The sequence below is a fragment of the Antedon mediterranea genome, chromosome 9, assembly GCF_964355755.1.
Source record: "Antedon mediterranea chromosome 9, ecAntMedi1.1, whole genome shotgun sequence".
Classification (NCBI taxonomy): Eukaryota; Metazoa; Echinodermata; class Crinoidea; order Comatulida; family Antedonidae; genus Antedon; species Antedon mediterranea.
Window position 1 is genome coordinate 16,440,032 of NC_092678.1, and position 144,179 is coordinate 16,584,210.

At 33.6% G+C, this 144,179-nt stretch overlaps 4 protein-coding genes, 2 long non-coding RNA genes and 1 other non-coding gene across 7 annotated transcripts; 1 reads left to right on the forward strand and 6 right to left on the reverse strand.

Moving 5' to 3' along the window:
* Nucleotides 1-24,468: 24,468 nt before the first annotated feature.
* Nucleotides 24,469-52,348, reverse strand: LOC140058247 (uncharacterized). The gene is made up of 4 exons (XM_072103811.1): nt 52,256-52,348; nt 51,856-52,078; nt 24,981-25,214; nt 24,469-24,665 (listed from the first exon to the last, which is right to left on the reverse strand). Exons 1-4 carry the CDS (start codon nt 52,346-52,348, stop codon nt 24,469-24,471), a joined length of 747 nt encoding a protein of 248 aa, XP_071959912.1.
* Nucleotides 50,969-51,040, forward strand: Trnay-aua (transfer RNA tyrosine (anticodon AUA)). Its single transcript has one exon. It is a non-coding gene; the product is annotated as a tRNA-Tyr (tRNA).
* Nucleotides 52,349-52,375: 27 nt separating the features above from the next.
* On the reverse strand, nt 52,376-53,879 carry LOC140058374 (uncharacterized). The gene is made up of 3 exons (XR_011846999.1): nt 53,815-53,879; nt 52,913-53,117; nt 52,376-52,434 (listed from the first exon to the last, which is right to left on the reverse strand). It is a non-coding gene; the product is annotated as an uncharacterized lncRNA (long non-coding RNA).
* Nucleotides 53,880-83,862: 29,983 nt separating this feature from the next.
* Nucleotides 83,863-121,179, reverse strand: LOC140059099 (uncharacterized). The gene is made up of 12 exons (XM_072104940.1): nt 121,039-121,179; nt 119,820-119,968; nt 118,674-119,216; nt 117,547-118,228; nt 116,549-116,738; nt 115,650-115,854; nt 114,993-115,204; nt 114,593-114,815; nt 86,406-86,639; nt 85,466-85,618; nt 84,811-85,014; nt 83,863-84,095 (listed from the first exon to the last, which is right to left on the reverse strand). Exons 3-12 carry the CDS (start codon nt 118,822-118,824, stop codon nt 84,037-84,039), a joined length of 2,313 nt encoding a protein of 770 aa, XP_071961041.1. The 5' UTR covers nt 118,825-119,216; nt 119,820-119,968; nt 121,039-121,179; the 3' UTR covers nt 83,863-84,036.
* LOC140059100 (snaclec coagulation factor IX/factor X-binding protein subunit A-like) lies at nt 86,957-88,818 on the reverse strand. The gene is made up of 4 exons (XM_072104941.1): nt 88,560-88,818; nt 88,064-88,268; nt 87,431-87,642; nt 86,957-87,254 (listed from the first exon to the last, which is right to left on the reverse strand). The coding sequence occupies exons 1-4, from the start codon at nt 88,587-88,589 to the stop codon at nt 86,961-86,963; spliced, it is 741 nt and encodes a 246-aa protein (XP_071961042.1). The 5' UTR covers nt 88,590-88,818; the 3' UTR covers nt 86,957-86,960.
* On the reverse strand, nt 89,478-90,795 carry LOC140059452 (uncharacterized). The gene is made up of 2 exons (XM_072105381.1): nt 90,688-90,795; nt 89,478-90,241 (listed from the first exon to the last, which is right to left on the reverse strand). The coding sequence occupies exons 1-2, from the start codon at nt 90,791-90,793 to the stop codon at nt 89,556-89,558; spliced, it is 792 nt and encodes a 263-aa protein (XP_071961482.1). The 5' UTR covers nt 90,794-90,795; the 3' UTR covers nt 89,478-89,555.
* On the reverse strand, nt 104,744-105,948 carry LOC140059233 (uncharacterized). The gene is made up of 3 exons (XR_011847156.1): nt 105,573-105,948; nt 105,096-105,215; nt 104,744-104,937 (listed from the first exon to the last, which is right to left on the reverse strand). It is a non-coding gene; the product is annotated as an uncharacterized lncRNA (long non-coding RNA).
* Nucleotides 121,180-144,179: the final 23,000 nt, after the last annotated feature.

A 144,179-nucleotide genomic window follows, 5' to 3' on the forward strand; every position in this document is an offset into this window, starting at 1 on the left:
AACGTCGTAACGCAACAATTGTTAGGTCATCGGTTTCCTGTAAAATCGTTTGTCGTTACCATTTTTCTTACGTTGCGTCGATTTTATAAATTTTCGATCGTAATCGGTTTCCTGTAAAATCCGCATTTCTTACGACATATCGACGTAGTCGCAACAAAAGTGATGTTCTTACGTCGACAGGAAACCAGCCTTAACATCCAAGGTATCACAAAACCGCCATGGATGTCGTCTACGCCTTGAAGAGACAAGGCCGAATCCTGTAGGGATTCGGTGGATAAGCAGTTATACAGTACAACAAATTTCAAACCAAACGGCTCTTTTCAGAGCCACCACATGTAGCCTACAAAAGAGATTTGTTTGCAAAACTTCAATTTATTTAATCTGAAAAAATCCGAATCTACATCATGTTCACATTAGTCATTACAATTGTTACTGTATAACGAAACAAATGTCATAGATTAAAGGGGGTGTGTCGAAAGCGAAGACCATACGAAATACACCATAACATAGTGCATCAATTTTTTTCATTCTCACAGATTTCCTCAACTTTATCGTAAAATTACAGTACAGAAATTATACATCAAAGAATACATTAGGCCTATATATTTATTATCTACACCATTATCCCTCCTGAGGGCGATCCAGGTTAATCATTATGTATGTGAGCATAAAATGGATACTAATAATAGTATTATGTACATTGGTATAGTGACATCAGGTTGAATTTTTGATATTTAACTGGTCTTAAATATTACATTTATAAAAAACTTGTTTTATAAATGTAAATTTACTGTACATGGTTTTTCACATTTACAGACTAAAATTAGTATGAATTCGGATTTAACTGTTGTTGATTACAGTTGACATTTGTAATATGTTGATTCATTATTTTGTTATTGTTTGATTGTAATCCTTATCTGTTGTTACCATGAAGGAGGTGAAATTCAGCTGAAAAATGTGCTTTTTTCCTGCTGCTAAATGTTATAAATATATATATATATATATATATATATATATATATATATATATATATATATATATATATAAATCATACTGTAAATTATAGGAACAGTGCTCATATTCGGAACATGATCTCATAATCGCGTCGAGCATAGCTCATTGGCGAAAGTTCCGTATTTTTTAAGTTGTATGAAAAAATGTCTCTGGCTGGATTCGAACCTGCAACCTGTCGCTTACAGGGCGAGTATCATACCACTAGACCACAGAGCCATGTATGGTATTATCACAGATTTTCACCCACCAGATACATTCTCTCATACAACAAACGCCCTCACAATCAGTGGAGGCTTAACAAGTCAGAATAAATTCCAACTTTAATTCGCAACGGTTTTTTAAATAATATTGTGTATATGTAAATCAATGATGTTGCGTAGCACTGTGTAAATTATATATAAATCATACTGTAAATTATAGAAACAGTGCTCATATTCGGAACATGATCTCATAATCGCGTCGAGCATAGCTCATTGGCGAAAGTTCCGTATTTTTTAGTTGTATGAAAAAATGTCTCTGGCTGGATTCGAACCTGCAACCTCTCGCTTACAGGGCGAGATCATTGATTTACATATACACAATATTATTTAAAACATTTCACTCATCAGGAGACTATAATGAGAACAATCAATTACAACGTTGCTTATAAGCACATTTACTTGTAGAATTAGTAAATCAGGCACAGAACATTAATTCTAAACCGCCCGGTGATATTATATATATATATATATAAACAAATCAGGCAAAGAGCAGTAATTCTAAACCGCCTGGTGATATACTGAAATTTAATTAATTCATTTTATACGATAAAGATGAGGAAATCTGTGAGAATGAGAAAAAGTCGCCCCAACCGAGACTCGAACTCGGACCGCCTGCTTGATATGCAGATGTCCTAACCATTAGACCACTGGGGCTTTCATGGTATTGTTCGAACTCGATTGGATAGCGACTCTTTAACATTCTCGGCGTGGTACGGCGGAACAGCACTAGTCCTCAGTTGTACGCACGCGCAACAGAGATCATATATATATATATATATATATATATATATATATATATATATATATATATATATATATATATATATATATATATATATATATATATATATATATATATATATATATATATATATATATATATATATATATAAACAAATCAGGCATAGAACATTAATTTTAAACCACCCGGTAATATACTGAAATTTTAATTAATTAATTTGAAACGATAAAGATGAGGAAATCTGTGCACGAATGAGAAAAAGTCGCCCCAACCGAGACTCGAACTCGGACCGCCTGCTTGATATGCAGATGTGTTGCTAGTGTTGCCCGAAAGCTCTGCTAACTTTTCTGGCTGTTTACTTTATCGTTTTGATTTAGCTTTTCGCTTTTTGGTTATCCGCACTTGGCGGATAACCCCTTGTTATTGTCAGGATCTTTTTTTTTTTCTTTTTTTTTTGGTTATCCGCACTTGGCGGATAACCCCTTGTTATTGTCAGGATCTTTTTTTTTTTCTTTTTTTTTTTTTTTTTTTTTTTCTATGTTCTTCTTTCTTTCCACGAATTTTGTTCGCAGCGTATCTCTAATTCTGGCCACCATATGATTGTATAACTTTGTCAAAACATTGCCCTGTAGCTGTAGATGTGCAAGAAACTTTATTTTCTAAATTTTGAGTCGCGCATTGTAAGTTACGCGCGATTTTATGAATTTCAATGATTGATCATAGATTAAAAACCAAAACTCATTTTGTATTGAAACTTGGTGAAAATTTTAGTTATATCAATCGCAAACTTTCTATGGATTAAAAATTGCATGTTTAACAGAAAGTTACGCGCGCACGCGCGTTTAAAAATTCAAAATGCGAAAAATCAATTTCTAATCAACTTTCTACGCGTTTCATGTCATTTTGAGCATTTCATAAATTCCCACGCATGCGCAATTTTTTTACGCGCGCGTGCGCACGTTGCGCAAAATGTTTGTTTTTTTCTTGATTTATGTTTTTTTCAGTCTTTTCTAGTAATTTTATCAACTTTTCAAACAATTTCGACTTAAAATCACGTCACACGAGCACGTAGAATTGGATAATTTGCGCGTGTTTTTGATGAAAAACTTCAAAAATTCGTCAAAATTAGACCTTTTTTTAAACAGTCATAAATTCTAAACTACGTGGTGAACTTTTTTAAAATTACATATTCTGGAAGTAGATGAGTTGTTTTTCTCAAATCATGCATTGATATGGCTAACCGGACATTGTGACGTCATCGTATGGCCACCCGAATATAAAATATAGGATTTTTTTCTCTTTCGCCATAGCTCGTCAATTTAATAGAGCGCATCTCTACTTATCTTTATTCCATTTCACTCAATTTTTTTATATTGTCTAGATCAATCAATTATCTTTCGCATGATTTACCATTTTTAAAGTTGTGATGACGTCATCATGTTCAAATGCGTCAATAACTTTGGTCACTTATTTTCACCTATTCTGCACTGTATGTAGTACGTATACAGTATATAGTGTATACCGTACACACTTAGATGCGACACAAAATAGAGGGCTCACTAACATTTTTTCAATGGCATAATCGTTTTTCTGCGCGCAATATTCTAACTTAGGTGTCATGCGCGTGGGTTTTGCGATGCGGATAACCTAACTCGTCCGTAGTGACGAGTTCAAATCTAGTTTTTTTTTTTTTTGGTTATCCGCACTTGGCGGATAACCCCTTGTTATTGTCAGGATCTTTTTTTTTCTTTTTTTTTTTTGGTTATCCGCACTTGGCGGATAACCTCTTGTTATTGTCAGGATCTTTTTTTTTCTCTTTCTCTTTTTTCTTCTATTTTCTTCTTTCTTTCCACGATTTTTGTTCGCAGCGTATCTCTAATTCTGGCCAACATATGATTGTATAACTTTGTCAAAAGATAGCCCTGTAGCTGTAGATGTGCAAGAAACTTTTTTTTTCGAATTTCGAGTTGCGCAGCGTAAGTTACGCGCAATTTTATGAATTTCAATGATTGATCATAGAATAAAAACTAAAAGTCATTTTGTATTGAAACTTGGTGAAAATTTAAGTCATAACATGCTCAAACTTTCTATGGATTAAAAATGGCATGTTTGACAGAAAGTTACGCGCGCACGCGCGTTTAAAATTTCAAAATGCGAAAATTCAATTTCTAATCAACTTTCTACGCGTTTCATGTCATTTTGAGCATTTCAAAAATTCCCACGCGTTCGCAATTTTTTTACGCGCGCGTGCGCACGTAGCGCAAAAACGTCTTTTTTTTGCTTGATTTTTGTTATTTCAGCCTTTTCTAGTAAATTTATCAATTTTCAATCAATTTCGACTTAAAATCACGTCATACGAGCACGTAGAATTGAACAATTTAGGCACGTTTTTGAAGAAAAACTTCAAAAATTCGTCAAAATTAGACATTTTTTTAAACAGTCATAAATTCTAAACTACGTGGTGAACTTTTTTAAAATTACATATTCTGGAATTTGATGAGTTGTAGATATAGAATCATGCATTGATATTGCTAACCGGACATTGCGACGTCATCGTATGGCCACCCAAATATAAAAATAGGATTTTGTTCTCTTTCGTCATAGCTCGTCAAATTTAATAGAGCGCATCTCTACTTATCCGTATTCCATTTCACTCAATTTTTTTATATTGTCTAGGTCAATCAATTATCTTTCGCATGAGTTAAAAATATTTTGTTTTTTCAGCCTTTTCTAGTAAATTTATGAATTTTCAATCAATTTCGACTTAAAATCACGTCACACGAGCACGTAGAATTGGATAATTTGCGCGTGTTTTTGATGAAAAACTTAAAAAAATCGTCAAAATTAGACCTTTTTTTAAACAGTCATAAATTCTAAACTACGTGGTGAACTTTTTTAAAATTACATATTCTGGAAGTAGATGAGTTGTTTTTCTCGAATCATGCAGTGATATGGCTAACCGGACATTGTGACGTCATCCTTTGGCCCCTCAAATATGAAATATAGGATTTTTTTCACTTTCGTCATAGCTCGTCAAATTTAATAGAGCGCATCTCCACTTATCCGTATTCCATTTCACTCAATTTTTTTATATTGTCTAGATCAATCAATTATCTTTCGCATGATTTACCATATTTAAAATTGTGATGACGTCATCATGTTCAAATGCGTCAATAACTTTGGTCACTTATTTTCACCTATTCTGCACTGTATGTAGTACGTATACAGTATTTAGTGTATACCGTACACACTTAGACGCGACACAAAATAGAGGGCTCACTAACATTTTTTCAATGGCATAATCGTTTTTCTGCGCGCAATATTCTAACTTAGGTGTCATGCGCGTGGGTTTTGCGATGCGGATAACCTAACTCGTCCGTAGTGACGAGTTCAAATCTAGTTGGTTATCCGCACTTGGCGGATAACCTCTTGTTATTGTCAGGATCTTTTTTTTTTTTTTTCTTTCTTATTCTTCTTTCTTTCCCAGAATTTTGTTGCTAGTGTATCTCTAAATCTTCTTAACATAACATTGTATAACTTTATCAAAAGATTGACCTCTACTTAAAGATGTCGTAATAAGGTTTTCGGTACCGTCCGAGTTGCGCAGCGTAAGTTACGCGCGATATTATGAATTTCGCGTATTTAATTTTGATCGAAAACTATTAAACCATTTAAATTGAAACTTGGCAAAAGTTTAATTTATATCATGCGCTAACTTTCTATGGAGAGAAAATGGCATGTTTCACAGAAAGTTACGCGCGCACGCGCGTTTAAAATTTCAAAATGCGAAAAATCAATTTCTAATCAACTTTCTACGCGTTTCATGTCATTTTGAGCATTTCAAAAATTCCCACGCGTGCGCAATTTTTTTACGCGCGCGTGCGGACGTAGCGTAAAAACATCTTTTTTTTGCCTTATTTTTGTTTTTTCAGCCTTTTCTAGTAAATTTACCAATTTTCAATCAATTTCGACTTAAAATCACGTCATACGAGCACGTAGAATTGAACAATTTGCGCGCATTTTTGATGAAAAAGTTCAAAAATTTGTCAAAATTATGCCTTTTTTTAAACAGTCATAGATTCTAAACTACGTGGTGAACTTTTTTATAATTACATATTCTGGTAGTAGATGAGTTGCAGATATCAAATCATGCATCAATATGGCTAACCGGACATTTTGATGTCATCGTATGGCCACTGGAATATAAAATATAAGATTTTTGTCTCTTTCGCATAGCTCATCACATTTAATAGAGCGCATCTCTACTTATCCGTATTCCATTTCCCCCCATTTTGTTATATTGTCTAGGTCAATCAATTATCTTTCGCATGGTTAACAATTTTTAAGATTGTTATGACGTCATCCTTTGCAAAAGCGTCAATAACTTTGGTCACTTATTTTCACCTATTCTGCTCTGTATGTAGTACGTATACAGTATATAGCGTATACCGTATATAATAGACGTGACACAAAATAGAGGGCTCACTAACATTTTTTTCAATGGCATAATCGTTTTTCTGCGCGCAATATTCTAACTTATGTGTCATGCGCGTGGCTTTTGCGATGCGGATAACCTAACTCGTCCGTAGTGACGAGTTCAAATCTAGTATTTATTTCTTTCCTTACATCCTTCTCCCCCATTTTTTGTGCGCAGCGTATCTCTAATTCTGGCCAACATATGATTGTATAACTTTGTCTAATGATTGCCCTGTAGCTGTAGATGTGCAAGAAACTTTTTTTTTCAAATTTCGAGTCGCGCAGCGTAAGTTACGCGCGATTTTGTGAATTTCAATGATTGATCATAGAATAAAAACTAAAAGTCGTTTTGTATTGAAACTTGGTGAACATTTAAGTCATATAATGCGCAAAGTTTCTATGGATTAAAAATGGCATGTTTCATAAAAAGTTACGCGCGCACGCGTATTTAAAATTTCAAAATGCGAAAAATTAATATCTAATCAACTTTCTACGCGTTTCATGTCATTTTGAGCATTTCAAAAATTCCCACGCGTGCGCAATTTTTTTACGCGCACGTGCGCACGTAGCGCAAAAACATCATTTTTTTGATTGATTTTTGTTTTTCCTGTCTTTTTTAGAAAATTTACCAGCTTTCAAACAATTTCGACTTAAAATCACGTCATACGAGCACGTAGAATTAAACAATTTACGCGCATTTTTGATGAAAAAGTTCAAAAATTTGTCAAAATTATGTCTTTTTTTAAACAGTCATAGATTCTAAACTACGTGGTGAACTTTTTTATAATTACATATTCTGGTAGTAGATGAGTTGAAGATATCAAATAATGCATCAATATGGCTAACCGGACATTCTGACGTCACCGTATGGCCACTCGAATATAAAATATAGGATTTTTGTCTCTTTCCTCGTAGCTCGTCACATTTAATATAGCGCATCTCCACTTATTTGTATTCCATTTCCCCCCATTTTTTATGTTGTCTAGGTCTATCAATTACCTTTCGCACGATTCACCATTTTCAAAATTGTAATGACGTCATCATGTTCAAAAGCGTCAATAACTTTGGTCACTTATTTTCACCTATTCTGCACTGTATGTAGTACGTATACAGTATGTAGTGTATACCGTATATACTCAGACGTGACGAAAAATAGAGAGCACACTGAAATTGTTTCAATGACTTAATCGTTTTTCTGCGCGCAATATTTTAACGTATGACGTGCACGTGGCCTTTGCGCTGCGGATAACCTAACTCGTCCGTAGTGACGAGTTCAAATCTAGTCTATCTTATTCTTCTTTCTTTCCCGGAATTTTGTTCGCAGCGTATCTCTAATTCTGGCCAATATAAGATTGTGTAACTTTGTCATAAGATTGACCTCTAGCTGTAGATGTGCAGGACGTTTCGTTTTTTAACTTTAGAGTCGCGCAGCGTAAGTTACGCGCGATTTTATGAATTTCAATGATTGATCATAGCTTAGAAATCAAAAGTCATTTTGTAATGAAACTTGGTGAAAATTTAAGTCATATCAAGCGCAAACTTTCCATGGATTAAAAATGGCATGTTTGTTAAAAAGTTACGCGTGCACGCGCGTTTAAAATTTCAAAATGCGAAAAATCAATTTCTAATCAACTTTCTACGCGTTTCATGTCATTTTGAGCATTTGAAAAATTCCCATGCGTGCGCAATTTTTTTACGCGCGCGTGCGCACGTAGCCCAGAAACATCTTTTTTTTGCTTGATTTTTGTTTTTTCAGCCTTTTCTAGTAAGTTTATCAATTTTAAATCAATTTCGACTTCAAATCACGTCATACGAGCACGTAGAATTAAACAATTTGCGCGCAATTTTGATGAAAAAGTTCAAAAATTTGTGAAAATTATGCCTTTTTTTAAACAGTCATAGATTCTAAACTACGTGGTAAACTTTTTTATAATTACATATTCTGGTAGTAGATGAGTTGTAGATATCGAATCATGTATCAATATGGCTATCAGGACATTGTGACGTCATCGTATGGCCACTCGAATATAAAATATAGGATTTTTTTCTCTTTCGTATAGCTCATCACATTTAATAGAGCGCATCTCCACTTATCCGTATTCCATTGCCCTCCATTTCTTTATATTGCCTATGTCAATCAATTATCTTTCGCATGATTCACCATTTTAAAAATTGTTATGACGTCATCATGTGCAAAAGCCTCAATAACTTTGGTCACTTATTTTCACCTATTCTGAACTGTATGTAGTACTTATACGGTATATAGTGTATACCGTATACACTTTGACGTGACAAAAAATAGAGAGCGCACTCACATTTTTTCAATGGCATAATCGTTTTTCTGCGCGCAATATTCCAACGTATGACGTGCACGTGGCTTTAGGACTGCGGATAACCTAACTCGTCCGTAGTGACGAGTTCAAATCTAGTTTTTTCTATGTTCTTCTTTCTTTCCACGAATTTTGTTCGCAGCGTATCTCTAACTCTGGCAAACATATGATTGTATAACTTTGTCAAAAGATTGCCCTGTAGCTGTAGATGTGCAAGAAACTTTTTTTAATGAATTTTGAGTTGCGCAGCGTAAGTTACGCGCGGTTTTATGAATTTAAATGATTTATCATAGATTAAAAACCGAAAGTCATTTTGTATTGAAACTTGGTGAACATTTAAGTCATATCAAGCGCAAACTTTCTATGGATTAAAAATGGCATGTTTCACAGGAGGTTACGCGCGCACGCGCGTTTAAAATTTCAAAATGCAAAAAATCAACTTCTAATCAACTTTCTACGCGTTTCATGTCATTTTGAGCATTTCAAAAATTCCCAGGCATGCGCAATTTTTTTACGCGCGCGTGCGCACGTAGCGCAAAAACATCTTTTTTTTGCTTGATTTTTGTTTTTTCAGCCTTTTCTAGTAAATTTACCAATTTTCAATCAATTTCGACTTCAAATCACGTCATACGAGCACGTAGAATTGAACAATTTGCGCGCGTTTTTGATGAAAAAGTTCAAAAATTCGTCAAAATTATGCCTTTTTTAAAACAGTAATAGATTCTAAATTCCGTGGTGAACTTTTTTAAAATTTCAGATTCTGGAAGTAGATGAGTGGTAGATAACAAATCATGCATCGATATGGCTAACTGGACTTTGTGACGTCATTGTATGGCCACTCGAATATAAAATATAGGATTTTTGTCTCTTTCGCATAGCTCGTCACATTTAATAGAGCGCATCTCCACTTATCCGTATTCCATTTCCTCCCATTTTGTTATGTTGTCTAGGCCAATCAATTATCTTTCGCATAATCTACCATTTTTTAAATTGTGATGACGTCATCATGTCCAAAAGCGTCAATAACTTTGGTCCCTTATTTTCACCTATTCTGCACTGTATGTAGTACGTATACAGAATATAGTGTATACCGTATATACTTTGACGTGACGCAAAATTGAGAGCGCACTAACATTATTTCAATGGCGTAATCGTATTTCTGCGCGCAATATTCTAACGTATGACGTGCACGTGGCCTTTGCGCTGCGGATAACCTAACTCGTCCGTAGTGACGAGTTCAAATCTAGTTATTTTTGTATCTCCATTGAGATCCAGCCACTGATACCCACAGCATTGTCATTTTTTTCAGTAATTGGTTATCCGCACTTGGCGGATAACCTCTTGTTATTGTCAGGATCTTTTTTTTTTTGGTTATCCGCTCTTGGCGGATAACCCCTTGTTATTGTCAGGATCTTTTTTTTCTTTTTTTTTTTTTTTTTTTTCTATATTCTTCTTTCTTTCCACGAATTTTGTTCGCAGCGTATCTCTAATTCTGGCTAACAAATGATGGTATAACTTTGTCAAAAGATTGCCCTGTAGCTGTAGATGTGCAAGAAACTTTCTTTTTCAAATTTTGAGTCGCGCAGCGTAAGTTACGCGCGATTTTGTGAATTTCAATGATTGATCATAGAATAAAAACTAAAAGTCGTTTTGTATTGAAACTTGGTGAAAATTTAAGTCTTATAATGCGCAAACTTTCTATGGATTAAAAATGGCATGTTTCACAAAAAGTTACGCGCGTACGCGCGTTCAAAATTTCAAAATGCGCAAAATTCATTTCTAATCAACTTTCTACGCGTTTCATGTCATTTTGAGCATTTCAAAAATTCCCACGCGTGCGCAATATTTTTACGCGCGCGTGCACACGTAGCGCAAAAACATCCTTTTTTTGCTTGATTTTTGTTTTTTCAGCCTTTTCTAGTAAATTTATCAATTTTAAATCAATTTAGACTTAAAATTACGTCATACGAGCACGTAGAATTAAACAATTTGCGCGCATTTTTGATGAAAAAGTTCAAAAATTTGTCAAAATTATGTCTTTTTTTAAACAGTCATAGATTCTAAACTATGTGGTGAACTTTTTTATAATTACATATTCTGGTAGTAGATGAGTTGCAAATATCAAATAATGCATCAATATGGCTAACCGGACATTCTGACGTTATCGTATGGCCACTCGAATATAAAATATAGGATTTTTGTCTCTTTCCTCGTAGCTCGTCACTTTTAATATAGCGCATCTCCACTTATTTGTATTCCATTTCCCCCCATTTTTTTATGTTGTCTAGGTCTATCAATTACCTTTCGCACGATTCACCATTTTCAAAATTGTAATGACGTCATCATGTTCAAAAGCGTCAATAACTTTGGTCACTTATTTTCACCTATTCTGCACTGTATGTAGTACGTATACAATATATAGCGTATACCGTATATACTCAGACGTGACGAAAAATAGAGAGCACACTGAAATTGTTTCAATGACTTAATCGTTTTTCTGCGCGCAATATTTTAATGTATGACGTGCACGTGGCCTTTGCGCTGCGGATAACCTAACTCGTCCGTAGTGACGAGTTCAAATCTAGTTTTTTTTTTTTTTGGTTATCCGCACTTGGCGGATAACCCCTTGTTATTGTCAGGATCTTTTTTTTTTTTTTTTTTTTTTTTTTTTTTTCTTTATTCTTCTTTCTTTCCACGAATTTTGTCCGCAGCACATCTCTATCTTCTGGCTAACATAAGATTGTGTAACTTTGTCATAAGATTGACCTATAGCTGTAGATGTGCAGCCAAGCTTTTGGACGATTTCGGAGATGCGCAGCGTAAGTTACGCGCGATTTTATGAATTTCAATGATTGATCATAGATTAAAAACTAAAAGTCATTTTGTATTGAAACTTGGTGAAAATTTAAGTCATATTATGCGCAAACTTTCTATGGATTAAAAATGGCATGTTTCACATAAAATTACGCGCGCACGCGCGTTTAAAATTTCAAAATGCGTAAAATCAATTTCTAATCAATTTTCTACGCGTTTCAGGTCATTTTGAGCATTTCAAAAATTCCCACGCGTGCACAATTTTTTTACGCGCGCGTGCGCACTTAGCGCAAAAACATCTTTTTTTTGCTTGATTTTTGTTTTTTCAGCCTTTTCTAGTAAATTTACCAATTTTCAATCAATTTCGACTTCAAATCACGTCATACGAGCACGTAGAATTGAACAATTTGCGCGCGTTTTTGATGAAAAAGTTTAAAAATTCGTCAAAATTATGCCTTTCTTAAAACAGTCATAGATTCTAAACTCCGTGGTGAACTTTTTTCAAAATTTTAGATTCTGGAAATAGATGAGTTGCAGATATCAAATCATGCATCGATATGGCTAACCGGACATTTTGACGTCATTGTATGGCCACTCGAATATAAAATATAGGATTTTTGTCTTTCTCGCATAGCTCATCACATTTAATAGAGCGCATCTCCACTTATCCGTATTCCATTTCCCCCCATTTTGTTATATTGTCTAGACCAATCAATTATCTTTCGCATAATCTACCATTTTTGAAATTGTGATGACGTCATCATGTCGAAAAGCGTCAATAACTTTGGTCCCTTATTTTCACCTATTCTGCACTGTATGTAGTACGTATACAGAATACAGTGTATAACGTATACACTTTGACGTGACGCAAAATAGAGAGCGCGCTAACATTTTTACATTGGCGTAATCGTTTTTCTGCGCGCAATATTCTAACGTATGACGTGCACGTGGAGTTTGCGCTGCGGATAACCTAACTCGTCCGTAGTGACGAGTTCAAATCTAGTTCTTTATTCTTCTTTCTTTCCACGAATTTTGTACGCAGCGTATCTCTAATTCTGGCCAACATAAGATTGTATAACTTTGTCATAAGATTGCCCTGTAGCTGTAGATGTGCAAGAAACTTTTTTTTATAAATTTTGAGTTGCGCAGCGTAAGTTACGCGCGGTTTTATGAATTTCAATGATTGATCATAGATAAAAAACAGAAAGTCATTTTGTATTGAAACTTGGTGAACATTTAAGTTATATCAAGCGCAAACTTTCTATGGATTAAAAATGGCAGGTTGCACAAAAAGTTACGCGCGCACGCGCGTTTAAAATTTCAAAATGCAAAAAATCAACTTCTAATCAACTTTCTACGCGTTTCATGTCATTTTGAGCATTTCAAAAATTCCCAGGCAAGCGCAATTTTTTTACGCGCGCGTGCGCACGTAGCGCAAAAACATCTTTTTTTTGTTTGATTTTTGTTTTTCCAGCCTTTTCTAGTAAATTGACCAACTTTCAAACAATTTGGACTTAAAATCACGTCATACGAGCACGTAGAATTGAAACATTTGCGCGTGTTTTTGATGAAAAAGTTCGAAAATTCGTGAAAATTATGCCTTTATTTAAAAAGTCATAGATTCTAAACTCCGAGGTGAACATTTTTAAAATTTCAGATTCTGGAAGTAGATGAGTTGTAGATATCAAATCATGCATCCATATGGCTAACCGGACATTGTGACGTCATCGTATGGCCACTGGAATATAAAATATAGGATTTTTGTCTCTTTCGCATAGCTCATCACATTTAATAGAGCGCATCTCTACTTATCCGTATTGCATTTCCCCCCATTTTGTTATATTGTCTAGGTCAATCAATTATCTTTCGCATGGTTAACAATTTTTAAGATTGTTATGACGTCATCATTTGCAAAAGCGTCAATAACTTTGGTCACTTATTTTCACCTATTCTGCATTGTATGTAGTACGTATACAGTATATAGCGTATACCGTATATACTTGGACGTGACGCAAAATAGAGGGCTCACTAACATTTTTTTCAATGGCATAATCGTTTTTCTGCGCGCAATATTCTAACTTATGTGTCATGCGCGTGGCTTTTGCGCTGCGGATAACCTAACTCGTCCGTAGTGACGAGTTCAAATCTAGTTTTCCTTTGGATTTATATATATATATATATATATATATATATATATATATATATATATATATATATATATAAACACAACAGGCAAAGAACATTAATTCTAATATTAAATAAAATATACCAGTGATTTTGTATAACCGTTGTGATGATATTTTGTAAATTTGCGCAAAAATAACAAAGAACGACTACACAATAGAACAATCGCAACAGAAGAGCTGACGACCGTGATTGGTCACAAAAGTACAAGCTTTTCGTGGGGCGAACCAAAGGCGGCTATAAAATACCGGGTACTAGGGTCTGTTTCTGCTGAAAAAAATAACAATAATTGATTTTTCCTAAGTACCACAAACCACAGAATTGACCGCGTTGCAACTGAAAATGTTCTCCGACGTTAATCGGTTCTGGTAATCACTTTTTAAAAATCACGTCATCCTTACCAACAGCGCAGTTCAAGTTATGGAAGGCCGATGAGAGTTGGTTTGTTTACATCATATCGTTGCCTAAAACTTTCACATGTAGGATTAAAAATAAAAATATTGAACTCTTACGTAAAGCTATATTATTTGTAAAATAAACATCTATGCCTACTAGTCCGGTGGCAGGAGGGGGGAATCACCACCCGAAAGGGGACAAATTGCCATCCAACTTTTCTAGACCAGAATTTTCCGTGGATTACGAATATGGAAGGTAATCGATCAGGATAGGAAGCGTTTTCGAGATATAAGGGGTCAAAGTTCAAAATTGACCAATTACAACAATGTATTATGTATATGTATTATAACAAATTTATTGAATCACAATTTAATCTTTTATTACATTTTTATGATTATGTGTCTATTCAATGACATTTTTTTTATGAAAAAAAAAATCCTTTGTGATTAAGGGTCAAATGTCAATATTGACCAATCATAGAACGTACCTATAAAACGAAATAAAAACTAATATTTAACAAAAATTGGACATAAGGTCAATTTCATCAGTTGACATAAGGTCAAAGGTCAACATTTTAATACGCGTATTAGTTAACAAATAAATGCAAAGTTGTCCAAACTATGATATTGATAGTTTTACAAGTAATCAAATTATTTGATCAGTAAAGTTATGTTATTTCATTATAATTTTTATTAATATAATTATAATGCTGTATTTAATCAAATCAGACTACGATCAAGATAGGAAATGAATAGAAAGAGATAATGGGTCAAAGATCAAAATTGACCAATTATAACATTGTATTATATACATATGTATTATAACCAATTTATTGAAGTTCAATTTGGTCTTTTAATACATTTGTATGGTTATAGGTATCTATCTATTCAGTCGCCTTATAAAATACTTTGCACTTAAAGGTAAAATGTCAATATTGACCAATCAAAATTTACAAAAAATACAATCTAAAAGAGACAAAAGACAAATGTTATGTTTTATCATTCTGACATCAATCATACACAATCAAAAGAGCACATTCATCATTACACGAGTTGACATAGGTCAAAGGTCAACATTTGAACAAGCGGTATACTAAATAATGCAAAGTTATTCAAACTATGAGATCGATCGTTATTTGATCAGTGAAGTTATGGTATTTTTTCTAGTGCGCATTATTTTAAATGTATTAGTCCATGGCTGGAGGGGGTTACCGTGCACGCCACCCCCCCCCCCACAGTTAAACTTCTTTGGTATCATTTTCTTCCCACGGACATATAGAGTGAAAAAATCGATGTTAACAAGAAAAATATATAGTATTATCTTGGTACCATTGTGTAGCATACATCTTTTAAAATCTTATAAAATTTAAATAAAATCTTAGAGTCTTAGAGATTTAATTCCCACGTTATTAGTAAAGCATAATGGGATAATAGAATACTTCAAGCTCATGAATGCTATTCCTATTGAATGGAAGGAAGTATTGGCACGACATAGATTAGAGAAAGAACAAGTTAATGTTGATATTAAAAATGAATTATTCAAATCAAATGTTAAAACAGGTTTTTATGATAAGTTTATATTTGAACTAAAGACAGTGCCAATCTCCCAAGTAAAATGGGAAGCAGAGTTTTTAAATAAGACTATGGTATGGAACAAAATATGGAATAATAAAGTCAAAGATATGAAACATATGGTAAAAGTTGCGCAATTCAATTTTAAACTTTTACATCGCATACTTGTTTGTAATAAAAGATTACATATTTGGAAATTGTCTAAAACTAATATTTGCGATAGATGTAAGAATGTGATAGAAAACGAAGAACATATGTTACTTAAGTGTAAAGTGATTAAGCCAGTTTGGAGGAAATTCAATAATCTTATTGTTGAATGTTTTCCTAATGAAACGCCAATACATTGGTTTGATATAGTTACTGGTTCCAAAGATAAACTTGTAAATGAGCTAACATCTATCTTTACGTTTTGTATATACAAATCCCGCATAAGGCTTAGTTTATTAGATAACATGATGGGTAACGAATCAAAAAGTATCTTGAATATGTTTAAGTTTGAATTAAAAAATCTTATAGAAAATGAATACGCATGTAATCAGTATAAAGCAGTTATAAAATGGAATGATGTTAAAATTAAATTATTAGAATTCATAAAATAAGAAAAATATAAAACTAGTACAAGCTGTAGTGTAAAACTAACACCTAGACTTATACTAAAACTAATACATGATAGAAATAAATGTATTAGGGTAAAACATAGACTGAAACACACGGTCAAACATATAAGTAAACAAACTGGTAAATGTAAAGGGCCAACATAGTAAGAAAATAACTTTAAAGGAATAGAAATAGTGGAATGAAACAAATGTTATACAAGGCCAAAACATAAAAAGTAGCATATAATGTGTTTATAATAACTAGATTAAACTGATTCGTAAATGTAAATAGGTATATTAATGTGTGTATGTGTGTATATATTTGTAACGGATGTAATATAAGGTCAAAAGAAATAAAGAAACAAATTGTGAGTACTGATTTAAGATATAATAAAAGAAACAGCTACTTTTTAATACATTTCTTAATATAAAGTAAATTTAAATGATAAATAGTTGTACTTTTACTATAACTTGCAATAAACATAAAATGTACGTTTTTAAAGCATAATTTTACTCCATCGATTTTATGTACATGTATAGATATAGTGCCTTTTTAGCTGTTATATTGCATTTTATTGTTCTTTATTTTTATAAAAATGTATGTATGTTATATAATATATATTTGTAAAAGGAATGAATAAATGTGGGTGACCCCCACGAAAGAGAAAGAAAAAAAAAAAAAAAAAAAAAAAATAATTAAATAAAATTAATCGGACGATTAGTATGGTCAGTAGAGGTCAAAAGGTCATTGACGTTTTTGCAAAATGCAAATTTTTCCCAAAATATAGATAAATTTCAATATCGTATCTACAATTTTCAATATTTTTTATCTTAATTGTGTTTTACTTGTGCTTACTGACATATTGAATAAGAAAATATATGTTAACAAGATAAAAATTGCAGTTCATTATACACAAATTATACACTATTATTGTTACCCCCTACCCCAAAAAATGTATTTTTATTGCAATTTTTAGCAATAAAAAATAACAATTTGTATATAATAAACTGCAATTTTTATCTTGTTAACATATATTTTCTTATTCAATATGTCAGTAAAGCTTGGTTCCCACTAGAACGTAACGCAAGGACGTAAACGCAACGCAAGCGTTTTAACCAATGACGAACGAAGTTATAGACAGTTAGCAATCACAAGCGAATAAGCCATCGCTTGTGATTGGTCAATTTACTTGCGTTGCGTTACGTCCATGCGTTGTGTCGCTAGTGGGAACCACGCTTAAGCACAAGTAAAACACAATTAAGATAAAAAATATTGAAAATTGTAGATACGATATTGAAATTTATCTATATTTTGGGGAAAAATTTGCATTTTGCAAAAGGTCAATGACCTTTTGACCTCTGCTGACCTTAATAATGTTCCGATTAATTTTATTTAAATTTTAAAAGATTTTAAAAGATGTATGCTACACAATGTTACTAAGATAATACTAATTAGATGTTGGATTCTTGGGTTATTAGGATAAATGTTACCCCCTACCCCAAAAAATATTTGAAGATAAAACACTGATCATTACAAATGACGCAAGTGCATACAATGCATCCCTATATTTTTCTTGTTAACATCGATTTTTTCACTCTATATGTCCGTGGGAAGAAAATGATACCAAAGAAGTTTAACTGTGGGAGGAGGGGGGGGGGGGTGCACGGTAACCCCCTCCAGCCCATGGACTATATTATAATACTGTAAAATAAATAATAAAATTAATATTATGACTGTTAAAATGTTATGATGTTAACATGTTACGCTCACCTTCAATGATTTGCCACTACACAGTTGCATTTACTAGGGCTACAATATTCGTTTTTGGAAAATAAACTACTATTCATCAGAACCAGAGAATACCAATTCGTCCACAGGATAGGGCATAGGCAGATCCAGGTGGCCAAACTCAATCCACAACTCACTACACAGACAGACCACAATGTTTATATAGCCACAGATAGTTTGGCACATACACGAGAGAGTTGCTTGTACACAAAGGATTCTAAAATAACCCATATGGATTTGCCCGAATGAACCCTCTAAGGACCCTTTTGGAAACTCTATGTGGTGTAACTTAACTCTTCCCTGGTGGTGTGCTACATAATGCCCTGTATTAGAAATTAATATGGGGTAAATAGTTCAGATGAACTATAGAATAAAACTAAATGCGCCAAGGGCCGACCTTCATGGACCTTTCGGGGTTCTCTATGTGGGGCTACAAGAGACCCTATATTGGAAACACTGTATGTGGGGTGAAAATGTGGGGTCATAGAGATATAATAAATATCCCTGTGCACCCTCGATCATCCATAAGGAACATTTATGGATTTGCCCAAATTAACCCAAGGGGCGGTCATCCTCCATGGATGGACATTAAGCCCCATAATGGAAATATAATGGGTGACGCTGTGGGTTCATATAGACAGGCGGGGTCCATGGAATAAAGCTGCCTGTGCACTCTCCATCCTTAAGGAACACTTACGGATTTGCCCAAATTAACCCAAAGGCCGGTCCTCCATGGACATTCAGTCCCATAATGGAAATATAAGTGGTGACAATGTGGGTTTACATAGACAGGCACATGGAATAAAGCTGCCTGTGCACTCTCGATCCTTAAGGAACCCATATGGATTTTGCCTAAAATAAAACAGGTCATCTACTTAGACCCTTCTGTGGTTCTCTACTGTATGTTTAGTTCTACATTTGGCCCCTGTATCGGATCAATGCATTTGGCTACATTTAAGTTACTATGTTAGAAATATATCGGGTAACTGAAACTGTTGGTTCCAAGATTAAGCTATGGGAAAAGCTTGTCTGTGCACCCTCAATCCTTTTAAAAGGAACCCATATGGATTTGCCAAAATGAACTAAGGGTACTTCTGGATTCTCTATGAGCCGTACATTCCGTTTATTGGAGATACATGGATACCTGAATGAAGTTGCTCAAATGTTTCTGAAAGACATTGTACTGTTAGTAGTAGTAGTAGTAGTATTCCCCTTCCACACCTCTTTGAATGAAATCAGGCCCGATAGGCTCTTATGTACAGAATTTCAAAGGTCAAAGTTGCTAAAAATGGGGTTTCCAGTCAATTTTACAAAGAAAGTTCTGTTAGAGCTAATATAAATATTACATGCAAACATCATTAGCCTGGACTGGGAGGGATGTAACGGTGTACTTGTAACGCAGAATCCTGGAGTCTCTCGGTATAATTCTCCCCCACAAAATAAAGAAAAATTCGGTTAAAACATGCAATGGATTGAGTTATTTCATTTTTCGCCGTTTCTGCTGCCCAAAAATAATCGATTAAAAAATAATCGGTTAATAATCGACTATTTCTGCTCAGCAGAAACAGGCCCAATGTAATAGTTTCATGCTGTTTTGTTGATATAAGTTTACGGTACACCACGTATGTTAATTATGAAAAGAATTGTTGAGTTTCTCGACGTTTTGATCAATATGCTTTGATCGTCCTCAGTGTTTGCTTACATAAACATCTACAGCATCATGTTTTTATAGCCATGTCAGTTTTGTTGTTAAAGATTAAAATATGCACGCGCATGTATGTGTATTATATATGTACATAATAGAAAAATACGACTACAATGACTGTTTTTTCGACAACTTTATTTAAGCGTTAAATTACGTTTACATTGTAACTAAGATACAGTTGAAATAAACAATTTAAGTTACCTAGATACAGTGCGTAATCATCTCCTTCAATTCACTACACCATTTAACAATTAGCAATAATAAAATACTTATTTAAACACGGTAAGTTTTTATCTTTTCGTTAAATTAAAATTCGATGATTTAGAAGATGACATAGGCCGTAGCACGTTAGGTCAATACGTTTCTAATATTGTGAACTACTGTAGTGACGTTACTAAAATATAGGCTGTGGCACAATTACAGACTTAGTTTAGTCTTCGGCCAACTAAAAAAGCACCGAATTTGACCTGTACTCGATCAAAGATATGCTTATATATCTACTAATAAAGTACTCACTCAATTCAACCATACGCTGGATTGTGCAAATTCTTACCGAACATCATAAGACATAACGTGAAATAAAATTTAAGCCATTTACATATTAGGCCTTGTATATATATATCTTGTTTAAGCAATTATATCAGCGCCAGACTGAACACATATCGGACGACGTATGCCTATCATGATTAAGAAGAATAAATTGACGTTGAAAATATGTTTACAAAGCGCCCTTCGCTAATAATTGATCTCCTGACCCCTGACCAACGTACGAGATAACTAGCAATGGTTTTTGAACGTCAAGGATACAGTCTGATAAAGATACATATTACAGTTTGATACACGCATGCGCAATAAGTGACTTTAACTATGTAGGAACGTGTAGATTATCTTGGTTTTTATTTAGAATAAAAGTGCTTTGTTCTGCTACACTGATAACTATATTATTTCATTCGAATGATTTACAATATTAAGCAAATTATAATTACTAGATGGTACGCTCGCTTCGCTCGCGTACCATCTAGGTCGTGACCACAGATGGTTCTCGAATACATAATAATTTCAGCGTTAAAAAACTGGCGATTTCAAATATATGTACCGCAGGACAATAATACATGTCGTTTACAGCCTACAGGAACGAATAAATAGACACTGTAATTTATGTACTCAACTAAAATTAGCACCATGGGAATTACTTCCGAAAGAGAAACTTGTCACAAAATGAGACCAATTGTTTAAGTCAAATTTAAACTAACTTGATTTGTGTTTTGTATGTAACATTAGGGTTGAGGGATGGGGAAGAGGATGGGTGCAAAGAGGAACAATTTTTAAATATTATTCTTTATCCATTTAGTAACGAAATATTAATTGAACTTATTCAACCTTATGTTCCTAAGCGGTCTCTGAGATCTAGATCTGAGTCTCTTCTTGCCCATATATTTCATCCATCCACTAAGTTTTATGGAAATCGTTCATTTTCTTCGGCATCCGTTTTTCTATGGAATGCGTTGCCTATTGAAATCCTTCAGGCTACTTCCACCAGTGCAGTGTCTTCAAATCTCTCCTCAAAACCCACTTTTTAATTTGTAAATTTCTAAATTGTTCTGTCTTTGTAAAGCGCATTGAGGCTTTCAGCATAATGCGCTATATCAAGTACCAGTTATTATTATTATTATTATTATTATTGTTTTCATGTTTTACAAATAATATACCACTAAACACAGTAAAACATTGCGATGTAATACTTTGTTGAAACTATCACCGTCCTAGTCGATTGAAATAGTACAGTAGCCCCTACATGTAACGATACATCACTACGACGTGTATATGTTTATATAATGTAAAACAATTTGTAAAAACCACCTCTATTCGGGGAAAATCATAAATTCGATTTAATCGTCAATAAATATTAAATTATCTAAATCAACTTAATTAGTAGGCCTAATTGTTTTCAATTGTTTCCTAGAGCCAATTCATACTTAAGTTGGTTCCTACTCTACCCACAAAAGTTGTTCTGCGTTTAGGGCATGTGATGTACCGTAGGCCTATCCTCTACTGGTTTTACAACGCTACTCATGCCAGTGAGGGAAGGGTGATGATGTGGGTGGTTTAACTGCAATAATAAAGATTTATACATAATATACGGCGAGTGAAAACGCTAGCTCTTTATCCGTTTAAAAAAAAATTTATATCCAACCTCTGCAGCAGAGATTGAAAAAAAAATGGATCGAATTTCTGTTATGAGTATACAGTACTTGCCTTTACGACGCCTGAGGGAATAGACACTTGTGGAACAGAGATTGGAATGTTCCATTCATCGCAAATCAATACATTTGTATAAACGTATATTAAATCTATCAAAATAGTATTTTTAAAGAAAATCGGCATGTCTTCAACATTATGATGCTGTACTCGAGCTGTTCAACCGGTTTTCAGCCATTAAAAACAATTATCGTAGGAGGAGATAGAAAAATGCGAAGCATCCTCGTATTATCGTCTGCGGGTTATTTTCAAGACGGACATCCATTAGACAGTGTATACCACGATCGAAAAACACCCCTATTTGGGGCAAATCGTTGAACCTAAATTCGTTTTAATCGTCAATAACTAATTATCGAACTCAATTTAATTAGTAAACAGGGTTACATCAGGCGGTTAAAATTAGTACCGAAAGTACGAACCAACTTTATATACCATCGAGTAAACATTCTAGAAATAACGCGCGATTTACTGAATTTTGCCCTTACGTAAATTTATATATAGATTTTAGTAAAAACAATTATAAAATGTCATTATACGTAAGATAAATAACAATAGCTGTACTGTAATTACAATAATAAATAGTAAGCAGTGCCACCAGTGGCCCGGCATTTCGTAACACGATTTTATATATGTATGAAACGTCATGCGTGACAAAAACATAATATTTTATTATTATTAGGCCGAATCGCGATTAATAGTACTACACTAGGTCGAAACATTCAAAATATTTAAGAACAATCAAAAATGATTTACTCATGTGAAAACAAAATTGAATTTTGAATAATTTACAGCAATACTTTCCGATACGCAATGTAAATACCAAACATATTACAATTAAAACAATTAAGTATGAATTGAAAATATTTTCTATGTAAATTTCAAGGTTACATTTTCGATTGAATATAAAAACCACAATAGGAAGGAAATCTATAGTTGCATAATATTTGCGAAAGTTGAATATGACTGAAATGTCATGATTTAGCAGCAGTCTTTTTTCATTTTCAAAACTCCATTATACTTCAGGCCACTGTCATCATCTGTTGAAAAGATAGAAATATGTTAAATGAGCACAGTGGCATAAAACCTAATCATCATTATCACAAAAGTATATTATTGCCAGTTAATTAGTTGATTTCGTATGACGTAGAACTGGTTATTTCGTTCTTTTCAATGGTCAGCGCATTTTTACCATTTAAGGTCCATTTACACTAAGGCGATAACGATCGACGATAAATAGGTAAACATACATTTTTTTTTAAATAAAACAAAAGAAATTAGGGGTTTCGTTCTAGAACTATAGGATAATCATTTATACTGTATTTTATAAAAACATTTTTTTAAAATCTAATCAAATGACGTCATGATCAATAAAACAATAAAATCGTTATATTGTCACGATATTATTGCTCTTACTAATCATAACGTCATTTGATTGGACATGTGGAATTATTATTGTCATCAAAGGCAGCATAGATGAAAATCCTATAGTTTAATTCTTTTGATTTAGGTATGAAAAATGCATATTTATCTTTTTCGTCGATCATTATCGCCTTAGTGTAAATGGGCTTTTAAGATTGTGGCACTTAAAAAAACACACTAAAGGAAAGACAGGTAGCTCAAGTTTGACCAATCACAAGCGACAGTTCAGATGAGGCGTCAAATTACTCGCATTGGACGACCGTGACAGTGAGAGTCGGAGCTAAATAATGATATAAACTCACACAGCCAGTTGCCCTCACTAGTTCCAGCCGTCTTGAAGTCCGGCAAACTTTTTGTCAAAGAGTCCCAGGCGTCTTTACTGATAAACACCCACGTTGCACCATGATCTTTACTGCGCATGTAACTGCGCATGTCCATGTGAAGGCCATAGATAAGTCCTGTAAGCTGGTCAGATCCAATGACATTGTGTACGTTCATTGGTAGAGCTATTCAAGAATATTTATATTTTTATACATATTATAATGATAATAGTATAGGGATATATTTTTCATTTTGACATAAGAAAAATATTAATATATGCAATGTTCTGTTTATGTGCCTTTTTTTTAAATCGAAAAAAGTGAGAAAATGAAAGTCATTGTTGTTTGGGCGCTAAGCATTCAAGGAAGGATGTATTGACAAAAAAAATGTAGGCACTACGCCTAACCATTCATTGATAGTTGTCTGCAAATCCAAACATCACCGGGAGACAATATCAGTGTTTTGCCTATTGCGTATCGATTTATCAAGTTAGAGATTCCTCTTACTGTCCATATCGATGTGTATGATGACCCGTGGCAGCAAAGCTCTAAGTATGGAAGGTTTTGATATATCAGCCAGCCTCAGGTCAGTGCTATTCGTTGAGGGACATTACGAAAACAATCGTCATTGTTTTACCTTTCCAGCGTCCATCTGGTGGATTATCTTGTACATAGCAGGACGGAACAATCTTGTCTGATAGACGTCCAACTGAAGGGTTACAAGCAAAAATGACGTCATTATCCGGATCGTCCAACTTCTTAGTTATGACAAAACCCTGGTCATAATAATCTGTCGAAATAAGACAAAAAACATCGATAAATTAATCCACAAGGCCTTATTCATCTTGTTGATGTTGTATTGATGCTTCATAAAAATTGCTAAAAGTCATATGGATAGAAACCAAACCATGTCAAGATGATAAAATAGGAACGAGGAGTATATAGCAACATTATACTACTCTGTTTTGTTTAGGTAGTCATCATTTTAGGAGTTCTTGTCTCTTTTTTATATAGGTTACGCGTCAGTGTTGACAAAGTAATTTGAGTTCATAAGCAACTTGTGATATATTAGCTATACCGTCAGGACTCTTTATTCCAAACTTACCTGGAACTGGGCATTTACTAGGATCACTGACACACACAGTATGTTTTCCGTTTTCACACTTATGAGCACCAGCAACGCAAGCATCGCACTGGCTAGATGCCCCATCATAATGGCAGACGTCTGTCTGAGATTTGGTCCATTTGCTGTACCTCATCACAGCTTCTTTTGCAGGTCCTAGTACTGGTTCTGGTGTACCCTCATCTGAAGAAAATACTGGTTCTGGTGTTCCCTCATCTGAAGAAAAAGTATATAATAATGGAAATACTTTCTCTTATTTTGCTGAAACTCTTTTTCTAATAGACAATATTTGTGTGCTACTTTATTACAAAATTGCAGTTGTAACTATTCTAAAGGTATATTGTGGCAACCAAGTGCCCAATCTCAACGCAACAATTTGTCCTTAGGTCAAAGTTTAAAACATTATTGCATTTATCCTATAATTATCCGATTTGAATGTGATTATTATCGGTTAATTTTTCTGCAGCGGAATCAGTTAAACCCCATTTCCACATGAACTTTATCGGTTAATTATCGGTTAAGTTTATCGGTTAAGGTTTATCGGTTATTGTTTGGCTGCTCTGCAACATGGTCTTGTGCAGTACGTAAGAACCATGGATTTAGCGTACCGTGTTCAAAATCTAACATATGATACTCGCAGATAGCTGGTAGGATAGCGGTGCAGTCCATTATGTCCCAGTCACCAAGATCAGTACTGACATCTCTTGTATCGTAGACATCTACAAAAGCCGCAGCTCCGCAGTCTTCAGTCAGACTTGTTCCGGGTCTGTTTGGTAGCCATTTTGTAAAAGACGCCGATGACCCGTTTGTCCACTTGAAAGTATCAGTACCCTAGAACATATAAATTGTTATAATTTAAGTCATAAGAAGTATTATAAACGGCATGTCATGTGATTAATAATAGACATGTCCTGTCAAAGTAAGTTACGTCCCCTTTCTCGTGTAGTTAGCATGGCCAGTTCATTACGGTGATTACGAGTGACACGGGGTCTGATAGCCATTCTCACCGCAACGTCTTTCAGCCCAATCCAGTATTTGTATGGCGAGAGTGCTGGAACGAGGTCGCGAAGAAATTGCTGTTCAAACGTATCTTCAATCATGACTAATTGCGCATTGTCTGCTTCACAGGCCGCCTTTGCTGCATCCCAAGTTTCTAGCGTGTCGTTGAACACTTTGTAACACGTTTCTTTGTAAGGTGTGTAACCAGACCGACATAAATCTAGAAGTACAGTGTAAGAGTCATAGAGTAATTATTATCAGCTGATTCATGTTTGTAAGAATCATAGACATACTCTTAATTACAACGTAATAGATCGATGACATGTAAACTTGTATCAACGAAAGTTGGTTTGGTCGAGGAAGTCACCGTTATGATACACATGTGATCCTGTATCTACAACTTATCTATGTTACAGGGTAAATTGTCGATACTTTACCGATATTACAATCATTATAAACATAATTCAGATTTGATAAGAATGGCTTAATGTTGTGAAATTTTTTAGGCGCCTTATGTTTAAAAACAGCAGTTAAAATACGGCACATGCAATCCTCACAACCTGGTGAGATGCGCCTAATATTCATTTAAACATGGTTAGAATATATGCAGACAATGTATAACTCTTTCAGATTAAACTGACACACTATCGTACACTTACCACCACCACCAACATCTGGTCTGTCCGAATACATAAATTGAAAAGGTTTTGTGCAAGAAAGAACTTTAGCGCTATTAACAGTCGAGAACCACAACAAATCAGCCACGCCAACAAAGCGACGAGTGCCCGGAGCAGTTTTTCTGTTTTTGTCGATTCCTAGGCGTACACGGAAAGTTGGTTTTGCGGCAATCTGTATGGTTCCAAGCTGTGAAATCACATTCATTTAGACTAGACAAAAAGTAGTGAGCCCTCTAGCGGTCATTTGTGATTTCTGAGATTCATCGAAGCGCGACAACATCACCCGGAAATGATGTGAATTAAAAATTTTAATAGGGTTAAACTCTTTTAACCAATTGAAAGCCTTAAATTATAGTTCCTTATGAATAATTCATGAGAATAATTAAAGCAAGGGTTGAAGAAGCATGTGACTTGGTTTTTGGAACAGGATAGCAGTTATGATCCTGTCAGGTAATCATTGAATTTGCTCTTCTTTTTGTTAGATTTTATACGGTTTTTATCAATAATAATATTGTACATTTTTACGAGACCATAAAAAAATTCCTCAATTTTTTAGTAAACGAGTGACTAAATAAAAAGTTACTATGTAATGTAAATATTCGTTTGACAAAAAATGGGCATGTTGATATTTTCAGGTATTTTTTAAATGGCGATTGAAATAGGTAAACAAATCACATGTATAACGGTGGTTTGTGCGAAGCTGGGCCTAGCCTTGATGGTCCAACGGGTACTGCGTGTTAATCAATGCGTATAGATACACACGTAGTCGTTTAGGCCAATTTTTTACATGTTTATTTATTAATATTAGGCCCCATTCTCATTTATTTTAATTAATGTACTGAATGTACCACACTTTACAACTCTATATAAATTAGATTTTGTACTTGTATTAAATTCAAACGTTTTATGGGATTTAAAACATTAAGCTAGGCCTGGTAGTAGGCCTAGGACCACATGCTAGGTTTTTTAGCCTAATTTATCATGCAGTATACCTCTAGCCCATCTTTCAAATACATATTTAAATTAACATACTTTTTATATTTCTATATTTTTTATAGGATCTGACTCCAGAAAACATTTGCATCACTTGAAAGCGGCTATTTATGGACAGCATGTTGACATTCAAAAAAATTTGACCAGCTCTTATTAATTAAATGTCTTTTAAATTAAAGGTTTTCATTATAATGAAATGTACGGTGACAGAAATTTAAATGATTCTCATAATTGAGGTTTCTCATAGATTTAATATTGAAGGTAAATAAATAAAGCTGTTTGTTATTCTTGCCTTTAGAAATAAGCATGTTGTTAGTACTATATTATTAAGCCTAGGCCATTATACAAATTAAAACTAAAACATACAGTAATCATATTTAAGGCCTACACAGCAGTACCTTACTTGATTTGATTTTTTTCAAATATTTAATTGATGAAATAAATGAGTTTGACTTTTCAATTAGTTGCCATTTTATTAGTTTCTGTGTGTTTTTATTTATATTCTTAAAATAATTGTATACAACAACTTTAAAGTATTGCGAAGAAGTGATCAAATTATAGTAGGCCTATTTGTATGTTATTGTCGCTTAAAATTATGCAGTTAAAGTATTTGATTTTAGGGTGACAGAAACGGTTAGGCAAGAAAAGAAATAAATTTGGGAATTTTGTTATGCGGTAAAAACAATTAAACATAATTTACCCCTAATGCATGTAAATGTAGAAAACATTGCTTATGTTAGCGCGACCGAAACTCGCTACTGGGAATAGAGCCTGCAAAAGCGACGCGTACACACCTACTCGGGCACCGGCGGAGCGCGATCGATAGTAAATATACCCGATTTCAAATGGTCATAAAATTCTTTTAAAAAATATCAACATTTTGATTTTTTGAGGATTAAAAGTAAAGATATTGAAATTTAACATACTATTTACAAATATGTATTTAAAAATTCGGAAACAATTTTAGCGTGATATTAAAACAAACTTTTTAGAGTTCCGCGATTTCCTACGCAGGATTTGTTTGTTTTCATTGTTAATGGGCGAATGTTACCTAAACTAGAATCGTTATAAATCTTTAAAATTTGTATTATAAGTAATTTCTTTAGTATTCTTAGTAACATCGAATGTCTCTAATTAACTAGCAGTTATTTATACTAACTATTGTTCAATAATAAGCGTGTATAAAGTGAAAATCTATAGTAATAATGTTCTTAGTCAGTTCGTCTCGCTCGCGTGAAGTCTTCGGGTTTCTCAATACAATTCTCAGCGGTAAGATAGGCTCGCGCTAATGTTTAAATCAAAAGCGCTCTCAAAACACTTTTTGTCCAAAATTCGCAATATGACGTGAGTGTGAAATACATGCGAAATGTTACTACGTCTGTCTTTGATTTCATTTAGAAAACCCCTGTCTACTTATATCATAAGTCATTAAAACAGAGAAGGTTACATGTCATAAATAGGTACGTTAATGTATTCTGAACTTGTTACACTGAAGGTACTACACTGGCCATCCACCCGTTTCCTAATCTTTAAAAATGTATCAGCGCTGTAGGTAAACACCTAACATACTTAAAAGTACTCTTCCAGCTGACTGTGGGCACTACACATAATTAAAGCTGTTGATTGTAGAATAACTTACATTAAATCGAACAGGAGATGGTACAGGCATGTTTGGGTTTACCGCTGGTGACTGGAACAGCTCTGTGTATTCTGATTCAAGTTTAATATATTGCACATTTTTCGACTTCAATATTGTGAAAGTTACATCTACTGCTTTTCCCGTTGAATCGTTATCGTGCCAAATACTAATCAGTATTATTACATCATCGCTGAAAATAACAACCAACAAATACTATTATCGAAATTAAATTAGAGTGGTACCACAATCACTATATCCCAATACTTATAGGATGCCAAGAGTGATTATGTGAACATATCTGCCGTACTTTGAGAAAAGGGCTTATCTACAAAAAGCTATTTTTTAGTAATTGACAAAAACAAAAACCTGTTTTTGTTTTTCATTACCAACGTTCATGTAATATTTTATTTTCAAATGAATATATTTCAAAAGTACATTATTGAAAAATATCTGACATAATATTCAATTATTACTTTTTTATTTTGGGAGTCAAATTGCAGATAAAGCCTTTTTCCAAATTAGTTGTACTTAAAAATGGCGGGAAATACTTTGAAAACGGGGCACTTTTGCAGTTATTTTGTTTGTTTTTTTATCAAAATTTACCAAAACATTTAGTAACTTTAGTTAAAATAAATTATAAATGCAATTTAGATTTGGTAATTTGTAAAAAGGCTTTTCTACTGAAAGTATTAATCTGCCTCATTATATATTCATCATACCGTTATCTGATTTTGTCAAACGACTCAAATGCCAAATGCCGCAACCCAAATGTCAAACGCATATGTACAAATTGGTTACATTTAAAATTCGTCAAACATGAACAATGATTGCCAAAGATCAAATACGACGAATGCAATTGTTTGCCAATCAAATAATGCACATCACAATTTCTGATAGTGTTCGCTGGTGTCAACTTGAACCATTCTAATTTAGCTTATTTTATTCATATAATTCTACAATAATAAGAACAATTACTCTTACATTGCTTGTATCCGATACCAAACTTACCCTTTATAAAAGGAATTAGTTTCGTATGTTATCTTGAACGACATCTTAGGCTTCGGGACTTCATTAATCAGCGTATAAACTGATACTTTTCCAACCCAGATGTGAGCTCCGTCGGCAATCTGCATTCCAAGTCCTAACCAGTGCTCAGATCCATTGACCACCGCGTCTGTATCGTCTAGGACAACTTCAATTTCTAACGCCAAGATGTTATTGGAAGCATCTGGGTCGTTCACTTCAATAAATCCGTCGAACTGTGTCACCGACCAGTCTTTAAGGATGCCGAAATCATCATCGTTAGCAATGTACTGCGTCTGTGGAGCGTAGTAGCAAAACTCTGTCGAATACTTACAGGATAGGGAGTCACTGACATACGAAACGGACACTTTGTTGATACTCCACTGCTCGCTTGTCTTGTTAGTCGTAAAGTTGTATGGTAGTGTGACTTCAATTGTAGGATCAGCGGTACCTTTTGGAAACTCAACAATAAGGTTCATGTGCACATTTTGACCAACGTTAACATAAACATTACCATCTGCAGACTGCTCGGTAATGTTCATCACGAAATGCGGTAGTTTACTAAAAACTGCGTTTGAAACTCCTTCTGTAGTGACTAAGCCATTGAATATGTCAGTTAATTCAGCAGTTATCGTTACACGTAAAATAGCTCCAGGTTTTACATCGGCTACATAGAAATTGATGTAACAACAATAAATAACGATTATTATATTGTATATCTAAAATAATGCAAATTAGGAAGACATTCAAACTATAATGTTCACTTCAAAGACGTATATTTTTTGTCAAATACATGCCTTAAACTAAGAAAGCATAGTTTTTGTTAGCACTTGCTGACGTAATTACGCTTTTGTAAAACAAAGCAATGTATACGGTTACCGGAGGGTTCAATAGGAACTGTTATAATGTGATATGGTTGGGGTCTGCACATTAATTCACAAACAAAACTTTTAGAAAAGATTATCAATTAATGATAATAAATCTGATCTTATACGCTAACGACACGACTTTTATAGGAACAAGGATGTGGTAACACTCATTTGAGTTCAACAGCTTACAGTGTAAATTATTATTTTGGCTAAAAAAATACCAAACAAAAGATTCGGTTAAAATACCATTAACAGTGGAATTGATGGTTCCCTCAAATTGAATGTCAGATGAAAATAAACTGTTATTACTAAAAGACAAAATAATTTCTGATGCGGAGACCAGGGTGACCGTGAAGTTGCTCTGAAAAATACAATGAAATAACAACAGCTGATAGCAAATCTGACTTAAAAAACAAAAACACAGTATATCGGTCAAATAAAGAAGAAACCCAGCAATAGGGAAATATCTTAAGCGGTAATGTAAATAGAATCTATGAGATTAATGTCGGCAAACTCGGATCTTCTACTTCATTTTTTCCGCACGCCCAACCAACAATTATATTATCGAGAAAAGACCTATATCTATTGTATGACATACCATTACATTAAGTTATATTTAATTATTTCACTGCTAAAATCACACGTCACACTATTGATTATGACGACAACAATACCCCGCTAACCAATATTTTGAAAAAATACAAATCAAAATCATACCGTCATGGTTGAGTCGGTATTTCCGTTTCCAGTTAAAGTCCATATAAAAGGATCTGCTGACAGGTTGAACTGAAAAAAGATGTTTACTATAAATACCCGATTATCAGTGCTGTATCTAGATTTTCCCAGTTTCATAGGAATAGTTGGTAATACAACATCTCATGTGTTTCACATGTTTCTCATGTGATAATAATAACCAAATATTCCTCTCATACTTGGAAACTACATCTCGTAAATACAGCACTGAGAATCGGGTAATAATTACATCCAACCGGTATTTAGTATTATATACATGTTCCACGTGTGTTATTTTTGGGATAACCGAACGTATACGTATAGTTATCCATGTCGACACACGACACATGAATTCGTAGCTTGTTTTATTTGGCCAAATTCATTTTACGTACGTCAGTAGGACAGACAATATGTGATCCATTGTTCGCAGTAAGCATATGTTGGATTTATTTAAATTTTTGTTCTTGTTTATGTTTTTAAGAACTCAGAACTTCACTGATGAAATATGATATACAAATATATTTTCAACAATTTTAATTAAAAATCTCAATGGTATAGTTAATACAAAACGCATAGAAAATCCGGATCACGCATATGTGACGTATACGCGAATTTCACCTATTAAGCGACTACGAAGTGTTCCTTTTTAGTTAATTACCTCCATATTCTCAGCTGTAAGGGTGACTTTCAAGCCTGTTCCTGACCCAGTAGTGTTCACCAAGAAATCTGTCTTCACTTCATCTCCAATTCCGTAGTAGGTTGTCGAATCTTCTACGTTTGCGCCCGCATCCATGGTGATGATGGGAGCTGAAAGTATACGTTGCCGGTATCAATAAGAAACAATTAGATAATAACAATAAAAATAAGAACAATTATTATAGGCCTACAAATAATTAATCTTTAGTCGTTGAAAAACTGACTGCACTATTTAACGAGGCATAATTGACCAATACAATTGCAAGAATACAATCAGGTGTATTATAAATTTATCTATACGATGGCATGGTCTGCTATCAGATTATTTACTTGTTTGTAATCAATTACATTTTATATCGTTTTTTAATAGTTAAGTGTGTCATCAAAAGGATATTGATTAATTTTGTTTGCATAATTATTTCGTTGTGTCCAATCTAATAGTTTTTTGGTAATACTATAAATATTTATAAAATAAAATAAATAAACTATCTGCGCGCAATACATGCTAGGCGCTTAAATTATTATATTCGACCTTTTTTTCAGATTTCTAGCCGTTTATAAACCAAAAATAATCGCAATATAGGCCCATTTAGGGTTCATTTTTACAAAAAAAAATGTAGTCTGTGATTTTAAAATCAACCATACACAATATATAGGGAATGCATCTTTTATCAAAATATACTCGATGGAACTCTTGTTCGCCAAAAATTAAAAAACTTTCGCCCAATATAATAATAAGGTAAACATATCTTATTTCTATCAGATCAAAGTTTTTAAATATGTTTCTCTCCAATCCTCCACTATGCTTTTGAATCACAACACGACAAAATTTCGTCGATTTAAAATCATTTCGGGAACTGAGTGAACATCGCGTCCAATTTCGTCTTACCTTGTTTTGTTCTGAAGAGTGTTTTTATTAGCACATTTGACTTAATTGTGAATGTAGGTACTTAAAAAAGATAAATTAAAAAGGTGGCTTGTTGACAACAAATATACTTTACTATTATACAAGGCCTATACTGAAATAGAAATATAAAAGCAACGCTAATGGAACGTGTGTGCCATTTGCATCTTTAACTAAAATTTGAGTTAGCAATTTCATTTGAGTATTAAAATAGAATATTTACTTTTTAAAATATATAATCCTCTTGGAATGTTAAGTTGACTATCGCTACTTTGCCGTGATGATACTCCAGTCGTTATATCAACTCGATATATACCCCCGTCGTAGTCTGTCCAGTAAAGATAGTTTCCATAGATATCAATCCTGAACGGTTTATTCAGCCCAGTTATAATCTTTCTTCTGTTAGTTCCATCAAGGTTAGCTTCCTCAATTAATTTACTGCTCAAATCACTCCAATACATCTTTCCAACTTGAGAATAGTGAAAAACAAAAATGAGAGAGAGAGAGACGTTTACGATTGAATATTGTATTAAAGTTTTTAAAAAAAGAACATTTCAAGCACATGACCTTTTAGTAGGCACTTTAGTTCAAATGAAGAAAGGTTTTCAAGAAAATAATAAATCACAATGTAAAACGTAAAAGAAAATCATTGAGAAAAGTGTACTCAACTGTAAGCATAGCTTAGATTATGGTGTCTGAGCAACATACTTTGTGCCTAACAAGTAAAAATATCATTATGCGCATGTTCATGCGCAGGGTTGTCTTTTTACTCGAAAGACGCGTGGCGCGTCGTTTGATTGCAAAGTCGTTAATAGGGAGGTTTCGCAATCTTACGAATACGATAACGGAAACGGATACGTCACGCACACGTATTCGTTTTCGTAAGCCATAAAAAAATCTGTTTCGCATGGCAACGAAATATCGAGGCGCGTCCAAAATATGACTGCGGTAAATTTGAGCGAAGCGCAGGTACGTGTTGCTTGGTGCTTGGCTGCCTAGGCCTAGCGTAACATCAAAGCGAGTGAGGACTTTAAAAACTGCTATTTATCTAAATTGACCTGGCATTTTAGTAAATTACTTTAGTAAATTACTTTCAATAAATCTATAATTATATTATAATCATGAATTCCTAATTCAAATGCAAAATGTGCAAAATAGATCAAAAACTTTTGTAACTCGTTTTGTAGTTACGAATATGACTGGTGATATTCGTCAACACGAATACGCTTTACGAATATGAAATGGGGATCAGCTCAAAAGTTTCACAAATGTATGACGTATCCGTTTTCGTTATCGTATTCGTAAGGTTGCGAAACCTCCCTAATGTCAGGAAGTAAAGTAAGACGCAGACTCTACTACATACATACATTGAATGTCAAAGTGATAACCCCACGTACATTTGACATGATTTTGTAGTATCATGCACGAGAATTACATTGCTGAGCCAGTCACGAATGCGCACAAATTGATTACATATGGAGAGCGTGCACAAGGTTAGCTTAATTTTGTCAGTACATGCATCATACTACATCTTTCCTATCTTGAAAATAGTATATCAACACAGTAAGGAAGAGAGAATGAATTCAATATATTGATAATATAGTTTGATCATATGCTTGCTTATTCTTATAAGTACAATTATGTTAAAATGTTCTTAAAACGGATTAGTGTGTACCAATAGCTTCACGATATAAAGAATATATTGTGTAAAATCCATAGCACTTATCAACCACCGCCTTGCCTAATCGGTATGTGGATAACAATAGACATAGGCCACGATATGTAATCGATCGTTGTTTTTGTCATTAAGCTCTACAGGCTCAAAAGTTGGTAACATTTTATATTTTAACCTACAAAGTTACTCCTGTTGCAGGTATAAATAAGCAATGTAATAAGCAATGTGGCCAGAAATGATCATGTGATTTATAGTAAGCGACTTTATGTACAGGCATCAATAATCATAATTATAAATAGTTAGCAATAGTCTACATAATACGGTAGTACTATTATATAACTTACTTGCATTTAACATGGTCATACCGTAACTTACCGGGAACTGCTAAAACAAGTCCTTTTGCCTTTGTTACGTTTGTTACTAAGACGGTTCTTGTACTCAAGTCATTTAACTGCGCTCGCTCTATCCTGTCCTTTATTGTATCAGTCCAGTACAGGTATCTAAGTATAAGTATAATCTATGTTACTACATTCTGTTACAAGTAGTTCACGTCCTTTCCACAGATAAAAAATATATTGAAACTTACGAAGTTACTGAAGCTGATAAGTTATTAATGATTTACGAAAAATGTAAAAAGAAATAAATCTTTATTACTTCCTTTTTTTAGTGGTATTAATGCATTATTATTATTACGTTTTTGCTTACTAATCAAAAGGAAGAACCAACAGAATGGAAATGTGAAGTTCATAGTTGATCTCCCTCCAACGTGAAAAGAGGTTTACTGTCTATATAAGGTGACATTACCCGTTAGATATATCAAACGTAACTAAAAAGAATTGAATATAACTTTAATACGGCCAGTCTTTTACAAATATTAGTAATTAATTTAGTAAAAGTGGTTCAATACAGTGTAGCAGTGTATCACATGTGACACATGTATAAGCCTAACATAACTTTAACCATAACATAGTACAGGCGCCATGTGAAACATGTGGCAAGGTATTTACAGAATTAGCCTATACTGGACAGATTGTACGATACGGTGCAGAGAATCGGGTGTGAATGAAAAGTATAGAAGCTTCTTAAGTTGAGATGTTATTAATGAAATTCATTTCGTTGAATGTTTTAAACGTAAAGGCAATTCTTTTTTTAAACATTCTTATTATTAAATTTGAACGAACTGAAATGTGTGGTTTAGATGCATTAATAATATACAGAATACAAGTTCACCTGAGATGTGATCACACAGTTCATTTCCTTTGGATGAGTGGAAAAAAATAGATAGATGTACGTTAAGAGAGAGTGACATACCCGTTAGCTGTATCTATCTCAATTGCATGTGGTTTTTCTAATCCTGTGTCAAACAAAATTGTTTTGTTTGTTCCATCCAGATTGATTACTTCAATTCGGCCTTCTTTTTTTTCTGTCCAATAAAGTTTTTTTCCAACTTCATCAACGGCTAAACCACGCACACCTTAAATAATGATGACAATTAAACAATTACTGCAATCCTAACCTATGCAACTTACTTTATATGCTATAGACTAAAACTGTGTTAACACATTTCAAATGATGCTCAACCCTCGACTAGGGTTATGTATTTTATTTTACGAAACTTTAGCACGAGGACGAAAACGTTTAATTTAACGGATGACGTCAACAATAAAGCCCCATTCCCTACGTTTTTTAGATCTAATTTAAGATCACAAACTATATTTAATGTAAAAATAATACTATATGGTCCTATTGCGATAACTTTTTTCGTCTTTAAACAGTTAAAAATGTGAAAAATAAATCGATTCTAATAATTATAGCGGCCCGCTATAAATCCCAAAATGCATTGCGCGCGGATTGATATTTTTGTTTTTCACCTGTAATTCGCCCACTTCTATCGATCGTGAAGCCAAAACAAATGGAAGACTCCTAACTTTTCAGCGAAAATACCGGGTTTTCCCTAATTTGTATCAACGGAGTCAGGCAAAAATAGAAAGACAATTAATGCAGCAACTATACAACGTCAGGCTAGGTATACAGCTAGCGTACGATGTTCGTACGTTATCGATGTTTACCAGCTAGGCCTACAAAACTAAGCCTTGCTAGGCTAGGCCTAAGACCGTCCACGAGAGGTCGGTCGCCGCGAGCTACTTAGGTAGTGCATTGTTTCTCACTTTTTATCATAATTTACCATAAAACGTACATTTAAGACAAGGAATGACATGGTTTAATGTTTTTAAAGTGATATATATGTATTATTTTCAAAAAAACGTTCCAAATTGCAGGGAAGGGGTCTTTAAGTTATTTGCATAACAGTGTAGTTCATGATTCAGCAGTTGCGATACCCTTTGGTTAACGTTTTTCACGTCGCTATTATTCAGAAATAAGGTTCACGACGCAACTAACTATAGTTGTTCGTAATGCAATTGCCCACGTAGAAAGAAAAAAGTATGTTATATATATATATATAATTTAAGGCGTATCTTAAAAAAGCAAGGCAGTGTAATAATTGAACCGTACGATAATTTCTTTTATGAAAAGTTGTACATTTTATGATGGGAACATTATATAAGTTATGCGTTCGGAGGCCTAAAACAGATTCAATTTATTTTAATGTAGTTCAACATCGTAATGGTCGGCACTATTTTAGATTATAAATTTCAAGAATCTGCAGATTTAGGTACAAACACGTTTTAGTGAGATTCCTTAGATATTAGTGAGTGACATTGCAAGAGATAGCTTGGGTTTTACAAGAACATTGATCCTATTGCAGAGAAATAGTCATTAGATTTCGTGGCAATTTATTTACAAAAATAATTAGATAATGTCTTTATGTTTACAGAGCATGATATATTGATTGTATTCCATGTTGTTTTTAACAGTTACTTTTACTGGTTAGTTGAATTTTTTTGTAAAATTATGTTTATGATATTCATAATAATCTTATACGTTTATTTCTGTTATAGGTTTTATTATTTAATTATGTTCGGTGTTTTGATTCCTAGTGTTTATTGATTCTATTTTACCCTTTATTATCCCAGGTGTTTTGTTTAGTTCTTCTATGCAGTGGAAATGAAAAAAGAAAAATTTTTGTTTGCGAAAGCGGTATATAAAAGATTGGCCTATATAAATTACAAATATGCTGTAAAATTGTTTAACTTCTCCTACTCTTTTGGACTAGGGGCTATCTTTCCTAACCTCACATCTGTCATCAACGCTTACTGAAATCTTTCGATTCAGGAATCCTAAATCCGACCTCGTTATCTACAATTTCTGAAAAAATCAGAGGAATTGATAAATGGTGCTTATACTTACACCTTATGCAAAAAGAGGTAAAACGTAAATTCTTAACGACATTATTTTAGTTTAGTATCCTCAAACGTTTAATTATGATTATTAAACAACAACGTTTAGTTCAACAACACTTGGTTCAACCTTGAAAAGGGTTGGTCTATTTAGGCGATGTAAATCTAACGAAATTATAAACGTTCAAAAAAATAAACATTAACAAAAAAATAAATTTCCTTTGCATACAATTTGATTTAAAAGTTAGCGAAACAAATGCTACAAAATATCATGATGCTTATTTTTCCTAATAAAACATTTAAAAATGAATAGAATATTACTAGAATTTGATCCCAAAGATACAAACACTTCATGTTGGTTGGTGACAAGTGAAAACCGTTCAATTGTGTTGGTGTCGCCATCAGACCAATACAGTGTTAATCTGCTAATGTCATAATCAACAGCGTAGGGTTCAGTTAATCCGACATTCTGAATAACTGATGCTAAAGTCAAATTTGCGTTGTCACTGGAACTAAGGTTTGTCATATATATTCCAGGAGGATCCTCTTTGTTGACTACAAACATAACATCACCTGTATTATTAAAACATTAAAAAAAAAAAACGTTTACTTGAATAATAACACCTAAATAAACAATAAGTATAACAAAATTAAACATTAACGCCCTAATTATTATTCTATTAAACATTAATTATTGGGATAAAGTTCTTTGCTGATTCACAAATAAATGCACGAACAAATCAAATACAATACTTATGCACAAAACAAAAGCGATTTTGCAAAGTTCCAAAGGACTAAATCTGCTTCAAGAGGCGACTTACAGGTCCTAAAGTAATATTGGAATGTTTCTGTCGTTCTCTTAGTTATTTTGCGACACATTTAGTCTATATTATGTATTACCATCTGTTTAAAAAAAGTCTTTTAATATCAATTCCTTTAAATTTAAGTTTTAAAAATGTTTCTATTCGTATTTTTTTATATCGAGTGTTATATTGTAAAGAGTTTAACAAAGTTAAGTATTATAGATGTTTATATTTTAAAGGCCTCTGGATACTAGTTGGCCTGAGGATTCAGCTAGAAGGGTTACCCTCTCTAAATAAAGTGGAAACAAGTTAATAAAAAGACAACATCAAAGCCGATCTCTACAAAATTATTAAAAGCATTCACTCCACATTTTCATTAACAGGTTTCTTACAAGCATTGTTCAGTCCCACTATCGCAATATTAAAACTGTAGTTACGCCTTACGCGTCTTTTACACCTAAAAATCACCTTTTAACTTTTCATCTTCACGACGCGCAAGGCGCGGCAGCTTGGTTTCCATTAAATCGCTGCACTGTCGCTACGACAAAACGTCGGAACGCTGTTCCCGACGCAATCGCAATCATCGCAGTCAAATCGGCAAAGTTCAACCAGGTTCAACCTTGCAGATTTGTCGGGGACGAATCGTAACTATTATCCAATCACACGCTGAATATCAGTCGACGTCACTCGTGGCGGGAATCTGCTCGCTTGTGTTCATTATGATCCACAAACATCGCAATGATGATAGCAGCGACAAACAATTTTGACGTGCACTTTCTTAATGAAGTCAGGGAATTTCGTTGTCTCTACGACAAAGTAATACGAAAATAAATACGAATGAAAAGCAATACCTGGAGTGAGGTGGCGGCCAAACTCGGTTGTACTGTTGAAAAATGCATTCAACGGTACCATAGTGTGTCCGGACCAAATTTTCTAGGTAGGCCTAGAACACTTTTCTACTACTACTAGCCTATAGCCTACGATATATTCTCCCTCTAGCCGAAAGTATCCCGTAGGCATTTTCAATCGTGCGTCTGGCCCTTGAAAGTCTGTAATTGTAAATTTTCTGTACTTCGGTCAATCTTTTGCCTTGGTATGGCTTCATCATCTATTTCTTCAATTGGAAGATTTCGTCACATACTAAAACGTAGGAAAGTGTATACCCACTCACTTCTTCTACATAGGGCACTGACACTCAGATCCCGGGAACAGAACCGCATCGTTGTCCCTTCTGTATCCCCCGATGTTAACATAGGTGAATTTGTATTTAGCATCACAGATACCCATGATTACAATACTGTGGAAGTTCTTGTAGAAGTTCTAGTTAGAACACCCATTACTGGGGCATTCTATGCACACATGTTTGCCATCCGCAGCTCCTAAAACATGCGGAAAATTCCATCGGTCAAAAATTAAGTCTTTTGTAGTTGATGGCATCCGCATGTAAACAGGCATTAATACACTCCAAATAGCTGAGCATGTTTCTATTACCACGTTGCTTATAGTGAATCTTCTAATTTTGAAATTGAACGCCTGCGAACTCTGAGAATCACCTGTTGCCAGATATATAATAGTTACAGTAAGGCCACAACTAAATTCACACATTTCATTAAGAAAAGAAACATCGAAATGATAATTTAAAAAGATATTATTACAAGTTGAATAAATTAATCAACAAGATTTAAATGTTTGATATTTCATTGACCTATTAATATTGCATTCATGCCAGAAAAGAATATAGAGAAAAGACTACGACAGACTGATGCTGAACAAGGAGACCAGACACTAGTACCTTTACAGTCCTCAATGTCCTTTCATGCATCGTGTATGCCATTTCTGCATTAACAGCATCATCTTCGATAGGATTGGATTATAAAAATCAATTGATTTCCGCTTAAAATGATACAATCCTTAGATTCTGGTAATGTCTGCTTATATCCATGATATGACACGCACCTCACAAATATGTTCCTCTGTACACAAATGTTATTTACAAGGAAACATTGATTTTGAGTGATTTAATTGGAATCCACTACCTTTGTTAACGAGTATTGACTCGATATTGATTATATGATTTATATTTGCCTGGTAGAAATTAACATTTTTATTAATAATGGTTTGCCTATTTTTCGAAAACAATATGTCTGTACTATAGTGCAGAGATTTTGTCAAACGTGGCACTACACTATACAGCATACTGTAAGTTGTAATACTTAAAACATATTTTATATATGACACAGTATACAGTCAGTTATCTTAATAACATAGCATACTGTAAGTTGTAATACTTAAAACATATTTTATATATGACACAGTAAACAGTCAGTAAAAACATTTTATATATGACACAGTAAACAGTCATTTATCTTGATAACATAACATCAATCATCATGCATAAACTATTTTACATGAAACATTATACTGTTAATGTAATAACTCATGATTACATAAACATCAGTGGACTATTATATAAAATAGTTATGATCATTTTGTTTACATAATAGAATCATTTATTGTGATATAACACGAGGTGGACATAATAAACAAAATGATCAAATATCTGACACAAAAAAAATACATAAATATATATACAACAGTGAATAATAACACATGATAAAACATATGTACTGTATATGACTGTCAGGTAATAATTGATATCATTATTACAAGAAGTCATCATATTCATATTTCTGGTGTAATAGGCCGGCTGTACTACAATATGCTCTGCTAAGCCAAGCCCACTAATAATATGATTACATAGTCTAGTAAGTAAGCTTTGGTCAGGCCCAGCAGGCTAGACTAAGTGCATTGGCCCCTAATATAGGCATAGTACTTGGTAGTACAGTATATAGTAAATACTCTTCTAGCCTTAGTATTTAGGCTAGCTAGGCTTTATTTAATTAATATTTTAATAATAATTACTAGGCTTAGGTACTAGCTAGCCTAGCTAGGCATATTTTTAGCTACAGTAGGACCAGAGTATAGGCTATAGGACTGATGTCCTGATATGATAGGCCTCTATCATAGGCTAGAATAGTTTAGCTCTAGCTAGGCATAAACCTGTGTAGAAGACCGGTTGACTTTCTTAGCTATCTGTTAAAGTACTCTCGGTCTTTTTTAATCCATATATCTTTTACCGTATCTCAAGAAAATATTTGTCATAGAGTGTTACTTTTGGTGTCAAATTGTTTGGAATATTTCTATGTAGTCTTTTACAACTGTTTTCCCTAAAATGCTTGGAAAAAGGTTAATTTATTGGCATATTTCCCTTCAACAAGTAAAATATACTAAAAAATCAAAGAGATGCAGGGGCGGAGTATTATGAATCAAAATCACTAGTTGTAAATCTGTCATAAAACATGTTTTAAATTGTTACAAAAAGAAAATATCTAGTCAATAAATTACAAAGTATGTCAGTAAGCTAATCAAAGTTGGTTAATTAGACAAAAAACAATTGGCAAATGCCTATGTACACGGCACATATCCATATTGTAAACAAAAAAACAAATGTTAAGAGAGCATTAACGAATGGCGTTTAAAGTCAAGGTGTTCAGACACAACAATCACAACATTCCATGCCTGATCATTATTTCTATATTCAGATATTCATGACAAACGCACTACAGTTTACATTGTAAAGTTGTTTTTTGTTTAGCCACCTATATCCCCAAAAGACTCGTTCAGAAGCTTTATCAAGCGGAAAGCTTATTATCTACGGCTGACATTTTTTGGTATTTTGTAAACTCGACTAATTGATAAGTCCAAGCTGCTGGACCAAAACAACGTCGGGGAAAAGAGAGTACAGTATATGAGTGATCACGGTTGAACGATTTTGGCTGACTTGACGCGAATCAACACAGTGAAGTGTACTGAGCAATGCATGTCCAACACACGCGAACATAATGTATTGCAATTCATTGACTATTAGTTTAAATAAACACTGTTTTTTATTTAATAAAAATGTAATATCATATTTGATTGAATTTTACAGTGTTGATATACAAAATATATTACTAAAAACCGTATTTTTAAAGTTCATACAATTACTTACTGAGGGCAGAATTTATTTACTTCGTTCGTGGCTAAAAACGATTCGTTTCGGCAATGTTTTGGACTCTATTTTGAAAACTAGAAGTCAAATTTTCCTAATTCTTTTCTTTATTTTATTATTGATACAAAATATCAACTGACAATGCATGCATGCATCGTTATCTCTAGAATGCTGCTGATCAATGTTGAAGAAACTTAAAGACCCTTTATTTGCATACTTTCAGTAAGTTGCTTCAACATTTATCCGCAGCATTCTGCTACAGTCATCCATCATCTTTGTGTTTCTTGTTAGGTCACAAGCTACATTTTATGTACAGATAAATCCTATATATATATGGGCATATGGCGTTAAATGTTTGTTCGTCTTATACACAGTTAAAATGTGATAAGTCTAGGCAGGTCGGGTAGATAATTCTCTTTTAAAACAAGGAATCACCTAGTTTCATGTTTCAAAATGTATAATAAAAAAAAAATCTATTTTAAATTTAAAATTTATTTTAATTCTCACAGTATCATTATAGTCGATATCTTTCTTACATTACATTCAAGTTATACTTCTATGAACAAAAATAATTATCGTAATTTCTATAATTTTAATTAAAATATGAAAAAAATAACGTAAAAAGCACTAATTTACTTATAATACCGAATTGGGAGAAAATCATTGTTCGTCGGTATCTGGCGTTACGCCAGTTACCGACGAACAAAGTTCTCTAAAGTACAGTACTGCATTTTAGTGGATGTTTAACAAAGAATAATTAATCTTGTGAACAAATTGTCTCTATTTAACTTTATTATATCCTGGACATAATGTAATGGAAGTTACCAACTGTCGGCGATACAGTGTAGCGATTTAATGGAAATCAGGCTTCATGACGTGCCATTATTTTTACTCAATATGCGTACATGTGGTAGATTGTATAATGCTTTAGGAAAAAATATGTAATACCATTATCTAGTTACCGATATATTTGATTAATTTACCGTCACCCGTGTGTGAACGAATAACAAGAACCACAGGGATAATAGAAATGTTAATGTGTAAATACATTTTGATTATTAAAAATGTTTAGTAATGTTAAAAAACTTAATTCCGAAAACATTTTTTGTTAAATAATAACGAAGTAATTCATATTGAAATCGTAAAATACACAGTAGCCTACTTTGAAGGGCATAAAAGTTTTTTTCTCAATGTAGAAGCAGTTGGTGGGAGATACATTTACATCATTGGTAAATACTAAAATAATATTAATAACGTACCTTTACTTAAATGTAGAAAGGTGGAAAGAAAGAAACAGATGAATTTCCAACAGGCCATTTTTTTAAACAATCTAACTTCACAGTCTGTTAATAAACAATGTTCAATTCAATTACGTTGTCAAAAACGAATGTGCAGCTATCACACGGTCGCAATATTATAACTAACGCTATTGTCATGACGTCATTTGTTTTTCACTTTGGGCGTTGCGCGTACGATAGGCAGGCTGAGCAAAATCTATATTAAATGGTATCGTGTGAGATATTTATGCAGTTTTTATCATGTATATTGTTATTTGTAACCCTTAGGGTGAGTTTGAATTATAGTCAACAATTAATATGTTGTGCCGGGATTTGCGTGTGGAGTCTTTTTGTTGTTTCACCTTTTGAATTATATAAATTGTTTGTTTAAGCAGTTTCATATCTCTAGGCATCGCTCGTTATTATGCCGTTTGATTCGAGTCGGCGTACGTGGTCTAATTCTTTCTACTATTATTTACTTCTTTCCCTTTTCAGGGAATTTATTAGTTCAATGAATATTGACCTTTGGCCCTAATACAAACAAATAAAAAATAACTATAACTTAAGATAATGATTTCTTCTTTCAAAAGCAAAGTAGACGTATTTTCCTAAATTATAAGTAAAGTTTGTGTTGGAAAGTAATAAACATAGCTTATTAATAGAAGGAAAAACACGAATAATTCTTGGAATAAAACTTTTTCTGAATCATTATAAAATGTGCATTGCAAAATAAAATGATATTCATCCTCAATAATGTTCTTTTTACATAATATACACGTTCTCTTATACCTTCCTACACCCTCCCATCTGCCCTTTTCAATTTCTAGCTCTAATATCCCGAAACGTAACTTAGTTAATCATTTTCTTTGTTTAAAATGAATGATTTTGGTCAAGTGATAACTAAAACATATTTCTTTTTTATAAAGAGAAAAGAGCCTTAACTTATTATGTAAACTAAATGTTTGAATGCATTTTTGTTTTCAATATCACATAAGCGCAACTTAAATTCTCTCAAAAAATAAACCTTTACTATTAACATATTGTTGTAACCATATACAACCAAAACCAGTAGAAAAAAGTAAGTGTTTGACCTGTTGTGCCCAACAATTCTCATTACGGTTAACTTTTCTAAGTTGAAACTCATAACACTTAAAAATGAATCTGTCATGATCTAAAGTAATACAGTAATATGTAACCAAAATCTTATAACTGTAACTAAACAATCCAAAGAAAGTGGTAATCTACCTAACTCAGAAGTAACAGTAATAGAGGGGGTAGTTCCAATCCAATTTTTTATATGGAGTGCCATGACTCTCTGCTGAAAGTAGACAATACGCGCATGCGCGAGAGTAGTTGGGGCGTGGTTAAGCCACGCCCATTCATGTAAATTGCCCACGTTCGTCCGGGAAAAAAAATACGCCTACGTTACATTATCTGATACATAATCCCGACTATAGAGGGGGTAGTCTTATTATTATTTTTTATCATCAGAGATTAGATATATGTTTGGAAGTATTTATTGAATATTGTATATATTTCGTGTAATTTTGTTTGTTCTTCTTTTACAGTTGTTGAATAATACTAACAATACAAAATATTGTTCAAACTCGATTGGATAGCGACTCTAACATTCTCGGCATGGCACGGCGGAACAGCACTAGTGCCTCAATTGTACGCACGCGTACCAGAGATCAAATTGATACGCCCTCATCTTTCGGTAATTTATTCATAATTATATATAAACACACAAGTAAATTTTAATAGTATTTTATATCCTTTAAAAAATACAGAATCAATAATTTAATAAATTTATGTTATACTGGATAAGTTTAGAGCTTAGAAAACTGTGTAAGCAATTTGAAAATAATTAGCTACGTTAACTGCTGGTTATTTACTCAAAATTTTAGAGGAATGAAAAAGAAAACAAAGACAATTTTAAATGTGTGGATCCAGACGTCCCGATATCGAGTACCATCAATGTCACTGGATAGTCTCAAAACACCAGTTCCTGCACGGAAATTACTTGCTTAAAGATATGTTGTCCCCTATATTTTTAATTTTTTGTTAAATATGCCATTTTAATAAGGTCACATAACAGTTATTCACTTTGACAAAAAACTGGATCGAAAAAGATTCCTGAAACAATGTAATTTAATATTAACCGTTTCTTTTGTCTTTTCATAAAACTGCAAAATGGCCTTTTCAAATACTGACTTTATTATTTTTTATTTTTCAGGTTTTTGAGGGACAATACATCTTCAACAATATCCTTTTTGGACCTATTGTCCCATAAGGCTACAAGATTTTTCTAACTTTAAGCGTTAAGTTGATCTCCAGCATGATATCTTTTCTTTCTCCACTGTGCGCCTTCAAGTTTTTTTGTTACTCGAGAAATAACATTTTCAACGTCGGGATCAGTGGTCATGAGATGGTATTTCAAATCCACGCGTCGTCATTGGTCAAATTATATATTTCTTTGTGTCGCGTCGTATTGGGAACATGGCTGTGTATACAAGTTATTTTGTTTGCAGCGTCCATAAAGGATTGATTGTCAGTGACGTCTAAAAACTTATTATAATATTATTGTTAGTTATACCTATCTTCATGGGCGAAATTATTAAACAACACGCCCTCAGTGTCGTTATCTGCAATTGTCGATGTAATAGTTTTATAGTGTTTGCTTACATAAACATCTACAGCTTCGTGTTTTTATAGCTATGTCAGTTTTGTTGATAAAGACTAACATATGCACGCGCATGTATGTGTATTATGTATGTACACAATAGGAAAATACGCCTACAATGACTGTTTTTTCGACAATTTTATTTATGCGTTAAATTACATTGAATCTATGATACATTTGAAATAAACAATTTAAGTTACCTAGATACAGTGCGTAATCAATCATCATCTCTTTCAATTCACTACACCATTTTCACAATTAACAATAATAAAATACCTATTTAAACACGGTAACTTTTTATGTTTTCGTGAACTCAAATTCGATGATTTAGAAGATAACATAGGCCGTAGCACGTTAGGTCACGGAACAAGTGACCGCCCTCAATATGTTTCTAATATGTGAACTACTGTAGGGAAGTTACTAAAATATAGGATGTGGACTTTAATAGGCCTTTTGTTTAATCCACATAATTCACATAGCCCATAGTGTTGTTGATATTTCTCAATAACAGGCAAGTTGTACAGGCAAGTTGCACTATTACAGGCTTAGTTTAGCCTTCGTCCAACTCAGAAAGCACTGAGTTTGATCTGTACTCGATCAAAGATATGCTTTATATCTACTATACTTTAGTATTCACTACAATTTTTACTGAACATCATAAGACATAACGTGAAATCAAATGTAATATTTAAGCAATACGCTGGATTGTGCAAATTTTTACCGAACATCATAAGACATAACGTGAAATCAAATGTAAGATTTAAGCAATACGCTGGATTGGGCAAATTTTTACCAAACATCATAAGACATAACGTGAAATCAAATGTAAGATTACAGCGCCAGACTGAACACATATCGGACAAGATATGCCTATCATGATTAAGAAGAATAAATTGAACATCATTGACGTTGAAAAGCGCTCTTTGCTTATAATTGATCTTCTTGCACCAGACCCCTGACCAACGTACGCGGTAACTATCAATGGTCTTTGTACGTCAAGGATACAGTCTGATAGAGATACATATTACAGTTTGATACGCGCATGCGCAATAAGTGACTTTAACTATGTAGGAATGTGTAGATTATCTTGGTTTTTAGAATAAAAGTACTTTGGTCTGCTACACTGATAACCATATTGCATTCGAATGATATACAATATTAAGCAAATTATAATTTAGTAAAAATATTTATGCAATTACAATTTTAAACACATTTTCAGGATTTAAAAATACGAATTATTAAATGTCATTATACATAAGATAAATAACAATAGATTTACGGTAATTACAATAATAATGAATATTAAGTATGTACAGAATCTAGCTACTTATTACAATTATTCCTAATTGATATAATTCTTTATTTTTACGCAGCGCCACCAGTGGCCCGGCATTTTGTAATATGATTTTATATATGTATGAAACGTCATGCGTGACAAAACATACGGTATTATTTTATTATTATTAGGCCGAATCGCTATTAATAGTACTACACTAGGTCGAAACATTCACAATACTTAAGAACAATCAAAAATGATTTACTCATGTGAAAACAAAATTAAATTTTTAATAATTTATAGCAATACTTTCTGCTACGCAATGCAAATACCAAACATTTTACAATTAAAACAATTGAGTATGAATTGAAAATATTTTCTATGTACATTTTAAAGTTACATTTTCGATTGAATTTAAAAACCACAATAGGTCGGAAATCTATAGTTGCATAATATTTGCGAAAGTTGAATATGACTGAAATGTCATGATTTAGCAGCAGTCTTTTTTCATTTTCAAAACTCCATTATACTTCAGGCCACTGTCATCATCTGTTGAAAAGATAGAAATGTGTTAAATGAGCACAGTAGCATAAAACCTAATCATCATTATCACAAAAGTATATTATTGCCAGTTAATTAGTTGATTTCGTATGACCAAAAACTGGTTATTTCGTTCTATTCAATGATCAGCCCATTTTAAACATTTACGATTGTGGCACTTAAAAAAATACACTGTGGTGTAATTATTTCAGTTTTCAAACACTAAAGCAAAGACAGGTAGCTCAAGTTTGACCAATCACAAGCGACAGTTCAGATGAGGCGTAGCTAAGTGATTGGTCAAATTACTCGCATTGGACGTACATGACAGTGAGACCTTAGTGGGAGATAAATAATGATATAAACTCACACAGCCAGTCGTTTTCACTAGTTCCAGCCGTCTTGAAGTCCGGCAAACTTTTTGTCAAAGAGTCCCAGGCGCCTTTACTGATAAAAACCCACGTTGCACCATGATCTTTACTGCGCATGTAACTGCGCATGTCCATGTGAATGCCATAGATGAGTCCTGTGAGCTGGTCAGATCCAATGACATTGTGTAGGTTCATTGGTAGAGCTATTGAAGAATATTTACATTTTTATACATATTAAAATAATAATAGTGTAGGGATATATTTTTCATTTTAACATAAGAAAAATATTAATATAGGCCTATGCAATGTTCTGTTTATGTGCCTTTTTTTTAAATCGAAAAAAGTGAAAAAAAAAAGAAATTCATTGTTGTGTGGTCGCTATAAGCATTCAAGGAAAGCTGTAATGACAAAAGAAATGTAGGCACTACGCCTAACTATTCATTTTCTCCGAAAATCTCCGGGAGACAATGTCAGTGTTAGCCCTATTACTTATCGATTTATCAAGTTGGAGATTCCTCTTGCTGTCCATATCGATGTGTATGATAACCCGTGGAAGTAAGTATGGAAGGTTTTGATATATCAGCCAGCCTCAATTTGTGCTATTATATGAGGGACATTACGTAAACAATCTTCATTGTTTTACCTTTCCAGCGTCCATCTGGTGGATTAGCTTGTACATAGCAGGACGGAACAAGCTTGTCTGATAGACGTCCAACTGAAGGGTTACAAGCAAAAATGACGTCATTATCCGGATCGTCCAACTTCTTAGTTATGACAAAACCCCGGTCATAATAATCTGTCAAAATGATACAAACAAATCGATGAATTGTATTAAGTGAAAAATATCTTAAGTGTTGATTCTTCGACAAGTTTCTAAAAGTGAGACAGATAAAACCATGTTAAGTAGAAACGAGTCGTGCTCGGGGATATTCGTTTAGACTAATTTAGATATGTTTCAACAGTACTGAGACATGTATTGTAGATTGAGAAGTATTCAATACTTATATATATATAAACAAATCAGGCAAAGAACATTAATTCCAAACCGCCCGGTGATATACTGAAATTTAATTAATTAATTTGAAACGATAAAGATGAGGAAATCTGTGAGAATGAGAAAACACTTATATATATATATATATATATATATATATATATATATATATATATATATATATATATATGAAGGGGTAGTGTTGCTCGAAAGCTCTGCTAACTTTTCTGGCTGTTTACTTTATCGTTTTGATTTAGCTTTTTGCTTTTTATTTTTGTATCTCCATTTAGATCCAGCCACTGTTACCCACAGCATTGTCATTTTTTCAGTAATTTGCCCTTGGATTTATATATATATTTATAAACCAATCAGGCAAAGAACATTAATTCTAAACCGCCCGGTGTTCCGCTGTACCACGCCGAGAATGTTAAAGAGTCGCTATCCAATCGAGTTTGAACAATATACCATGAAAGCCCCAGTGGTCTAATGGTTAGGACATCTGCATATAAAGCAGGCAGTCCGAGTTCGAGTCTCGGTTGGGGCGACTTTTTCTCATTCTCACAGATTTCCTCATCTTTATTGTTTCAAATTAATTAATTAAATTTCAGTATATCACCGGGTTTTTTATAATTAATGTTCTTTGCCTGATTTGTTTATACTGTATTATATTACCGGTATATATTATGTTTAAGCTCTTAGAGTTGTTCTAATGATGCGACGGAACTCCTTGTGCAATATTAGCTATACTATATAGAATTCTTTTTTACCAAACTTACCTGGAACTGGGCATTTACTAGCATCACTGACACACACAGTATGTTTTCCGTTTTCACACTTATGAGCACCAGCCACGCAACCATCGCACTGGCTAGATCCCCCACCATAATGGCAGACGCCTGTCTGAGATTCGGTCCATTTGCTGTACCTCATCACAGCTTCTTTTGCATATCTTAGTACTGAAGTTTCTGAAGAAAAAAAAGTACTATAACAATGGACAACCTTACTTATTTTGCTAAAACCCTCTTTCTAATAGACAATGTGTGCGTTTCTTTATTACAAAATTACAGAGTTCATTTAGTGGTTTTCCATGGCGATCAAGATAGTACAGTATGTAGTCAGTATCGAAAAACCAAGTGCCCGATCACAACGCAACAATTTGTATTTAGGTCAAAGTTTAAAACATTATTGCATTTATCCGATAATTATCTGATTTGAATGAGATAATTATCGGTTAATTTTTCTGCAGCGGAATCAGTTAAACCCCGTTTCCACATGAACTTTATCGGTAAATTATCGGTTAATGTTTGGCTGCACAAAAACGGTCTTGTGCAGTACGTAAGAACCATGTAATTAGTGTACCGTATTCAAAATCTAACATATGATACTCGCAGATAGCTGGTAGGATAGCGGTGCAGTCCATTATGTCCCAGTCACCAAGATCAGTACTGACATCTCTTGTATCGTAGACATCTACAAAAGCCGCAGCTCCGCAGTCTTCAGTCACACTTGTTCCGGGTCTGTTTGGTAGCCATTTTGTAAAAGACGCCGATGACCCGTTTGTCCACTTGAAAGTATCAGTACCCTAGAACATATACATTGTTATAACTGAAGTCATAAGGAGTAAAATAAATGACATGTCATGTGATTAATCATAGATTTGTCCTGTCAAAGTTAAGTTACGTCCCACTTCTCGTGTAGTTAGCACGGCCAGTTCATTACGGTAATTACGAATGACATGGGGTCTGATAGCCATACTCACCCCAACGTTTTTTAGACCAATCCAGTATTTGTATGGCGAGAGTGCTGGAACGAGGTCGCGAAGAAATTGCTGTTCAAACGTATCTTCAATCATGACTAATTGCGCACTGTCTGCTTCACAGGCCGCCTTTGCTGCATCCCAAGTTTCTAGCGTGTCGTTGAACACTTTGTAACACGTTTCTTTGTAAGGTGTGTAACCAGACCGACATAAATCTAGAAGTACAGTGTAAGAGTTATAGAGTAATTATAATCAGCCGATTCATGTTTGTAACAATCATATACACACTCTTTTTAACAACGTAACATATCGATCACATGTAAACTTGTATCAACGAAAGTTGGTTTGGTCGAGGAAGTCATCGTTATGATACACATGTGATCCTGTATCTACAACTTCTCTATGTTACAGGACAAATTGTCGATACCTTACCGATATTACAGTCATAATAAACATAATTCTGATTTGATAAGAATGGCTTAATGTTGTGAAAGAAACATTTTTTAGGCGCCTTATGTTTAAAAACAGCCGTTAATTACGGCACATGCAATCCTCACAACCTGGAGAGATGCGCCTAATATTCATTTTAACATGGTTAGAATATTATGCAGACAATGTATAACTCTTTCAGATTAAACTGACACACTATCGTACACTTACCACCACCACCAACATCTGGTCTGTCCGAATACATAAATTGAAAAGATTTTGTGCAAGAAAGAACTTTAGCGCTATTAGCAGTCGAGAACCACAACAAATCAGCCACGCCAACAAAGCGACGAGTGCCCGGAGCAGTTTTTCCGTTTTTGTCGATTCCTAGACGTACACGGAAAGTTGGTTTTGCGGCAATCTGAATGGTTCCAAGCTGTGAAATACATGCGAAATATTACTACGTCTATCTTTGATTTCATTTAGAAAACCCCTCTCGACTTATATCATAATTCATTAAAACAGAGAAAGTAAAACACACCACCCAGCGAAATAAAGGCTGTAATAATTGTAAACCTTTTAAATAATAACAAATCTGAAGAGTGAAAAAATCGATCCCAGCCAAGATCGAATCTGTTATCCTGATGCAGACAGACCTTACACTTCATTAATAAGTATATGAATGTTTCTGAACATGTTACTGAAGGTACTACACTGGCCATCCACCTGTTTCCTAATCTTTCAAAATGTATCAGCGCTGTAGGTAAACACCTAACATACTTAAAAGTACTCTTCCAAACCTTATTAACCAAGCTGACCGTGGGCCCTACACATAATTGAATCTGGTTTATTGTATAGAATAACTTACATTAAATCGTTTAAATCATTTAGAAAACCCCTGTCGACTTATATCACAAGTCAATAAAACAGAGAAGGTTACATTTCATTAATAGGTACGTTAATGTATTCTGAACTTGTTACACTGAAGGTACTACACTGGCCATCCACCCGTTTCCTAATCTTTTAAAATGTATCAGCGCTGTAGGTAAACACCTAACATACTTAAAAGTACCCTTCCAGCTGACCGTGGGCCCTAAACATAATTAAAGCTGGTTGATTGTAGAATAACTTACATTAAATCGAACAGGAGATGGTCCAGGCATGCTTGGGTTTACAGCTGGTGACTGGAACAGCTCTGTGTATTCTGATTCAAGTTTAATATATTGCACATTTTTCGACTTCATTATTGTGAAAGTTACATCTACTGCTTTTCCTGTTGAATCGTCATCGTGCCAAATACTAATCAGTATTATTACATCATCACTGAAAATAACAACCAATAAATACTATTATGGAAATCAAATTAAAGTGGTACCACAATCACTATATCCCAATACTTATAGGACTTCAAGAGTGAACATATCTGCCGTAGGCCTACTTAGGGAAAAGGGCTTATCTACAGAAAGTTACTTTTGAGTAAAACGTGTTTTTGTTTTTCATTATAAAAGTTTCATGTAATATTTTATTTTCAAATGAATATATTTCAAAAGTATATTATTTAAAAATATCTGACATCATTCGATTATTACTGTTTTATTTTGGGGGTCAATGTGCAGATAAAGCCTTTTTTTCAAATTATTTATACTTAAAAATGGCGGAAAATACTTCGAAAACATGGCACTTTTGTAGTTATTTTTTTTAGATTTTTGTTCAAAATTTACCAAAACATTTTGTAACTTTCGTTGAAATAAATTATAAATGCAATTTAGATTAGGTAATTTGTAAAAAGGCTTTTCTCTTGAAAGTATTAATCTGCCTCATTATAATTTTATATTCATCATACTGTTATCTGATTTTGTCAAAACGTCAAATGCCACGACTCAAATATCAATTGCCGCAACCAAAATGTCAAACCCAAAAATGTCAAACCCTTATGTAAAAATGGTTACATTTAAAAATCGTCAAACATGAACAATGATTGCCAACGATCAAATACGAAGAATGCAATTATTTGCCTATTAAAAAATACACATGACAATTTCTGATAGTGTTCGCTAGTGTTAACTAGTTGAACCATTCTAATTTATCTTATTTCATTCATACAATTCTTCAATAATAAGAACAATTACTCTTACATTGCTTGTATCTGATACCAAACTTACCCTTTATAAAAGGAATTATTTTCGTATGTTATCTTGAACGTTATCTTAGGCTTCGGAACTTCATTAATCAGCGTATAAACTGGTACTTCTCCAACCCAGATGTGAGCTTCGTCGCCAATCTGCATTCCAAGTCCTAACCAGTGCTCTGATCCATTGACCACCGCGTCTGTATCGTCTAGGACAACTTCAATTTCTAACGCCAATATGTTATTGGAAGTATCTGGGTCGTTCACTTCAATAAATCCGTCGAACTGTGTCACCGACCAGTCTTTAAGGATGTCGAAATCATCATCATTAGCAATGTACTGCGTCTGAGGAGCGTAGTAGCAGAACTCTGTCGAATACGTACAGAATAAGGAGTCACTGACATACGAAACGGACACTTTGTTGATACTCCACTGCTCACTTGTCTTGTTAGTCGTGACGTTGTATGGTAGTGTGACTTCAATTGCAGGATCAGCGATACCTTTTGGAAACTCAACAATGAGGTTCATATGCACCTTTTGACCAACGTTAACATAAACATTACCATCTGCAGACTGCTCAGTGATGTTCATCACGAAATGCGGTAGTTTACTGAAAACTGCGTTTGACACTCCTTCTGCGGTGACTAAGCCATTAAATATGTCAGTTAATTCAGCAGTTATAGTTAGACGTAAAATAGCTCCAGGTTTTACATCGGCTACAAAGAAATTTTTGTATGAACAATAAATACAGATTTGTTATTGTATATATCTAAAATAATGCAAATTAGGAAGACATTAAAACTATAATGTTCACTTCAAAGACGATTGGTGTTATATTTCTTGTCAAATACATGCCTTAAACTACGAAAGCATAAGTTTTGTTAGCACTTGCTGAAGTAATTACGATTTGACACAATGAAGCAATGTAGGCATATACGGTTACCGGAGGGATCTATAGGAACTGTTATAATGTTAGTTGGGGTCTGCACATTAATTCAAAAAAATACTGTTACAAAAGACTATATATATATATATATACAAATCCAAAGGCAAATTACTGAAAAAATGATAATGCTGTGGGTATCAGTGGCTGGATTTCAATGGAGATACAAAAAAATATATCAATTTGATAATAAATGTGATCTGATAGGCTAACCACATCAGCTTTATAGGAACAAGGATATAGTAATCATTTGGGTTTAACAACTTATAGTGTAAATTAATATTTTGGCTAAACAAATACCAAAAAAAAGATTCGATTAAAATACCATTAACAGTGGAATTGATGGTCCCTTCAAATTGAATGTCAGATGAAAATAAACTGTTATTACTAAAAAACAAAGTAATTTCTGATGCAGAGACCAGGGTGACCGTTAAGTTGCTCTGAAAAATACAATGCTTTCCGTAAGTACATCTGATAGCAAATCTGGCTTTAAAAAAAACAGTTGATTGGTCAAATGAAGAAGAAACCCAGCAATAGGTAAATATCTTAAGCGGTAATGTAAATAGAATCTCCGAGATTAAAGTCGGCAAAGTCGAATCATTTTTTTATATTATAGAGAAAAGACCTATATCTATTGTTTGACATACCATTACATTAAGTTATATTTAATGATTTCACTGCTAAAATCACACGTCACACTATTTATTATGACCACAACATTACCCCGCTAACCCGTTATTTTGAAAAAAATACAAATGAAAATCATACCGTCATGGTTGAGTCGGTTATTCCGTTTCCTGTTAAAGTCCATATAAAATGATCTGCCGACAGGTCGAACTGAAAAAGATGTTTACTATAAATACCTCCCATTATATCGGTGCTGTATCTAGATTTGCCCAGTATCATAGAAATAGTTGGTAATACGACATCACATGTGTTTCACATGTTTCCCCTGGTCATATCATAATCAAATATTCCTCTGATACTTGGAAACATATCTGGAAGATACAGCACTGAGAATCGGGTAATAATTACACTCAACCAGTATTTAGTATACTATAGACATTATGTTCCGCGTATACGTATAGGCTTATGTATCCATGTCGACATACGACACATGAATTCGTAGCTTGTTTCATTTGGCCAAATTCATACAGACATGTGATCCGTTGTTCTCAGTAGGCTTACGGTGGATTTTATCGTCTGGCTAACATTTTAGTTCTTTGTTGCTTTAATTAACACTTTTTCTCTTGTTAATAGTTTATGTTTATGATAACTCATAACCTACCAGTGTCACTGATGAAATATAATATAGAAATGTGTTTTTAACAATTAAATCTTAAAGGTATAGTTAACGTGTAACATTCAATCCATACAAAATGCACAGAAAATCTGGATCACGCGCTGCTAACGTCACACTACACGCACACATTGTGACGTACGCGAATTTCAACCATTATATGCGAATTTCACCCATTATATGCGACTACGGAGTTTTCCCATTCTACTTATTCCATAACTCATTATACCATTCATATGTATTCTCAACTGAGAATCATCGACGCACAGCTCAACAAAGGTGCAAGTTTTGGAACACTAATAATCGTTATTTCCGATGCTGTAAGTGCATGCAAGTATTGCATGAATACAGTACCACAAAAAAAACAACAAAATGGAAAACATTACGTCCAAATAATCACCTTATAGCCGCCGACTTAAATTAAGAATAACCCCCAAAAAAATTAATATATATATGCCTAGACATTTGATGAAATATAAATTATTGGCATGGTCAGAAACACTGTGTATACTATGTATGTATCTTTTTAGTTAATTACCTCCATATTTTCTGCTGTAAGGTTGACGTTAAAGCCTGTTTCTGACGTCAATCCAGCACTCTTCACCAAGAGGTGCGTCTTCACTTCATCTCCAATTCCGTAATATGTTTTCGAATCTTCTACGATTGCGCTCGCATCCATGCGAGCTGAAAGTATACGTTGCCGGTATTAATATACAATTAGATAATAACAATAAAAATAAGAATTATTATACAAATAATTTATTTTTATTTATTTAAAAATTGACTGCACTATTTAACGAGGCATAATTGACCAATACAATTGCAGGTGTATTATAAATTTATCTATACGATGGTCTGCTATCAGATTATTTACTTATTTGTAATCTATTACATTTTATATCGTTTTTTAATAGTTGAATGTGTCATCAAAAGGATATTGATTAATTTTGTTTGCATAATTATTTCGTTGTGTCCAACCTAATAGTGTGTGTGCAATAATGTGTAAATACAGTTGTTTGAATCTTAATCATATTGTTTTAAACAGTTATTCATTATTAATTTAAAGCTAGCTTGGTTCATATTAGAAAAATACATCCTCCCGTTGTCTTTCATTTTTTTGCAGAATCCATTACTACAGAACGGGGAAGATCCGCAAATGTATTCACAATCGCCTCTACTTTGGGTTTATCATTGAAGCAAAACGAAACAATCTGCGCGAAATGCATGTCGGTATTTAAAGCTAGCCGCTTAAATTATTATAATCGACTTCTCTTTCAGATTTTTACCCGTTTAAAGAAAACAAAAATGATCGAAATATAGGCCCATTTAAGGTTCATTTTTACAAGAAAAAATGTAGTCTGTAATCCTAATATAGACCATACACAATATGTAGGGAATGCATCTGTTATCAAAATGTACTCGATGGAACTCTTAATCGCCAATAATATTATAATAAGGTAAACATATCTTATTTCTATCAGGTCATAGTTTAATATGTTACTCTCCAATTCTCCACACTATGCTTTTAAAATATTTCGTCAATTTAAAATTATTTCGGGAACTGAGTGGACATCGCGTCCATTTTCGTCTTACATTTTTTTGTTCTAAAGAGTGTTTTTACAAGCACATTTGACTTAATTGTGAGTATAGGTACAAAAATGTAAATTAAAAATGGGCTCGTTGACCACAACGTGTGCCATTTGTATCTTGACCTACAATTTGTGTTAGCAATTTCATTTTAATATTAAAATTGAATATTTACTTGTTAAAATATATAATCCTCTTGGAAACATAAGTCGACTATCGCTACTTTCCTTTGATGATACTCCAGTCGTTCTATCACCTCGATATATAACCCCGGCGTCGTCTGTCCAGTACAGATAGCTTCCATAGATATCAATCCGAAACGGGTGATTCAGCCCAGTTATAATCGTTCTTCTGTTAGTTCCGTCGAGGTGAGCTTCCTCAATTAACCTACTGCTGTAATCACACCAATACATCTTTCCATCTTGAGAATAATGAAAAACGAAAATGAGAGAGAGAGAGAGACGTATATACGATTGAATACTGTACTTGAACACGCCTATTAAGTTTTAACAAAACGATAATTTGAAGCACGTGACCTTTTAGTAGGCGCGCAAAAATGGGTTATCATGCATTTAGTTCAAATGAAAAAAAGTTCTCAAGAGACTGAATCACAATGTACAACGTAAAAAAAATGTTATAACTCATTGAGAAAAGGAAAGTGTACTCAACTGTAAGCATAGCTTTGATTATAGGGTCTAACCAACTGTCATACTTTGTGCCTAACGAGTCGAAATATCATTCTGCGCATGCTCATGTGTTTCTGAAAGTGCGCAGGATTGTCCTTTTACTCGAAAGACGCGTGGCGCATCGTGTAAACGCAAAGTCGCTAATGTCAGGAAGTAAAATAAGACGCCGACTCTACTAACATGCAGTACATTGAATTCCAAAGTGATAACCCCACGTACGTACATTTCACATGATTTTGTAGTATCATGCACGAGCAATACAATGCTGAGCCAGTACAAGTCACGGATGCGCACACATACACGTAATTGTATTGCCATATGATTATTAATGCCTTGAAATTTATGAGTACCCAATTTTATTTAATTGTGATTCATGCTGGTGAAGATATGATTACAAACGTGATTTCGTTAAATCGTGTGTAGACCGCGTAATTTTTGATTGCGCACCGTGAAAACATAACCACATCCTTTCCTGGCCATAAGGAATATACTGTGAAAAATTGACATAGCTAGATGAAAGTGATATCAAGACAAAGCCATATACACGTTAGTGTTTACCGACCGACCGACATAGTTAACTGTAGATTCGAGTTGCACGCGACTAAAAAAGAAACTTCATCTCAAAAAATTTATGTTAAAATGTATTTAGAAGGGATTAGTTGGTACCAATAATTTCACTTTTAAAGAATATGTGTAACATCCATAGCACTTATCAACCACCGCCATGCCTAATTATTATAGGTACGTGGATGACAATATTTCCTTTAATTTTGCTGTTGTACCTTTTTATATCTGTATTTTATACTATTTTTTTATATACCTGTAGTTTTATATCATTTTTACACTACATACTGTATATTTTTATATAACTTTTAAAACTTATTCTAAGATGTGTTTATGCTGTTTTAAGCATTGAGGAAGAATTTCAAATTATACATTTTTTGACAATAAAGTTATCTTGTATCTTGTATGAGAATAGACATAGCTTAAATATCAGCCATAATACTTAAAGCATAATATGTTTTTTTTTTCATTAAGCTCTGCAGGCTCAAAAGTTGGTACAAATTTATTTTCTAGGTCTGACTATAGTCTACACAGTGACTCATGTTGCAGGTATAAATAAGTAACGTAGCCCGAAATGATCATATTGTTTATAGTAAGCGACTTTATGTACAGGCATCAATAATCAGAATTAGAATACTTACTAATAGTCTACATATATTACATACGGTAGTACTATTATATAACTTACATGCATTCATGGTCATACAGTAACTTACCGGGAACAGCTAAAACAAGTCCGGTTGCGTCTGGTGTACTTGTTACTAACACGGTCCTTGTACTCAAGTCATTTAACTTCGCTCGCTCTATCCTATCTTTTTCTGTATCAGTCCAGTACAGGTATCTAAGTATAAGTATAATCTATGTTACTACATTAACGTTCTGTTACAAGTAGTTCACATCCCTTCCACGGATAAAAAATATATTGAAACTTACGAAATTACTGAAGCAGATAAGTGATTTACGAATATGTGAAAAGAAATGTTAATAAATCTTTATTACTTCCTTTATTGAGTGATATTAATGTAATATTATTACGTTTTTGCTTACAAATCAAAAAGTAAAAATTAATGGATGGAATGTGAAGTTCATAATTGATCTTCCTCCAACGTGAAAAGAGGTTTACTGTGTAAAGAAGGTGACATTACCCGTTAGATATAGCAAACGTTACTAATAAGAATTGTTCTGTACGTTCAATCCAGATGTGTTACCTTAATGCTGCCAGTCTTTCACTAATTTAAATTATGTTACAAGTGGCAGGAGCGGATGTAGGATTTTGATAAAGAGGGGGCCCCAGGAAAAATATTTTTCTAGACGCCCGGAGATAGCATCTGAGGCGTTTTGGCCAGTCGATTCTTGTCATATAATTATCTGAATATAGTGGGTTTTATAGACCATATTTAATATAGGCCTTTTTTGGCGCCAATAGCCTAAAGCCTGTTTTCCCGTCGACGAAGCGTTACGACTAGGACTTGCATTAAATTTTCAAATCGTTAAAGTTGAGAATATATTAACCATAACGATGATCGAGCCGGACCGCAAGTTTTTGCGCGATCGTTAATTTTTCTTGGTTTTTTCGATGTTGCTGTACACATGGACGTGAAGTTTAGCAAAGCCAATGCCATTCACGCGCAGCCAGCCGGGCCCGTGTGAAAATTGAAAATGTTGACGGGTTTTGATGCTTCAACCCAGCCGGCGCATAAGACATGATTTCGCTGATATATTTATCTCGGCTTTACACTAAGACAAACCTTAAATAAAATTATTTTAATTATATTAAAACTTAGTTTTACACTTGTTATTTTGAAATATCAGACTTTAAAAGTGTACAAAAAACATCGTCGCCTTGTAAAAAAGCAAGAATTGTCAGCGCGTACGTATTTTTTCACAAACTATGATAACGTAATTTATGAACTAGGCCTATTTGATTGGTCAGTCAGTTCAATTTAAAAAGAAAATTGAAGGTTTTAACGATTTTTAATGTTGATTTCCTGTAAAATCGTTGATAAAATCGTATGTAAATGGGTGCATAATATATATATATAAATGGGTGCATGATATATATATATATATATATCTCTTCCAAGCTACCTTCTTTGTTTTCCACTCTTATTCAGACTCCACCCTGGCTCCCTTTGTTATATTTCTTTTATTCCTGTCCACCCAGGCAGCACTTGCCAGCTTTATACTATGACGTTATCCAAATTCCTTCACTTGCACTGATGAAGGGCAAGTGTTGCCCGAAAGCTCTGCTAACTTTTCTGGCTGTTTACTTTATCGTTTTGATTTAGCTTTTCGCTTTTTATTTTTGTATCTCCATTGAGATCCAGCCACTGATACCCACAGCATTGTCATTTTATATATATATATATATAAATCCAAAGGCAAATTACTGAAAAAAATTACAATGCTGTGGGTATCAGTGGCTGGATCTCAATGGAGATACAAAAATAAAAAGCTAAATCAAAACGATAAAGTAAACAGCCAGAAAAGTTAGCAGAGCTTTCGGGGAAAAATAGCCCTTCATCAGTGCAAGTGTAGGAATTTGGATAACGTCAGAGTATAAAGCTGGCAAGTGCTGCCTGGGTGGACAGGAATAAAAGAAATATAACAAAGGAAGCCAGGGTGGAGTTTGAATAAGAGTGGAAAACAAAGAAGGTAGCTTGGTAGAGATATAAACAATTTTGGAATGAGACTAAAAAACAGCTTAAATGGTAGTTAATATTGAAACTTAAATTTTGGTAGTCAATGGAATAATTTTACCGATCTGGGAGTATGTTCCTAATGTTAAGTCCAAAAGGTTTTGTAGTTTTAAGTAGTAATTCCCAGTGGTTTTCTTTGTCTTTGCGAGTTTTGTCGCTCCATTTGACATCGTGGTCTATTGCAATAACTCTGAAATTTGCAATCGAGTGACCAGCTGAATTAAAATGTTCGGCTACAGGTTGATCAAGCTTTAATGTTTTGATAGCTGATCTATGTTGTGTCATTCTCATACGGAGAGTTTTTTTTTGTTTCTCCGACGTACTGTTTGCCACAAATATTACAGTATATGAGATAAATGACGTTTTTGGTTAGACAATTAATTGATTGTCTTATCCGAAAAATGCGGCCAGTTTGTTCGCTCTCAAATTTTTCAGTAGAATCAACCAATGAACAAGATTTGCCGCAAAGGTGACTGCCCAAATTTTGGCTGTCATGAGAGTTAATTTCACTCTTAAATTTGGATCTGACTAATATATCACGAAGGTTGGGAGGTCTACGAAATGCAATAATGGGTGGTTCCGGAAAAACAGTCCTGAGACGTTCTGTGGACTGTAGAATGGGCATATGTTTCTCAATAATAGCCCGTAATGGAGGCAACCTAGGGTGGTAGGTTGTGAGCAATGGCACTCTGGTCGATTTTTTTGGCTGACGTGGTTTGTACGTCAGTGTTTGACATCGAGGAATATCTTTTGCTTTCTTTATAGCAGTTTCGATGTATTCCTTCTTGTAATTTCTGTTCCGGAGATGTCCGGTTAGTTCTTCGGTACGATTCTGAAAATCTAAACCTGAAGAACAGATACGTCTGATACGTAATGCTTGACTGTACGGTATGTTTTTAGTACAGTGTCGGGGGTGACAACTGCTATATATATACATATATATATATATATATATATTACAAAGGGGGGGGGGGAGGGTAAGTATAATCTGTAATACAGTGTAATATATGTATAACATGTGACACTTGCATAAGCCTACCCTAACTTTAACCATAGCATAGTACAGACGACATGTGAAACATGTGGCAATATATTTATAGAATTGGCCTATACTGGACAGATTTTAGAAACTACTAAAACTGAGATATTATGAATGAAATTCAATCCATTGAATGTTTTAAACGTAAAGGCAATCATTCTTTTTTAAACGTTCTTATTATCAAATTTTAACGAATTTAAATGTATGGTTTAGATGCATTAATAAGAATATACAGTTCATCTCCTTTGGATGAGTAAAAAAAATAGATAGATGTACGTTGAGAGAGACATACCCGTTAGCTGTATCTATCTCAATTGCATATGGATTTCCTAATCCTGTGTCAAACAGAACTGTTCTGCTTGTTCCATCCAGATTGATAACTTCAATTCGGTCTTCGCCATAATCTGTCCAATAAAGTTTTTTTCCATCTCCATCAACGGCTAAATCAAGCACATCTTAAATAATGATGACAATTAAACAATTACTGCAATCCCAACCTATGAAATTTACTTTATATGCTAAAGACTAAAACTGTTTTAACCCATTTCAAATGATGCTCAACCGACTACTAGGGTTATGTATTATATTATACTAAACTTTAGCACGACGACGAAAACGTTTACTTTGACGGTGACGTCAAACTACTCATTTGCATAACAGTGTAGTTCATAATTCAGCGAACAGTTGCGTTTTAACGTACTTGTTTGTAAATTTGCTTTGAACGTAACGCATACCAAGCTAGCTAGGCATTTGAACTTGCATAATTAGCTGAGAAATAGCATAGCGATGAACAAATTTTATTTTTTGACTTAATTATAAACATGACTTTAAATTTACCATGTCGTTTTTTTAATTATTCTGCAGAAAAGTAATGATCTTCCATGTTTCGATACCTTTGGTTAACGTTTTTCACGTCGGTATTTTTCAGAAATAAGGTTATCGACGCAATTAACTATATTTTTTCTTAATGCTTGCTCACGTAGACAGAAAAAAGTATGTTTATATAATCATATATAAATGAATAAAAATACTTTAAGATGAGGGCGTATCAATTTGATCTCTGGTGCGCGTGCGTACAACTGAGGACTAGTGTTGTTCCGCCGTACCACGCCGAGAATGTTAAATAGTTGCTATCCAATCGAGTTCGAACAATACCATGAAAGCCCCAGTGGTCTAATGGTTAGGACATCTGCATATCAAGCAGGCGGTCCGAGTTCGAGTCTCAGTTGGGGCGACTTTTTCTTTATTCTCACAAATTTCCTCATCTTTATCGTTTCAAATTAATTAATTAAATTTCAGTATATCACCGGGTGGTTTAGAATTAATGTTCTTGGCCTGATTTGTTTATATATATAAAAGTATCTCTTCGGAGATCCCGCCTCGTGAATAAAAATACTGTAAGATGAGGGCGTATCAATTTGATCTCTGTTGCGCGTGCGTACAACTGAGGACTAGTGCTATTCCGCAGTACCGCGCCGAGAATGTTAAAGAGTCGCTATCCAATCGAGTTCGAACAATACCATGAAAGCCCCAGTGGTCTAATGGTTAGGACATCTGCATATCAACCAGGCGGTCCGAGTTCGAGTCTCGGTTGGGGCTTTTTCTCATTCTCACAGATTTCCTCATCTTTATCGTTTCAAATTAATTAATTAAATTTCAGTATATCACCGGGCGGTTTCGAATTAATATTCATTGCCTAATGTGTTTATATATATAAAAAGTATCTCTTATATATAATTTAAGGCGTATCTTGAAAAAGCAAGGCAGTATAATAATTGATCCGTACGATATTATTTTTAAATGAAAAGGTGGACATTTTAATGAGGGGAACATTATAATTAGAAGTTAGTGCGTTCGGTAGGTCTAAACAAAATTTCTTTTATAATTATTGTAGTTCAACAAAGGCCGATACTATTTTAGATTATAAATTTCAAGAATCTCTTTTGCAGATTTATGTACTAACAAGTTATAGTGGGATTCCTTAGATATTAGTGAGTGACATTGCAAGAGATAGCTTGGGTTTTACAAGAACATTGATCCTATTGCAGTAAAGTAGTAATTAGATTTCGTGGCAATTTATTTAAAAATAATTAGATAATGTCTTTATTTTTAGATATATTGATTGTATTCCATGTTGTTTTTAATAGTTACTTTTACTGTTTATGTTTATGATATTCATAATAATCTTGTTTCTGTAGGTTTTATTATTAATTATGTTCGGTGTTTTGATTTTGTTTTTGATTTCTAGTATTTATTGATTATATTATACCCTTTATTATCCCAGGTTTTTTAGTTCTTGTATGCAGAGGAGGAAACGACAAAAGAAAGATTTTTTTTGCGAAAGCGGGAAATAAAAGATTTTCCTATACAAATTATAAATATGCTGTAAAATGGTTTAATTTCTGCTACGCATTTGGACGAGGCGCTATCTTTCCTAACCTTTACATCTGTTATCAACGCTTACAGAAATCTTTAGATTCAGAAATCCTAAATCCGATCGATCCCGTTATCTACAATTTCTGAAAAATCAGACGAATTGATAAATGGTGCTTATACTATAACATCCTTTGCAAAAAGAGGTTAAACGTAAATGTCCTAACGACATTATGTTACTTTAGTAGCCTCAAACATTTAATTATGATTATTAATTAGGCCTAAACAACAGCGTTTAGTTCAACAACGTTTGGTTCAACCTTGAAATAGTTCTGAAGAGTTGGTCTATTTGGACTACATGATGATGATGATGATGATACACTTTCTACCAAATAATTAGGCATATTCTTAAAAAGTAAATTAACATAACAAAAATACATTTCTTTTGCATACACTGTTAGAATTAAAAGTTAATGAAATTCAAACAAATGCTCTAAAAATACATGATGCTTATTTTTCCTAATAAAATATGTAAAAATGAATAGAATATTACTAGCAGTTGATCCCAAAGACACAAACACTTCATGTTGGCTAGTGACAAGTGAAAACCGTTCAATGGTGTCCTTGGTTACATCAGACCAATACAGTGTTGATCTGCTAATGTCATAATCGAGAGAGATAGGTTGGGTTAATCCGACATTAATAACTGCTTCAAAAATTAAACTTGCGTTGTCACTGGAACTAATGTTGGTCATATATATTCCAGGAGGCCCCAAGGAATTCACCACAAACATAACATCACCTGTATTATTAAAATATATAAAAAAAATGTTTACTTGAATATAGCACCTAAATAAACAATAAGAATAATAATATACATTTACACACTAATTATTATTCTATGAAACATTAATTATTGGGATAAAATTCTTTGCTGAATCATAAATAAATGCATGCGCAAATCAAATACAATACCTATGCACAAAAACAAAAGCGATTTTGCAAAGTTCCTAAGGACTAAATCTACTTCAAGAGGCGACTTAAATGTACCTAAAGTAACATTGGGATGATGTTTCCCTCGTTCTTGTTGTTTTAAACGAGTCTTTCAATTCCTTTAAATTTAAATTTTAAAAATATATTGTATAGTATTTTTTTTATTGAATGTTATATTGTATAGAGTTAAGTATAATAGATGTTTATATTATTTAATTGCCTCCGGATACTAGTTGGCCTGCGGATTCAGCTAGAAGGGTTACCCTCTCTAACTAAAGTGAAAATATATAAATAAAAGGAAAAACATCAAGGCCGATCTCTAGGAAATTATTAAAAGCATTCACTCCACAGTTATATTATCAGATTTCTTGTAACCATTGTTCAGTCCCACTATCACAATATTAAAACAAAAAGCCACTCCGAGAGTGCATATCTCCGGCTACTGTAAAAATCTCCTACATAAGATTATGTAAATACATAATATAAAAATAACGCTTAAAAAAGAAGGACGTTTCGACTCTATCGTGGTCATTATCAAGTCCAATGAATAAAATTTAAAACAACAACTAATTAAATAGCACAAGCCAAGGGTCAAAGTTTAAATAACAAAAGACCTATTGTCTAACATCCTGTTAAATGAAAAGCTTAGCTTTTACAGAGTCACTTTGTTTATTCAGACTAGGTTTTAATTGTCTGAAATACAACATTTCTTAGATAAGGCAGTCAAATTTGTTTTTGCATTTTCTAAGTATACTAAAACATGAATTAATTTTGCTGTCATAACGTGATTGTTAATCCAAGTGTTTTAGTATACTTAGAAAATGCAAAAACAAATTCATTCATTGGACTTGATAATGAACACATGATGGAGTCGAAACGTCGTTCTTTTCTGAGCGTTATTTTTATATTATGTATTTACAATAAACGTACCCTCATTCATAAGATTATGAGAATGGGAATATATGTGTGTGTGTCTTAATGCTGGGCGTGATTTAGTCTAATTTCACTACAAGCATGTGTATGCGAATTTGGTGTAATAGTTATGTAACAAGCCTTTCAACTAGTATCAGTTGACTAACAATAGAACAGCATCGCCAAAAACAAACGGGTGAATTTTAAAAGAAATAAGTTTTTTTTAAATTACTCGTATAAAAAACACAAATTATGTTTAAAGTTAAAATCAAAAATTATAACTCTTGCCTCTTGTACAAAAAAGAAGTTTTTTGGACAAGTAGTTCGTGAGAAAATGCAATTTCAGTTTACTTGTAACTTTAAAACTGCTTTTGACAAATTCTGTCCTATCTTTTAACACTAGCAGGTCTGAAAAGTATACTGAAAAGTGGTCCAGAATTGGGACCGTGGTCCCAAAATTTAATGGAATGGTCCTTGACCACATATCTATCTGTATTTCCATATTGGTAAAGATCTTGTAATTACTTTTTTAGTAATACAGGTAACCTCCTTGGCGGAGGTAAAAAATAACTCTAGTTACGCCTTAAGTGTCTTTCACACTTGAAAATTACCTCTCAATATTTCGTTTTCACGACGAGCCTTGTGGTAGATGTAACTGCTTCAGGAAAAAATATTTAATATCATAATAGTTACCGATATATTTGTTTAATTAACCGTCATCAGTGTGTGAACGAATAACAAGAACAAGGACATTTTAAGTTCAATGTTGTAAATAAATTGTGATTATTAAAAATGTTTAATAATGTTATAATATTCAATTCCGGAAAACATTGTTTAAAATAATAACAGTAACGAAGTAATTCATATTAAATTCGTACAATACACAGTAACCTACTTTGAAGAGCATAAACATCAAGGTTATTTAGACCAAACGTCTTTGAATTAACTTTTTAAAATTCTTAAAAAGTGTAGGTCCTATTATAGCAAAATATAAGGGAATAATGAAAAAAACGAGGTAATACGGAATACAAAGATTTAAAAATGTTATTGATGAAGTTTATCAAATTGTGATGACATTAAGAATTAACAATAATGTGATAAATGATTGTGATTTTTTGTGATGACATGAAAGATAATAATGAATGTGAATAAAAGTGGTGTTTACGCCACAAAAGAGAACAAAAAATCACATCACATTTCTTCCTAAGGAAGCAGTTAGTCGGAGATACCCTTTACATTTACAGCATTGGTAAATACTAAAATATATTATTAACATACCTTTATTTAAGTGTAGAAGTACAGAAAGAAAAAAAGAGACGAATTTCAAACAGGCCATTTTTTTAAACACCTAACTTCACAGTCTGTTAATAAACAATGTTCAATTACGTCGTCAAAAACGAATATGCTGTATATCACACGGTCGCAATATTATAACTAACGCTATCTTGTTGCGATTTGTTTAATAATAACGCTATATTATTCTAATTAATTTAATACATATTTAAGACTGACAATAATATACTTTATATTCACATAAACACAATAAAATTACTTTTAAGACAAGATTTTATTTTATATTATTTTTATTTAATATATATAGATACATACAGACCATTCATATTGCTTTTCATGAAAATCGCTATATCGGTGACGTCATAAAAAAATTATAATAGTCTTTCTTTCATTATCTTCGTGGAAGGAAATGTTTTGCCAAGAGTTAATTTTTATGGCGTTCACTCGACTCGGATGCATCTTCAACTTTTTTAGCCATGACAGTTTTTATAAAAAATAAAATGTGTACGTGCATGTATGTGTGCATAATAGGAAAATAACAATGAGTTATGAATTTATTGTTATTTATTTCTAGGTTAAAATAGCAATAACGCATTAATTTCATATTGGCGGACTAATTAGGTACTTTATATGCACATAAACACAACATAATTGTACTTTTGATGTTCACTTGACTCGGATGAATATTTAACTTTATTTAGCCACAACAGTTTTTATAAATAATAAAATATGTACGCGCATGAAACGGGAGAATAATAGGAAAATAACAATGAGTTATGAATTTATTTTGTATTCATTTCTAGGTAAAAAATAGCAATAACGCTAGTATTAAAATTAATTTATATTGTCGGACTAATTTAAAAGTGCTTTATATGCACATAAACACAACACAATTGTACTTGTATTTGATAACACAAACAAGTAAACTTTATAGTATTTTATTGTCTTCAAAAAATACAGAATCAATAACTTAATAAACTTACATTACTGGATAAGTTTAGAGCTTATTTATTAAAGACGTATTGTCTCCCGAAAAAAAAATTCTTATAAAATTTTTTGTTGAATATTCCATTTTAATGTCACAATAGTTATTCACTTTGACCAAAAATTGGAGCAAAACAAAAATTATTTACTTTAAAAAAAAATGTAATTTAAAGCCAATAAAAAATGGTCAAATTGGCTGCCAGCCAATTTATGGTTGAATTTAACCATTTATTTTGTCATTTTATTAGTGAAAACATTACTTTTTGGTTTTTTTTTCTAGTACGAAAATGATCAACTTTATTGAAACTACACAATAACCTATTCAAAGTCTGATTTAATTAATCTTCAGATCATTTTTCATGTTTTTGAGGGACAACAAATCGTTAAGCAGGCCGCTTTTAACACATTTTAGAAGACCAACAAAATATCCTACTGTGTATGTAAGCAATTTGAAAATAATTTGCTACGTTAACAAAATTTAATACCAGACTGAATTGAAGGAGTCACGCGACGACGGCCAATTGCTGGTCAATTATACTTTTAGCATTTTACTCAAAATTTTAGGAGAATGAAAAAAAAACACAAATAAACATATAGATCTAGACTGGATTTGATCATTTATGTCGGTTTAAAAAAAAAATTGTTGTTGAGTATGCCATTTTAATGTCACATAATAGTTGACAAACTGGATCGAAAAAGATATACATATTTTTCTGAATTTTATTAAAAATTATTCGTTTCTTTTGTCCTTTTATAAGTGAAATAATTTTTTTTTTTGAAACTGTAAAATGGCCAATCCAAAGATTTCATTACTCTTTTTTTCATGTTTTGGGAGACAATACATCTTTAACAATATCTTTTTTGTACAGATTGTCCCATAAGGCTACAGGATTTTCTTCAACCAGTTTTGCTTTAGCTTCATTCCATGATATCCACCCTAATGTGTCTTCAGATTGATTTGTGTCGACTCGGAAACTTACTCGAGAAATACAATTTTCGATACCCAGATCACTGGCCTGAGATGGTATTTCGAATCGACGCGTCGGCATTGGTCAAATCATTTGCATTGCACTTGTATACAAACAAAACATTCATATTGATATATTAAAAATCGATATATCGGTGACATTAATATCTTATTATATTCATAAGCTCTGTCAACACTATCAAACTAGTTTGACAAAGAAATTCTGATGTGTCCAAATATAGTAGTGATAAGCCCATCATTATAGTAATATGAGATCATCATTTCCATATTTGGGCACATCACTTTTTTTGTCACGTAAAGTTTGTTAGTTTAGGTTTGTTACACTGATAACCATTTCGTTCGAATGTTATGCAATATTATACAATATTAAAAACAATATACTTTAGTAAAAACGATATAATGTAATTACAACTGCAAAATACAGTTCAGAATTTGAAAATACGAATTATTAAATTTCAGTATTGCAAATTTGCCTAAGCCTATATGTTTTTAATCACGTGTAAGTATGTAAATAATTTATCTATAAATATTCGTTATTGATATAACTAGATCTAGGGCGTGTCCACATGGCTGGAATACACATTAATTTCAGCGTATACAAACTGGCGACTTCAAATGTACGTACCACCGGACTATAATACATTGTCGTTTTCAGAAACAAACAAAAAGACACGATGATTTATGTAGTCAACTAAAATTAGCACCCTGGAAATTTGGCCTACTTCCGAAAGAGAAACTTGTCATAAAACGAGTCCAAATTTTTTATTTGAACTCATACAAACCAAATGTGTGTTTTGTATGTAAGGGCCGTTGAGGGATGGGGAAGAGGATGGGTACCAAGAGGCACAATTTTTAAATATATTCTTTATCCACTAAGTAGCAAAATATTGTGTCAGGTTTTATAGGCCTATAAATAATATACCACTAAATACAGTAAAACATTTTTGTTTAATACTTTGTTTAAAACTGTCACTCTCATAGTCGTAAGAAATTGTCCAAAGAAATGTAAGTTATTTAAGAATAAAGTGCAATATATGGGACAAAACCATCCTGATTAATTCTTCAGGACACAAATGTATCACACCATTAGGCGACAGGTGTGCAGCTATCCGAAATTTGCCAGTCCCACGAACCCATAAAGAAACTAAACGATTTATTGGTGCAGTAAATTATGTATCCCATTTTTTCCCTCAAATACAATCAATTTTACGTCCGTTACACACACTCGCAAGTAAACGCCGAAAATGTGTTTGGTCTACTGAACACCAGAAAGCATTTGACGAAATTAAACAATTAATGGTTAAACCACCAACTCTTCAAATGCCTAGAAAAGAAGGTAGATTTACGCTATATAGCGACACTTCAAGAACCGCAACAGGTTCATATTTAACACAAACAGTAAACGGTAAAGAACACATAATAGGTTATTATTCCAAAATCTTACCACAAGCCTGTCAACGATATAGCGTCACAGAATTAGAGTTATTTGGACTTTACATTAACGTTTCAGCATTTCGACACTTACTAAATGGTTGTGAATTTGATGCATTCGTAGACCACTCAGCAATTGTACACATTTGGAATTCAAAAGATCAGCCATGTACACCCCGTTTACAGAAACTAATATTACGATTGTCCGGATACATTTTCCAAATTGGTTATAAGAAAGGAACTGAATTAGTCTTAGCAGATTTTCTCTCCCGAGCCCCTCGTGACGACAATTCCGAAATTGATCAAGTTGTACCCATTGCATTTAATATTACAGAGACCGAATCTCTTAACCCGATTACAAAACACATCTACTAGCAGACCAGTAAGGTCATACGCCAAGAAAATGGGAATAAATATACCTGACCTACATAAACCCAAACCAGTACAAACGCCCGTCATTAATCAAAATCCAGTGACAACAAACACGCGACCTACACCTCAACCTAACGCTACACCACAGATAATCACGAGACAACAAACAAACGCACATCGATCACCACCAATCGTAACGCCACCCCCAATACGTAATGTAAACATCCGACAACCTCCAGAGGAACGACTAGTAGACAAAAATAAGCAAAGCAAAGATACTACACATCGAAACGTACCAGTTGAATTGTATACATCGCCCAAACCACTAGTACCCAACATAACTGAATTTAAGTCAGCACACATCCCAAAACAACAAGATAGATTAATGGATGTTATTCAAAGAAAGATAATTAGAGATTATAACCTCCCAGTAGATGTTAAACAATTACGTGTTGAACAAGAAACTTCACCATTTTGTTAAGCCAGTTTACGATTATTTAGCTCATGATATTCTTCCAGCTGATAAGAAAGCAGCTCGTGCAGTTCAGAATAAGTCAGAGCAGTACATATTGTGCAACGGTTTACTATTCCGTTTATTTTTCCAAGATAAAGGTGGAGAATTTGTATTGCAATTAGCTGTTTCTGAAAACTTAGCAGAGACTATTATTTCTCAGTATCACGACCATTTGTTAAGGAAAATTATTAACACTATTATGTAACACCCTTAATATTGACAGGAAAATCATCAGCGTCCATAATCACGGTAGTTTACAAGTTGAACGTCATATCCGCACCGTATCGGACCTGTTAAAGGTCAACCTTAACCAATTCGGAACAGATTGGGTTAGATTTGTATCAACAACATGTTATGCTTATAATTCTTTCTCATCCCCCACATCTAGGAAACCACTCTCCTTACGAATTAGTTTTTGGCCGCCAACCTCCAAGTTTGACCTCATTAGCATTTAACCCTATTTCAGGATTGTCTCATTCCTATGAAGAATACTTTGAACACCTCAAGAAGAAATTTCAAAAAATTTAACAGACAATGCTACAATTACAGCGAACACAACAAAACGTCCAAAACTCAAAAATTTCCCAACGCTTAGAAAAAAGTCCAATTTACTCAGTAGGACAACTCGTATATTTATACAAGCCAACATCATCATCACTAACGGCAAATTCAAAGAAAATCGCCGCAGAATGGGTCGGACCATTAGTAATTCATGAAGTACTAGACAGAACACACTACATCCTACGATTAAAGGAGAAATACTTCGCGACGTATTCAATTATAACAGACTGAAACCCTGTTTTATGAGAACGCCTAAAGAACGCAAACGTTTTACACATCTACAAAAACTTAAACAATTGTTGAATGAACCCACTGATGATAATAACGAGAAAATCCAAAACACCATTAATGTAGTAAATGACGAAACCAATGTTGAATTTGTCGACGAACATGATAGGACACCAGCCCAATTGCAATCAGATACCCTTAAACATCCAACTAAAGTAGAACCCCTTAACTTGCAACCTTACATTGACTGTGTAGAGAATAACATGGGATTAGCAGCCCCATTCCAAATGAAAGAAGAACAAATTAAGGAACAAACTAATTTAATTATGACAGCACCTAATGATTCAAATTTGACATTAAACCTAGGTAGATTTAAAGCAGGACATTTCCAAGTTTTAGTTTCATATTCTAAACCGACTTCAGCCAAACGCAACACCGATGAAACAAAACACGAATCTAATGATTGCAAATTTTGGTGGAATATCGACAGATATAACGATACAGATAAATTGATTAAAGAGATTATTAATGATAAACAGATAGCGATAAGTGGATCGCCAAAACGATTAATAAAACGTTTGTATAATGCAACAAGTTACTGATTTAATTTTTTTTGCAAGAATTTTTTTTTAAATTACGACATTTGCTATTTTTCAAAATGGACACCCATTAGACAGTGTATACCACGATCAGAAAACACCCCTATTTGGGGCAAATCGTTGAACCTAAATTCGTTTTAATCGTCAATAACTAATTATCGAACTCAATTTAATTAGTAAACAGGGTTACATCAGGTGGTTAAAATCAGTACCGAAAGTACGAACCAACTTTATATACCATCGAGTAAACATTCTAGAAATAACGCGCGATTTACCGAATTTTGCCCTTACGTAAATTTATATATATATAATAGAATCCCTAAAGAAAACACTTAGCTTAATTTTGTGACTTTTCCATCGTTAAACCAGGAGAGATTGACACTATTTAAGTACATATTTGACAGTGTCATCCATCATAGAAATACCTTATTATACCGTTAATCACTTCTACCTAAACACCCCTGGACCAACTTAGGACCAATCGTTACCCTCACAGATGACGTAGTGACATATGCAAATGAACCGAAGCCAATATACCTCAAGTTTCAGAAGAGCCCAGACACACCTTACAGCCACCTCACGGAACACACACCTTACAGCCACCTCACGGAACACACACCTTACAGCCACCTCACGGAGCACACACCTCACAGCCACTTCTCCAGAAGCAGACCTACACACTTCACACCTCACCGACAGCATCACTGATCCTCCGTTCCTTATCTATACTTATAGTTGTATATTATACTGAAGTATTATGCAGAATAAACAATATACGTGTTACAACAGTTAAGCGAGTAAGAGTCTTCATTAGTACCTCAACAAAACACTATATTACAGTACCGCAGGACTATAAATACATTGTCGTTTTCAGAAACAAATAAATAGACACGATGATTAATGTAGTCAACTAAAATTAGCACACTGGGAATTAGGCCTACTTCCGAAGGAGAAACTTGTCTTAAAATGAGTCCAAAAAACTAAAACTGTCCCTGTTATAGTCGATTGAAATAATAAAGTACATGTAACGATACATCACTACGACGTTTATATTTTTTTATTACTAATTAATACAATAAACAGTAATCACGTTCACAGTAAGAAAATTTCGATTCAAAGGGCGACCAAAAATGGTTATTACGTACAGTATTTACAATATTGTTAAAGTATTGCAATGCTATATCTCAGTTTTAAGTTTATTCTCAAAGGACCCATAAATTTACCTACTTCTGTTAAACCATGGAGAGCTCATAAATTTACCTACAAACTGGGAGAGATTGGAATGTTCCATTCATCGCAAATCAATACATTTGAATAAACGTATATTAAATCTATCAAAATAGTATTTTTTTAAGAAAATTGGCCTGTTTTCAACATTATGATACGTACTCGAGCTGTTCAACCGGTTTTCAGCCATTAAAAACAATTATCGTAGGAGGAGATAGGAAAATGCGAAGCATCCTCGTATTATTGTGTGCATGTATTTTTTAAGAGGACATCCATTAGACAGTCGGAAAACACACCTATTTGGGGCAAATCGTTGAACCTAAATTCGTTTTAATTGTCAATAACTAATTATCTAACTCAATTTAATTAGTAAACAGGGTTACATCTGGTGGTTTAAATCAGTACCGAGATTCTAACCAACTTTATATACCATCGAGTAAACACTCAAGAAATAAAGCGCGATTTACCGAATTTTGCCCTTACGTAAATTTATATATATAAATATATATATAATTCATATTATGTTTAAGTAGCGCCACCAGTGGTTCGGGAATTTTGATCTTTCAAAACAAGCTAATTTTTTGTATGTATGAAACGTCATGCGTGACAAAAAAATATTTTATTATTATTAGGCCGAATCTCAATTAATGTTATATTACGGTAAGCCAAGACATTCAAACTATTTAAGAACATTCAATAATTGTTTACTCGCGGTTTTCTTGAAAACTTAATGAATTTTGACTGGGTCCGTAATTTAATTAATTGCAAAAAAAGAATTAAAAACTTTCTAAACAATGACAGAAAAATGTTACAATTAACTTCTGGAATGTTCTGTACGCTACTAATATATCTACCAATTTTGATTGTAGAATTGGCCTACCCATTTTGGTTGTACTTGAGCACAGTGATAATAAATAGGATTTAGATTAGCACTGTGCCCTAGTATTGGCCTAACCATTTTGGTTGTATTTGAGCATAGTGATAATAAATAGGATTTAGTTTAGTACTTACGCAACTAAACCCATTCTGGTTGTAATTGAGCACAATGACAATAAATATGGTTTAGTTTTCGCACTGATGTGCGCTACTGTACCCATTTTGGTTGTACTTGGGCACAGTGATAATAAATAGGATTTGGTTTAGCACTGTGCGCTATACCCATTTTGGCTGTATTATACTAGCGCACATTGATAATGAATAGGTTACGATTACATTAAATCAGCAATATGTTAACACTGTGAGCTACTATACCTATTTAAGGTAGCTTGGTAGAGATATAAACGGTTTTCGGAATGGAACTAAAAAAACAGCTTAAATGGTGGTTGATATTGAAACTTAAATTTTGGTAGTCAAAAGAATAATTTTAACGATCTTATGTTTTACCGAGCATGAACATAAGCACAACGAAACTGTACTTTTATTTAATAACACACACAGGTGAACTTTATAGTATTTTATTACCTTAAACAAAGACATAATCAATAACTTAATAAACCTACCATATACTGGAAAAAGTTTAGAGCTAATTTATTAAAGATGTATTATCCCCAGAAAAAATAATTCTTAAAAAATTGTTTTCTAAATATTCCATTTTAATAGTTATTTACTTTGACCAAAAATTGGAGCGAAAAAAGATCATTTACTTGAAAACAAAATGTAATTTAAAGCCAAAAAATGGTCAAATTGGCTGTTAGCTAATTTTGTGGTTGAATGTACCTATTTATTTTGTCATTCTAATAGTAAAAACATTATTTTTTGTTCTGTTTTCTACGAAAATGATCAACTTTATTGAAATTACAAAATAACCTGATTTAATTAATCTTCATTTTCATGTTTTTTTTGGGAGACAACAAATCGTTAAGCAGTCCGCTTTAAACACATTTTAAAAGACCAACACAATATCATACTGTGTAAGCAATTTGAAAATAATTAGCTACGTTAACCAAATTCAATACCAGACTGAATTTAAGGAGTCACGTGACGACGGCCAACTGCTGGTTAATTATACTTTTAGCATTTTACTAAAAAAGTTAAGAGAATGAAAAAAAAAAACCAGAAATAAACATATAGATCTAGACGTCCCAATATCTAGTACCAGCAATATCACTGGATTTGTGTATTTGTCTCGAAACGCCAGTTCCTGCACGGAAATTACCTTATTTAAAGATATAATTATAGTCCCCTAAAAATGTTTTTTTAATATTTTTTGTTGAATATGCCATTTTAATGTCACATAATAGTTAACCAAACAGGATCGAAAAAGGTATATATATATCCCGCCTCGTGAATAAAAATACTGTAAGATGAGGGCGTATCAATTTGATCTCTGGTGCGCGTGCGTACAACTGAGGACTAGTGCTGTTCCGCCGTACCACGCCGAGAATGTTAAAGAGTCGCTATCCAATCGAGTTCGAACAATACCATGAAAACCCCAGAGGTCTAATGGTTAGGACATCTGCATATCAAGCAGGCGTTCCGAGCGAGTCTTGGTTGGGGCGACTTTTTCTCATTCTCACAGATTTCCTCATCTTTATCGTTTCAAATTAATTAATTAAATTTCAGTATATCACCGGGCGGTTTAGAATTAATGTTCTTTGCCTGATTTGTTTATATATATATATAAAAGTATCTCTTCGGAGATCCCGCCTCCTGAATAAAAATACTGTAAGATTAGGGCGTATCAATTTGATCTCTAGTGCGCGTGCGTACAACTGAGGACTAGTGCTGTTCCGCCGTACCACGCCGAGAATGTTAAAGAGTCGCTATCCAATTGAGTTCGAACAATACCATAAAAGCCCCAGTGGTCTAATGGCTAGGACATCTGCATATCAAGCAGGGGTGGCGCCAGGATCTTTCCGACGCGGGGGCTACATTTCCCGACGAGGGAGCTATGCGAGCGAAGCGAGCATCACTAGGCTGGGGGACAGGGGGCCGGCAAGGGTCCCCGGTGGGGGTCCAGGGGGCGAAGCCCCCGGAAGCAACGCGTTCTAGCGTCATTTGAGGTCATTTTAATCAGATTTAGGGTAGCCATTTTTTCCCTTTTTTAATATAATGCATAAATAAAATACTGCGTGCAAAAAAACGATGCGCGATGACTGTTTCAATCCATATTTTTCAATTTAAAAAATAAAAGTTCAAAGAAAATTTAGAAAAATAGAGTTGGAGGTCCCGGAAATTGGACTTATTATACTTCAAAACATGAAACAAAATATATAAGTCCCTATCATGGTTGTGACTGAGCTAAGAAATGTTTGAAAAATAGAGATGTTAGGTCCCGGAAAATGCACTTCTTGTACTTCGAAATATGACCAGCTTTATTGTTGGGGCTGAGCTAAGAAACTGTTTAAAACTAGAGCTGCAGGTCTTCAAAAAATTGCATTTTATACTTTAAAAACATCAGGCCTAGAGGCTTAAAAAACGCAAGCGTAGACCTTTTTCAGTCGGGGAAATAAGTTTATTCCTCCCAAGTGTATTCGTGCGTACCATCTGGACTTCCGAGTGGTGAGAAATTCATGACATACAGGACATTGAAAATGTAATAACTTAGCTATAATAAGATGTTGGCTAAGCGAAAATGGCATGTTTTTTTGTTTAGTAATGGATGAAAAATTTATTTTAGGTGCCCCACGGTACAGAGAAAGTTACTTGTAAATTAAAAAATTGGTGAACATACGAACAATTAACATAATTCGTTTTTGCTGCTGTAGTGTAGCGTACGTCGACGCAGTACACGACGTAACCGTCAGTAAACTTCGCCTGGAAAATAACTACAGTACACATTTTGGTCCCTGGATGGAACATGATATTACGCGTCTCGACCCAACGTTGAACGATTCGTACAAAGGGATACCGACAGACAAGTGCGTACCTAGCTATTGTTTAGTAGTAAGTTAGATCGCTGGCAATAATGAATGCATATAAAGTGCATAATATCACTCTGACGTACTCTCACGGTCAATGAAACGTCGCGGTTTTCTAGGCGCTGAAGCTAGCTACGAAGTGAACGCGAATGCTTTTTACTGTATATTATATTCCCCGACAAAAAGTACCCGTGTTCCCTTCGGTAACCTCCGGTAAACTTCGCCTGGAAAATAACTACATTACACATTTTGGTCCCTGGATGGAACTTGATATCACGCGTGTCGACCCAACGTTGAACGATTCGTACAAAGGGATACCGCCAGACAAGTGCGTACCTAGCTATTGTTTAGTAGTAAGTTAGATCGCTGGCAATAAATGAATGCATATAAATTGCATAATAGCACTCTGACGTACTCTCACGGTCAATGAAACGTCGCGGTTTTCTAGGCGCTGAAGCTAGCTACGAAGTGAACGCGAACGCTTTTTACTGTATATTATATTCTCCGACAAAAAGTACCCGTGTTCCCTTCGGTAACCGCCGGTAAACTTCACCTGGAAAATAACTACATTACACATTTTGGTCCCTGGATGGAACTTGATATCACGCGTGTCGACCCAACGTTGAATGATTCGTACAAAGGGATACCGCCAAACAAGTGCGTACTAGCTATTGTTTAGTAGTTAGATCTCTGGCAATAATGAATGCATAAAAGTGCATAATAGCCCTCTGACGTACTCTCACGGTCAATGGAACGTCGTGGTTTTGTAGGCGCTAAAGCTATATGGATATGAAGTGAACGCGAACATTTTTTACTGTATATTATATTCCCCGACAAAAAGTACCCGTGTTCCCCGACGGGGGGGGGGGGGGGCTAGGCTCCCCGACGAGGGGGATAGAGCCCCCGTAGCCCCCCCGCTGGCGCCACCACTGATATCAAGCAGGCGGTCCGAGTTCGAGTCTCGGTTGGGGCGACTTTTTCTCATTCTCACAGATTTCCTCATCTTTATCGTTTCAAATTAAATAATTAAATTTCAGTATATCACCGGGCGGTTTAGAATTAATGTTCTTTGCCTGATTTGTTTATATATATAAAAGTATCTCTTCGGAGATCCCGCCTCCTGAATAAAAATACTGTAAGATGAGGGTGTATCAATTTGATCTCTGGTGCGCGTGCGTACAACTGAGGACTAGTGCTTTTCCGCCGTACCACGCCGAGAATGTTAAAGAGTCGCTATCCAATCGAGTTCGAACAATACCATGAAAGCCCCAGTGGTCTAATGGTTAGGACATCTGCATATCAAGCAGGCGGTCCGAGTTCGAGTCTCGGTTGGGGCGACTTTTTCTCATTCTCACAGATTTCCTCATCTTTATCGTTTCTAATTAATTAATTAAATTTCAGTATATCACCGGGCGGTTTAGAATTAATGTTCTTTGCCTGATTTGTTTATAATAATATATAAAAGTATCTCTTCGGAGATCCCGCCTCCTGAATAAAAATACTGTAAGATTAGGGCGTATCAATTTGATCTCTGGTGCGCGTGCGTACAACTGAGGACTAGTGCTGTTCCGCCGTACCACGCCGAGAATGTTAAAGAGTCGCTATCCAATTGAGTTCGAACAATACCATGAAAGCCCCAGTGGTCTAATGGCTAGGACATCTGCATATCAATCAGGCGGTCCGAGTTCGAGTCTCGGTTGGGGCGACTTTTTCTCATTCTCACAGATTTCCTCATCTTTATCGTTTCAAATTAATTAATTAAATTTCAGTATATCACCGGGCGGTTTAGAATTAATGTTCTTTGCCTGATTTGTTTATATATATATATATATATAGGCAACTTTTTCTCATTCTCACAGATACCTCATCTTTATCGTTTCAAATTAATTAATTAATTAAATTTCAGTATATCACCGGGCGGTTTAGAATTAATGTTCTTTGCCTCTTGTGTTTATATATATATATATATATATATATATATATATATATATATAAATCCAAAGGCAAATTACTGAGAAAAATGACAATGCTGTGGGTATCAGTGGCTGGATATATATATATATATATATATATATATATATATATATATATATTTCTGAATGTTATTAAAAATTAACATTTTGTTGATTTGTAACTTTATTAAAACTGTAAAATGGCCAATCCAAGGATTGTATTAATTAATTTAATAATTTTACTTTTTTTTTCATGTTTTTTTGGGGACAATACATCTTTAACAATATCCTTTTTGGACAGATTATCCCATAAGGCTATAAGATGTTCTTTTCAACCAGTTCTTTTTCTTACTTTTGCTTTCGCTTCATTCCATGATATCCAGCTTAATCTCTTTCTTTCTCCACCGTGCGTCTCCAGATTGCTTTGTGTCGACTCGAAAACTTACTCGAGAAATACAATTTTCGATCCCCAGATCAATGGTCTGAGTTGGTATTTCGAATCCACGAGTCGTCATTGGTCAAATTATTTGCATTACACTTATATACAAACAGAACTGCATATTAATTGCCAGGAAAATCGATATATCGGTGACGTCATAAAAGCTTATTATAGTCATAAGCTCTATCAACACTATCAAACTAGTTTGACAACAAATTGTGATGTGCCTAAATTATTATAGTAGTGATATGCTCAATCAGTGACATGAGATTATCATGTCCATATTTGGGCACATCACCTTTTTTTTGTCACATCAAGTTTGATAGTGTAGGGCGGATATATTAAATAACACGCCCTCTGTCGCTCTCTCTGCATGTTGTCAAGCAATACTTTTTATAACGTTATAATAAACATGTACAGTTTTATAGCCATGTCAGGTTTTTGTTAAAGAACAAAATATTTACGCGCATGTATGTGTATTATAATAATATGCACATATATTATGAAAATACGACTACAATGACTGTTTTTCGACAACTTTATTTGAACGTTAAATTACGTTTACATTGTAGTTAAGATACCGTTGAAATAAACAATTTCAGTTACCTAGATACAGTGCGTAATCAATAATCATCTCCTTCAATTCACTGCACCAATAACAACAATTGCAAGAATAAAATATTCTTCTTCTCTCAAATTCTTACCGAACATTATGAAACATAACGTGAGGAAATTAAGCCATTTGCATGTTATATTGTTTAAACAATGATATCAGTTCCAGACTGAGCACATATCGGACGTATGCCTATCATGATAAAGAAGAATAAATTTAACATCATTGACGTTGAAAAGCGCTCTTCGCAAAAAATTGATCGTCTTGCACCTGACCCCTGACCAACGTACGCGGTAACTATCAATGGTGTACTTCAAGTGATACAGATACATATTACAGTTTGATACGCGCATGCGCAATAAGTGACTTTAACTATGTACGAATGTGTAGATTATCTTGGTTTTTAGAATAAAAGTGCTTTGGTCTGCTACACTGATAACCATATTTCATTCGAATGATATACAATATTAAGCAAATTAAAATTAGTAAAAACTATTATGCAATTACAATTATAAATACATTTTTAGGATTTAACCATACGAATTATTAAATGTCATTATACGTAAGATAAATAACAATAGCTGTACTGTAATTATCACAATAATAATAAATATTAAGTATGTACAAAATCTAGCTACAAATATAAATATTCTTAATTGATATAATTCCTATTATTTTTACGCAGCGCCACCAGTGGCCCGGGCATTTTATAACAAGTTTTTATATATGTATGAAACGTCATGCGTGACAAAAAACATTATTTTATTATTATCAGGCCGAATCGCCATTAATAGTACTACACATTCAAAATATTTAAAAACAATAAAAAATGATTCACTCATGTGAAAATAAAATTGAATTTTTAATAATTTATAGCAATACTTTCTGATACGCAATGCAAACACATTACAATTAAACAATTAAGTATGAATTGAAAATATTTTCTATGTAAATTTCAAAGTTACATTTTCGATTAGATTTAAAAACCACAATAGGACGGAAATCTATAATTGCATAATATTTTCGAAAGTTGAATATGACTTAGAATCGGGCCGCTGAAATGTCATGATTTAGCAGCAGTCTTTTTTCATTTTCAAAACTCCATTATACTTCAGGCCACCGTCATCATCTGTTGAAAAGATAGAAATGTGTTAAATGAGCATAGTGGCATAAAACATAATCATCATTATCACAAAAGTACACCCTTGCCAGTTGATTAGTTGATTTCGTATGACGTAGAACTGGTTATTTCATTCAATTCAATGGTCAGCGCATTTTTACCATTTAAGGCCCATTTACACTAGGGCGATAACGATCGACGATAAAATAGGTAAACATACATTTTTCTTTAATAAAACAAAATAAATTAGGGTTTTCGTTCTAGAACTATAGGATAATCATTTATGGTGTATTAAAAAAACATTTTTTTTAAATCTAATCAAATGACGTCATGATCAATAAAAACAAGAAAATCGTTGTATTATCACGATATTATTGCTCTTACTAATCATGACGTCATTTTATTGGACGTGTGGAAATATTATTGTCATCTAAGGCAGCATAGATGATAATCCTATAGTTCTAAGATGAAAACTTTTTAAAATTCTCTTTGTTTTAGTTTTAAAAAATGCATTTTTATCTTTTTCATCGATCGTTATCACCTTAGTATAAATGGGCCTTTAAGATTGTGGCACTTAAAAAAACTCACTGTAGTGTAAAGCAAAGACGGGTAGCTCAAGTTTGACCAATCACAAACGACAGTTCAGATGAGGCGTCAAATTACTCACATTGGACGTATATGGCAGTGAGACATTAATGGGAGCTAAATAGTGATATAAACTCACACAGCCAGTTGCCCTCACTAGTTCCAGCCGTCTTGAAGTCCGGCAAGCTTTTTGTCAAAAAGTCCCAGGCGTCTTTACTGATAAACACCCACGTTACACCATGATCGTTACTGCGCATGTAACTGCGCATGTCCATGTGAAGGCCATAGATAAGTCCTGTAAGCTGGTCAGATCCAATGACATTGTGTACGTTCATTGGTAGAGCTATTAAAGAATATTTATATTTTGATACATATTATAATGATAATAGTATAGGGATATATTTTTCATTTTGACATAAGAAAAATATTAATAATATGCAATGTTCTGTTTATGTGCCTTTTTTTTAAATCGAAAAAGTGAGAACATGAAAGTCATTGTTTTGTAGGCGCTAAGCATTCAAGGAAGGATTTATTGAGAAAAGAAATGTAGGCACTACGCCTAACCATTCATTGATAGTTGTCTGCAAATCCAAAAATCCCAGGGAGACAATGTCAGTGTTAGGCCTATTACTTATTGATTTATAAAGTTAGAGATTCCTCTTGCTGCCCATATTGATGTGTATGATGACCCGTGGCAGCAAAGCTCCAAGTATGGAAGGTTTTGATATATCAGCCAGCCTCAGGTCAGTGCTATTCGTTGAGGGACATTACGAAAACAATCGTCATTGTTTTACCTTTCCAGCGTCCATCTGGCGGATTATCTTGTACATAGCAGGACGGAACAATCTTGTCTGATACACGTCCAACTGAAGGGTTACAAGCAAAAATGACTTCATTATCCGGATTGTCCAACTTCTTAGTTATGACAAAACCCTGGTCATAATAATCTGTCGAAATAATACAAAAAACATCGATAAATTAATCCACAAGGCCTTATTCATCGATTAATTACATTGTGTGGAAAATATCTTGTTGATGTCGTATTGATGCTTCATAAACATTGCTAAAAGTCATATGGATAGAAACCAAACCATTACTGCTCCTCGTCTATGGAATGCTCTACCGAGCTCTATCAGATTTTGCAAAACTGTTGATACTTTAAACAAAATATTAAAAACACATTTATTCATTAAGGCATATGGAAATCATGAGGTTTCTTAAAGTTCTAGAATTGTATAGTATACTTTTTCCTGACCAGCATTATCTTTGGGGTGCCTCTGTCTTGGTTGTTGTCTCTGAGCACCCGGTCGTCTGTGGCAAGGCAAATGTGTATCCTGTTCCTTTGTTTGGTCACCTAGGTAGGCGTCCGGGACCGCGACAGAACGAGAACGGATGGGGACCCTCCAAAGAAATTGCATTTTATTTGTCGTGCATTTGCATGATTTGTTTTATTTTTTTGAATGCGCCTTGAGCACTCTTGAGTGGTATGTGCGCTATAAAAATTCTGTTATTATTATTATTAAACCATGTCAAGATGATAAAATAGGAACGAGGAGTGCTCGAGGAGTGTATAATAACATTATACTACTCTGTTTTGTTTAGGTAGTCATAATTTTAGGAGTTCTTGTCTATTTTTTTATATAGGTTACGCGTCAGTGTTGACAAAGTAATTTGAGTTCATAAGCAACTTGTGATATATTAGCTATACCGTCAGGCTCTTTATTCCAAACTTACCTGGAACTGGGCATTTACTAGGATCACTGACACACACAGTATGTTTCCCGTTTTCACACTTATGAGCACCAGCCACGCAAGCATCGCACTGGCTAGATGCCCCATCATAATGGCAGACGTCTGTCTGAGATTTGGTCCATTTGCTGTACCTCATCACAGCCTCTTTTGTAGGTCCTAGTACTGGTTCTGGTGTACCCTCATCTGAAGAAAATACTGGTTCTGGTGTTCCCTCATCTGAAGAAAAAGTATATAATAATGGAAATACTTTCTCTTATTTTGCTGAAACTCTTTTTCTAATAGACAATATTTGTGTGCTACTTTATTACAAAATTGCAGTTGTAACTATTCTAAAGGTATATTGTGGCAACCAAGTGCCCAATCTCAACGCAACAATTTGTCCTTAGGTCAAAGTTTAAAACATTATTGCATTTATCCTATAATTATCCGATTTGAATGTGGTTATTATCGGTTAATTTTTCTGCAGCGGAATCAGTTAAACCCCATTTCCACATGAACTTTATCGGTTAATTATCGGTTAAGTTTATCGGTTAAGGTTTATCGGTTATTGTTTGGCTGCTCTGCAACATGGTCTTGTGCAGTACGTAAGAACCATGGATTTAGCGTACCGTGTTCAAAATCTAACATATGATACTCGCAGATAGCTGGTAGGATAGCGGTGCAGTCCATTATGTCCCAGTCACCAAGATCAGTACGGACATCTCTTGTATCGTAGACATCTACAAAAGCCGCAGCTCCGCAGTCTTCAGTCAGACTTGTTCCGGGTCTGTTTGGTAGCCATTTTGTAAAAGACGCCGATGACCCGTTTGTCCACTTGAAAGTATCAGTACCCTAGAACATATAAATTGTTATAATTGAAGTCATAAGAAGTATTATAAACGGCATGCCATGTGATTAATAATAGACATGTCCTGTCAAAGTAAGTTACGTCCCCTTTCTCGTGTAGTTAGCATGGCCAGTTCATTACGGTGATTACGAGTGACACGGGGTCTGATAGCCATTCTCACCCCAACGTCTTTCAGCCCAATCCAGTATTTGTATGGCGAGAGTGCTGGAACGAGGTCGCGAAGAAATTGCTGTTCAAACGTATCTTCAATCATGACTAATTGCGCATTGTCTGCTTCACAGGCCGCCTTTGCTGCATCCCAAGTTTCTAGCGTGTCGTTGAACACTTTGTAACACGTTTCTTTGTAAGGTGTGTAACCAGACCGACATAAATCTAGAAGTACAGTGTAAGAGTCATAGAGTAATTATTATCAGCTGATTCATGTTTGTAAGAATCATAGACATACTCTTAATTACAACGTAATAGATCGATGACATGTAAACTTGTATCAACGAAAGTTGGTTTGGTCGAGGAAGTCACCGTTATGATACACATGTGATCCTGTATCTACAACTTATCTATGTTACAGGGTGAATTGTCGATACTTTACCGATATTACAATCATTATAAACATAATTCAGATTTGATAAGAATGGCTTTATGTTGTGAAATTTTTTAGGCGCCTTATGTTTAAAAACAGCAGTTAAAATACGGCACATGCAATCCTCACAACCTGGTGAGATGCGCCTAATATTCATTTAAACATGGTTAGAATATATGCAGACAATGTATAACTCTTTCAGATTACACTTACCACCACCACCAACATCTGGTCTTTCCGAATACATAAATTGAAAAGGTTTTGTGCAAGAAAGAACTTTAGCGCTATTAACAGTCGAGAACCACAACAAATCAGCCACGCCAACAAAGCGACGAGTGCCCGGAGCAGTTTTTCCGTTTTTGTCGATTCCTAGGCGTACACGGAAAGTTGGTTTTGCGGCAATCTGTATGGTTCCAAGCTGTGAAATACATGCGAAATGTTACTACGTCTGTCTTTGATTTCATTTAGAAAACCCCTGTCGACTTATATCATAAGTCATTAAAACAGAGAAGGTTACATTTCATAAATATGTACGTTAATGTATTCTGAACTTGTTACACTGAAGGTACTACACTGGCCATCCACCCGTTTCCTAATCTTTAAAAATGTATCAGCGCTGTAGGTAAACACCTAACATACTTAAAAGTACTCTTCCAGCTGACTGTGGGCACTACACATAATTAAAGCTGTTGATTGTAGAATAACTTACATTAAATCGAACAGGAGATGGTCCAGGCATGTTTGGGTTTACCGCTGGTGACTGGAACAGCTCTGTGTATTCTGATTCAAGTTTAATATATTGCACATTTTTCGACTTCAATATTGTGAAAGTTACATCTACTGCTTTTCCCGTTGAATCGTCATCGTGCCAAATACTAATCAGTATTATTACATCATCGCTGAAAATAACAACCAACAAATACTATTATCGAAATTAAATTAGAGTGGTACCACAATCACTATATCCCAATACTTATAGGATGCCAAGAGTGATTATGTGAACATATCTGCCGTACTTTGAGAAAAGGGCTTATCTACAAAAAGCTATTTTTTAGTAATTGACAAAAACAAAAACCTGTTTTTGTTTTTCATTACCAACGTTCATGTAATATTTTATTTTCAAATGAATATATTTCAAAAGTACATTATTGAAAAATATCTGACATAATATTCAATTATTACTTTTTTATTTTGGGAGTCAAATTGCAGATAAAGCCTTTTTCCAAATTAGTTGTACTTAAAAATGGCGGGAAATACCTTGAAAACCTTTGCAGTTATTTTCTTTTTTTTAAATCAAAATTTACCAAAAGATTTAGTAACTTTAGTTAAAATAAATTATAAATGCAATTTAGATTAGGTAATTTGTAAAAAGGCTTTTCTACTGAAAGTATTAATCTGCCTCATTATATATTCATCATACCGTTATCTGATTTTGTCAAACGACTCAAATGCCAAATGCCGCAGCCCAAATGTCAAATGCTTATGTACAAATTGGTTACATTTAAAATTCGTCAAACATGAACAATGATTGACAACGATCAAATACGACGAATGCAATTGTTTGCCAATTAAATAATGCACATCACAATTTCTGATAGTGTTCGCTAGTGTCAACTTGAACCATTCTAATTGATCTTATTTCATCCATACAATTCTACAATAATCAGAACAATTACTCTTACATTGCTTGTATCCAAAACCAAACTTACCCTTTATAAAAGGAATTAAATTCGTATGTTATCTTGAACGACATCTTAGGCTTCGGAACTTCATTTATCAGCGTATAAACTGGTACTTCTCCAACCCAGATGTGAGCTCCGTCGCCATTCTGCATTCCAAGTCCTAACCAGTGCTCTGATCCATTGACCACCGCGTCTGTATCGTCTAGGACAACTTCAATTTCTAACGCCAAGATGTTATTGTAAGCATCTGGGTCATTCACTTCAATAAATCCGTCAAACTGTGTCACCGACCAGTCTTTAAGGATGCCGAAATCATCATCGTTAGCAATGTACTGCGTCTGAGGAGCGTAGTAGCAGAACTCTGTCGAATATGTACACGATAAGGAGTCACTGACATACGAAACGGACACTTTGCTGATACTCCACTGCTCGCTTGTCTTGTTAGTCGTAAAGTTGTATGGTAGTGTGACTTCAATTGTAGGATCAGCGGTACCTTTTGGAAACTCAACAATAAGGTTCATATGCACCTTTTGCCCAACGTTAACATAAACATTGCCATCTGCAGACTGCTCAGTGATGTTCATCACGAAATGCGGTAGTTTACTAAAAACTGCGTTTGACACTCCTTCTGCGGTGACTAAGCCATTGAATATGTCAGTTAATTCAGCAGTTATAGTTACACGTAAAATAACTCCAGGTTTTACATCGGCTACAAAGAAATTTATATAACAACAATAAATATAGATTATTATTGTATGTCTAAAATAATGCAAATTAGGAAGACATTAAAACTATAATGTTCACTTCAAAGACGTATTGGTGTTATATTTCTTGTCAAATACATGCCTTAAACTACGAAAGCATAGTTTTTGTTAGCACTTGCTGACATAATTACGATTTTGTACAACAAAGCGATGTATACAGTTACCGGAGGGATCTATAGGAACTGTTATAATGTGATATGGTTGGTTGGGGTCTGCACATTAATTCATAATACTTTTACAAAAGAATATCAATTTGATAATAAATCTGATCTTATACGCTAACGACATCGGTTTTATAGGAACAAGGATGTGGTAACACTCATTTGGGTTCAAAAGCTTACAGTGTAATTTATTATTTTGGCTAAAAAAAAAAAAGATTCGGTTAAAATACCATTAACAGTGGAATTGATGGTTCCCTCAAATTGAATGTCAGATGAAAATAAACTGTTATTACTAAAGGACAAAGTAATTTCTGATGCGGAGACCAGTGTGACCATGAAGTTACTCTGAAAAAATACAATGAATCCGTTAGGAGTGGAGCTGTGGCTTGGTGGTTAGGAGTGGAGCTGTGGCTTGGTGGTTATGATGCTTGGCTACCAATCTAAGGGTCCTGGGTTCAAGTCCTATCATATGTCAGGGTTTTTTTCTCATGACAATTTACAACTCCACTCCCAAAGACTTAATAATAAGTCTTTGTTTATGTAGAGCATCTTGTGTATATGTTTGTCTTGTGAAATTTTAAATAGTTTATCCATCCTGTAATTGGCGGGTTACTCGCTGTTGGATGAGTATGAAATAAATAAATAAATAAATAAAAACATCTCATAGCAAATCTGACTTAAAAATAAAAACACAGTAGATCGGTCAAATGAAGAAGAAACCCAGCAATAGGTAAATATCTTTAGCGGTAATGTAAATAGAATCTCTGAGATTAAAGTCGGCAAAGTCGGATCTTCTACTTCATTTTTTCCGCACGCCCAACCAACAATTATATTATAGAGAAAAGAACTATATCTATTGTTTTACATACCATTACATTAAGTTGTATTTAATTATTTTACTGCTAAAATCACACGTCACACTATTTATTTTGACCACAACTTTACCCCGTTAACCAATATTTTAAAAAAATACAAATCAAAATCATACCGTCATGGTTGACTCGATGTTTCCGTTTCCTGTTAAAGTCCATATAAAAGGATCTGCAGACAGGTTGAACTGAAAAAAGATGTTTACTATAAATACCCGATTATCAGTGCTGTATCTAGATTTGCCCAGTTTCATAGGAATAGTTGGTAATACAACATCTCATGTGTTTCACATGTTTCTCATGTGATAATAATAACCAAATATTCCTCTCATACTTGGAAACTACATCTCGTAAATACAGCACTGAGAATCGGGTAATAATTACATCCAACCGGTATTTAGTATTATATACATGTTCCACGTGTGTTATTTTTTGGATAAACGAACGTATACGTATATTTATCCATGTCGACACACGACACATGAATTCGTAGCTTGTTTCTTTTGGCCAAATTCATTTTACGTACGTCAGTAGGACAGACAAATGTGATCCATTGTTCGCAGTAAGCTTATGTTGGATTTATTTAAATTTTTGTTCTTGTTTATGTTTTTAAGAACTCAGAACTTCACTGATGAAATATGATATACAAATATATTTTCAACAATTTTAATTAAAAATCTCAATGGTATAGTTAATACAAAACGCATAGAAAATCCGGATCACGCACATGTGACGTATGCGCGAATTTCACCCATTAAGCGACTACGAAGTGTTCCTTTTTAGTTAATTACCTCCATATTCTCAGCTGTAAGGGTGACTTTCAAGCCTTTTCCTGACCCAGTAGTGTTCACCAAGAAATCTGTCTTCACTTCATCTCCAATTCCGTAGTAGGTTGTTGAATCTTCTACGGTTGCTCCCGCATCCACGATGATGATGGGAGCTGAAAGTATAAGTTCAGCAATAAACAATTAGATAATAACAATAAAAATAAGAACAATTATTATACAAATAATTAATGTTTATTCCTTGAAAAACTGACTACACTATTTAACGAGGCATAATTGACCAATAACAATTTCAAGAATACATTCAGGTGCATTATAAATGTATCTTTGCGATGGTCTGCTATCAGATTATTTACAATCAATTTGTAATCAATTACATGTTATATCGTTTTTTAATAGTTAAATGTGTCATCAAAAGGATATTGATTAATTTTGTTTGCATAATTATTTCGTTGTGTCCAACCTAATAGTTTGTTGGCAATACTATTTGAATAAGTTTAAAAGTTTAATTCAGAATCATAATATTTTAAAAACAATTATTCATTATTAATTTAAAGCTTGGTTCCCATTAGAAAATACATCCTCGCGTTGTGTTTGATTTTTGGCAGAATCCATTACTACAGAACGGGGAAGATACGGTAAAGTTATTCACAATCGCCTCTATTTTGGGTTTATCATTGAAGCAAAACGAAAAAATCTGCGCGCAATGCATGCCGGTATTTAAAGCTAGCCGCTTAAATTATTATAATCCACTTCTTTTTCAGTTTTTACCCGTTTAAAACAACAAAAAGCACGCAATATAGGCCCATTTAGGGCTCATTAAAAAAAAATGTAGTCTATACACAATATTTAGGGAAAATATCTTATTTCTATCAGCTCATAGTTTAATATGTTACTCTCCAATTCTCCACTATGCGTTTGAATCACAACACGAAAATATTTCGTCGATTTTAAATAATTTCGGGAACTGAGTGAACATCGCGTCCAATTTCGTCCTAAAGAGTGTTTTTACTAGCACATTTGACTTAATTGTAAATGTAGGTACTTAACAAAGGTAAATAAAAAATGGGCTTTTTGATCACAAATTTACTTTACTATTAACAGGCCTATACTGAAATAGAAATATAAAAGCAACGCTAATGGAACGTGTGCCATTTGCATCTTTAACAAAAATTTGAGTTAGCAATTTAATTTGAATATTTGAATATTAAAATAGAATATTTACTTTTTAAAATATATAATCCTCTTGGATTATTAAGTCGACTATCACTACTTTCCTTTGATGATACTCCAGTTGTTATATTAACTCGATATATACCACCAGATGTGTCTGTCCAGTAAAGATAGTTTCCATAAATATCTATACCCCACGGGTAATCCAGCCCAGTTATAATCGTTCTACTGTTAGTACCGTTAAGGTTAGCTTCCTCAATTAACTTACTGCTCCAATCACTCCAATACATCTTTTCATCTTGAAAATAATAAAAAAAAAACAAAAATGAGAGAGAGAGACGTATACGATTGAATACTGTACTTGAATAAGCGTATAAAGTTTTAACAAAACGAAAATTTCAAGCAAGTGACCTTTTAGTAGGCGCGCAAAAATGGATTATCGTGCAATTAGTTTAAATGAAGAAAAGTTCTCAAGAAAATAAATCACAATGTAAAACTAAAAAAAAAAATAATTGAGAAAAGTGTACTCAACTGTAAGCATAACTTTGATTATGGTGTCTGAGCAACATACTTTGTGCTTAACAAGTAAAAATATCAGTATGCGATGTTCATTCGTTTCTGAACGTGCGCAGGGTTGTCTTTTTACTCAAAAGCCGCGTGGCGCGTCGTTTGAACGCAAAGTCGCTAATGTCAGGAAGTAAAGTAAGACGCAGACTCTACTATATCCAGTACATTGCATGTCAAAGTGATAACCCCACGTACATTTGACATGATTTTGTAGTATCATGCACGAGCATTACATTGCTGAGCCAGTCACGAATGCGCACACAATGCTTACATATAGAGAGCGTGCACATTGTTAGCCTAATGTTGTCAGTACATGCATTATATCTACTACCGGTACATCTTTTCTATCTTGTAAATAGTATATCAACACAGTAAGGAAGAGAGAATGAATTCAATATATTGATAATATAGTTTGTTCATATGCTTGCTTATCCTTATTATATTATAAGTGTTAACAAGTCAAATTATGTTAAAACGGTTTAGTGTGAATATATGTTGTAACATCCATAGCACTTATCAACCACCGCCTTGCCTAATCGTTATGTGGATAACTTTAGACATAGGCCACGATATGTAATCGATCGTTGTTTTCGTCATTAAGTTCTACAGGCTCAAAAGTTGGTAACATTTTGTTTTTTAGCCTACAAAGTTACTCCTGTTGCAGGTATAAATACGCAACGTGGCCAGAAATGATCATGTGATTTATAGTAAGCGACTTTATGTACAGGCATCAATAATCATGATTATAAATAGTTAGTAAAAGTCTACATAATACGGTAGTACTAGTCTACATAATACGGTAGTACTAGTCTACATAATACGGTAGTACTAGTCTACATAATACGGTAGTACTAGTCTACATAATACGGTAGTACTAGTCTACATAATACGGTAGTACTAGTCTACATAATACGGTAGTACTAGTCTACATAATACGGTAGTACTAGTCTACATAATACGGTAGTACTAGTCTACATAATACGGTAGTACTAGTCTACATAATACGGTAGTACTAGTCTACATAATACGGTAGTACTAGTCTACATAATACGGTAGTACTAGTCTACATAATACGGTAGTACTAGTCTACATAATGCGGTAGTACTAGTCTACATAATACGGTAGTACTAGTCTACATAATACGGTAGTACTAGTCTACATAATACGGTAGTACTAGTCTACATAATACGGTAGTACTAGTCTACATAATACGGTAGTACTAGTCTACATAATACGGTAGTACTAGTCTACATAATACGGTAGTACTAGTCTACATAATACGGTAGTACTAGTCTACATAATACGGTAGTACTAGTCTACATAATACGGTAGTACTAGTCTACATAATACGGTAGTACTAGTCTACATAATACGGTAGTACTAGTCTACATAATACGGTAGTACTATTATATAACTTACTTGCATTTAACATGGTCATACAGTAACTTACCGGGAACTGCTAAAACAAGTCCTTTTGATATTGGTACGTTTGTTACTAAGACGGTTCTTGTACTCAAGTCATTTAACTTCGCTCGCTCTATCCTTTTGTTTCCTCTATCAGTCCAGTACAGGTATCTAAGCATAAGTATAATCTATGTTACTACATTCTGTTACAAGTAGTTCACGTCCTTTCCACAGATAAAAAATATATTGAAACTTACGAAACTACTGAAGCTGATAAGTTATTAATGATTTACGAACAATGTAAAAAGAAATAACTCTTTATTACTTCCTTTATTGAGTGGTATTAATGCATTATTATTATTACGTTTTTGCTTATAATCAAAATGAAGAACCAAAAGAATGGAAATAATGTGAAATTCATAGTTGATCTCCCTCCAACGTGAAAAGAGGTTTACTGTCTATATAAGGTGACATTACCCGTTAGATATATCAAACGTAACTAAAAAGAATTGAATATAACTTTAATACGGCCAGTCTTTTACTAATATTAGTAATTAATTTAGTAAAAGTGGTTCAATACAGTGTAGCAGTGTATCACATGTGACACATGTATAAGCCTAACATAACTTTAACCATAACATAGTACAGGCGCCATGTGAAGCATGTGGCAAGGTATTTACAGAATTAGCCTATACTGGACAGATTGTACGATACGGTGCAGAGAATCGGGTGTGAAGTATAGAAGCTTCTTAAGTTGAGATGTTATTAATGAAATTCATTTCGTTGAATGTTTTAAACGTAAAGGCAATTCTTTTTTTAAACATTCTTATTATTAAATTTGAATGAACTTAAATGTATGGTTTAGATGCATTAATAATATACAGAATACAAGTTCACCTGAGATGTGATCACACAGTTCATTTCCTTTGGATGAGTGGAAAAAAATAGATAGATGTACGTTAAGAGAGAGTGACATACCCGTTAGCTGTATCTATCTCAATTGCATGTGGTTTTTCTAATCCTGTGTCAAACAGAATTGTTCTGTTTGTTCCATCCAGATTGATTACTTCAATTCGGCCTTCTTTTTTCTCTGTCCAATAAAGTTTTTTTCCAACTTCATCAACGGCTAAACCACGCACACCTTAAATAATGATGACAATTAAACAATTACTGCAATCCTAACCTATGAAATTTACTTTATATGCTATAGACTAAAACTGTGTTAACACATTTCAAATGATGCTCAACCCTCGGCTAGGGTTATGTATTTTATTTTACGAAACTTTAGCACGAGGACGAAAACGTTTAATTTAACGGATGACGTAAACATTAAGTTATTTGCATAATAGTGTAGTTCATGATTCAGCAGTTGCGATACCCTTTGGTTAACGTTTTTCACGTCGCTATTATTCAGAAATAAGGTTCACGACGCAACTAACTGTAGTTGTTCGTAATGCTTGCCCACGTAGAATAAAAAAGTATGTTTATATACGGTATACATATAATTTAAGGCGTATCTTAAAAAAACCAAGGCAGTGTACATTTTATGATGGGAACATTATATAAGTTATGCGTTCGGAGGCCTAAAACAGATTCAATTTCTTTTAATGAAGTTCAACATCGTAAAGGTCAGCACTATTTTAGATTATAAATTTCAAGAATCTGCAGATTTAGGTACAAACAAGTTTTAGTGAGATTCCTTAGATATTAGTTAGTGACATTGCAAGAGATAGCTTGGGTTTTACAAGAACATTGATCCTATTGCAGAGAAATATTAATTAGATTTGGTGGCAATTTATTTACAAAATAATTAGATAATGTCTTTATGTTTACAGAGCATGATATATTGATTGTATTCTATGTTGTTTTTAACAGTTACTTTTACTGTCTGGTTGAATTTTTTTTGTAAAATTCTGTTTATGATATTCATAATAATCTTCTACGTTTATTTCTGTAGGTTTTATTATTTAATTATGTTCGGTGATTTGATTCCTAGTGTTTATTGATTCTATTTATCCTTTATTATCCCAGGTGTTTTGTTTAGTTCTTCTATGCAGTGGAAATGAAAAAAGAAACATTTTTGTTTGCGAAAGCGGTATATAAAAGATTGGCCTATATAAATTACAAATATGCTGTAAAATGGTTTAACTTCTCCTACTCTTTTGGACTAGGGGCTATCTTTCCTAACCTCACATCTGCCATCAACCCTTACTGAAATCTTTCGATTCAGGAATCCTAAATCCGACCTCGTTATCTAAAAAATCAGAGGAATTGATAATTGGTGCTTATACTTATAACATAACCTATGCAAAAAGAGGTAAAACGTAAATTCTTAACGACATTATTTTAGTTTAGTATCCTCAAACGTTTAATTATGATTATTAAACAACAACGTTTAGTTCAACAACACTTGGTTCCACCTTGAAAAGAGTTGGTCTATTTAGGCGATGTAAATCTAACGAAATTATAAACTTGCTACTAAATAATTAGGCCTATTCTTAAAAAAAATAAACATTAACAAAAAAATACATTTCTTTTGCATACAATTTGATTTAAAAGTTTGCGAAACAAATGCTACAAAATATCGTGATGCTTATTTTTCCTAATAAAACATTTAAAAATGAATAGAATATTACTAGAATTTGATCCCAAAGATACAAACACTTCATGTTGGTTGGTGACAAGTGAAAACCGTTCAATTGTGTTGGTGTCGCCATCAGACCAATACAGTGTTAATCTGCTAATGTCATAATCGACAGCGTAGGGTTCAGTTAATCCGACATTCTGAATAACTGATGCTAAAGTCAAATTTGCGTTGTCACTGGAACTAAGGTTTGTCATATATATTCCAGGAGGATCCTCTTTGTTGACTACAAACATAACATCACCTGTATTATTAAAACATAAAAAAAAAAACGTTTACTTGAATAATAACACCTAAATAAACAATAAGTATAACAAAATTAAACATTAACACACTAATTATTATTCTATTAAACATTAATTATTGGGATAAAGTTCTTTGCTGATTCACAAATAAATGTACGAACAAATCAATTAAAATACTTATGCACAAAACAAAAGCGATTTTGCAAAGTTCCAAAGGACTAAATCTGCTTCAAGAGGCGACTTACAGGTCCTAAAGTAATATTGGAATGTTTCTGTCGTTCTCTTAGTTATTTTGCGACACATTTAGTCTATATTATGTATTACCATCTGTTTAAAAAAAGTATTTCAATATCAATTCCTTTAAATTTAAGTTTTAAAAATGTTTCTATTCGTATTTTTTTATATCGAGTGTTATATTGTAAAGAGTTTAACAAAGTTAAGTATTATAGATGTTTATATTTTAAAGGCCTCTGGATACTAGTTGGCCTGAGGATTCAGCTAGAAGGGTTACCCTCTCTAAATAAAGTGGAAACAAGTTAATAAAAAAACAACATCAAAGCCGATCTCTACAAAATTATTAAAAGCATTCACTCCACATTTTCATTAACAGGTTTCTTACAAGCATTGTTCAGTCCCACTATCGCAATATTAAAACTGTAGTTACGCCTTACGCGTCTTTTACACCTAAAAATCACCTCTTAACTTTTCATCTTCACGACGCGCAAGGCGCGGCAGCTTGGTTTCCATTAAATCGCTGCACTGTCGCTACGACAAAACGTCGTAACGCTGTTCCCGACGCAATCGCAATCATCGCAGTCAAATCGCCAAAGTTCAACCAGGCTCAACCTTGCAGATTTGTCGGGGACGAATCGTAACTATTATCCAATCACACGCTGAATATCAGTCGACGTCACTCGTGGCGGGAATCTGCTCGCTTGTGTTCATTATGATCCACAAACATCGCAATGATGATAGCAGCTAGCGACAAACAATTTTGACGTGCCTTTTCTTAATAAAGTCAGGGAATTTCGTTGTCTCTACGAAAAAAGTAATACGAAAATAAATACGAGAGAAAAGCAATGCCTAGAGTGAGGTGGCGGTCAAACTCGGTCGTACTGTTGGAAAATGCATTCAATGGTACCATAGTGTGTCCGGATCACATTTTCCAGGTTGGCCTAGAACACTTCTCTATTTAACGCCTACGATATATTCTCCATCTAGCCAAAAGTATCCCGTAGGCATTTTCAATCATGCGTCTGGCCCTTGAAAGTCTGTAATTGTAAACATTTTCTGTACTTCGGTCAATCCTTTGCCTTGGTATGACTTCATCATCTATTTCTTCAATTGGAAGATTTCGTCACATACTAAGAAAGTTTATACCCACTCACTTCTTCTACAGGGCACTGGCACTACAATCCCGGGAACAGAACCGCATCGTTGTCCCTTCTGTATCCCCTGATGTTAACATAGGTGAATGTGTATTTAGCATCACAGATACCCATGATTACAATACTATGGAAGTTCTTGTAGAAGTTCTAGTTAGAACACCCATTACTGGGGCATTCTATGCACACATGTTTGCCATCCGCAGCTCCTAAAACATGCGAAAAATTTCATCGGTCAAAAATTAAGTCTTTTGTAGTTGATGGCATCCGCATGTAAACAGGCATTAATACACTCCAAATAGCTGAGCATGTTTCTATTACCACGTTGCTTATAGTGAATCTTCTAATTTTGAAATTGAACGCCTGCGAACTTGAGAATCACCTATTGCCAGATATATAATAGTTACAGAAAGGCCACAACTAAATTCACACATTTCATTAAGAAGAGACACATCGAAATGATAATTTAAAAAGATATTATTACAAGTTGAATAAATTAATCAACAAGATTTAAATGTTTGATATTTCATTGACCTATTAATATTGCATTCATGCCAGAAAGGAATATAGAGAAAAGACTACGACAGACTGATGCTGAAAAAGGAGACCAGACACTAGTACCTTTACAGTCATCAATGTCCTTTCATGCATCGTGTATGCCATTTCTGCATTAACAGCATCATCTTCGATAGGATTGGATTATAAAAATTAATTGATTTCCGCTAAAAATGATACAATCCTCAGATTCTGGTAATGTCTGCTTATATCCATGATATGACACGCACCTCAAAAATATGTTCCTCTGTACACAAATGTTATTTACAAGGCAACATTGATTTTGAGTGATTTAATTGGAATCCACTATCTTTGTTAACGAGTATTGACTCGATATTGATTATATGATTTATATTTGCCTGGTAGAAATTAACATTTTTATTAATAATGGTTTGCCTATTTTTCTAAAACAATATGTCTGTACTATAGTGCAGAGATTTTGTCAAACGTGGCACTACACTATGCAGCATACTGTAAGTTGTAATACTAAAAACATATTTTATATATGACACAGTATACAGTCAGTTATCTTGATAACATAGCATACCGTAAGTTGTAATACTTAAAACATATTTTATATATGACACAGTATACAGTCAGTAAAAACATTTTATATATGACACAGTAAACAGTCATTTATCTTGATAACATAACATCAATCATCATGCATAAACTATTTTACATGAAACATTATACTGTTAATGTAATAACTCATGATTACATAAACATCAGTGGACTATTATATAAAATAGTTATGATCATTTTGTTTACATAATAGAATCATTTATTGTGATATAACACGAGGTGGACATAATAAACAAAATTATAAAATATCTGACAAAAAATATACATAAATAGATATACAGCAGTGAGTAATAATACATGATAAAACACTGTATATGACTCAGGTAATAATTGATATCATTATTACAAGAAGTCATCATATTCATATTTCTGGTGTAATAGGCCGGCTGTACTACAATATGCTCTGCTAAGCCAAGCCCACTAATAATATGATTACATAGTCTAGTAAGTAGGCTTTGGTAAGGCCCAGCAGGCTAGACCAAGTACATTGGCCCCTAATATAGGCATAGTACTTGGTAGTATATAGTAAATACTCTTCTAGCCTTAGTATTTAGGCTAGCTAGGCTTTATTTAATTAATATTGTAATAATACTTACTAGGCCTAGGTACTAGCTAGCCTAGCTAGGCATATTTTTAGCTACAGTAGGACCAGAGTATAGGCTATATGACTGATGTCCTGATAGGATAGGCCTCCATCATAGGCTAGAATAGTTTAGCTCTAGCTAGGCATAAACCTGTGTAGAAGGCCGGTTGACATTCTTAGCTATCTGTTAAAGTACTCTCGGTCTTTTTTAATCCATATATCTTTTACCGTATCTCAAGAAAATATTTGTCATAGAGTGTTACTTTTGGTGTCAAATTGTTTGGAACATATATTTCTATGTAGACTTTTACAACTGTTTGCCCTAAAATGCTTGGAAAAAAGTTAATTTATTGGCATATTTCCCTTCAACAAGTAAAATATACTAAAAAATCAAAGAGATGCAGGGTTGGAGTATTATGAATCCAAATCACTAGTTGTAAATCTGTCATAAAACATGTTTTGAATTGTTACAAAAAGAAAATATCTAGTCAACAAATTACAAAGTATGTCAGTAAGTTAATCAAAGTTGGTTAATTAGACAAAAAACAATTGGCAAATGCCTATGTACACGGCACATATCCATATTGTAAAAAAAAACAAATGTTAAGAGAGCATTAACGAATGGCGTTTAAAGTCAAGGTGTTCAGACACAACAATCACAACATTCCATGCCTGATCATTATTTCTATATTCAGATATTCATGACAAACGCACTACAGTTTACATTGTAAAGTTGTTTTTTGTTTAGCCACCTATATCCCCAAAGGACTCATTCAGAAGCTTTATCAAGCGGAAAGCTTATTATCTACGGCTGACATTTTTGGTATTTTGTAAACTCGACTAATTGATAGGTCCAAGCTGCTGGACCAAAACAACGTCATGGAAAAGAGAGTATATGATTGATCACGGTTGAACGATTTTGGCTGACTTGACGCGAATCAACACAGTGAAGTGTACTGAGCAATGCATGTCCAACACACGCGAACATAATGTATAGAAATTCATTGAATATTAGTTTAAATAAACACTGTTTTTTATTTAATAAAAATGTAATATCAAATTTGATTGGATTTTACAGTGTTGATATACATAATATGTTACTAAAAACCGTATTTTTAAAGTTCATACAATTGCTTACTGAGGGCAGAATTTATTTACTTCGTTCGTAGCTAAAAACGATTCGTTTCGGCGATGTTTTGGACTCAAATTTTTATAATTCCTTCTTTATTTTATTATTGATACAAAATATCAACCGGCAATTCATGCATGCATCGTTATCTCTAGAATGCTGCTGATCAATGTTGAAGAAACTTAAAGACCCTTTATTTGCATACTTTCAGTAAGTTGCTTCAACATTTATCCGCAGCATTCTGCTACAGTCATTCATCATCTTTGTGTTTGTTGTTAGGTCACAAGCTACATTTTATGTACAGATAAATCCTATATATGGGCATATGGCGTTAAATATTTGTTCGTCTTATAAACAGTTAAAATAGTGATAAGTCTAGGCAGGCCGAGTAGAGAATTCTCTTTTAAAACAAGGAATCACCTAGTTTCATGTTTCAAAATGTATAATAAAAAAAAAATCTATTTTAAATTTAAAATTTATTTTAATTCTCACAGTATCATTATAGTCGATATCTTTCTTACATTACATTCAAGTTATACTTCTATGAACAAAAATAATTATCGTAATTTCTATAATTTTAATTAAAATATGAAAAAAATAACGTAAAAAGCACTAATTTACTTATATACCGCATTGGGAGAAAATCGTTGTTCGTCGGTATCTGGCGTTACGCCAGTTACCGGCGAACAAAGTTCTCGAACAAAGTACAGTACTGCATATTAGTGGATGTTTAAGAAAGATTAATTAAGCTTGTGAACAAATTGTCTCTATAATTTAACTTTATTATATCCGGGACATAATGTAATGGAAGTTACCAACTGTCGGTGATACAATGTAGCGATTTAATGGAAATCAGGCTTCATGACGTGCCATTATTTTTACTCGATATGCGTACATGTGGTAGATTGTATAATGCTTTAGGAAAAAATAAGTAATACCATTATCTAGTTACCGATATATTTGATTAATTTACCGTCACCCGTGTGTGAACGAATAACAAGAACCACAGGGATAATAGAAATGTTAATGTGTAAATAAATTTTGATTATTAAAAATGTTTAGTAATGTTAAAAAACTTAATTCCGAAAACATTTTTTGTTAAAGATGTATTGTCCCCCTGAAAAAAAAATGTTTTTCAATATTTTTGTTGAATAGGCCATTTTAATTGCACATAAAAGTTATTCACTTTGACCTCAATTTGGATTGAAAAAAATAATTTTTTACACGGGAAAATCGCAATTTAATGCAAAAATTAACCAACCGGAAGCTATTTGTCTGGAAGACAAATGTGTTCCGGTTTAATTTAACCCTTGACCTGAGTTAGCTCATAAATATTCATATTGTATGGATACATCGTGTGGATGATGATGCTTTCCAAATCAACAGCCAACAACGATAGCAATGCATGCGTGCGCAAGAGAGTCGAGTAGTGATTCGAGACGAATCTTGAAGAAAACACGAAAACCATAGCTAGCAGAATGCTAAGTTAGAATTACAGTTGGTAACTTTGATGTTGAATCTTATTCATTTAGGTGAGTTTTTGTTTTGCTAACAGGAGAGGCCTAGCTAGGCCTAGGCCCGAATTTGCTGTTACTGTACTACTAGTCGGATTTACTACTACTACTAGCACTGACAGTCTCGAGTAGCCTAAACTGCTGCCTACTTCTGTCTCTAGAAGTAGAGTGTAGTAGGCCTAGGCAGTACACTGCTAGCTAGGGCTACAGTAGACCACCACCAGAAGGGATGTATTTTTGTTTTAATCATGATGAATTGGTTTAATTTTTAAAGATTTCAACTATCTATTCAGCAGTGAAAATAAAAAAAAAAAGAAAATCTAAATATTGTTTTGGATGTTTTACTGATGCAATATTTAAAAAATATTTTCTGTATCAAATGCAACAGGTTCAAATTAACATTCCGCAAATAAACATTTTATGCAGATATTTTGACACAAATTTCTTTTTTTTTTTAGGTTGATTGATTGAACAATAAGAGCAAGTAGTGAGAAACATAAAATGTATCGTACAGTGGCAACATTCACAATTTATTGAAACGTTTCTTACTATTAAAATGACACTTTGTAATGGATGTGAGCGATCTTAGAAGACTATAGCTGTCGTAATTACTGCCACAATCAACACATTGATAATTAGTAGACAAATTGACACAAAAAACAATACCGGAATTCAATAAGATATACTGTATATATATATTTTATTAACTCCTTTTGCACTGTAATATTTACAGTAAAATTATGAAGTGCAAGTAAATTTGAAGAATTTATCCTGTGTACTGTTGTAGTAGTTTTTTTATTATTTATTGAATGTTATGTTTACAAAATAATATACTGTACATATAATACAAAAAAATATACAATATTTTACAAGCTGGACAAGAACATATTAGCCGAATGCAGCAGGAGAGTCAGAAATATTTTTCCTGCAATATCCATTCATATTCCAATACCGAGTCTATCATTGTTGTCTTTGGGTGACCTCTGTTCCAGTCTTCATCAGCTCAACGTCTTTAAAAAAAGTAAAAGCAAAGTATGAAAATCTGGAAAAAATAGATCATGCATATTTAGTGCAAAATTGGGCTAGTGAAATTGCTTACTTTGACAAAGTCAAATAAGTATACTACCTTTCTATGGTAATTAAAACACATTACTTATAATGTTATAACTTATAAAAAGAGAAAATAAATATTTGACTTACTACAGTACAGAGAACATTTGTTTGTGTTGTAAAATGGCTAAGCTGGCTTTTCCCCTCTGTCTACTTGTACAGTGCTGCTGTAAGGTTCTCAATTTCAGGCTTGTATTGCAACCATTTTCCCTGAAAAATGTTTGTTTTATTTTTATCATAAAAATTAGTTAAACAAGCTTCAACTGTAAATATATATGGTACAGCAAGCTGGCTGTATTTTCGGAATGTAGCTAAGATTGATGGCATATAGCCTAGGTCAGTCTATGAAGAGTACAATGTATAGGGCCTAGCTGGGCATCTTCTGCAGGGACCCGATTGTCACAGTCTGCTTGCTACTAGCCTAGTAATATGCAGCAGCATGTATTAATTATTCTAGGCCTAGCCCTGAACGGAAAAAATCCCAGGCTAAGTTAATTAATTTACCTTCCTGTTATTATTGCGTTATATATATTATTATATTTAAAATAACCGTCTAGGCCTACTTACCGACAAATTAACAGCTCAGCCTTACATATTTATACGATCAGGCCAGGGAAACCCACAGTCGAGTCGCGTCGATCTCTGGTGGTGTTGTTGTACATACAACGTGCATCGTCCATTGTTAGATCAGATCTCTGCTGTGTGGATGCTCATTAACATATCATGCATATGTATGAGTTAGCTCTACCGGCCTAATTTCTGAGCCGATGAGTTCGAAAAAATGGTAAACTTATTTTGATTTTTTTATAAGCGAAATCAATATTTTTTTCGGATTTTTTTTCGGTGGAAGTGAATAACTTTATGTTAACTACAAAACGGTCTATTCAAAATTTGATTTTTTTCATCTTTATTTTTCATTTTTTGGGGGACAATACATCTTTAAATAATAACGAAGTAATTCATATTGAAATCTTAAAATACACAGTAGCCTACTTTGAAGCGCATAAAAGTTTCTTTCTTAATGTAGAAGCAGTTGGTGGGAGATACATTTACATCATTGGTAAATACTAAAATAATATTAATAACGTACCTTTACTTAAATGTAGAAAGGTGGAAAGAAAGAAACAGATGAATTTCCAACAGGCCATTTTTTAAAACAATCTAACTTCACAGTCTGTTAATAAACAATGTTCAATTACGTTGTCAAAGACGAATGTGCAGCAATCACACGGTCGCAATATTATAACTAACGCTATTGTCATGACGTCATTTGTTTTTCACTTTGGGCATTGCGCGTACGATAGGCATGCTGAGCAAAATCTATATTAAATGGTATCGTGTGAGATATTTATGCAGTTTTTATCATGTATACTGTTATTTGTAACCCTTAGGGTGAGTTTGAATTATAGTCAACAATTAATATGTTGTGCCGGGATTTGCGTGTGGAGTCTTTTTGTTGTTTCACCTTTTGAATTATATAAATTGTTTGTTTAAGCAGTTTCATATCTCTAGGCATCGCTCGTTATTATGCCGTTTGATTTGAGTCGGCGTACGTGGTCTACTTCTTCCTACTATTATTTACTTCTTTCCCTTTTCAGGGATTTTATTAGTTCAATATATATTGACCTTTGGCCCTAATACAAACAAATAAAAAATAACTATAACTTAAGATAATGATTTCTTATTTCAAAAGCAAAGTAGACGTATTTTCCTAAATTATAAGTAAAGTTTGTGTTGGAAAGTAATAAACATAGCTTATTAATAGAAGGAAAAACACGAATAATTCTTGGAATAAAATTTTTTCTAAATCATAATAAAATGTGCATTGCAAAATAAAATGATATTCATCCTCAATAATGTTCTTTTTACATAATTTACACGTTCTCTTACATCTTTCTACACCCTAACATCTGCCCTTTTCAATTTCTAGCTCTAATATCCCTAAACGTAACTTAGTTAATAATCTTCTTTGTTTAAAATTAATGATGTTGGTCAAGTGATAATTTAAACATATTTCTTTTTTATAAAGAGAAAAGAGCCTTAACTTATTATGTAAACTAAATGTTTGAATGCATTTTTGTTTTCAATATCACATAAGCTCAACTTAAATTCTCTCAAAAATAAACCTTTACTATTAACATATTGTTGTAACCATATACAACCAAAACCAGTAGAAAAAAAGTAAGTGTTTGACCTGTTGTGCCCAACAATTCTCATTACGGTTAACTTTTCTAAGTTGAAACTCATAACACTTAAAAATGAATCTGTCATGATCTAAAGTAATAACATGTAACCAAAAATCTTATAACTGTAACTAAACAATCCAAAGAAAGTGGTAATCTACCTAACTCAGAAGTAACAGTAATAGAGGGGGTAGTTCCAATCCATTTTTTTATATGGAGTGCCATAACGCTCTGCTGAAAGTAGACAATACGCGCATGCGCGAGAGTAGTTGGGGCGGGGTTAAGCCACGCCCATTCATGTAAATTGCCCACGTTCGTCCGGGAAAAAAAAATTACGCCTACGGTACATTATCTGATACATAATCCCGACTATAGAGGGGGTAGTCTTATTATTATTTTTTATCATCAGAGATTAGATATATGTTTGGAAGTATTTATTGAATATTGTATATATTTCGTGTAATTTTGGTTTGTTCTTCTTTTACAGTTGTTGAATAATACTAACAGTACAAAATATTGTTTAAACTCGATTGGATAGCGACTCTAACATTCTCGGCATGGTACGGCGGAACATCACTAGTGCCTCAATTGTACGCACGCGTACCAGAGATCAAATTGATACGCCCTCATCTTTCGGTATTTTATTCATATTATATATAAACACACAAGTAAATTTTAATAGTATTTTATTTCCTTTAAAAAATACAGAATCAATAATTTAATAAACTTATGTTATACTGGATAAGTTTAGAGCTTAGAAAACAGTGTAAGCAATTTGAAAATAATTAGCTACGTTAACTGCTGGTTATTTACTCAAAATTTTAGAGGAATGAAAAAGAAAACAAAGACAATTTTAAATGTGTGGATCCAGACGTCCCGATATGAAGTACCATCAATGTCACTGGATAGTCTCAAAACACCAGTTCCTGCACGGAAATTACTTGCTTAAAGATATGTTGTCCCCTTCATTTTTAATTTGTTGTTAAATATGCCATTTTAATAATGCCACATAACAGTTATTCACTTTGACAAACAACTGGATCGAAAAAGATTCCTGAAAAAATGTAATTTAAAATTTTATTTTAATTTAAATAAGTTAACTTTATCAAAACTGCAACATGGCCTTTTCAAATACTGATTTTATTAGTTTTTATTTTTCAGGTTTTTGAGGGACAATATATTTTTAACAATATCCTTTTTGGACCTATTGTCCCATAAGGCTACAAGATGTTCTTTTCAATCAGTTCTTTTTCTAACTTTAGCTTTAAGTTGATCTCCAGCATGATCTCTTTCTTTCTCCACTGTGCGCCTTCAAGTTGTTTTGTTACTCGAGAAATAACATTTTCGACGTCTGGATCAGTGGTCATGAGATGGTATTTCAAATTCACGCGTCGTCATTGGTCAAATTATTTATTTCTTTGTGTCGCGTCGTATTGGGAACATGGCTTTGTATACAAGTTATTTTGTTTGCAGCGTCCAGAAAAGATTGATTGTCAGTGACGTCATAAAAGGTTATTATAATATTATTCTTAGTTATACTTATCTTCATGGGCGAAAATGTTAAATAACACGCCCTCAGTGTCGTAATCTGCAATTTTCGATGTAATAGTTTTATAGTGTTTTCTTACATAAACATATACAGCTTCGTGTTTTTATAGCCATGTCAGTTTTGTTGTTAAAGCCTAACATATGCACGCGCATGTATGTGTATTATGTATGTACATAATAGGAAAATACGCCTACAATGACTGTTTTTTCGACAACTTTATTTAAGCGTTAAATTACATTGTAACTAAGATACATTTGAAATAATCAATTTAAGTTACCTAGATACAGTGCGTAATCTATCATCATCTTTTTCAATTCACTACACCATTTTAACAATTAGCACTAATAAAATACCTATTTAAACACGGTAACTTTTTATGTTTTCGTGACAGAACTCAAATTCGATGATTTAGAAGATAACATAGGCCGTAGCACGTTAGGTCACGGAACAAGTGACCGCCCTCAATATGTTTCTAATATGCGAACTACTGTAGGGACGTTACTAAAATATAGGATGTGGACTTTAATAGGCCTTTTGTTTAATCCACATAATTTACATAGCCCATAGTGTTGTTGATATTTCTCAATAACAGGCAATTTGTACAGGCAAGTTGCACTATTACAGGCTTAGTTTAGCCTTTGTCCAACTCAGAAAGCACTGAGTTTGATCTGTACTCGATCAAAGATATGCTTTATATCTACTATACTTTAGTATTCACTACAATTTTTACTGAACATCATAAGACATAACGTGAAATCAAATGTAATATTTAAGCAATACGCTGGATTGTGCAAATTTTTACCGAACATCATAAGACATAACGTGAAATCAAATGTAAGATTTAAGCAATACGCTGGATTGGGCAAATTTTTACCAAACATCATAAGACATAACGTGAAATCAAATGTAAGATTACAGCGCCAGACTGAACACATATCGGACAAGATATGCCTATCATGATTAAGAAGAATAAATTGAACATCATTGACGTTGAAAAGCGCTCTTTGCTTATAATTGATCTTCTTGCACCTGACCCCTGACCAACGTATGCGGTAACTAGCAATGGTCTTTGTACGTCAAGGATACAGTCTGATAGAGATACATATTATAGTTTGATACGCGCATGCGCAATAAGTGACTTTAACTATGTAGGAATGTGTAGATTATCTTGGTTTTTAGAATAAAAGTGCTTTGTTCTGCTACACTGATAACCATATTGCATTCGAATGATTTACAATATTAAGCAAATTATAATTTAGTAAAAATATTTATGTAATTACAATTTTAAATACATTTTTAGGATTTAAAAATACAAATTAATAAATGTCATTATACATAAGATAAATAACAATAGATGTACGGTAATTACAATAATAATGAATATTAAGTATGTACAAAATCTAGCTACTTATTATAATTATGCTTAATTGATATAATTCTTTATTTTTACGCAGCGCCACCAGTGGCCCGGCATTTTGTAACAAGATTTTGTATATGTATGAAACGTCAAGCGTGACAACAAAATTGAATTTTTAATCATTTATAGCAATACTTTCTGCTACGCAATGCAAATACCAAACATTTTACAATTAAAACAATTAAGTATGAATGAATACATATTTTCTATGTACATTTTAAAGTTACATTTTCGATTGAATTTAAAAACCACAATAGGGCGGAAATCTATAGTTGCATAATATTTGCGAAAGTTTAATATGACTGAAATGTCATGATTTAGCAGCAGTCTTTTTTCATTTTCAAAACTCCATTATACTTCAGGCCACTGTCATCATCTGTTGAAAAGATAGAAATGTGTTAAATGAGCACAGTGGCATAAAACCTAATCATCATTATCACAAAAGTATATTCTTGCCAGTTAATTAGTTGATTTCGTATGACCAAAAACTGGTTATTTCGTTCTATTCAATGATCAGCCCATTTTAAACATTTACGATTGTGGCACTTAAAAAAATACACTGTAGTGTAATTATTTCAGTTTTCAAACACTAAAGCAAAGACAGGTAGCTCAAGTTTGACCAATAACAAGCGACAGTTCAGATGAGGCGTAGCTAAGTGATTGGTCAAATTACTCGCATTGGACGTACATGACAGTGAGACCTTAGTGGGAGATAAATAATGATATAAACTCACAGAGCCAGTCGTTTTCACTAGTTCCAGCCGTCTTGAAGTCCGGCAAACTTTTTGTCAAAGAGTCCCAGGCGCCTTTACTGATAAAAACCCACGTTGCACCATGATCTTTACTGCGCATGTAACTGCGCATGTCCATGTGAATGCCATAGATGAGTCCTGTGAGCTGGTCAGATCCAATGACATTGTGTAGGTTCATTGGTAGAGCTATTGAAGAATATTTACATTTTTATACATATTAAAATAATAATAGTGTAGGGATATATTTTTCATTTTAACATAAGAAAAATATTAATATAGGCCTATGCAATGTTCTGTTTATGTGCCTTTTTTTTAAATCGAAAAAAGTGAAAAAAAAAAGAAATTCATTGTTGTGTGGTCGCTATAAGCAATCAAGGAAAGCTGTATTGACAAAAGAAATGTAGGCACTACGCCTAACTATTCATTGATAGTTGTCTGCAAATCCGAAAATCTCCGGGAGACAATGTCAGTGTTAGCCCTATTACTTATCGATTTATCAAGTTGGAGATTCCTCTTGCTGTCCATATCGATGTGTATGATAACCCGTGGAAGTAAGTATGGAAGGTTTTGATATATCAGCTAGCCTCAATTTGTGCTATTATATGAGGGACATTACGTAAACAATCTTCATTGTTTTACCTTTCCAGCGTCCATCTGGTGGATTAGCTTGTACATAGCAGGACGGAACAAGCTTGTCTGATAGACGTCCAACTGAAGGGTTACAAGCAAAAATGACGTCATTATCCGGATCGTCCAACTTCTTAGTTATGACAAAACCCCGGTCATAATAATCTGTCAAAATGATACAAACAAATCGATGAATTGTATTAAGTGAAAAATATCTTAAGTGTTGATTCTTCGACAAGTTTCTAAAAGTGAGACAGATAAAACCATGTTAAGTAGAAACGAGTCGTGCTCGGGGATATTCGTTTAGACTAATTTAGATATGTTTCAACAGTACTGAGACATGTATTGTAGATTGAGAAGTATTCAATACTTATATATATAAACAAATCAGGCAAAGAACATTAATTCCAAACCGCCAAGTGATATACTGAAATTTAATTAATTAATTTGAAACGATAAAGATGAGGAAATCTGTGAGAATGAGAAAATACTTATATATATATATATATATATATAAGTATATATATATATATATATATTTAGCTTTTCGCTTTTTATTTTTGTATCTCCATTGAGATCCAGCCACTGTTACCCACAGAATTGTCATTTTTTCAGTAATTTGCCTTTGGATTTATATATATATTTATAAACAAATCAGGCAAAGAACATTAATTCTAAACCGCCCGGTGTTCCGCCGTACCACGCCGAGAATGTTAAAGAGTCGCTATCCAATACCATGAAAGCCCCAGTGGTGGTTAGGACATCTGCATATAAAGCAGGCAGTCCGAGTTCGAGTCTCGGTTGGGGCGACTTTTTCTCATTCTCACAGATTTCCTCATCTTTATTGTTTCAAATTAATTAATTAAATTTCAGTATATCACCGGGTTTTTTATAATTATAGTTCTTTGCCTGATTTGTTTATGAATTGAATTGAATTTATTTGATGCTCAACATTAAAATAACAAACAGACAAAAGACAAAATAACGAGCATCAGGAACACCCATTAGGCCGGAAAAACCAGCCCATTTCCAATGGGGTCCAAATTGCACATAACAAACAAGAGAAAATACAACATTAATAAAACTATAAATATATAAATATACATTAAAATAAAGCCCAGTAAAACAGAAAAATTAAAATGAGAAAAATTGCACGTAATCAAGACCATTATAGTTATCAAAATTATTCTAAATATAAAATATTGCGTTCAAAATGTTTTTTAATATGAGATTTGAAGGTAGTTAAGTTGGAAATTAATTTTAAGTTTGATGGAAGAGCGTTCCAGTCTTTGATAGCAGAGAAAAAAAAAGTAGAATGAGACTGTTTTTTTCCTTTAAGTAGAGGTAAAACCAGATTAACATTACGTTGGCGTGTGTTATGTGTGTGGATTGTGGATGTCCGTGAGAAATGTTCAGATAGATATGGAGCTGCATTGTTATTGACAATTTTATGAACATTACAAAGCCTGAGAAATTTCACTCTACTTTCCACCTTAAGCATGCCAATGTCTGATAACTCCTTCTGACCAATATGAGATCGTGGTCCGAAACCGTAAATAAAACGCACAAATTTGTTCTGAGTGGTCTGTAGTTTTTGCTTCAAAACTTTGTCAATACCTTCATACCAAGTCGAAGCACAGTAATCAAACAAGCATTGAATTAAGGCAGAGCATAACAGTTTTTTCGTGTTTTTGTCCAAGCAACTAGCCTGACGATATAAATACCTTAATCTACTATTCGCCTTTTTTATAACACTTTTGGCGATGTTGTTACAAGAGGCAGAACTATCAAGTTCTATACCTAAATATTTTACTGACTTAGAACCCGTTAAAGTAAGGCCATGAGAAATAATATTGAAAGATCGTAAACGTTGAAGTCGTTTTTGGGTACAAAATATGATAGATTCAGTTTTACTGATATTGATAGATAGTTTGTTATCGACAAGCCATACTCTACATGAATCAAGAGCTTTACTAAGTTTATCAGCGACGACAGTCGGATCTTTGTGCCAGAAAACAATTGCACTGTCATCAGCATATAACAGCAATTTGCAATCAGGGTCGATACTTACAACCATATCGTTTATGAAACATAAAAAAAGCAAAGGACCCAGAATGCTACCCTGTGGAACTCCACATGAAATATCCATGGGAACGGATAAGGAGTCTTCGATTTTAACAATTTGGCTTCTGTTTGACAAATATGAACGAAACCAGTCTAATGAGGTGATGCCCATTAACAAAAGCTTTTCACACAATATATCATGATCGACAGTGTCGAATGCCTTACATAAATCTATAAGTACCATACCAGTATGTGTACCTTCGGAGTTATTATATACTGTATTATATTACCGGTATATATTATGTTTAAACTCTTAGAGTTGTTCTAATGATGCGACGGAACTCCTTGTGCAATATTAGCTATACTATATAGAATTCTTTTTTACCAAACTTACCTGGAACTGGGCATTTACTAGCATCACTGACACACACAGTATGTTTTCCGTTTTCACACTTATGAGCACCAGCCACGCAACCATCGCACTGGCTAGATCCCCCATCATAATGGCAGACGTCTGTCTGAGATTCGGTCCATTTGCTGTACCTCATCACAGCTTCTTTTGCATATCTTAGTACTGCAGACTCTGAAGAAAAAAAACGTACTATAACAATGGACGTACAACCTTACTTGTTTTTCTAAAACCCTCTTTCTAATAGACAATGTGTTCGTTTCTTTATTACAAAATTGCAGATGTCATTTAGTGGTTTTCCATGGCGATCAAGATAGTAAAGTATGTAGTCATTATCGAAAAACCAAGTGCCCGATCACAACACAACAATTTGTATTTAGGTCAAAGTTTAAAACATTATTGCATTTATCCGATAATTATCTGATTTGAATGAGATAATTATCGGTTAATTTTTCTGGAGCGGAATCAGTTAAACCCCGTTTCCACATGAACTTTATCGGTAAATTATCGGTTACGGTTTATCGGTTATGTTTGGCTGCAGAAAAACGGTCTTGTGCAGTACGTAAGAACCATGGAATTAGAGTACCGTATTCAAAATCTAACATATGATACTCGCAGATAGCTGGTAGGATAGCGGTGCAGTCCATTATGTCCCAGTCACCAAGATCAGTACTGACATCCCTTGTATCGTAGACATCTACAAAAGCCGCAGCTCCGCAGTCTTCAGTCACACTTGTTCCGGGTCTGTTTGGTAGCCATTTTGTAAAAGACGCCGATGACCCGTTTGTCCACTTGAAAGTATCAGTACCCTAGAACATATACATTGTTATAATTGAAGTCATAAGGAGTAAAATAAATGACATGTCATGTGATTAATCATAGACTTGTCCTGTCAAAGTTAAGTTACGTCTCCCTTCTCGTGTAGTTAGCATGGCCAGTTCATTACGGTAATTACGAGTGACATGGGGTCTGATAGCCATACTCACCCCAACGTCTTTTAGCCCAATCCAGTATTTGTATGGCGAGAGTGCTGGAACGAGGCCTCGAAGAAATTGCTGTTCAAACGTATCTTCAATCATGACTAATTGCGCATTGTCTGCTTCACAGGCCGCCTTTGCTGCATCCCAAGTTTCTAGCGTGTCGTTGAACACTTTGTAACACGTTTCTTTGTAAGGTGTGTAACCAGACCGACATAAATCTAGAAGTACAGTGTAAGAGTTATAGAGTAATTATAATCAGCCGATTCATGTTTGTAAAAATCATAGACACACTCTTTTTAACAACGTAACATATCGATCACATGTAAACTTGTATCAACGAAAGTTGGTTTGGTCGAGGAAGTCATCGTTATGATACACATGTGATCCTGTATCTACAACTTCTCTATGTTACAGGACAAATTGTCGATACTTTACCGATATTACAATCATAATAAACATAATTCAGATTTGATAAGAATGGCTTAATGTTGTGAAAGAAACATTTTTTAGGCGCCTTATGTTTAAAAACAGCCGTTAATTACGGCACATGCAATCCTCACAACCTGGAGAGATGCGCCTAATATTCATTTTAACATGGTTAGAATATTATGCAGACAATGTATAACTCTTTCAGATTAAACTGACATACTATCGTACACTTACCACCTCCACCAACATCTGGTCTGTCCGAATACGTAAATTGAAAAGATTTTGTGCAAGCAAGAACTTTAGCGCTATTAACAGTCGAGAACCACAACAAATCAGCCACGCCAACAAATCGACGAGTGCCCGGAGCAGTTTTTCCGTGTTTGTCGATTCCTAGGCGTACACGGAAAGTTGGTTTTGCGGCAATCTGAATGGTTCCAAGCTGTGAAATACATGCGAAATGTTACTACGTCTGTCTTTGATTTCATTTAGAAAACCCCTGTCGACTTATATCATAATTCATTAAAACAGAGAAAGTAAAACACACCACCCAGCGAAATAAAGGCTGTAATAATTGTAAACCTTTTAAATAATAACAAATCTGAAGAGTGAAAAAATCGCTCCCAGCCAAGATCGAATCTGTTATCCTGATGCAGACAGACGTTACACTTCAATAATAAGTATATGAATGTTTCTGAAAATGTTACTGAAGGTACTACACTGGCCATCCACATGTTTCCTAATCTTTCAAAATGTATCAGCGCTGTAGGTATACACCTAACATACTTAAAAGTACTCTTCCAAACCTTATTAACCAAGCTGACCGTGGGCCTTACACATAATTAAAGCTGGTTGATTGTAGAATAACTTACATTAAATCGTGTAAATCATTTAGAAAACCACTGGCGACTTATATCATAAGTCATTAAAACAGAGAAGTTTACACTTCATTAATAGGTACGTTAATGTATTCTGAACTTGTTACACTGAAGGTACTACACTGCCCATCCACCCGTTTCCTAATCTTTTAAAATGTATAAGCGATGTAGGTAAACACCTAACATACTTAAAAGTACTCTTCCAGCTGACCGTGGGCCCTACACATAATTAAAGCTGTTGATTGTAGAATAACTTACATTAAATCGAACAGGAGATGGTCCAGGCATGTTTGGGTTTACCGCTGGTGACTGGAACAGCTCTGTGTATTCTGATTCAAGTTTAATATATTGCACATTTTTCGACTTCAATATTGTGAAAGTTACATCTACTGCTTTTCCCGTTGAATCGTCATCGTGCCAAATACTAATCAGTATTATTACATCATCACTGAAAATAACAACCAGCAAATACTAATTATCGAAATTAAATTAGAGTGGTACCACAATCACTATATCCCAATACTAATAGGACTTGATTATGTGAACATATCTGCCGTACTTTGATAAAAGGGCTTATCTACAAAAAGCTACTTTTTAGTAATTGTCAAAAACATGTTTTTGTTTTTCATTACAAAAGTTCATGTAATATTTTATTTTCAAATGAATATATTTCAAAAGTACATTATTTAAAAATATCTGACATAATATTCAATTATTACTTTTTTAATTCGAGGGTCAAATTGTAGATAAAGCCTTTTTCCAAATTAGTTGTACTTAAAAATGGCGGGAAATACTTTGAAAACGGGGCACTTTTGCAGTTATTTTGTTTGGTTTTTTTTATCAAAATTTACCAAAACATTTAGTAACTTTAGTTAAAATAAATTATAAATGCAATTTAGATTTGGTAATTTGTAAAAAGGCTTTTCTACTGAAAGTATTAATCTGCCTCATTATATATTCATCATACCGTTATTTGATTTTGTCAAACGACTCAAATGCCAAATGCCGCAACCCAAATGTCAAATGCATATGTACAAATTGGTTACATTTAAAATTCGTCAAACATGAACAATGATTGCCAACGATCAAATACGACGAATGCAATTGTTTGCCAATCAAATAATGCACATCACAATTTCTGATAGTGTTCGCTGGTGTCAACTTGAACCATTCTAATTTAGCTTATTTTATTCATATAATTCTACAATAATAAGAACAATTACTCTTACATTGCTTGTATCCGATACCAAACTTACCCTTTATAAAAGGAATTAGTTTCGTATGTTATCTTGAACGACATCTTAGGCTTCGGGACTTCATTAATCAGCGTATAAACTGGTACTTCTCCAACCCAGATGTGAGCTCCATCTCCAATCTGCATTCCAAGTCCTAACCAGTGCTCAGATCCATTGACCACCGCGTCTGTATCGTCTAGGACAACTTCAATTTCTAACGCCAAGATGTTATTGTAAGCATCTGGGTCATTCACTTCAATAAATCCGTCAAACTGTGTCACCGACCAGTCTTTAAGGATGCCGAAATCATCATCGTTAGCAATGTACTGCGTCTGAGGAGCGTAGTAGCAGAACTCTGTCGAATATGTACACGATAAGGAGTCACTGACATACGAAACGGACACTTTGTTGATACTCCACTGCTCGCTTGTCTTGTTAGTCGTAAAGTTGTATGGTAGTGTGACTTTAATTGTAGGATCAGCGGTACCTTTTGGAAACTCAACAATAAGGTTCATATGCACCTTTTGCCCAACGTTAACATAAACATTGCCATCTGCAGAATGCTCAGTGATGTTCATCACGAAATACGGTAGTTTACTAAAAACTGCGTTTGACACTCCTTCTGCGGTGACTAAGCCATTGAATATGTCAGTTAATTCAGCAGTTATAGTTACACGTAAAATAACTCCAGGTTTTACATCGGCTACAAAGAAATTTATATAACAACAATAAATATAGATTATTATTGTATGTCTAAAATAATGCAAATTAGGAAGACATTAAAACTATACTGTTCACTTCAAAGACGTATTGGTGTTATATTTCTTGTCAAATACATGCCTTAAACTACGAAAGCATAGTTTTTGTTAGCACTTGCTGACGTAATTACGATTTTGTACAACAAAGCGATGTATACAGTTACCGGAGGGATCTATAGGAACTGTTATAATGTGATATGGTTGGTTGGGGTCTGCACATTAATTCATAATACTTTTACAAAAGAATATCAATTTGATAATAAATCTGATCTTATACGCTAACGACATCGGTTTTATAAGAACAAGGATGTGGTAACACTCATTTGGGTTCAAAAGCTTACAGTGTAATTTATTATTTTGGCTAAAAAAAAAAAGATTCGGTTAAAATACCATTAACAGTGGAATTGATGGTTCCCTCAAATTGAATGTCAGATGAAAATAAACTGTTATTACTAAAGGACAAAGTAATTTCTGATGCGGAGACCAGTGTGACCATGAAGTTACTCTGAAAAAATACAATGAATCCGTTAAAACATCTCATAGCAAATCTGACTTAAAAATAAAAACACAGTAGATCGGTCAAATAAAGAAGAAACCCAGCAATAGGTAAATATCTTTAGCGGTAATGTAAATAGAATCTCTGAGATTAAAGTCGGCAAAGTCGGATCTTCTACTTCATTTTTTCCGCACGCCCAACCAACAATTATATTATAGAGAAAAGAACTATATCTATTGTTTGACATACCATTACATTAAGTTGTATTTAATTATTTTACTGCTAAAATCACACGTCACACTATTTATTTTGACCACAACTTTACCCCGTTAACCAATATTTAAAAAAAATACAAATCAAAATCATACCGTCATGGTTGACTCGATGTTTCCGTTTCCTGTTAAAGTCCATATAAAAGGATCTGCAGACAGGTTGAACTGAAAAAAGATGTTTACTATAAATACCCGATTATCAGTGCTGTATCTAGATTTGCCCAGTTTCATAGGAATAGTTGGTAATACAACATCTCATGTGTTTCACATGTTTCTCATGTGATAATAATAACCAAATATTCCTCTCATACTTGGAAACTACATCTCGTAAATACAGCACTGAGAATCGGGTAATAATTACATCCAACCGGTATTTAGTATTATATACATGTTCCACGTGTGTTATTTTTTGGATAAACGAACGTATACGTATATTTATCCATGTCGACACACGACACATGAATTCGTAGCTTGTTTCTTTTGGCCAAATTCATTTTACGTACGTCAGTAGGACAGACAAATGTGATCCATTGTTCGCAGTAAGCTTATGTTGGATTTATTTAAATTTTTGTTCTTGTTTATGTTTTTAAGAACTCAGAACTTCACTGATGAAATATGATATACAAATATATTTTCAACAATTTTAATTAAAAATCTCAATGGTATAGTTAATACAAAACGCATAAAAAATCCGGATCACGCACATGTGACGTATGCGCGAATTTCACCCATTAAGCGACTACGAAGTGTTCCTTTTTAGTTAATTACCTCCATATTCTCAGCTGTAAGGGTGACTTTCAAGCCTTTTCCTGACCCAGTAGTGTTCACCAAGAAATCTGTCTTCACTTCATCTCCAATTCCGTAGTAGGTTGTTGAATCTTCTACGGTTGCTCCCGCATCCACGATGATGATGGGAGCTGAAAGTATAAGTTCAGCAATAAACAATTAGATAATAACAATAAAAATAAGAACAATTATTATACAAATAATTAATGTTTATTCCTTGAAAAACTGACTACACTATTTAACGAGGCATAATTGACCAATAACAATTTCAAGAATACATTCAGGTGCATTATAAATGTATCTTTGCGATGGTCTGCTATCAGATTATTTACATTCAATTTGTAATCAATTACATGTTATATCGTTTTTTAATAGTTAAATGTGTCATCAAAAGGATATTGATAATTTTTTTTGCATAATTAGTTCGTTGTGTCCAACCTAATAGTTTGTTGGCAATACTATTTGAATAAGTTTAAAAGTTTAATTCAGAATCATAATATTTTAAAAACAATTATTCATTATTAATTTAAAGCTTGGTTCCCATTAGAAAATACATCCTCGCGTTGTCTTTGATTTTTGGCAGAATCCATTACTACAGAACGGGGAAGATACGGTAAAGTTATTCACAATCGCCTCTATTTTGGGTTTATCATTGAAGCAAAACGAAACAATCTGCGCGCAATGCATGCTGGTATTTAAAGCTAGCCGCTTAAATTATTGTAATCCACTTCTTTTTCAGTTTTTACCCGTTTAAAAACAACAAAAAGCACGCAATATAGGCCCATTTAGGGTTCATTAAAAAAAATGTAGTCTATACACAATATGTAGGGAATATATCTTATTTCTATCAGGTCATAGTTTAATATGTTACTCTCCAATTCTCCACTATGCATTTGAATAACAACACAAAAATATTTCGTCGATTTTAAATAATTTCGAGAACTGAGTGAACATCGCGTCCAATTTCGTCCTAAAGAGTGTTTTTACTAGCACATTTGACTTAATTGTAAATGTAGGTACTTAACAAAGGTAAATAAAAAATGGGCTTTTTGACCACAAATTTACTTTACTATTAACAGGCCTATACTGAAATAGAAATATAAAAGCAACGATAATGGAACGTGTGCCATTTGCATCTTTAACTAAAAATTTGAGTTAGCAATTTAATTTAAATATTTGAATATTAAAATAGAATATTTACTTTTTAAAATATATAATCCTCTTGGATTATTAAGTCGACTATCGCTACTTTCCTTTGATGATACTCTAGTTGTTATATCAACTCGATATATACCATCCGGTGTGTCTGTCCAGTACAGATAGTTTCCATAAATATCAATCCCCCACGGGTAATCCAGCCCAGCAATAATCGTTCTTCTGTTAGTTCCGTTAAGGTTAGCTCCCTCAATTAACTTACTGCTCGAGACAATCCAATACATCTTTCCATCTTGAGAATAGTGACAAAAAAATGAGAAAGAGAGACGTATACGATTGAATACTGTACTTGAATAAGCGTATAAAGTTTTAACAAAACGATTTCAACAAGCAAGTGACCTTTTAGTAGGCGCGCAAAAATGGATTATCGTGCATTTAGTTCAAATGAAGAAAAGTTCTCAAGAAAATAAATCACAATGTAAAACGAAAAAAAAAATAATTAAGAAAAGTGTACTCAACTGTAAGCATAACTTTGATTATGGTGTCTGAGCAACATACTTTGTGCTTAACAAGTAAAAATATCAGTATGCGATGTTCATTCGTTTCTGAACGTGCGCAGGGTTGTATTTTTACTCAAAAGCCGCGTGGCGCGTCGTTTGAACGCAAAGTCGCTAATGTCAGGAAGTAAAGTAAGACGCAGACTCTACTACATGCAGTACATTTAATGTCAAAGTGATAACCCCACGTATATTTGACATGGTTTTGTGGTATCATGCACGAGCATTACATTGCTGAGCCAGTCACGGATGCGCACACAATGCTTACATATAGAGAGCGTGCACATTGTTAGCCTAATGTTGTCAGTACATGCATTATATCTACTACCGGTATATCTTTTCTATCTTGAAAATAGTATATCAACACAGTAAGGAAGAGAGAATGAATTCAATATATTGATAATAATATAGTTTGATCATATGCTTGCTTATCCTTATTATATTTTAAGTTTTAACAAGTCAAATTATGTTAAAACGGTTTAGTGTGTACCAATAGCTTCACGATATAAAGAATATATGTTGTAACATCCATAGCACTTATCAACCACCGTGCCTAATCGTTATGTGGATAACTTTAGACATAGGCCACGATATGTAATCGATCGTTGTTATTTTTGTCATTATAAGCTCTACAGGCTCAAAAGTTGGTAACATTTTATTTTCTAGCCTACAAAGTTACTCGTGTTGCAGGTATAAATAAGCAACGTGGCCAGAAATGATCATGTGATTTATAGTAAGCGACTTTATGTACAGGCATCAATAATTATAATTATAAATAGTTAGTAATAGTCTACATAATACGGTAGTACTAGTCTACATAATACGGTAGTACTAGTCTACATAATACGGTAGTACTAGTCTACATAATACGGTAGTACTAGTCTACATAATACGGTAGTACTAGTCTACATAATACGGTAGTACTAGTCTACATAATACGGTAGTACTAGTCTACATAATACGGTAGTACTAGTCTACATAATACGGTAGTACTAGTCTACATAATACGGTAGTACTAGTCTACATAATACGGTAGTACTAGTCTACATAATACGGTAGTACTAGTCTACATAATACGGTAGTACTAGTCTACATAATACGGTAGTACTAGTCTACATAATACGGTAGTACTAGTCTACATAATACGGTAGTACTAGTCTACATAATACGGTAGTACTAGTCTACATAATACGGTAGTACTAGTCTACATAACACGGTAGTACTAGTCTACATAATACGGTAGTACTAGTCTACATAATACGGTAGTACTAGTCTACATAATACGGTAGTACTAGTCTACATAATACGGTAGTACTAGTCTACATAATACGGTAGTACTAGTCTACATAATACGGTAGTACTAGTCTACATAATACGGTAGTACTAGTCTACATAATACGGTAGTACTAGTCTACATAATACGGTAGTACTAGTCTACATAATACGGTAGTACTAGTCTACATAATACGGTAGTACTAGTCTACATAATACGGTAGTACTAGTCTACATAATACGGTAGTACTATTATATAACTTACTTGCATTTAACATGGTCATACAGTAACTTACCGGGAACTGCTAAAACAAGTCCTTTTGCCCTTGGTACGTTTCTAACTAAGACGGTTCTTGTACTCAAGTCAATTAACTTCGCTCGCTCTATCCTTTCGTTTCCTCTATCAGTCCAGTACAGGTATCTAAGCATAAGTATAATCTATGTTACTACATTCTGTTACAAGTAGTTTACGTCCTTTCCACAGATAAAAAAATATATTGAAACTTCCGAAGTTACTGAAGCTGATAAGTTATTAATGATTTACGAACAATGTAAAAAGAAATAAATCGTTATTACTTCCTTTATTGAGTGGTATTAATGCATTATTATTATTACGTTTTTGCTTACTAATCAAAAGGAAGAACCAACAGAATGGAAATGTGAAGTTCATAGTTGATCTCCCTCCAACGTGAAAAGAGGTTTACTGTCTATAGAAGGTGACATTACCCGTTAGATATATCAAACGTAACTAAAAAGAATTGAATATAACTTTAATACGGCCAGTCTTTTACTAATATTAGTAACTAATTTAGTAAAAGTTGTTCAATACAGTGTAGCAGTGTATCACATGTGACACATGTATAAGCCTAACATAACTTTAACCATAACATAGTACAGGCGCCATGTGAAACATGTGGCAAGGTATTTACAGAATTGGCCTATACTGGACAGATTGTACGATACGGTGCAGAGAATCGGGTGTGAATGAAAAGTATAGAAGCTTCTTAAGTTGAGATGTTATTAATGAAATTCATTTCGTTGAATGTTTTAAACGTAAAGGCAATTCTTTTTTTAAACATTCTTATTATTAAATTTGAACGAACTTAAATGTATGGTTTAGATGCATTAATAATATACAGAATACAAGTTCACCCGAGAGGTGATCACATAGTTCATTTCCTTTGGATGAGTGGAAAAAAAATAAGTAGATGTACGTTAAGAGAGAGTGACATACCCGTTAGCTGTATCTATCTCAATTGCATGTGGTTTTTCTAATCCTGTGTCAAACAGAATTGTTCTGTTTGTTCCATCCAGATTGATTACTTCAATTCGGTGTTTTTCTTTTTCTGTCCAATAAAGTTTTTTTCCAGCTCCATCAACGACTAAATCACGCACATCTTAAGTAATGATGACAATTAAACAATTACTGCAATCCCAACCTATGAAATTTACTTTAAAGACTCTAAAGACTAAAACTGTGTTAACACATTTCAAATGATGCTCAACCCTCGACAAGGGTTATGTATTATATTTTACGAAACTTTAGCACGAGGACGAAAACGTTTAATTTAACGGATGACGTCAACAGTCTAGTTATTTGCATAACAGTGTAGTTCATGATTCAGCAGTTGCGATACCCTTTGGTTAACGTTTTTCACGTCGCTATTATTCAGAAATAAGGTTCACGACGCAACTAACTATAGTTGTTCGTAATGCTTGCCCACGTAGAAAGAAAAAAGTATGTTATATATATATATAATTTAAGGCGTATCCTAAAAATGCAAGGTAGTGTAATAATTGAACCGTACGATAATTTCTTTTATGAAAAGTTGTACATTTTATGATGGGAACATTATATAAGTTATGCGTTCGGAGGCCTAAAACAGATTCAATTTCTTTTAATGAAGTTCAACATCGTAAATGTCGGCACTTTTTTAGATTATAAATTTCAAGATTCTGCAGATTTAGGTACAAACACGTTTTAGTGAGATTCCTTAGATATTAGTTAGTGACATTGCAAGAGATAGCTTGGGTTTTACAAGAACATTGATCTTATTGCAGAGAAATAGTCATTAGATTTCGTGGCAATTTATTTACACAATAATTAGATAATGTCTTTATGTTTACAGAGCATGATATATTGATTGTATTCCATGTTGTTTTTAACAGTTACTTTTACTGTTTAGTTGAATTTTTTTGTAAAATTATGTTTATGATATTCATAATAATCTTATACGTTTATTTCTGTTATACGTTTTATTATTTAATTATGTTCGGTGTTTTGATTCATAGTGTTTATTGATTCTATTTTACCCTTTATTATCCTAAGTGTTTTGTTTAGTTCTTCTATGCAGTGGAAATGAAAAAAGAAAAAATTTTGTTTGCGAAAGCGGTATATAAAAGATTGGCCTATATAAATTACAAATATGCTGTAAAATGGTTTAACTTCTCCTACTCTTTTGGACTAGGGGCTATCTTTCCTAACCTCACATCTGTCATCAACGCTTACTGAAATCTTTCGATTCAGGAATCCTAAATCCGACCTCGTTATCTACAATTTCTGAAAAAATCAGAGGAATTGATAAATGGTGCTTATACTTACACCTTATGCAAAAAGAGGTAAAACGTAAATTCTTAACGACATTATTTTAGTTTAGTATCCTCAAACGTTTAATTATGATTATTAAACAACAACGTTTAGTTCAACAACACTTGGTTCAACCTTGAAAAGAGTTGGTCTATTTAGGCGATGTAAATCTAACGAAATTATAAACTTTCAAAAAAATAAACATTAATAAAAAAATAAATTTCCTTTGCATACAATTTGATTTAAAAGTTAGCGAAACAAATGCTACAAAATATCATGATGCTTATTTTTCCTAATAAAACATTTAAAAATGAATAGAATATTACTAAAATTTGATCCCAAAGATACAAACACTTCATGTTGGTTGGTGACAAGTGAAAACCGTTCAATTGTGTTGGTGTCGCCATCAGACCAATACAGTGTTAATCTGCTAATGTCATAATCAACAGCATAGGGTTCAGTTAATACGACATTCTGAATAACTGATGCTAAAGTCAAATTTGCGTTGTCACTGGAACTAAGGTTTGTCATATATATTCCAGGAGGATCCTCTTTGTTGACTACAAACATAACATCACCTGTATTATTAAAATATTAAAAAAAAAACGTTTACTTGAATAATAACACCTAAATAAACAATAAGTATAACAAAATTAAACATTAACACACTAATTATTATTCTATTAAACATTAATTATTGGGATAAAGTTTTTTGCTGATTCACAAATAAATGCACGAAAAAATCAAATACAATACTTATGCACAAAAACAAAAGCGATTTTGCAAAGTTCCAGAGGACTAAATCTGCTTTAAGAGGCGACTTCCATGTCCTAAAGTAATATTTGAATGTTTCTGTCGTTCTCTTAGTTATTTTGCGACACATTTAGTCTATATTATGTATTACCATCTGTTTAAAAAAAGTCTTTCAATATCAATTCCTTTAAATTTAAGTTTTAAAAATGTATCTATTCGTATTTTTTTATATCGAGTGTTATATTGTAAAGAGTTTAACAAAGTTAAGTATTATAGATGTTTATATTTTAAAGGCCTCTGGATACTAGTTGGCCTGAGGATTCAGCTAGAAGGGTTACGCTCTCTAAATAAAGTGGAAATAAGTTAATAAAAAGACAACATCAAAGCCGATCTCTACGAAATTATTAAAAGCATTAACAGGTTTCTTACAAGCATTGTTCAGTACCACTATCGCAATATTAAAACTGTAGTTACGCCTTACGCGTCTTTCACACCTAAAAATCACCTCTTAACTTTTCATCTTCACGACGCGCAAGGCGTGTCAGCGTGGTTTCCATTAAATCGCTACACTGTCGCTACGACAAGCGCTACGTCGTAACGCTGTTCCTGACGCAATCGCAATCATCGCAGTCAAATCGGCAAAGTTCAACCAGGTTCAACCTTGCAGATTTGTTGGGGATGAATCGTAACTATTATCCAATCACACGCTGAATATCAGTCGACGTCACTCGTGGCGGGAATCTGCTCGCTTGTGTTCATTATGATCCACAAACATCGCAATGATGATAGCAGCGACAAACAATTTTGACGTGCCTTTTCTTAATAAAGTAAGGGAATTTCGTTGTCTCTACGACAAAAGTAATACGAAAATAAATACGAATGAAAAGCAATGCCTGGAGTGAGGTGGCGGTCAAACTCGGTTGTACTGTTGAAAAATGCATTCAACGGTACCATAGTGTGTCCGGACCACATTTTCCAGGTAGGCCTAGAACACTTCTCTAGTTAAGGCCTACGATATATTCTCCATCTAGACGAAAGTATCTCGTAGGCATTTTCAATCGTGCGTCTGGCCCTTGAAAGTCTGTAATTGTAAAATATTCTGTACTTCGGTCAATCCTTTGCATTGGTATGGCTTCATCATCTATTTCTTCAATTGGAAGATTTCGTCGCATACTAAGAAAGTTTATACTCACTCACTTCTTCTATATAGGGCACTGGCACTCCAATCCCGGGAACAGAACCGCATCGTTGTCCCTTCTGTATCCCCCGATGTTAACATAGGTGAATGTGTATTTAGCATCACAGATACCCATGATTACAATACTGTGGAAGTTATTGTAGAAGTTCTGATTAGAACACCCATTACTGGGGCATTCTATGCACGCATGTTTGCCATCCGCAGCTCCTAAAACATGCGGAAAATTCCATCGGTCAAAAATGTGGTCAGAAATGGTCTGTTAGTCTTCTTTAGTTGATGGCATCCGCATGTAAACAGGCATTAATACACTCCAAATAGCTGAGCATGTTTCTATTACCACGTGCTTATAGTGAATCTTCTAATTTTGAAATTGAACGCCTGCGAACTCTGAGAATCACCTGTTGCCAGATATATAATAGTTACAGTAAGGCCACAACTAAATTCACACATTTCATTAAGAAGAGAAACATCGAAATGATAATTTAAAAAGATATTATTACAAGTTGAATAAATTAATCAACAAGATTTAAATGTTTGATATTTCATTGACCTATTAATATTGAATTCATGCCAGAAAGGAATATAGAGAAAAGACTACGACAGACTGATGCAGAACAAGGAGACCAGACACTAGTACCTTTATAGTCCTCAATGTCCTTTCATGCATCGTGTATGCCATTTCTGCATTAACAGCATCATCTTCGATAGGATTGGATTATAAAAATTAATTGATTTCCGCTTAAAATGATACAATCCTCAGATTCTGGTAACGTCATGAGGTAATTTCCCGATTGATCGTAATCAAAACGGTACTGGGTTTGGTCTACTAGCGTTCCTGCTCCCAACCAGTACATCCATTCATAGAAGCCTTAATGAAGTAAGCCTACCTGGTGGTGGCCATAGAACGGTCCCGAGATAACGACTAGGCCTATACTTCGGCTTTAGTCGATAGAAGATTGAATAAAATTGTTAGAGATAGAGTATACCATGTTATGATTATGTGTAGATATGTGATTTGTTCTTTTTATTCCAATGATGTTATGTATTTAATAAATTTGTTATATCAATTAATTAAATTATCGTAGATTGCATATTATGCGATGAATATTATTTAATAAATTTTTGATATATTATTATTATTATTATATTAATAAAAAAGATATTTGTTAGTATAAATTAAAAAATATAGATATAAGGAAGAAAAGCAAAGAGATTATGGAGCGGCTGTACCAGAATATACAACACTAAGTATTGTAAAGTTAATATATTAAAAATTTAGGCGATCTTGTCAAAGGTCAAGCGCCTTCAGCCTGCCACGTTTCGATATTCAATATTGAACTTGACCTGACGTGGTTCCACAATATCTTTATATGAATATGGTAGAGTGGATAGAAACAAAAATTAATTTAAATTTAAAAAGTTTACCTTAATAACTGGTTTTGAACTGCATCGGTTGATGTTTTATCGTTTATTATGTTCGATAAAGTGCGTATGCGTATAGAATGAAATGCTCGCGTTATGATGTACGCGTGTAATGCTGTTTATATCGTATAATAGATAAAGGATGAAAATATAGAAGGTATGATGGTAGAAAAATAAAAAAGCAGTTTAGGATGTAGAAATAGGAAAAGTGTGTTACTGCAAAAGTGTAGATTTTGAATGCGAGAAATGACTAGAAAGTACATTCCTGCTAGGCGCTATCTTTCCTAACCTCAAATCTGTTATCAACGCTTACTGAAATCTTTCGATTCAGAAATCCTAAATCCGACCACCTTAGGTACAATTTCTGAAAAAATCAGACGAATTGATAAAACCGGGTGCTTATACTTATCACCTATTCAAAAAGAGGTAAAACGTAAATTTCTTAACGGCATTATGTTACTTTAGTATCCTCAAAGGTTTAATTATAATTATTAAACAACAACGTTTGGTTCAATCTTGAAATAATTCTAAGAAGTTGCTCTATTTAGGCTATGTAAAATCTAACGAAATTATAAACTTGCTACCAAATAATTAGGCCTATTCTTAAAAAATAAATAAACATTGACAAAAAAATAAATTTCTTTAAATTAAATTTGATTTAAAAGTTAGCGAAATAAATGCTACAAAATATGATGCTTATTTTTCCTAATAAAACATTTAATAATGAATAGAATATTACTAGAATTTGATCCCAAAGATACAAACACTTCATGTTGATTAGTAACAAGTGAAAATCGTTCGATGGTGTGCTTGCTGACATCAGACCAATACAGTGTTAATCTGCTAATGTCATAATCGACAGCGTAGGGTTCATTTAATCCTCTAACTAAAGTGAATATATATATAAAAAGAAAAACATCAATGCCGATCTCTAGGAAATTTTGAAAAGCATTAACTTCACAGTTATATTATCAGGTTTCTTGTAAGCATTGTTCAGTCCCACATCACAATATTAAAACAAGAAAGCCACTCCGAGAGTGCATACCTCCGCCTACTGTAAAATTCTCCAACATAATATTTTTCCGGGGCGGGAATATATTTATGTGTTCTTAATGCTGTGGGCTAATTTCACTACAAGCATGTGTATGTAAACAGGTGAAATTTAAAAGAAATTTTTTTAAAACTACTCGTATAAAAAAACAAATTATGTTTTAAAATTACAAATCACAAATTATAACTCTTGCATCTTGTACAAAAATGAAAATTATACTAAAAAGTGGTCCAGAATTGGGACCGTGTTTTCAAAATTTAATGGAATGGTCCTTGACCACATATCTATCTGTATTTTCATTTTGGTAAATCGATCGATCGACTGCTCCTCTTTGGCGGGGGTAAAAAATAACTCACACTAGGAAATCACCTCTCAATATTTCGTCTTCACGACGCGCCTTCCGCGGTTTGTGATGTGCCAGTAATTTTACTCGATATGCGTACATGTGGTAGATTGTATAATGCTTCAGGAAAAAATATTTAATATCATATCTAGTTACTGATATATTTTATTAATTTACCGTCACCAGTGTGTAAACAAACAACAAGAATCACAAGGAAAATTATAATGTCAATGTTGTAAATAAATTGTGATTATTAAAAATGTTTAATAATGTTATAATACTCAATTCCGGAAACCATTGTTTAAAATAATAACAGTAACGAAGTAATTCATATTACATTCGTACAATACACAGTAACCTACTTTGAAGAGCATAAACATCAATGTTATTTAGACCAAACGTCTTTGTATTAACTTTTTAAAATTCTTAAAAACTATAGCAAAATAAGAGAATTAATGAAAAACGAGGTAATACGGAATACAAAGATTTAAAAATGTTATTGATGAAGTTTATCCAATTGTGACATTAAGAATAAAAAAAAATGTGATAAATAATTGTGATTTATGTGATGACATGAACGATAATAATGAATGTGAATAAAAGTGGTGTTTACGCCACAAAAGAAAACAAAAAAACATCAAGTTTCTTCCTAAATGTAGAAGCAGTCGGAGATACACTTTACATTTACAGCATTGGTAAATACTAAAATATATTAATAACATACCTTTAATTAAGTGTAGAAGTACGGAAAGAAAAAAACAGACGAATTTCCAACAGGCCATTTTTTCACAGTATTTTAATAAACAATGTTCAATTACGTCGTCAAAAACGATTATGCTGTATATCACACGGTCGCAATATTATAACTAACGCTATCTTGTTGCGATTTGTTTATTAATAACGCTATATTATTCAAATTAACTAATAATTAAGACCGACATGTTAGGTACTTTATATGCACACGATAAGCACAATATAAAAGTACTTTTAAGCTCATAATATACGCACCGATCTTTTAGAATATGACTCTCTTAAACAAAGACATAATCAATAACTTAAAAGTGGATGAATTTATTAGTATAGTCTCAGTATCTTTATCTTCGTGGACGGAAATATTTTAAATAACAAGTCCTCTGTCGTTTCGCAAAGCATTAATTTTTATGGCGTTCACTCAACTCGGATGCATCTTAAACTTTTTTAGCCATGACAGTATTTATAAAAATTAAAATATGTACGTGCATGTATGTGAGCATAATAGGAAAATAACAATGACTTATGAATTTATTTTAATTCATTTCTAGGTTAAAATAGCAATAACGCTAGTTATAACATAATTAAGTACTTTATATGCACATAAACACAACAAAAAATGTACGTGCATTTAACGGGGGAATAATAGGACAATAACAATGAGTTGTGACATTTTACAAAATAGCAATAACGCTAGTATTAAAATAAATTTCATATTGGCGGACTAATTAAGTACGTTATATGCACATAAACACAACCAAATTGTATTTGTATTTGATAATACACACAAGTAAACTTTATAGTATTTCATTGTCTTCAACAAATACAGAATCAATAACTTTATAAACTTACATTATACTTTATAACTTTAGAGCTCAGAGTTTTGATAATTAAGCGGGCCGCTTTAAAATCTGTTTAGAAAACAAAATACCCTATAATATGTAAGCAATAAAAATAATTAGCTACGGTACGTTAACACAATTCAATACCAGACTGAATTAAGGAGTCACGTGACAATGCACAGTGGGTCAGAATCAATTCAAAGTATGTGTGTTCCAAAAGTCCAAAATGGTAAATGTGGCAAAAGGATTTATTATATCACTGTGCGCTACTATGCCCACTTTGATAATAAATAGGATTTATAGTTTAAGACTGTGCGCTATTAATAGATCTAACAATTTTGATGATTGATTAAGATGATTCCTTATAATATAGCATACTAATTTAAACATCATTGCTTTTTTTTTGTCTTCTGTAGGATCGACCAACTTTTATTTCTTCATCAATAAAATGTTCGTTTCCAATGCATTGCACATGAGTAGTGTAATGATACAATACAATATAGCTGATATTAAATAACTTTCAGTACATCTGATATCTCACTCCTACTATTGCATATATAATAGTAAGGAAAGAAGAAAAAAAATATTTTCCGTCCTCTATGTTATACACTCTTACACGTGTTTCAATCCTTAACAATGTACGTATAATTTAACAGGATTCTTTATTTCATAACTCTTTTTATCTCTTTCAGGCTATCAACAAATGGTTATATTTTACTTTACCTAAATATCAATTTTATAAACGTTAATTGTATACCTTGTTTTAACAAGCAATTAAAAATTAAAAATTGTTACGGTCCATGATATCTGACCACATTCTGTTTGCCTTTTCTTTATTTATTAAAAACTCACAATGATTATACCTTCTAACTCAGCAGTAAACATTAACCATGGACATTTTTTAACAAGTCCAAGTCTATGTCTGACTTTACTTTTATAAATAAAGAAAGTTAAAATGGAAAATATTTCATTAATTTTGACATCATATTTTCCAACTTTTAACTTTGTTTTTCCCACCTAGATTCCAGTCTATAAAACAATTTTTGAAGTTGGTTTTTCCATATATTTTGTGCTTTTGGTTGTACGCACATCATTGCTTATCAAAGAAAATATACTTCTATGGTTAAAGGAGGTGGAAAATAATCAAGGTATGTTCAATATCTTGAGATGCTTTGATTGAGTGAATTAAGTGCAAATGGTGTTTATCAATTAAATAGAACCGTTCCCTATTTCCCTTTTTATGTCTATACGTTTTTAGGTTCGATTGGATAGGTATTCCTTTCACCTTATACAGACGGGTATAATTTTATTCTAAATTATACATACTAGATGGTACGCTCGCTTTGCTCGCGTACCATCTAGGTCGTGCCCACAGAAGGTTCTCGAATACACAGTAATTTCAGCGTAACAAAACTGGCGATTTCAAATGTACGTACCGCAGGACTATAATACATTGTTGTTTACAGAAACGAATAAATAGACACGATGATTTCTGTATTCAACTAAAATTAGCACCCTGGGAATTACTTCCGAAGAAGAAACTTACCACAAAATGAGTCCAAATTTTTGAATTTGTGTTTTGTATGTAACATTAGGGTTGAGGGATGGGAAAGCGGATAGGTACAAAGAGAAACAATTTTTAAATATATTCTTTATCCACTCAGTAACGAAATATTTTGTTCATGTTTTATAGGCCTATAAATAATATACCTCTAAATACAGTAAAACATTTGTCATTATAAAGTTTATTTGTATATCTAACAGTAAAGCCTACAAATTACCTAAAGTTGAATGATGGAAAGACAGAGTTTATTATCGTCGGGTCTAAATGTAACATCTCCAAAATCAACATCACACATATCAGAATCGGAAACTCTAACATCGCTCCCTCATCGGTGGTCCGGAATCTGGGAATCATGCTGGATAGTAATCTCACTATGGAAGCACAAATAACAACTGTATCCAAAGCAGCATGCATATCGATTAGGAACCTTGGTCGTATTCGCGGTAATCTTAACAAGAAAACAGCTGAATTGATTGTACACTCATTTGTCACTTCTAAAATTGACATTGGTAATGCCTTGTTGTTTGGCATACCAAAATCTCAAATACAACGTTTGCAGCGCTTGCAAAATATGGCAGCTAGAATTGTAACTTATACAAAATCAAACGCTCACATAACTCCTGTCCTGATGGATTTGCATTGGTTGCCTGTTCAACAACGTATTAAGTACAAACTTGCGTTGTTTGTATTCAAGATCCTAAATGACAGTGCTCCTGCTTATTTATCTGACCTTGTGGATCGTTACGAATCATCCCGCAGAGGCCTACGATCATTGTCACAAAACCTTCTTCAAGAGCGTAGAGCGAAAAATCAGTGGGGTCAGAGATCTTTTTACGTTGCGGCCGCAAGTGTATGGAACAGCTTACCAGCAACAGTTAAATGCTCAACTAGTCTAAACAGTTTCAAGACCAACCTAAAGACGTCGCTATTCGCTGATGTTCTCGCACGTTGTTAATGCACAAAGCGCCATGAGCGCCACATGGGTGGAGGATACCGGCGCTATATAAGTTTTCATTTATTATTATTATTATTATCCACAATCTCAGTAATAAAGTTTACTTGTATATTTTTATATTACATCTAACAGTACAAACATTCACAATAAGAAATGCTAGATTCAAATGAGGACAAAAAATAGTTAATAGGTATTTACAGTATTTTCAAAGTATTGCAAGTTTATTCTCAAAGGGCTAATAAATTTACCTACTTGTGTTAAACCAAACTCTGGCAGACTGAGAGATTGGGATGTTCCATTCATCGCAAATCAATACATTTGTATAATCATATATTAAATCTATCAAAATAGTATTTTTTAAAGAAAATCGGCCTGTCCTCAACATTATAATGCTGTACTCTAGCTGTTCAACCGGTTTTCAGCTATTAAAAACAATTATCGTAGGAGGAGATAGGAAAATGCGAAGCCTCTTCGCATTTTTGTGGCGGGTATTTTCCAAGATGGACATCCATTAGACAGTGTATACCACGATCGGAAAACACCCCTATTTGGGGCAAATCGTTGAACCTAAATTCGTTTTAATCGTCAATAACTAATTATCTAACTTAATTTAATTAGTAAACAGGGTTACATCAGGTGGTTAAAATCAGTACCGAAAGTACGAACCAACTTTATATACCATCGAGTAAATATTCTAGAAGTAAGGCGCGATTTACCAAATTTTGCCCTTACGTAAATTTATATATAGAAACGGTATATTTATAATAATAATAATAATGATAATAATGCCAGTTACAAACGTTTGAACCTTTGATTTCGACAAACGAAAAGGCAAATCTACTGAACTGTCAACTAATATTTTTATTTATGATAATATAAAACAAACGACGATTAAGTGAGGAAACACATGTTATGATTCAATATTTCGTCTTCAGGAATGCATGACATGAAAAAGAAAAAACAACTGTTATTTCTCACAAAAATAAAAAAAACACTTTTTACTCTATAACATTTGACAGAAAGAAAGAAAAATTAGCACATTTCGAATTTGTCTTCGAAGAAAATAACTGAGTATCTATAATATGTCAAGACGTGGTAAAGGAAGAAAAGGACGTGGGAAAAAGAGGCGCTAAGCGTCATCGTAAGGTGTTGCGTTATAACATCCAAGGTATCACAAAACCGGCTATTCGTCGTCTTGCTCCTCCGTGGTGGTGTCAAGATTTGATTTGATTTGATTTATTTCGGCATCAGTACATAAAATATCACAGACATACAATTAAAATTGGCAAATATAAAAATACCAAAATAAAACAAGGATGCCAAGGATAACTCATAAAAGTCCTCTACGGACTTGTTTCCAATGAGTTCCTTTGAAAGAACAGCAAAAAAGACAAACAATGCAACATATAAAAATTACAAAAAACAGCAAAAAAGGACAATCGAAAAAAGAAGAAGCGCTTATTAAATAGTTTCTAGAGCTAGTGAACGTTCCTGTAGATACTTTTTAACTTTACTTTTAAAACAACAAACAGTTTGTGATTCCTTAATGTTAATTGGTAAATTATTCCATTCTGTGCCATTGGCTTGATAGTTGGGATTCTAAAATTAAAATTGCATCCCCTAGTATTGTAATTATGACTGTCTGAAATTCTAATAAAACGATTGCATAAATAAGGTGGACAACAATGAACAAGAGAATCTCTGGTCATCTACGAAGAAACTCGTGTTGTACTCGAGGTATTCCTTGAGAATGTCATTCGTGATGCTGTAACTTACACTGAGCATGCCAAGAGAAATACCGTCACCACCATGGATGTCGTCTACGCCTTGAAGAGACAAGGCCGCACCCTGTACGATTTCGGTGGATAAGCAGTTATACAGTGTAATCAATTTAAAACCAAACGGTACAAAAGAGATTTGTTTGCCAAATGTCTACTTGTGTATAATATGAATAATCCAAATCAACATTGATTCACAACGTGAATCTACATCATGTTCACATTAAAATTGTTACTGTAAAACGAAACAAATGTCATAGATTAAAGGAGTATGTCGAAAGCGAAGACCATACGAAATCCACTATAACATAACAATCGCACGAGGAATAACTGGGTTAGGGCTTTTTCTCATTCTCACAGATTTCCTCAACTTTATCGTCAGATTAATTAATTGTCAGTATATCACCGAGCGGACCGCAAACTATATCAACATTTGATTTCACCAATTAATTTATTTGGAATTACACCTTCGGTTGCACACTTTCACATCCTTCACTATAACAATTAATTACATATAGAAACGTATAAAGGCAAACACAACTATCAACCCCTATCCTACCCCTCTTCCCCCACCAATCCCCCAATTTAAATCGATACATACAGTAGATCATTACTTTACACAAATGAATACAAAACTAAATATACTGTAGTAAAAGTGTATTAAATAAAATCCACTGATAAACACAGCTTATTAGGAAAACCCACCAACCCCCACCCTTTTAAATTTACTTAACATAGTAATTTATTGAGTCACGGAATTCAGTGAATCATTTTGAAATTTCCATGCTCTTTTTAGGTATATTTAACAAAAACTATCCAAAATATTTTCACACTCTTCATCAATTAAATTATCTGAGTATCCCAAAGTGTATTTAACAATATAATTACATCATGACGCTCATGTTCACATTGGCCTATATAATATTGTTATTGTATAACAAATATAATTTGGACTCTTTACAATGTTATTTTAACATAAGACATTTTTTAAGAACCTATGCTATTGCATGGACGTGTTTGTCAAATGTTCATAAAAGAAGACATCGTGCTTGTACTATTGTTTCAGTGGGGGATAATTCATATTTATTACCAGGTTAATCATAATTGTTTTATAAATGTAAATTTCAGTTGAAAAATGTTTCCTTTTTCCTGCTGCTAAATTTTATGAATGTATTTTTTATGTATACAATTGAATAAAATATACCAGTGATATATACCCGTTGTGATATTTTGTAAATTTGCGCCAAAATAACAAAGAACACCTTCCCAATAGAACAATCACAATAGATGTGATTACCGACTACAGCGCAGATGACCGTGATTGGTTACATCAGTACAAGCTTTTCGAAGGGCGAAAAAAAGGCGGCTATCAAGTACACCCAGACACTGGTATCTCCAGCAGAGCAATGGGAATCATGAACAGTTTCGTTAACGATATATTCGAACGTATTGCAGGAGAAGCATCTCTTCTTGCTCACTACAACAAGAAATCTACCATCACTAGTAGGGAAGTTCAAACCGCTGTCCGTCTATTGCTTCCTGGTGAATTGGCTAAGCATGCCGTCTCTGAGGGTACTAAGGCTGTCACCAAATACACCAGCTCCAAGTAAACATCATTTTGCTGTAATATCAAACCAAACGGCTCTTTTCAGAGCCACCACTTGTCCCAAAAGAGATTTTTTTAGCTTGTGATTCATTTATTTGTGGTTTAGTTAGCTGCAATAACATAATTAACTTAAATTAGCAAAAGACAAAGTCGAAAGAAACTGGCCGGTGATACACTGAAAACCCCTTTTTAAATTTTTTTTCCTATTATTAATAAACTATAGAAGGCATGAATATTCATGAGACATGCACGTGGTCATGACATCATACTTGATACATACAAGACACGTTTCGCTTGATAATACCAGAGGGACAAGAAGGTCTTGTATGACCCACTAACGTAATAATCAACCACTAAGGCTGGTTTCCTGTCGACGTAAGAGTCAGTTTTTCTAACGTCAGTTACGATTGTTACGTCGATTTTACGTAAGAAACCAACATTTGACAGGAAACCGCTTACGACAATATTTTGGTGAAATCGACGTAAACGCAAGAAAAATAGACGATCGACAGGAAACCGGGGTATCGAATCTCCGTCTGATACGTCGATTTATCGCGAATTTACAGGAAACCGGGATTTTATTGCTTGCGATCACTTGCGTTGCGTTATTAACGATTCTTACGTAAAGTTGACTTGGAGTCAACTTTACGTAAGCGTAAGAGTCGTAAGCGCAAGATATACAATGGAAAAGGATAGGCCTATTTTTAATAGATACGAAAATACGAATTTCATTAATAAAAGCAGCTTTTTTACAACACCTCTTTACCAAAAAAGGATAAAAATTAGCCCTATATTAAAAACGTACAATTATATTCAAGTTCTTTCTATTCACACTTTTCTTTACTTTATTGACATATTCTCCTTCCGGTAATTAAGTTCATTAACTATTCTTTTATTAGGAGAAATGATTCGATGTTTTTAAACAATTTAAACCGGCACTATTTGCTCCATCTGAGTTTTTCTAATCAATGTTTTTGTTGTTTGTGTTGTTATAAGAAGCATGCTATTATATTCTGATGCAGTAGATGTAATATTAAATACAGAAGGTAAGATATTTAATAACAATTAATAATAATGATAATAATAGTAATAACAATAAAGTTATTAAATAATATTGCCATTCAATATCCCTCCACAATTAATAATAAGAAGCATACAGTAAATACTTGTTAAATAAATTTATTTACAAATACATTCTGCACAAATACTATTTTATGGATTAGGCCATTTATATAAATTCTCAAAAATAATAAATGCATACACCATGGCATACAGAATATATAATACCGACAATCAAACCTTTAACTAAATACTATAATTACTTACTTATTAACTAAATACATTTTTAAAAAGCAAACACAAACACTTTTACTGATTACCGTAAGTGATATACAGTAACTTTCTTTGCACTTACTGTGTCACACAATATATATGATACAGGAAATTAAACCTTTAAATAAATCTAAAAAGTTGAGTACTAAAACTATAAACATATTTTTAACTCTGAAACTGTGGTACACTGTACTGTAATTTCTCTCTTTCAGATGGGGCTGAATTAAGACACAAGTTGATTCAATCTTTCTGGTGTCATTCTTGTATATCTATTTAACAAAGCAAAACAATTTGTAAATTCAACACATACACTTTCAATGTTGATACATTATCAATGTTAATATCAATGTTTTGTTTAATTTTCAGTGGTACTAGAAGCAGACTTTCTGTTCACATGTAAAAATGTTAATAATAAATAAGTGTGATCTTTCCTATGTACTGGGCAGTATTTACTTTGGAATCATTATAGGCCTCATTTTGTGTTTAAAATTTGCTCTGTAAAAATATTTAACATTTTAAGACTAGTGTGTTGAAGCTTTTCAATAATTATTTTAAATCAAAGAAAAATAATTAAACATATTTAAAGTGTTTTTCACTTGTTTTTCTTAAGTTAATGACTACAAATTTTAATTTTATAGCATTTTCCTGTTAAGCAGCTGAACTCTGTTATTAGTTATAATTATGTGTACAGTATGATAACATTTTTAGTTACAAACATTTAGTTTTTAAACACATTCCTACCAAAGGGCATGTAAAAGAAGAGTTTCACTGTAGATCATTTTTGTTGCAGTTTAGAAGTTGGAATTATTGTGTAGAGTGTGTAGATCCAATACATTAAAATGTTAAAATGTTTTTTTTTTAATTTGGCCTATCATATAAAATAAAGTAACACTAAAAAAAAGAGAGATTTAGGCCTAATTCCAAAGCTAGCCTAGGCCTACAGATGGGGTGACCACAGATGGTGGTCCACTTAATTGGGATAGGCCTAGTACTTGTTTGTAGGGCCTAGCCCAGTAGGCTAGTATAGGAGGCCTACTACTACTAAGTACTAGGGGCCTAGGCTATATAGTAGGTAGGCCTAAAAAAGGCTTTTTGTAGTAGGCTAGCCTAGGCCTAGTATTACTAAGTAGGCCTAGGCCAGGCCTACAAGAAGGCTACGGTCTAGGCCTAGGACATTTTTAGTACAGGCCTCTTGCCTATATTACAGTAAAATAGTAGTGGTTATGATGTAGGACTGGGCCTGGGCCTAGGCATGTTCCGTTTTATGTAGCTAGGCCTATGTACAGTATATGCCACACAGCATGTATGCCTTTCTAAGCCTAGGCTGCCTACCTGAAAAACAATTGCCTGACATGGGCAACCATCGATCGAGCAAACACAAAAGCGTAAGAAAAAATTTCAACTTTACGTAACGATCATAAGACGACCGTAAGCGCTTGAAGTTAAAAAAGTCAACTTTACGTAAGGGTCGTTATCGGCTCGTGAGCCTGCGGTTCAAAACGATCAAAACGACGTTCACTTTTGTTCAACTTAACGGAAGAGACGTAACAAACGCAACAATCGTAACAAACGTTAGCATTTCCAAATCTTACGTCGACAGGAAACCAGGCTTAATGTAACATTAACCACTAACGTAACAAAAATCAACCACCAACGTAACAAAATTTAACCACTAACTTAACAAAAGTAGAAAATGTTAAGGATGTTTGTCTCTTTGACTAATTAAAAAAAAAATCGGAAAAGTCATTTTGAAGTATCATAATAGTTACTAACTTTCACCAAAAAATTTGACGAAAAAAAAATCTGTTAACTGTTCAAAAAATAACTTTGATTTCCAGTCAAAGTTTTCGATAACAACATATCTCATAATGCAACGCGCTTGTTTGGCTAATATAATCTGTATGCATCATAAAACTCCCTCGCGATCTGTGTGAAAACCCCTAATTATCATCATGCATAATGCATATTCGTGGTTTGAAATCTTTGTTTACTTTCGTAGTAACCATATATTAACCAAAATAATGGTACATCTTCCAAAAAATTGCAAAGAAGTTGATTTCAACGGATTTATGTAGGTACTGTGGGTATACAGATATACAAAAAAAAAAGTAAGGAAGGATAGTGGGTGGGAAAAATATTTGGGGGGGGGGGGTGTTAAAGGTCATTGACCTCTAAAATGCTAAAAATGGTATCTTCGCAACAAAATATGGTATATGGTTGAGCTTGGTGTCGAAATGCACACAATTATGCCAGGAATTAAATAAAAATTAATTTGAACCCTTGACCTTCAAAAATCAGGTCAAAGGTCAATATACCCATTTTTTGGTTTAATACATACTTATAATGTAATATCAAGTCAATATTACATTATTTACATTTACATGTAAACTGATTTGTGTAGGTATGGGTATACAGATATACTAAAAAAAGTAAGGAAGAATAGGAGGTGGGGAAATTCTTTTTTTTTTCGTGTTAAAGGTCATTGAACTTCGCAACGAAGTATGACATAAGGTTGATCTTGATGTCAAAATGTACAGAACTATACTAGAAATGAACCACATATAAATATACACTATGACTATATGTTCATCGTTAAAAATTTAGGTCAAAGGTTAATATACCCATTTTTGTGTTTTACACATACATTAGGACAGTCCATCCTGTCCAGTATTGCATTATATTATAATTAAAAAAACACTAACTAAATTATTTATGACTTTAGGTCTAAGAGAAAACAAGTTGGAACATGGTTTTGTTTTTGGATTAAGGGTCATTTAACAGATTGTGTTAAATGATTGATAACTGTATATAATACATACAATTTGCGTAAATAATACATAAACTTATTGGTAATCGGTTTCCTCTTCATCACTAGGTTCGCTTGAACCATTCAAGCAGTGCCCACAGCACACCCCATATGCTGAAACACATGACAATCCTGCCTCAATGCAGCTGCATTTCAGTCATTGACACTGCATATCGCCTTCTTTGCAGCAAATTCTTGTTAGAGGAGCATCTGGTGTGATACTACATGTAATCATTTCCGGCCTTAGATTTCCTTTACTATCAAGATCCCATCCTCTTCCAACAGGCTCAAGAATGGATGTGTTCAGATGTTTCAAGACCACAACTTGTAGATGAACCCGAAAAGAGTTCTGTGTAGCTTCATTCTCTGTTGGTGGTAGATCCTTTGCTGCTTGTTTTTGAAACTTTTCATAATGAGCCTTTTCAAGAAGTGTATTTGCACTTCTATCTTTTCATTCAATCTTTTATTTCGGAAACTCTGGTGCATAGAAAGTAAATTACATATAAATGAAATAAATAAAATAAACAAAATTACTACTACTCATCTCAGGATGGCATTCCATCTGGAGAGCATCTTCGACTTAACTAAGACGTTGCTTATAATCGTTGAGATTAAAATATTTGTGCTTGCATTAAGTCTACACATCAGGCCATATATTGATATTCTTAACAATTCATAAATGAAGAGGGAATTCTACATTCAGTAAACATGAGGCTGGCACTGCAATGTCGAGGCCTTTGCAACAACATTCTTAAACCATTATTGTAGCATACCTGGAGAGATCGCAAGGTACCTTGATTATAGTTGTACCATAATGTAGCACAATACATATTTACACAATATGTTCTAAATAAAACACATTTCACATTGATAGAACACATACTAAATTGTCTGACCAAGGAGTTGGCTCTGATACACAAAGATCTGTATTGCCGCTTTATATCAAACTCATCACATAATCCAAGGATATAACTAATAAATGTGGTTGAGTCAACATATTCTAAGCTTTTGCCATTAATGGTAATAATAGGTTTCAATTGAATCCTCCGTGACTTAGGACAGATTATCATACAAGATGATTTCTTAGAATTGTAAACAATATCATTTTTGGCCGCAAAGCATTCAGAAATTTTAATTAGATGTTGCAACCCTGATGCAGAAGGTGATATAAGCACCATGTCATCTGCATACGATAGGTTGTTAAATTTAATATTATTTAACTCACACCCTTCTTTGCTGTTGCTAAGCTTAATGATAAGATCATTTATATACATATTATATACTTATTATAACACAATTTGATACATGAAAGGGCTCCGAAAAGGATTTGCCCCATTTCACAATAAAGCACTGAATATTATACCAAGCTTTTAGTACTCTAACAATTGGACATGGAGTATCATTAATAATTAATTTCTTAAAAAGTGTTCAATGATTCACCCTATCAAAGGCTTTAGAAGCATCGAGGTATATATGTAACCTATATGTCCCTGCATTGCTATTAACCCTGCTGTTTGGATGGCGTTATCAGTCGACCGTATATTCGTAAATGTAAGTGTAGACAGTATTGGGAAACTTGCATTTATATATTGTACATTTGATGTGGCCAAAAATGCAAGAAACTGTGTCGTTTCCTGACCAACCATACTTAAACAGAAACTCTTCCCTCACCGATATCTTTTTTAGATATATCAAGAGGTCATCAGCATCTAATTGTAGAAATAGATTAAAGCAGTTGCCAGGCCGATGATAACATAGTAACACTTGTACAGTTATCGGTGTATTGTGCTACTACGACAACTGGGGTGTAAAAATGTCACAGTAGTATTATATGGCTATGGGAATAAACCTTCAACAAAAGACCACGAACATAAATGTCGGATGACAGGGAAAAAGGTTTCGCAGACACTACGAATAAAACCAGAATTGATCATTTCTTGCCGCGACAGGGAGGTCTTTCTAGCAAATGAAAAGAACAAATCTTCACTAATCAAGATGATAACTACTAAGCTTATGCATCATAATATCTGTGTGAATCAAGCAGAAGATGACGGAGATGCTGTTGACATCTATGTAATATCTAAAATAGGTGACAATGAAGAGTTTCTGTTTTTACATTACATGGAGGAAATATATATATTTCCTCCATGATTAAACGATCATCACTTCTTATTATGGATCGATAATGGACCATTCCTTATTAGTGACCTCTCCTGAGGATCAGCTTCTCTTAACGACCACCACCTTTCGTAAGTGACTACCTCTCATAAACGACCACCATCTCTCATAAGGGACCGCTTCTCGACATAATCAACCACGTCTTCTAAAGGGACCATAGTGGTCACTTAAGAGAGATGGCCATATACCACAC

Coding starts and splice junctions, on each gene's coding strand:
- LOC140058247 (XM_072103811.1), bottom strand. CDS start 52,348: ATGATTGAAGATACGTTTGAACAGCAATTTCTTCGCGACCTCGTTCCA. Junction 52,079..52,255: donor TTGGTCTAAAAAACGTTGGG/GTGAGTATGGCT, acceptor TATATGTTCTAG/GGTACTGATACTTTCAAGTG. Junction 24,666..24,980: donor TAGTAAATGCCCAGTTCCAG/GTAAGTTTGGAA, acceptor TTATTTCGACAG/ATTATTATGACCAGGGTTTT.
- LOC140059100 (XM_072104941.1), bottom strand. CDS start 88,589: ATGCCTGGACCATCTCCTGTTCGATTTAAT. Junction 88,269..88,559: donor CATCTCCTGTTCGATTTAAT/GTAAGTTATTCT, acceptor TGTATTTCACAG/CTTGGAACCATACAGATTGC. Junction 87,255..87,430: donor TTGGGCTGAAAGACGTTGGG/GTGAGAATGGCT, acceptor TATATGTTCTAG/GGTACTGATACTTTCAAGTG.
- LOC140059452 (XM_072105381.1), bottom strand. CDS start 90,793: ATGGTCACACTGGTCTCCGCATCAGAAATTACTTTGTCCTTTAGTAAT. Junction 90,242..90,687: donor CATCAATTCCACTGTTAATG/GTATTTTAACCG, acceptor ATTTCTTTGTAG/CCGATGTAAAACCTGGAGTT.
- LOC140059099 (XM_072104940.1), bottom strand. CDS start 118,824: ATGAGATGTTTTAACGGATTCATTGTATTTTTTCAGAGTAACTTCATG. Junction 86,640..114,592: donor TATGTTAGATTTTGAATACG/GTACTCTAATTC, acceptor CTTTTTCTTCAG/ATGAGGGAACACCAGAACCA. Junction 85,619..86,405: donor TAGTAAATGCCCAGTTCCAG/GTAAGTTTGGAA, acceptor TTATTTCGACAG/ATTATTATGACCAGGGTTTT.